The sequence below is a fragment of the Lynx canadensis genome, chromosome X (genome assembly GCF_007474595.2).
Source record: "Lynx canadensis isolate LIC74 chromosome X, mLynCan4.pri.v2, whole genome shotgun sequence".
Lineage (NCBI taxonomy): Eukaryota > Metazoa > Chordata > Mammalia > Carnivora > Felidae > Lynx > Lynx canadensis.
Window position 1 is genome coordinate 10,995,295 of NC_044321.2, and position 144,179 is coordinate 11,139,473.

At 40.2% G+C, this 144,179-nt stretch overlaps 2 protein-coding genes across 3 annotated transcripts; one reads left to right on the forward strand and one right to left on the reverse strand.

Annotated features, from left to right (window-relative positions):
- Window positions 1-4,925: 4,925 nt before the first annotated feature.
- Window positions 4,926-28,878, reverse strand: FANCB (FA complementation group B). The gene is made up of 9 exons (XM_030306206.2): window positions 28,777-28,878; window positions 20,142-21,152; window positions 18,275-18,427; window positions 16,966-17,058; window positions 11,085-11,213; window positions 7,399-7,565; window positions 6,361-6,833; window positions 6,005-6,242; window positions 4,926-5,490 (listed from the first exon to the last, which is right to left on the reverse strand). The coding sequence occupies exons 2-9, from the start codon at window positions 21,066-21,068 to the stop codon at window positions 5,076-5,078; spliced, it is 2,595 nt and encodes an 864-aa protein (XP_030162066.1). The 5' UTR covers window positions 21,069-21,152; window positions 28,777-28,878; the 3' UTR covers window positions 4,926-5,075.
- Window positions 28,879-29,243: 365 nt separating this feature from the next.
- Window positions 29,244-83,435, forward strand: MOSPD2 (motile sperm domain containing 2). Of its 2 annotated transcripts, none has more exons than XM_030305147.1 (15): window positions 29,244-29,359; window positions 29,518-29,587; window positions 46,160-46,315; window positions 48,409-48,495; window positions 49,723-49,877; window positions 52,580-52,640; window positions 55,094-55,132; window positions 64,337-64,461; window positions 67,755-67,931; window positions 68,565-68,677; window positions 71,169-71,265; window positions 72,120-72,216; window positions 72,583-72,712; window positions 80,481-80,583; window positions 81,151-83,435. In XM_030305147.1, the coding sequence occupies exons 1-15, from the start codon at window positions 29,351-29,353 to the stop codon at window positions 81,286-81,288; spliced, it is 1,557 nt and encodes a 518-aa protein (XP_030161007.1). In that variant the 5' UTR covers window positions 29,244-29,350; the 3' UTR covers window positions 81,289-83,435. The 2 variants fall into 2 exon arrangements, with proteins under 2 accessions (XP_030161007.1, XP_030161008.1); XM_030305148.1 differs by having other exon boundaries at window positions 29,245-29,359; window positions 82,697-83,435.
- Window positions 83,436-144,179: the final 60,744 nt, after the last annotated feature.

Sequence of the window (144,179 nt, forward strand, 5' to 3'; positions counted from 1 at the left end):
AGCCAGAATTACCTTGATTCCCAAACCAGATAAAGACCCCACTAAAAAGGAGAAGTACAGGCCAATATCCCTGATGAACATGGATGCAAAAATTCTCAACAAGATACTAGCAAATTGAATTCAACAGCATATTAAAAGAATTATTCACCATGATCAAGTGGGATTCATTCCTGGGCTGCAGGACTGGTTCAATATTTGCAAATCAATCAATGTGACACATCACATCAACAGAAGAAAGGATAACCAAATGATCCTGTCAATAGATGCAGAAAAAGCATTTGACAAAATACAGTACCCTTTCTTAATAAAAAACCTCAAGAAACTCGGGACAGAAGGAGCATACCTTAACATCATAAAAGCCATATATGAAAGGCCCACAGCTATCATCCTCAATGGGGAAAAAAAAAAGCTTTCCCCCTGGGATCAGGAATACAACAGGGATGTCCACTCTCACCACTATTGTTTAACATAGTGTTGGAAGTCCTAGCCTCAGCAATCAGACAACAAAATGAAATAAAAGGTATTCAAATAGGCAAAGAAGTCAAACTTTCACTCTTCACCGATGACATGATACTCTACATGGAAAACCCAAAAGACTCCACCAAAAAACTGCTAGAGCTGATACTTGAATTCAGCAAAGCCGCAGGATATAAAATCAATGTACAGAAACCAATTGCATTTCTATATACTAATAATGAAACAGCAGAAAGAGATATCAAGGAATCAATCTGATTTACAATTGCACCAAGAACCATAAACTACCTAAGAATAAACCTACCCAAAGAGGTAAAAGATTTGTATGCCGATGACCTCAGAAAGCTTATGAAGGAAATTGAGAAAGACACAAGAAATGGAAAAACATTCCATGCTCATGGATTGAAAGAACAAATATTGTTAAAATGTCAATACTACCCAAAGCAATCTGTACATTCAATGCAATCCTAGTCAAAATAGCACCAACATTCTTCAGAGCTAGAATCAATAATCCTAAAATTTGTAGCGACCCACAAAAGACCCCAAATAGCCAAAGTAACGTTGAAAAAGAAAACCAAAGCTAGAGGCATCACAACTCCTGACTTTAGTCTGTATTACAAAGCTGTAATCATCAAGACAGTATGGTATTGGCATAAAAACAGACACACAGGGGCACCTGGGTGGCTGTCGGTTAAGCGTCCAACTTCAGCTCAGGTCATGATCTCGCATTCATGAGTTCAAGCCCCGCGTCAGGCTCTGTGCTGACAGCCCAGAGCCTGGAACCTGCTTCATATCCTGTGTCTCCCTCTCTCTCTGCCCGTTCCCCCCAACTCACGTTCTGTATCTCTCTCTCTCTCTCTCTCAATATATTTAAAAGATTTTAAAAATTAAAAAAAAACACACACAAAGAGAATAGAGAACTCAGAAATAGACCCACAAATATATGATCAACCAATCTTTGACAAAGCAGGAAAGAGTATCCAATGGAAAAAAGACAGTCCCTTTAGCAAACAGTGCTGGGAGAACTGGACAGCAACATGCACAAGAATGAAACCGGACCACTTTCTTACACCATACATAAAAATAAACTCAAAATGGATGAAAAACCTAAATGTGAGACAGGAAACCATCAAAATCCTAGAGGAGAAAACAGGCAGCAGCCTCTTTGACCTCAGCCTCAGCAACTTATTACTTGACATGTCTCCAAAGGCAAGGGAAATAAAAGCAAAAAGGAACTATTGAGATTTCATCAAGATAAAAAAACTTCTGCACTGCAAAGGAAACAATCAACAAATATAAAAGTCAACTGATGGAATGAGAGAAGATATTTGCAAACGACATATCAGATAAAGGGTTAGTATCCAAAATCTATAAAGAACTTACCAAACTCAACACCCGAAAAACAAATAATCCAGTGAAGAAATGGATTAATCCAATGAAGACATGAATAGACACTTTTCCAAAGAAGACATCAGAGGCAAACAGACACATGAAAAGATGCTCAACATCACTCATCATCAGGGAAATACAAGTCAAAACCACATTGAGATACCACCTCACACCTGTCAGAGTGGCCTAATTTAACAACTTAGGAAACAACAGATGTTGGCGAGGATGTGGAGAAACGGGAACCTTCTTGCACTGTAGGTGAGAATGCAAACTGGTGCAGCCACTCTGGAAAAGAGGATGGAGGTTCCTCAAAAAATTAAAAACAGTATTACCATACAACCCAGCAATTGCACTGTGAGGAACTTATCCAAAGGATACAGGAGTGCTGATTCGAAGAAGCACATGCACCCCAATGTTTATAGCAGCACTATCAACAATAGCCAAATTATGGAAAGAGCCTAAATGTCCATCAACTGATGAATGGATAAAGATGTGGTATATATACACAATGGAATACTACTCGGCAATGAAAAAGAATGAAACCTTGCCATTTGTAACAGCGTGTATGAAACTGGAGGGTATTATGCTAAGCAAAACAAGTCAGTCAGAGAAAGACAAATATATGATTTCACTCATATGTGGAATTTGAGAAACTTAGATGACCACAGGGGAAGGGAAGGAAAAATAAGATACAAATAGAGAGGGAGGCAAACCATAAGAGACTCTTAAATACAGAGAATAAACTGAGGTTGACAGGGGTAAGGGGGGTGGAGAAAAATGGGTGATGGCCATTGAAGAGGGCACTTGTTGGGATGAGCACTGGGTGTTGTATGTAAGTGATGAATCATGGGAATCTACTCCTGAAGCCAAGAGCACACTGTATGTTAGCTAACTTGACAATAAAAAAAAAAAAGACTGAGAAAAACGGAGTAGTCAATTTTATATGGTATAAAGAGATGTTATCAGAATAATAAAAGATTCATTTATATATTATTAGAATTCTAAAAGGAGTTGCTCATTTTGAAGATATTTGTAACAAGGGTATATAGTATCAAGTTGTTTGCATGCATACCCTTAATTTGGCCTAACATTTTTTTCATACTGGGGACAATTCTAATAGTTATACTTTATGGGTTGCTGTGAAGGATTTAAGCATACATATGTATGGATATGGATATTTGTATGTATGTGTGTTTCTAGCTTACTGTTTGGCATATAGTTGGCAGTTAATTAATGTTACCTTTCTTCCCCCTCCCTCAACCTAGTCACCGAACAGAAAAAGGTCCTACATAAGCTGGCTTGCACATGTTCCTTAGGTAAGGGATCAGGAGGACCACAGAAAGTCTGGTGTCTGAAAACTGTGGCATGCTCCATTCTAAAACAAAACTCATTTTCACTTCAGTGTGGATTTGGGAGAAGCGTTTTTGAGGGTACCCTCAGATTCAAGAGGGCAGTGGTCAGAAGAATGTGCTTACAGGTACAAACACTAGTGACTCATAAGAGAGTGGCAAGGGCATCATTCGCTGCAACTTTGCCTTTTCTTGTATGTAGTGAGTATAAAAAATATACTGGAGTACAAAACTCACTTGCAAAGAGGTTTTTTGGTGTATATAGAGTAATGCTTTTTGGTTCCTTTTATAGATAAAAAAAAATAAGCAACATGCTTTTCTTCAATTATCCTAACTTTCCTAGCAATAAACTATTATAATTAAATTGTTTACTTTCTGACAGCCTCCATTTTACAATTTAGTTCCTATATTTTATACATGGCTGTTCTTTCAGAACATGTCACAGGCAGTTTGAATGTATCTTCTGACACATAATGCTTCCAGACTTCCATAATTAATCCTGAAAGAGAGCTGAAGGGTTCTATCTCCACTCGTAATGGATTACTAAAACGAGAGGTAGCATGTTATATGGACAATCATAAAAACCAAGACAAGAAAGTTATAACCTATATTTTCTAAACCCATCTGCGTCACCAGATCATGAGGTACAAGCATTTTGAAGGCATGGTGGAAATTAGCACTTCAGAGCTGCAAGCATGAAATGCCACTTTCTATCATCATCTGTTTCTTTCAACTGAGATCAAAACTTCCATCTCACTTAACATTTTAGAGAGAAAAGAATCCAAAACACTCTTTTTGGCCCATGCCCTTTTGTGTCTTCCCCTCTCCTGACATTCTCTCATTACTCCAGAATTCTTATTTTTCCCAAAAAAGAATAGGCTGAATCTTTACCCCTTTGAAATGTCTCACTGGACCTCTTAAAAATCACTTTTTAACTGTTCAGTGAATTTTCACTTATTTTGAAATTTCTCAGTCCCTAAGGGAGCATCATATTCTTTAAGTTACTTTAGTTACAATTCTGTATCTTACCTTGGCCTGGAGTTGGAATTACAAACAGCTTAAAGCCATTTTCAGTTTTTTTAAAGAGTGGTGTATGAAGTATGTTTAGCCTTTTGAAAGAAATATGCTTTTCAGAGAAATGCCCTAAAATTTTCATATTTCTATAGACTTACACAATTTCCAAGGAGCTTTCTAATAAAATTTAAATTAACAAGGGGTTCAAAGATTTTCATTTTAATGGTCTCACCTAGACACTGCCATTTCAGTTTCCACAGAAATTTGTGAATCCTAACAACCTTGTTTATCTGTTTGAAGCGGATTTTTATACGCTAGGTTCTACTAAACAGGATACAATAAAAGGACCATTTACTTTTTTAAAGGTTTGGACCAAAATACTGTTAGATCACTTCAGTCTTCACTTAAGTGGTAACTTTAAGTAGGATTTCTCATCCTTGGCATTACTGACATTTGGGGCAGCGTCACTGTTTGTCGTGGGAGCTGTCCTGTGCAGAGTAAGGTGTTTAGCAGCACCCCTGGTCTCCACCCACGAGATGCGAATAGCAGCCCTGCCACACCCTCCCCACCCCCAATTACTTCTCACAGCCAAAAACAAAAAACAAACAAAAAAAACACCACGTCTCCAGACACAGCCAAATCCCTAGGTGGGGGATGTGGGTGGAGAGAAGCAAAATGACCCCAGCTGACAACTGCTGTTCTAAGGCGTGCTGTTCTGTGCACCGCCGGTAAAGCCTCGATCTTTATTTTTGCAAAGGAGGCACAGAATGTAAAATTAAAACAAATGTGGAACCAAAACGTCCTGGCAGAAAAACTATATTTCGAAATATAATCAAATTGACATGGTAATTATAAACCAGCCAGTTTCTGTGCAGCAAGGTCTGATCTCAGCTGAACCTCAGCTAATTTCAAAGTCAGTTCTCTATAAAGAGCACCACTCACTTTTAGGTTCGTCCCCAACGTTTGCGTCTTTTCTCTCTGAAATTCTTTTCTGTAGAGATGGATGTTTTCCTTTCTGTCTGATAAAGCAGCCACAACACCACTACTCTTTTCTTTGCTTGCTTCACAACTCTGCACCAAGTTGTTTTCAACCTCAACTAAGGCAGAAGAAAGAGAACCAAGGATAACCAATTCCTTCTCCAAAGATGATGCCAAATGATCAATTAGGAAATCCTCACTTCCTGATTTTAGTTTTTTCAAGAAACAATTTATAGGGAGAGCTCCGATGAGATTATGAAGGCACTGGAACAAAACTGTTTGATTCCTGAAATAAAAAAACAAACACAATATTACAAAACTCGGGACAGCACAAAGCAGTCGTGTACAACTTACTGTAGTAATCACTTAATATTCATCTACTGATGAATAGAACCAATACTGCCTGCATGTGATCTTTTGATATAATTCAGATTGTAGCAATCAAATATACATATCCTATACCAATCCGTTAATGTTAATCAGTTGCTTCCTGATGACATTTTTTTCTCTGACTAATAACATCAGTATTCTATTTTTAAAATTTCATTGTCAGGGAAAGATAAGTAGAAATCTTAAAATAACTATTAGGTCCTAACCGACTAAAAAAAAAAAAGCCAAAAACAAACATGAAGTTAAAAGCTTCAGTTTCTAAATGAGGCCACCTGTGTCCATTCATGCTATCCCAGGCAATGACCTGAACGTGTCCCACAGTGACACAGATATCTACTCTGGAGATGACTCTTGGACCACACACATATGCACTAACTTCTCTGGACATATTCCAATTTGATGGGCATTACCTGGAATAGACTATCAAAATCCCTTCAAATGGTGTTCTTTGTTTCCAGTTAAAGAGTGTGCCATAGAAACTTCCTGGCCTTTTGCAAAAGCAAATTTCTGGAAATTCTTGGATTACTTCACATTTCATGTATTCTAGTAGCCACGTCTTCATTGAAGTCAGAGAATAGGTGGGCGATGTGATTTGAAAACAAGCTCTGTTAAATGCTGTGAGAAGTGCAAAGAGATCTTCCACGTGTTCTATGAGAAAAACATGTCACAAGCTCTGTCATTAAACTGTCCATTATCAAATCGAAAGAGTTCTTAAAATTTTCTAATTCAATTAGGTATATGATTAAAAAGTACCAACAAAAATTACCTATAGGTTTCTTCTTTGGAAATGTCAGCAGGTATTTCCTACTTGAAAGATCTTCTAGACTTATGAAAAGTCTGCCACACCAAACATAATGATCTTCCGAAGAGTTACCATTTTCCCTCTCCCTAATTTGTAGCAGCACAATGCAACAGAAATCAATGAATGCTAAAAGTGGTGAAAAAGGTGTTACAGCAGTAATGACTTGCACACACTCTTTCTCAGATGCTTGTTCTCCAGCAGAGCTTTCCTCATCCTTCTCTTCTTCTTCTTCTTCTTCTTCTTCCTCTCCCTCTTCCTCACTATCAATAGTCAACTTGATCCTTTTTGCCTCTGATCCTACTTCACATGGCACTGAGCGTGATGCTGGGGGAAAATCCCTACTCAACTTGATCACCCTATTGTGACACTTAATAAGCCGACAGCTGGAGCTATGAGCTTGATCCATTACCAGTGATAAAGTCACATGATTCAGGGACCTGTAAAAAATCCAGAGTTGAGTCCAAAAGCTCATTCTTTAGAATCAAAGAGATGATTAAATGCTACACAAACAATAACAAAACTATATCCTCTCTTTTCCTAGAAAGTATCATTTCAAATTATCAAAAAATTAAGTGCAAAACCCAAACACATTTTTAAAGATCCTGTAATAGCACATTTCTTGAAATAGGAAAGCCAACAACACTGTAAATACGTTGAACTTTAGGAAAATAATTTCCTTAGGAGAAAGGAACAGTAAAATAATGCTGGATTTTATTTTTGAGGTAGCTTCCTCCCCCCCCCTCCCCGGTTTAGAGTAAAAATTGTATTCTATACTCCCCTAAATAACCTGAATAAACTCTACTTTTTAATATAGAACATTGTTTACCCCTCAGCAATGATAATGTTTTGGATACAATATTGTGAAAATTAATTTCACCTGTTTCCATTTACATTTTTAACATGGCTGATTAGAACATTTAAAATTCCTTATGTGGCTAACATTATATTTCTGTTGGACACTGCTATTCTAGACCATCAAGATAATGTTATCATGATACTTACAGCTTCAAAGAAGATGTCGTTTTCACTCCAACAACCAAGCTGTCATCTATTACACGGTACCATATCTTCTCTATTAGCCGTTCTGAATCTTGAAAATCATCTGGTATCTTTTCCTCAAAGGTGCAGACAGGGCTTTCTTCTTTACCACAAAGAGTAACAAGATGTGCCTTAAAGAAAAACATGTTTAATAACTTACTACCAAAAAAACTACCAATGTGGCAAAACTAAAAAAATAATGTAAATCAGCTTTCAGTCGGGCCTTAAAGCTTACATATTTTAAAATACACTGTCATCTGCACCATACCATTTTATACTATAGGCTATATATAAATCACTAAAACAAAATTTATAGAACCTATATATAATAAACTATCTATTGAGACCAAGAAGCATGGCCTGACTGGAAACAAGATGGGGTATCCAACACAGAGCCAGCAAAGATATAAACTTGGAGTCCAAAATAACCTGATAATATATGTCCTGGGTGGGCTGAGAACAATCCAAAGATTATTAAAGTGACTTAGACTAAAATGATAACTGTAAAATTTTGTACAAATAAAACTGATTAAAAATCTTTAGACTGGTGATCAATCATGGCTAAAATTGTACTCTTAAAGTCCAGGCCATATTCACTCACTTCCACACATATATCGATTTATAACAATAGAAATGGTGGGAGGAGGAGAAATAATAATCATAATGATTCAGAACACTTACTGAATGCTTACTACGTGTCCAGCACTGTTCTCAGTGTTACTCAGGATTCAATCTGCTTAACCTTCACAAAACCCCCAGTACCTTAGTTAGGTAGTATTATTATGTACGTTTTCCAGGTAAGGAAGATAGGAGGCTAAGGTCACACAGCTATCAAGTGGCAGAGCTGGGATTTGAACCAAAGTAGACTGGTTCCAGAGCCCATGTCCTATTTTAACCATTACTCTATACTGCTCCTCTATGTGGTAATTACTGAAAAAACGTATGTGATATGTAATAAGATACACTTACATTATAGTAGGCTGAACAAGCTTCTAGGAATCTGATACCTTTGCCAGGAGCTGTGAGATTTGAGACAGGCCATTCATCTGAAACCTGGGGTAATTTTTACTGCCTGCCAGAATTGCTTTTAAAATTAATCATGTAAACAGCCCAAAATGGTGCCTTGCACATAATTACTTCAGTGCATTAATTTTGAAACATTTCTTCCCCTTTTCTAATACTAGCAAAATCACTGGTATGAGGTGGGAAAGGGACATGGGGGAGACTTTTAACAATGACTTTCATGAGCTTTCCCAAGAGATTAGAACAGTAATACAGAAAAGCAACATGCTGTGCTTTTGTTATGATTCTTACATTAATGGAATCATATTTTGGACCCAAGTCCTCATGTTGCTAAGACTGAAATACAGACACAAGGCATAGACTGCTGCAAGACTGGTCAATCTAGAAGGAATTCTGAGCTAGGCACTAAGGTGACTTGAGGGAGTAAAATGTAGTATCAAGTTTCTCCATGTCCAGCTTTTCTTAATTTATTGGTAATTTTACTACACTGTCTTTCTCTGTATGGAACTAATGTTCATAAATACTATTTTTTATGAAGTTGAAGGAGTTTTTGGTAACCTTCTACACTACTGTACTGACATAAGTAATTGCAAGAACCTAAAGAGGTTCTTATGCTGGTCAACCATAAAGAAAATGAGAGTAAAATTATAAAAAGCAGATATAAACACTAAAAAAGCACAGCAATTTGGGGGCATTAACTACAAGAATAAATAGCCTTAGAAATGAACACTGCAATAGATGAAAAGAACGATTATAATAATGATGAAATTATGTATTCATTAATAAAAGGTTACATAATGCTCAGTATATTCTGTTTAAGAAATCAGAAAATATATAATTCACTTAGGGGTGTTTTCTATTGAAACTACACAAATAAAAATGTTTAATAGTTAAATCTTTTAAACAAAAGGACTTGTTCCCCAAGGCTCCTGACAAATGGGATTTTAGTATCCTATAGATTAAGAATAATTTGCAAATTGGTAAAATACTGACTCCTTAATCAAATATTTTTAAGTCACAAAAGTCCAGCATTATAATCCCTGCCACTTTGCTTCTTGCCTCCATTGAGAGGAATTTTCCAATATATCCAAACATTCCAATGTAAATAACTCTTCAAGACCCACAACTATATGATCAACTCATCTTTGACAAAGCAGGAAAGAATATCTAATGGAAAAAAGACAGTCTCTCCAACAAATGGTGCTAGGAAAACTGGATGGTAATATGCAGAAGAATGGAACTGCACCACTGTCTTACGCCATACACAAAAATGAATTCAAAATGGATGAAAAACCTAAATGTGAGACAGGAAACCATCAAAATCCCAGAGGATAACACAAAGAGGATAAACAAACCTCTTTGACCTCGGCCAGAACAACTTACTAGACATGGTGCCAGAGACAAGGGAAACAAAAGCAAACATTAACTATTGGGACCTCATCAAGATAAAAAGCTTCTGCACAGAAAAGGAAACAATCAACAAATATAAAAGGCAGCCTACAGAATGGGAGAAGATATTTGCAAACAACATATCTGATAAAGTGTTAGTATCCAAAATCCATAAAGAACTTATCAAACTCAACACCCAAAAAACAAATAATCCAGTGAAGAAACGGGCAGAAGACATGAATAAACACTTTTCCAAAGAAGACATCCAGATGGGTAACAGACACATGAAAAGATGCCCCACATCACTCATCATAAGGAAAATACAAATCAAAACCATGGTGAGATACCACCTCACATCTGTCAGAATAGCTAACATGAACAACACAAGAAACAACAGGTGTTGGCAAGGATTCAGAGAAAGGGGAACCCTCCTGCACTGTTGGTGGTGCAACTGGTGCAAACTGGTGCAGCTACTCTGGAGAAGAGTATGGAGGTTTGTCTCAAGAAACTAAAAACAGCACCACCCAACACCCCAGCAATTGCACTATTAGGTATTTACCCAAAGGATACAAAAATACAGATTCAAAAGGGGTACACGCACCCCAATGTTTATAGAAGCATTAGCAACAATAGCCAAACTATGGAAAGAGCCCAAATGTCCATCGACTGATGAATGGATAAAGATGTGGTATGTAGGTATGTACATATATACATACACACATGTACATACATATACATACAATGGAATATTACTCAGCCATCAAAAAGAATGAAATCTTGCCATTTACAATGAAGTAGGTGGAACTAGAATGTATTATGCTAAGCGAAATACGTCAATCAGAGAAAGACAAATACCATATGATTTCACTCCTATGTGGAATTTAAGAACCAAAACAGATAAACATAGGTGAAGCAGGGGAATGAAAGAGAAGAGACTGAAATAAACCACAGGAGACTCTTAATGACAGAGGACAAACTATGGGTTGACAGAGGAAGGTAGGTGGCAGATGGGCTAGATGGGTGATGGGTACTAAGGAGGGCACTTGTAACACTTGGGTGTCATATGTAAGTGATGAATCACCAAATTCCACTACTGAAACTAATATTACATTTTATGTTAACTAAAATTTAAATTTTTTAAAAAATGAAAAAATTAAAAAGTAAAAAAAAAATGACTTCCAATAGCTTGTAGATTTTCAATTCATAAAATGATACAATGGTCACATGATGAATTTTACCTTCTCTGCAGCTGATGTACTTTCATCTTTCCCTTGAATCAGGTTTATTAAAATTTTCCAATATTTTGAAATAATTTTTTCCTTAAGCAAGAGATGCTGCTTTAATTCCTGAATAGAAGCCAATCCAACCTGTAAAGTAGCAAAAAAAAAAAAAAAAATCATTGCCAGAGACATCATTTCAAATGAAGTCTGACAATACCATTAATTCAGAAAGTACTTTCTCCAAATTCGTTTATTAATTCATTTTTCCATAGAAAAGCAGAGAATACTTCTCAGAGCAAAACTATTTTCTTTGTAAATGTTAAGTAATTATAAAGGAAAAAACAGAGCAAGTAACTGCAACAGAGTTTATATATCAAACTGAGAGAATGCCAATGTATTAGCATGCATTTCACCACTGAATTAAGTAATCAATCAATACGAACATGAATGTGTAATCCATATGAATAAAAATTAAGGCCTACCAACACTCCTATCCCCCACAAGAAAACTATTTTTCTCGTTGCTGAAATAATTTCGGCTTCAAAAAGCAAAGACATCATTATGAGTAGAAATGGTCACTTTTGATACTATTTGAAATCCTGTTTAATATAACATCTATAGCAAATTTATTTATTTATTATTTGAGAGAGAGAGAGAGAGAGAGAGAGACAGCACAGGCATACAAGCTGGGAAGAGGGGCAGATGGAGAGAGAACCCTAAGCAGGCTCCACGCTCAGCACAGAGCCCAATGCAGGGCTTGATCCCATGACGCTGGGATCATGAACTGAGCCAAAATCAAGAATCAGACGCTCAACTGACTGAGCCACCCAGGTGCCCCTATAGCAAATTTTAAAGATAACACATAGCCCCCAAACTGTTACAAGTTTAATTTTGTGCTAATAAACTCAGTGCTGGGGTCAACTTTTAACTACAGAAAACAAAGACTGGGCAAAGAGCAATCCATTCCTTTTTTTATATCAGATAAATAGATTTCACTACTAAAGATGGAACATTCATGAAATATATTTTGCTACTGAAAATTTAAAGTCATGTCTTTGAACTTACAGAAGCTATTTCATTTCAGATGGATACCTGAGACTATTGAAGTATTAATCCAGCTTTTAATGTAACATGTTTTTCTATACTGGAAAACAAAACGCATCCTGTTTTTAAATTCCTTTCTTTCAAATTACAGTCAAAGTCAGGTAAATTCCCTAACTTTTTATTGGTGAACAGAAGTTAGAAAGTAAAGACTGAATTATATCTTACCTCACTGCACAAAGTAGGTAAAGTGTCTAGCTATTATTTAAAAACCATCTGTTGACCTATTTCTGTGGGCTCCACATTATTCACACTGTATCACTCACTGAGTAATTTGTGACTTACAGAGAGGGAGCTGGACATGTCAGAGGGGGAGAGTCTAACTGGAGAATGCTGGAGGGGTAGGGAGAAGAAGAGAGGAATATGTAGGCAGACTGACAATGAAGGTACCCTCAAAAGTTACCTGTGTTCTCTCTTCCCAACTTTCAATATGCACCGCCCCCAACTCCAGGACTAAATAGTGAATCATTAGATTATTCAAATATTCTATGTTGTGAAGTACTATTATAAAACTATAAAAATAACCACATGGTAGCACATTTAAACAGCATAAAAATACATTTCAACTTCCCTTTCTAGACCCTCAATCCCATTTGTACAGCCAACATATTGTTTATCTTTCTAGAACCTTTCCATGCTTATGTTAAGGAATGCTCTCTTTCTCCTCACTCTAAGGAAGTAAAATCCACCCCAAACCAAAAACAGGCGCATAGGGCGCTACAAGACACCAGACCTTGCTTTTTTGTTTTTATTGCGATTTCTCTCATACATGGAGAAGAGTGAATACAGAAAACACTTTACAAACTAATCATGAAGTCAACACTCAAATAACCATACGCAGTTGGCTGCCCGTGGACCCTCCCTAGTCACCAACTCCTCTTTTTCCAACGGAGGCAACACTACCCTGGCCTCTTAAGGTAACTTCCTTGTTTGTCTACATAATTTTACCATCACCGTAACTCCTAAAGAGTATTTTTAGCTTTTTGTGTGTTTTGCTTTGACACCTTTTATGAATGGAATCATTCTGTATGTACCAGGTTTTAGAGTCATCCCATTTGTCACTAGTAGTTATAGACTTTCATTGCTCTGTAGTATTCCATCATGTGACCATACCAGCTCACTTCTCCATCCTTCTGCTGATGGACATCTGGATTATATCCAGGCATAGGCTATTACAAACAGTGATGCTGTGAACATTCCTGTACACATGCACAAGTTTCTCCAAGGTCCTGGTCTCCTTGTTTCCCCTCCAACTTGTTTCCTTCCAACCGTTCGGTTGGAAAACAAATTTTATAAGGGAAAGAACGGTGAAACGGACACTGGTTCAAGTTCTGCCTGTCACTTAACCTTTCTGGCTATTTGCTTCCTCATATATAAAATGGAGGAGGGGGAAGGAAGACTTGTTAATCTCTAAAAGGCCTTCCAACACTTGGAAATGTTTTTATCCAAATTGAGAGCTAGTAATAACGTGTGGATACTTGAAATAAAATGGACATGCAACTATGTCTTATTCACTTTCATATGTTCCTGCCTCCCCTGTGTGTTTTTTTTAATATTTTCCTCCAACGACTCTGTGCTACCTTCTGAATAATTTTTGTAACATAGTTTGGTTTGCTTCTTTGCTCTGTATCTCTTTGAGTCAGCTGTTAAACTCATCTGATGAGACATTTTTATTTCAATGTATTTTTTAGTTCATAGAAATGCTATTTGGTCATTTTCAGTGAATAGTTGCTCATGATGCCTTGTTTATGTGCTTAGTTATTCTGTGGGTGGCTCATTTTCTTTGAAAAATTACTTGTGAGATTTATAAGAGGCCGTGGATAAATAAATGTGTGTTTTGAGAGAGAGGACTTTGTGTTTGTTTCTGCCAGTTGCCTAGGGTACTACTGCTTTAGGTTAAACACAAATGCTCCCAGGGCAAAAGCAGTATCAGTGTTCTCTGGGTTCTCTCTGGGTTCCAGCCTTTAGAGCTTGGCCTGATAATTTATATTTTCACCTCTCTGAAGCTTTTAGGGAGATTTTAAAGACATATTTCAACTATGATTTTAACTTGGTTTTATCAGAAGAGTTGGTCCAAATAAAGTAGGTGACACATTACCAGAGGTGGAATTTCTAAAAGTCATGCTTTCATAAATTAAATTATTTTGGCATCATTTCTAACTCAGTATAAAGATCTACCTTATTCTTCTTGATAGCTTCATGGTATTCCATAGTTCAGGTATATGATAACTGATTTGCCAAACTCCTAATGATGGATATTTAGACTGAATTTTGTTGTCTATAAATACTATATAAACATTCCTATAAAATCATCTTTGTTTACTGTACAAGTATATCCTGAGGACAGATTTCTAGAAGTAAAATGGCGAGAGTAAGAAGAAAAGTCCTGTCCACATTTTAATAGCTGTAACAACTTTCCTTCTGAGGAGGTTGAGCCACTTTACATTCTCAGCAATACTGTTTCTGAATGCATATTCATATTAAGGAAATTAATCATTTTTTTAAGAGACAGAGAGAGGGAGGGGGAGGGGGCAGAAGGAGAGAGAGAATCTTAAGCAGGCTCCACACTTAGTGCAGAGCCAGACACAGGGCTCGAGCCCATGACCCTAGGATCATGACCTGAGCCAAAATCAAGAGCCAGACGCTCAAGTGACTGAGCCACCCAAACGTCCCAAGGAAATTAATCCTTCATCGCTTGTTACAATAACTATTTACATAATTTGTCTTTTTATATATTTTATTTTGTTCAGAGCACAAAAGGTTTTTTTTAACTTTTTAAATGTTTATTTTTTTGAGAGAGAGAGAAAGACAGACACAGAGCATGAGTGGGGGAGGGGCAGAGAGAGAGGGAGACAGAATCTGAAGTAGGCTCCAGGCTCTGAACTGTCAGCACAGAGCCGGATGTGGGGCCTGAACTCATGAACTGTGAGATTATGACCTGAGAAGTCAGCTGCTTAACCTACTGAGCGACCCAGGCGCCCCCAGGGCACAAAAGGTTTAATGTAATCAATCTTTTCCTTTTTGGTTCCATGTCCACTATGATATTTTATTGTCTATTGCCAACATGCATATCTAATATGTGTTCAATAAGCATTTAGTAAATTCACATTAATAATTAAAATAGTTACAAAAATGTTTTGAAGAGCCTGCAAAGTACAAATATTTACTATATGGCCCTTTACGAAAGAAGTTTGCCAGGGACAGAGAAAAAAGTAAAATGACAACACAAGGAAACAGATAAATCCAAAAAGATGGACAACTGGCCTCGCCTCCTCATTAGTCTCATTGTAAAAAAGCATGGAGGGGCATTATTCTAGATAAAAAGACAAAGACATATAAAAATCAACTGCAAGTGTAAACTTTGACCAGACCCTGAGATAAGCATATATAAAAAACATTTTTTTTAAATTTTTTTTCAACGTTTATTTATTTTTGGGACAGAGAGAGACAGAGCATGAACAGGGGAGGGGCAGAGAGAGAGGGAGACACAGAATCGGAAACAGGCTCCAGGCTCTGAGCCATCAGCCCAGAGCCCGACGCGGCGCTCGAACCCACGGACCGCGAGATCGTGACCTGGCTGAAGTCGGACGCTTAACCGACTGCGCCACCCAGGCGCCCCTATAAAAAACATTTTTGAGGCACTTAGAGACATCTGAATACAGAGAGAATAGTAAATAAGATTAAAAGATTATTACTAATTTTCTAACTGTAACAATAGTATGGTATGGCTACATACAAGTATGTCCTTATTTTTTAGGCAATTCCTGCTAAAATATGTAAGAGTGAAATATTACAATATTTGCAAGCTTTAAATGGTTATGCAAAACTGTAGATACATACGTGCATATGTACACAAAAGCATAGATGAGGCAAACAGAATTTTTTTTAAAGTACCAATAGTTAACATCCACGTGAGGACTAGAGATAACTACAGTACTATTCTTTGAACTTTTCTGAGTATTTAAAAATTTTTATGAATAAAAAAAGGCAGGTTACAAAAGAACATGCATCATATCAAATTTCTATTTAAATTTACAAATATTCACTTAAAAAATCTACAAGAATATACATGGCAAAGTGTTAAAATTGGTTATATCTCAGTAGCTGAATCATAGGTGATTAGTTTCTTTTTAATATTTCTTTGAACGGTCTGAGTATTTTATAAGGAATACGCATTACCTTCATATATTTGGAAAAAAACAAAAACTCCCTTAGAGAGCTTTGTAGGGAAAATTTGAGGGTAAACTGTTCATGTTTGGTACATGTTATGATTCATCATATTTGCTTCTCTTTTTTTTTTTTTTAATTTTTTTTTTTCCAACGTTTATTTATTTTTGGGACAGAGAGAGACAGAGCATGAACGGGCGAGGGGCAGAGAGAGAGGGAGACACAGAATCAGAAACAGGCTCCAGGCTCTGAGCCATCAGCCCAGAGCCCGACGCAGGGCTCGAACTCACGGACCGCGAGATTATTTGCTTCTCTTTTAAAAGAGATACTATGGCATGCTGATCCTTAAGACCAGAAAGAATGTGTTTTCAAAAGTGAGCTTCGTATGTTTTATAAGTCTTATTAAATTTAGTCTTACTACAAAAAGGTATCATTTTTAGATAATACATTTATAAGTAATGCCATAATAGTTTTTACACAGGTACTAAAAAGGTAAAGATCCTTTGAAATACCATTTTTTCCCAATCACTGAGTTGCTTATACATTGAGATCCTTTCTCTCAATGTTCTTTCCTTCATTTAGAATATCAGTAACCCAAAAAAGTAAAAACAAAAAGCAAACAGACACCAACTTTCAATCTTCTTTCCAGAGGTGGAACCATCAAATAATGATTCCCTTCTTTGTCTTCAAATAAGTCATCTTCATTGCAATCCAATGTTTCACTCTAAGAAACAAAAAAAATACACTAAAACTGAAATTTTGAAATAAATTGAAAATTCATAGGATTAACAGAACACAAAGTTTATCCAAAGGGCAGTTTTCCATGTTACACACTCTTACATGAGACAAAAAAAATATGTATTTCCCCATCATTTCTTGTAACTAGAAAAAAATGACTATTATTACTACCACCACTGACCTAACACTTGTATACTGCTTCAAAAAGTATCAGCTTACTAGATTTTTTATAAAATCCCACAACTAGAGAAAATAGGAATTGTCCTCATTTTATTAAGAAAAAAAAACAAGACTCAGATTTTTTTTCCAGATATTTCATATAGGTCTGAAACTTCAGGGGTTATTATTTCCCTTTTGCCAAGATCTTAAGATATTATGAAGTGTTACTTCTTTTAATAGAGCAGTTTCATTTTTATTCCTTAATTAATCCAATGTTATCATGTTTATCAGTATAAAATGTGAATTTTCAGAAGCAACAATAAAGGCAACTTACAGTATTACTATCACGTGAGTGAACACCAGATATACTATATTTCAAATTTATATCAAAAGTATAGTCAATTTGGGGGCACCTGAGTGGCTTAGTCGGTTAAGGGTTCAACTGCTTTTTTTTTTTTAATGTTTGTTTATTTTTGAGAGAGAGAGAGAGAGAGAGCAAGAGAGCAAGTGCAGGAGGGGCAGAGAGAGAGGGAGACAGAATCCTAAGCAGGTTCCAGACTCCAAGCTGTCAGCACAGAGCCTGATGTGGGGCTTGAACCCACAAACTGCAAGATCATGACCTGACAGACACTCAACCAACTGAGCCACCCAGGTGACCCAAGGGTCTGACTCTTGATTTTGGCTCAGGTCATGATCTCATGGTTGTGGCATCGAGCCCTGCATCTGGTGCTACCCTGACAGTGTGGAGCCTACTTGGGATTCTTTCTCTCCCTCTCTCTGCCCCTTCCCCACTTGCTCATGTGCATGCACGCTCTCTCTCACTCTCAAAATAAATAAATATTTTTAAAAAGTATAGTCAATTCATGTAACATTTATTGAAAGGAGATTCAATGTATAATTTTAAAAAGTCAATCTATTTTTAAAGTTCAAAGAGTTTACTGTATGAAATTACAAATATTTAAATGCTAGGTCAAAAGCTTTAAAGTGCTCCAATGTTCAAAAATGGTTCTTAAAGTAATATATAAAAAGTACACATAACTTACTGAATAGTTTATGTTGCCAAGATCTGTTACTGTAAATGAACTCAGGCAATCTGAATTCAAGGAGTCCTGAAAAAGTAACAGTACTTGTTCAGTTCCAGCTCCTATGAAGTCATCTATCAGTACTGAGCTAATTTTTTCCCACTTAGCAGCAACCTGAAAGAGAGTGGAAAAGAAGGAATAGAGAAAGAAAAAAAATCAGATGTGAAATAAACTAAATCCTTTTGTTGCATGTAGGTGTAATGTGTCATCTTCAATCTTATAAACAAGTAATGAAAATGGTAGTGTCAACACTAAAAACTAAAGATATTGGGGGATCAGAAAACATAGGATGTTAAACAACAATTTTATAAATACCAAGGTACTTAAATTTAATATTTTATCAATGTTTGTCCAGGGTCTGTCATGTTCCTGATTTCTACATTAAAATTTTATTATAATTTATAAATTTGAACACTTCTCATGACAATTTTGGAAATTGTAACATTTCTCATGAATAACTCTAGTGAAGATTCTTTCTCCAACATGTTCAACGATGACCCTCATTCTCATAAGCCTTAGCAGGTATGTATTTGTGATCTGACCAATTACACAAGGAATTCAATTGCATTAGGTAACTAGAAGGTAGTAGTAAACACTCAAAAGCTCTCAAAGCAGACTAACTTTTAAGAGTCAAGATGAACTTAATACCCTAAACCTTGGTGGAGAACATAGCCGCTATTAGGGACACAAAAGGGGATGGATCCTAATAGTGGGGCACCTAGAACCATCCCAGCCCACTGGAAAGTTGTGATCAGTTTATACCAAATCATGAGACCCAAAGTTTAAAACACAAGACAACTCCATAAAGGTCTCTAAAGCTTAAAGCTTCCAGAGCGGCCCCCCAGAAACTAATAGCATAGGGATCAGATACCCCTTATTCCTCAGGCAGAAAAGCTAAAACTCCCACTCAGAATCCTGGCATCAGTGCAGATACATCATCTAGATGACAGAGGGTGGCATGTATTAGAGTAAGACTATAAGACTTCAATCTATATAACCATGTATCAGTCTGCCCCACATAAGGCTAATTTCCAAAGCTGTGATTTTTTCACTTATGTAGGGAGGAAGCTTATTTGTATACCCATATCCTCCCTTCCTCCCACCCTCACCATGAGTACCACGAAGTGCACTTAACTATATGAAGACAGTAATAAGAATGTGCTCAACATGCAAATACCATAGAGCTATATACTCATGCTTGCACACACACATTTACAACCTACACCTCTAGAATAGTGCTGCCAAAAGAAATATAGGAGTGGCAATGCAAGGCATATATACACTTTTAAGTTTTCCAGTAGCCAATAAAAGAAAATTCTCTCAGAGTGCCTTGGGTGGCTCAGTCAGTTAAGCATCTGACTCTTGATTTCTGCTCAGGTCATGATCTCATGGTCCGTGAGTTTGAGCCCCACATCAGGCTCTGTGCTGATAGCATGGGAGCCTGCTTGGGATTCTCTTTCTCTGCCCCTCCCCCACTCACTCTCTCAAATAACTAAACTTAGAAAAATGCCCATCTAATTGTCACATTAATAAAAACTAGAAATAGTTATATTAAAAGACAAATAAATATGCAATAATTGTAGCTATATATCTATATCCTTCCAAAAAACTCAAAGGTTCTATGACTCAAAACAGCAAGGCAAAACCTTCATCAAGTAGCATTTGGAAAACTTTAAGAAATAAGAATGATGCACCATACATGATTTTAAGTGCAGTAGTAATAATTGATTTGGATAATAAGATTTCAGGATAAGCTCTATGAAACATATAAATACTTAATAGATCCAAGACTATGCCAATTGAACGATTATGAAATTAGGTACTATACCTGAAAGTTCTTTTTCCAAACAGCACAAATGTCATTGGATTTAAAGGATACGATGAAAAGCTCTCCTCCACCTGAGTCCATAAGCTGAACTGCACAAGGATCTCCAAAGGGAAGCTGGCACACGCTTTTTGGCGTCCCATTTTGAAATGAAATCAGCTGATTCTTTCGAGTAAGGGCAATCAGAGACATTCTTAATTGGTTGTTGACATTCTCAGTTGCACAGACATGCACACAAGTTACCACACTGCTATAAGCAGGAGGGATAATGTATGCATCACTTATGACTTCTTCATTTTCAAGGGAGTATACACAAAATGTGGTCTTCCAAATTGCATAATCCGATTTTGAAAGCTTTTGGGTGCATCCTTCCTCAGATAAAAAACATGCCTTTGGTCCTAATAACACCATACCTAGATTTTCAATCTCCCCTGCCCACTGAACAGAGGAAAAATTAACAGACACAGTCATAACTTTGCCATTTAGAGAAGAGATAAGGTAGAATTTTTCTGCACGTTTCCATAAAACTAAAGGGCCATTAAGGACCCTTACACCATCCTTCAACTCATGGCTTAGTCTAAAACTCAAACGTTTTTCAAATTTATTGGTACTGTGAAGAAACAGAAGAACATATCTGAAAGTGTTCTTTTTATTGCACTGTATCATAACATAAGGAAGATTAATTCCAATTCTGAAATCTGACACACAGTTGCAACACACAATTTTTAAATGAGAGTTTTCTTCCTTTAGCATAAAGAATCCAGTGGACTTCTGAATAAAAGCTCTTGCTCCTCTGTCAAATACCATTCTCCTGACTTGTAATATGGGTATTTCTGCAGGCCCTTTACCTGCAACATCTCCTTTAGACAATCGAAAAATAAGGACTTCCCCATTATAACACAAGAGCCTTTCTTGTTCGTTAGATGACATTATTTTCTAGTCATTCCACAATATCAAGTCTTCGTGTTGGTCCAATTTTCGAATGCAAATTGATTCCAGTTGATGCTTTTAAGCCTAAAAATGTAATGAGGAAAACTACCATCAAGTAGACAGTTGAAAAGAAAACATGTTTGTTAGAGAAATATCACATAGATAACTACAAATTTTATGAATATTTTTAAGCTTTTTATGCTATCTTAACAACATTATGCTTATCAAAAAGCCCCATCCCAAATATTATCTCTGTACGTTAAAAAAAAACACAGTTTGCAAACGATGCAAATAACCATATCACAAAAGATAACTGAATGTGTTAACAGCATCTATTAGAATCTGTAGGTGGTCTATTGAAAGTGCCTGAAGACATTCTTTCTGGCTCAGGGAATTTCTTAAGGGTTCCACTTTTGTCTCTCTTTCAAACTTACCAACCTAATCTGGTTTCCCCATTTTCTTTTTTCCCCCATTTTCTACCCTGTGGACTCAAACCTGGTTTTTTCCTCTCAGCCTTAGCCTCTCTACAATGACAATTCAATGAGTCAACGATTCAAATTAGACTGGTACCACAGCCCAGGCACTTGGGGTCCTGCTTCCCTGAAACAGGAGCTCATACAGACTCTATAGTAAAAATGAAAAGCCCAGAAGGAAAAAGAGGAGACACCATACCACGGTTTTAAAAAAATTCACCATAAGAGTAATAGAAATAAATTTTAAATCTTACTTTGCAAAAACAGTGCAGCTTTGACCTTAAGGAAGTCACTATTCCTATTCCAAGTAGAAAAAACTAGAGGATTAGTAACATTATAATAAACATAAGAATTAAATAATAGCTATCAGTTATTCAGGTTTATATGCCAGATACAAAACGTAACTTCATTTAATGCCTACAACTATTCTCTTAAAGTATTCTTATCATCACATCTTTCAACTGAGAAACAAAGGTCAGAAAACTTTCCAAGGTTACAAAATTAATTGGCAATGACACTAGATTCAGAAGAGGGGCTTCTGACTGCTGAGCCTACACTTTTAACTACCACACTGTCCTGGCATGCATCCCCCGTACTCTGAACACTGGTTATAAGTAAGGCAACCTGAGATAATTAGCAAAGTAGATTAAGAACAAAGGAACACACATGGTGTCACAAATGGCAAGATCTCATTCTTTTTTTATGGCTGAGTAATATTCCATTTATAGGTATCTATCTATCTATCTATCTATCTATCTATCTATCTATCTATATGTTTTATACACACACACACACATCCCATATCCTCTTTATGCATTCATTTATCGATGGATACCTGGGACCTAGAGGATATTATACGAAGTAGAATAAGTCAGACAGAGAAAGATAAATGTTATAGGATTCAACTTATACATGGAATCTAAAAAATAAAATGAACAAACAAAAACATGACTCTTTAAATACAGAGAACTCGTGGTTGCCAGAGGGGAGGTCATTGGGAAACGGGCAAAATAGAGGAAGGGGAATGAGAGGTACTAACTTATAAATAAGTCACGGAAATGAAAAGTACAGTCTAGGGAATATAGTCAATAATACTGAAATAACATTGTATGATGACTACACTTATAATGGTGAGCACTGAATAATGTATAGAATTGTTGAATCAATACTCTGTACACCTAAAACATATAACATGTCAATAATAATAAAATAATAAAAATGAAGTTAGAAAAAGAAAACATGCCAAATCTAACTGCAGAAAAAATTACAACAACAAAGGAACACCCCCTACACAGAACACAACATGTAAGAGAAAGATGTTGATCTTTACTCAGTGGCTATATATGCAGACTCACTTCTTTAACAGCTACCAAATGCTCAGCATATGCTATGAATTGTACATCGCTGCAGAGCCTAGACAACCATGTGAACGGTGGGCCTGGCCAGCCTTTTACTAGATGCATGACTTTGGGCAAGTTACTTAATCCCTTGTGCCTGGTATCCACATATGATAGATAGGGTGTAGTAACAGTACTACCTCACAAGGTATTAAATTAACTAATATAACCCACTTAAAATAGAGCCTGGCACATGGAAAGTGCTCAATAAAGGTTAGCTGCTACCATTATCATTATCATCACCATCATGGCCAGCTCTGGTTTTTATAGTACCTAACCTTGGAAACATCAGAACAGTCGCATACTAACAGTTTTGGAACGCTGAAAGGTCCCTCTCCACTATAAATAACTCTAACTCATACTCTTTCTTTTCTACTTGCAGAGCATTTACACCAGGAAATTCAACCATTTCAGATATAAAACTAGGTCATATACAATTAAGCAATAATGTTCTCCTCTGTTGAATGAGAAACTCCAAAGGCTTAGGTCTTGTTCTTTTATTATAAAAATCTACCAAGAGTTCAAATAGAAAAAAAAGTATCACTGAACCATCTAAAAATTTAACTTAAGGCAGCATTTTATAGAAATAACTTTAATTTAGAGGCAATTCTATTAAAACAGACTAAATTAGTCAGCAACTACTTTCAAATTGGAGATGCCATAGCTTATTGTCGAATTTCCAAATACATCATTGGTTGTAGTTTTAAACAATGTTCATAAATTCTTTGAAATCCCTTCCATTAAGAAGTGGCACTTAATTCTCCTCTCCCTCAGTGAGGGCTGGTCATAATGACTCACTCTTAGCCACGAGAATATGGCAGAAGGGACAATTTGAGACTTCCAAGACTGGGTCAGAGAGCACTGTGGCTTCCTCGTTGACCTGCCCCTTGGATCACCTGCAATGAGGAAAGCCACCTGCCATATTATTAAGACACTCAGGCATCCTCATGGAGAGGTGCATATAGCAAGGGACTATGCTTCCTGCCAACAGTTAGCAAGGCCTCAGCCTTTTGCCAATGGCCATGTGAGTGAGCCTTCTTGGGATCAGATCTTGCAGCTCCTTGAGATGATTCAGACCCTTGGAGAGATTCTGAGCCAGAAGGATCAACCAAGCTATGCTGCTCCCAAATTCTTGATCCTCAGGAACTTTGAGATAATGTTTGCTGTTTTAAGCTAAGTTTGGGAATAATTTGTCATATAGTAACAGATAAATACATAGCTCCATGGTAATTGTTTAAGTTAATACTGTTTTTGAGAATTTCATGAAACTTATTACTTGAAGTAACTGGAGATACTGTATCATAATACAAACTAGCAGAAGTCACTGGCTTACTGGTTTGTTGTTAGGCAACTAATGCAAAGATCTGGGACAGTAATATTACAAAGTAGTTTCAGCTGTCTCAGTAAAGAAGCTAAGTAGGTAAATCAAAGGTGTGGCTTTTACTTATGAAACTATCTTTTAGTTTAAAGAAATAAATATTGTATTACAACAAAATATATGAGTAATAATTGATTTAAAATTTCCCACAGACATGTCAGGTCTCTTAGATTTCTAAAAAAGTTTCTTTTTTTCAAGCATTAAATGATATATATATACATATATTTTAGCATTAATACGACATAATCTGAGATAAAGATCTAAGAACTTGTCTTTTACTACCTACTTACATGAAAGGTTTTTCACTTTTCTTAATCGTACTAAAAATAACCAAAAGTAACTTCTACACAGAAAAGGAATTTGGAAGACATGAGTGAAACCCTTAACACAGAGATAAGTAATAACAGAGAAAAAGGGCTCAATAAAGGAAATTAGAAACATGCTTGATAGAATGAACAGTAGGCTGGAAGAAGCAGAGGAACGAATTAGTAATCTAGAAGAAAGTAATGGGAAGCAATCAAACTGAACAAAAGAAAGAAAAAAGAATTATGCCAAATGAGAATAGAGACTTCAGGAACTCAGTGACTCCATCAAACATACTACATTTGTTATTTTAGTATTAAGTATCACAACTAATGTTTAATCAAAACAGTGCTCTGGTTCACCAATATCCAAGTGTGACAGAAGTAAGGAGAATCTGACTACTAAATGGTCAGCAGACTCTCCCCCTTTCCTAACTTTAGAGTATGTATTGTTGCACCTTAATAAAGTTATGACTTAAGAAAATCAGACCCCTTATATTCTGTTCTTTTAATGTTATCACCAAGTTCCTTAACCTAGAAACCACTATCTTCCAACTCTGTTCCAATTGCCACTATGGTAGTTCAGGCTTTCATCTCTCACTGAGGCTGAGGTAAAATCTTCTTAAATTGGTCTTCCTTACTCTAGTCTCTCTTCCCCTCCAATGTATTAATTTATTTATGCTACTTCAGTTATTGTCCAAAAACACAAACTTGATCTGGTAACTGTCCCCTAACTCAAAAACCTTGCATGTACCTTCTCCCCCTTTCTCAATAGATCTATGATCCTTAAGTTACTACCTGGAAAGATAGAGGCTAAACATTGTGTATTGAACATATGAATGATGTTGAGATAAAGGTTGCAAACCATTGCTATAAAGTTTATTATGGCATTCAAAGCCCAGTTATAATCCTAATCCAAGAGGCTTTTAGCATGAGCTCTTGGCAAAAAGAAAACTTATTCTCATGGATTCGGATTCAAATAGATTTAAATGACTGTAACATGAAATGTCTCTATTTTTAAATACTACTGCAAAAGCACGCACACTTTAAATAAGTTATTTAAAATGGATCACCTTAAGAGTTAAAAATTAGAAGTTATTAATATATTTACTTATGAAGATAAATTTTTTTCTCAAACTTTCTATCATCTTCAAGACTTATTGAATTCACATACCTATGTACATCTATTTTAATTTATACCAATGCAACATCTGTTTAAAAGTTTTTAGTATATGTTCATAAAACAAACCTTTAAGTCTATGGAATAAATGGTAATTTTTTTTTTTACAAAGAAATAATCTGGAACCACGGGCGCCTGGGTGGCTCAGTCGGTTAAGTGTCCAACTTAATCTCGGCTCAGGTCATATCTCAGTTTGTGAGTTTGAGCCCTGTATCAGGCTCTGTGCTGACAGTGTGGGTCCTGCCTGGGATTCTGTCTCTCCTTCTCTCTGCCCCTACCTGACTTATGTTCTCTCTCTCTCAAAATAAATAAACTTTAAAAAAAAATTTTAAAAGAAATAATCTGGAAACAACTGAAAATAAGATTCAACTTAGAAGTTCTAAAACCAATATAAACAAGCTCTGATTAATCAAACCCTGATTATCAGGGCACCAGGCTTACTATTCCAGTCTCTAGGTCATCTGAATTTTTACTTACTTACCCTTACAATAATGGCTTACACTGTGGTGCCTTACACCCTTACAAGAGAAAAAAAAAACAGATTAAAACCAGTTAAGTTTTATCTCCTACTGTAGCTAATGGGAGCAGTAGGGGGGCAGATTATTTATAAAATACTACACAATTAATTTGAGCGTTTCCTGTTCTGTATTACCATATATCAAAGTTGACTATGTATATTTTGTACATAAAATGAAAACAGATGAGTATACTAGGGAAATAATACACACTAACAGAAATATAGTAGATTGGCAATAAATTATCACCCTCACCCACTCTTCCCTCCCAGCCTCCTATCAAATAAACAATGTTATTTTTAAATGCTAATAAATTCTTCTGGGTGTCATAAATTTCAGAACTCTTTAAATAAACTACCTGTCTGGTTGAGGAAGATCCTAAAAGAGCATATTATCTGCAGATAAAATCTAAAAATGTCTCTGAGAAACTGTATCAAGTATGACCAACAGAAAGTATCTTTGAAAAAAAAAAGGTAGAATTAAGACACCCCACTAAAAATTTCACCTAATATTAAACATAATTTTATAAGCATAATACCAATAGATGTACTTTTCCCAATGTATAGAACATTTACCCAAGTAAATCAGCTTGGCTACAGAATAGGTCTGCTGTTAGTACGTTTTCCTACCTCTCTAACTAGAAATCATTTGTTGGAGCCTACCCAGAACCAAGCTCCATTTTCCCTTTTCCAAAACACGTTAGTGCATCTGAAATGTAGGTGAAAGTGGGGGAATGGTGATCCACTAAGAGGATTAGGAAAGACTAAGTTAAAGGTTTTTTATGTCATTACTTCTAACTTTCTCTAAGCAATGATAATCCACTGAAAGGTTTCAAAAACAGAAATCACGGAACTACACTTCTGAATTATAAAGATCTTGGTGACAGTGCTGACGATGGTGGAAGGTAAGAATGGAGGCAAAGCCATCAGTTTAGTTAGGAGATAATTATTAGTTCTTAAAGGGAGAGATGACTTTGGAAGGCAATTTGTCAGTCACCTGAAATACATACATCCATCTATTTCATTTGTAGACATGAACCCAGAGAAATAATCCTACATAATAATGCACAAAGACATTGCTCTAGAATGTTCACTGTGCTGTTACTTGTATTAAGAAAAAAAGTAACAACTTCCATGACCATCAATAGGGTAATGAATACATACAGATGGAATATCATACTATAGTTAACAGGAATGAATCAGATCTACATATACCACCCTGGCTAGATTTCAAAAACTAAATGAAGAAAATTAAGCTACAGAAAAATGTATATATACTTGAGTACATTATTTATCTAAATCAAAACACATAAAACATTGGGGTTTTTTTTGTTTACTTACAATTGCTACATTCCTGGAGTGCTTCTCTGTGCCAGGTGCTACTCTAAGCAGTTTGGACTTATTCCTCGCTACATCCTTATACTACAGGCAATATAATCAATCCCCTTCTACAGATGGGGAAGCGGAGGCATGGAATTTAAGGACCTTCTCAAAGACCTCCAAATAGGAAGTAACAGAGCCAGGATTCAAACCCAGGCAGCCTGGTCCAAAATGTAAAAAGCAAAGATTCTGTAAAGATTCATGCCAAATTCCAACGACTGTTTATTCTGGAGGAGATAGGTATCAGGGTAGGGGAGTGGAGCCAGAGGGGGGCTGTAGCTAGAGCTGAAATGTTATTTTTAAACAATGTATTCAACTACTTTTTAAACAAGGTGTCCATTTTTCCCCAAACACATTTTTAACACACTAAAAAAAAAAAAAAAAAAAAAAAAGGCTGGATATCGTGGTTGACTATAGATGGTGGAAATATGGGGGCATTTCTTTGTAGTTTTCAGGATCTTTCAGTTTTTTAAAAAAGGCAGCGTTATCGAACACAAAACGATTTCTTTTCCATTTTTTTTGGCCGACAACCATAAAATTGTTCCAGGGCCCTATAAACCTAAATCTTTCTCAAGTTTGGCCCTTAAGGTCATTTTGCCCTGGGTAACTGTCGTAAGGGCTGCCCTATGCATTGCAGGCTATTTAGCAATACCCACTAGATGGCCAGTAGCTGGTCCCAGCCCCATTATGACAACCAAAACTGTCTCCAGACACTGCCAAATGTCTCCTAGGAGATAAAACTGCCCCCGGTTGAGAACTAGCTTAATAACCTGTAAGGTGCTTTACATCTTTTAACTTTCTATAACTGCTCTAGTTTCAAGGTTTCAAAAACATAATCCGTGATAAATTTCTCACACTCCAAGTGGGAAAGATGCGGCGGGGTGAAGAAAGTTTCAAGCGAAATAATCCAATACGGCAAGCACTTAAAATCTAGTCATCATTCCACAGAATGACGGCCATAGGCCCCGGCAAGCTCGTTTCCATCCCCTTATTCCGCAAAGAGGGCACAAGGGGGGCCAACCCAGCTCTGCCGCCCGGCCCCGCGAAGGCCAGGGGAAAGTGTGGGACGACGCGCCTGCCATACCTGAGCCCGCGCGTCCTGAGTCCGACAGGCGCCAAGTTCCCGACGCCCCAGGCGGGCGCAGCGTCCCTCGGCTCCAAACCTCCCGCCCGCGCGCTGCATCCTGGGAGGTCGGGGCCGGAGGCTGCGTCGAGAGCAAAGGAGGCGGGGCGCGCGGAGCCTGCGGAGCCTGCCCGGAGACGGTTGCCAAGGGAGGCTGAGGGGGCGGGGCCTCCAGGGAAGGTTGTGAAAGAGAGGGGCAGGCGGAGCTTGCTCGGGCGGAGCTCGGCGCTGTAAGCTCCCGTGATCCGGCGGTAGGCGGAGGCGGGTCCGCAGTGCAGGGGCTGTCTGAGGGAGCGGAGCCCGCACCAGAAGCTAATGGAAAGCCAGGCTAAGCGCCTGGTCCCGCCTCCAGACCCAAGCGGCCGCATCAGATTGGGCAGCGCGGCGACGCTTCCGCCCGCCTCCCGGTGTCACGCGACGGTCTCCACCTCCCGCCCTTCCCTCTCTACCTCCCGGCCCTCCCGGCCAGTGATGAGATATTCGGACAGGTGGGGAAGTGGCCACGGCAATCGAAATCACGTCCACGAGCACGACCATGGCCGAGGTGAGGAGCCGACCGCACTGCTGCCGTCCCCCCCCCCCCAGATCCGGAAGCTTCCTCTGAAGTCCGGGGGCCGTGCCCCCAAGTGCAGGTGGGCTGGGCTGAAGGGAAGCGGGATGGTGTGCGTGGTGTCTAAGCGTCCCTTCGTGTCTCCCTTTCAGTGTCACACCCAGAATAAAGCCAAGCTCGTCTCTGAGACCCGACGGAGATTCGAAGCTGATTATGTGACAGGTGGGTACCGCGTTCTCGGTGTTGAGGCAGGTAGGCAATGAGCGTCCCAACTTTCCGAAGGTGTTGTGGGCGTCTCTGTGGGAGGCTTTAGGGACCCTTTCGACCCTCACAGGGATGAGGCCGTGCACGTTTCCAAGGTTTTCTTCTAACATCCCATGCACGGTGGCTCCAATGGGGCAGGTGATACGCCCATTGCTTCCTGAAGGGTTAATGTAAGTTGGAAATTGGTGAGTTTCTAGCATCTCAAGTTTATGGAACTTGGAGGACACTTGCAAGGCCCACGGCACGGGTGACACCGTACAGTGCACAGTTTCTGTGCTGACCTTTCACCAGCAACAATAGAGAAAAAAACGTGGAAACTGCCGTAATGCTATTCACGTGTACTTAATTGAGGATACAAATTCCTTGGATACTTGGCCTAATTCCACTTCATACTACCCAGTATGCTACCCACGGAGCAGACCCTCCAGTACGGGAACAAGTTCTCTGTCATCCCGCACTGTACCTAGCAAAGTACCTGTGAGTCCAGAATTGATTCATTGGTTGAATATTATGTGTTCATGTGGTTGAACAGATGTCCCAGATACTTGAAACTGATGGCTTAATCCTTGTACAGTCATTTTTAAAAACTTACAGGATAATGTGTTATAAACGTGGAATAAATATTTGAATCCTGACTCTGCCACTTAATAGCTTAGTTGTCTTTTCTAAGCCCCGGTTTCCATATCTGTGAAACGTGAATAATTACGTTAGGAGGATTAACTGAAAAAGCATATATCAAACTGTCTACCATGGGGTTAACCTATTGCAAGCTCTTAACAACTGTTTTGTCTGCATAATCACTTTGACTGCTGTGGAAGGGGTTAAGCTTCTGCATCTTGAGGGCTCAGCAGAGGTTCTCTGCAACTTTAGACTGCTCTAGATTAAATGTCAGTTGATGACCTAGAATAAATAAGGAAATGTGTTCCAAATAACCTGGTCAGTAAATCTTTTTTCATCCTCCCTGTCAATTTTCTTCACATCCCAAACTTTGCACTAGAGAGTTGCAAAAGCACTCGATTCACTTTTAGCCCAGAGATCTCATGTCTAATAATATAGCTGGTTCCAGTAAAGAGATAATTCTAAAATTGCTTTCTGTAGAGATGTAATTCTTACAGTCACATGGTTTATAGTATTTTAAGAAGTAATCCAGAACTTGACCTAATGTGCTCGTGGCTCCCCAATAGCCATGTACTCACCCAAAGGAGGAAGCAGGGTATGTATGTGTGTGTGTGTGTGTGTGTGTGTGTGTGTGTGTGTATGTAGTCAGAAAAATGTAGCAATAGACAAGATCTCAAAAGTCATCTTGGTCCAACCTTCTCATTTTTAAAATGAAGAAAGATCTAGAGGGATTAAGTGATTTGCTCCAAATCCTTGGTGTTAGTGGCTAGGCCTGGGCTTGTGCTCAAGTTTTCTCAATTTCACTACAGTGAAAATCTTTGGCAACACCAGCATGTCAAATTGGATCGTGTCACTCCCCAACTTGAAACCCTTCAGTACCTTCCCACTGTGTCTAGAATGAAAATCTCGGTTCTTTATGGTGGCCTACACAGCAAGGCCCTGCATGCTGTAGCTGCTGCCCACCCCCCATCCTAATCCGTAACTACTCTCTTCGCTTAGTACAGATTTCACCACTGCCCACAGTCAGAAACATATCACATCTTGCAATCTACTACGCATGAACACATAACCGAAGCAAAAGTTCATTCAAGAATACTTATTCTGAAAACCTACGACTCCCTGGTGCAGTGACCCACAAAATTGGCATCACAACCTATGCAACCCACAGTTTGAAAAACACGACCAGCCACACTGCGTCTCTTATGTTCTTCAAACAGACTGAATCTGTGTTTATCTCGGGAGCTCTCCACTTCTCTTTGTTTGGAAGGCTCGTGCCCAGATAGTGTGTATGGCTGGGACCATTTTTTTTTTCTTTCCCATCTTGGTTTAAATATCTCTGACAGACCTTTCCTGATTATTAAACAGCTCTTACCATAACCTGTAATTATCATGTTCGTTTGTTTACTCGCTTACTGTTCATTTCGTCCGATGGAATGTGTTTGGGTCTAGGGCAACCTGTGGACGTGGAGGGCAGGGTCTGACTCACCTCAGTATACCTAACACAGTTTTCAATATATACTCAATATAGCAATGCTTAAATGTATACATGGGGAGATTAATCCAAGTCTGCATTATGAGTAGTCCGAACTGGCTCCCCACCCCCGCCAAAATCTGACAAAGAACAGCCCTCACAATACATTTCATAAAGACAAGCATTATTTCAAAGTAAAACACTTTATAGGCAGGGTTTTGTCCTTAAATATACACACTTGGGTATGTGTGAATACACGTGACGTGTGAGTGGGGCATCTTGCACAGCTGTTGTAAATACTAATTCAATTAATTTAAAGACTTGCACGGGAAAGGAAAAATAAAAATCTTTAAAGATTTTCTAAAGTTTGAGTTTCCTGAGATACTGCATCAGGTAAAGGAAAAGTAGGAAAGTGGTAAAAAGGGGTTTTTGATCTGCTTGTGTTTGCCCTTTCAGGTTTACTTTTTAGAAATTAACTCAAGTGCTTAGAGAACAGGCACTTTTCTTCTATCTCTTTCATTTCACCCTATTATCATTAGCAATGTTTTCATAAGAGACTTAAGGCTGACTTAAGCAAACAAATGTGATATTTTTCCTAAAGGAAAATATTATCTGCAAATATGTCACTTTAAGCACTGGCTGTACTCCAGAAACTCTTTTGGAGGTAGGTTCTTGGGAATACCAAGCACATTTTTGTTTCCATGGAAATTAAGTTACCAATTATGGATAGATTTGTGGCTGGCAAAAAGAATAAAAGTCCATAATTGTTTCATGCATTACAAATGGTCCTTTTTTCTGTCATTGTTTCTGTGAGAAATTCCACGCTAAGTCTCAAATAAGAAACGTTTCCCGTTCTGTCTTCCTCCTTCTTGTGGCCAAGGCAAGAGACTACTCCCTTGTGACAGTAATTTATTTGGTTCCTCAAATACTCATTATGTGCTTATTTCTGGGAAGCAGTGTGTTAATATTAGAAAAAGAACTGAAGACAGATAGAGCCCCTTCCTGAACTTACAATCCAGTAGAGGTGTTAAAAGAGGCTAACTATTAGAGTTCAGGCAAATTGTGTCAAGAGGAATAAGAGTGTTAAAATTTCTGTAGAAGTCAAAGACAAGGAAAAGATCACATCTGGTCGGGGTGATTGGGTTAGCACAAAGTGAGAAAAAAACTTCATAGAAAACGTGGTGTTTCTCATGAACTTTGGAAGATGGTAGAACTTGGCCCGGTGGAGAAAGTGATCCAAATGGATCAAATAGTCTGAGCTGTAGTGAGAAGGCGCAGGGCATGTTGGGGAAGCCATGGGAAGTCCGCTTTGATGAGCTTTAGTCGGGGGGGGGGGCGGGGGGGGGGTGAGCACATCCGCTAAAAACAGTGGGAATGTACCATGGAGAGCCTTGAACAAAAGTAAAGTGTGTGTACCCAAGTGAGTTTGGAGAACATTTGAAAGGTTGGTGGGTTTTCTTATTTTAGCTTTGTTTCTTGACTTCCCAAATGTGTGAGTTTATTTAAATGAATTTGGATCATACCAAAAAGTCATACCATAAGCTTACCATCCAGAGATGGCTCTGCTAACAGTAGATGCAGTTTTTTTCTGGTCTTTTTTTTCCATGCATTAAAAAAGTAGTTAAAAGGCTATTGTGTGTGTACTTTTAGGGCTTGCATTGTTTTATTGACACGATCAAATTTATTTCCCCATATGGATGAAGTAAACATTTAATACTTAGTCCCCTAAGTAAAAGATAATTTTCTTTTATCTTCAATACTCCCTATTTGGATATGTAGATTCTTTCCAGTTGTTAATACAGCTTTTTGTACGGTAGTTCAGGTGGCTTCCTTAAGATTCATGTCTAGAAGTAGAATCATTGGTTTCAAGAGTGTGACTGTTTTTAAGACACTTCATCTGCGTGCTAACTTTTCCTCCCCAGAAGTCACACCAAGATTTATTCCCACCACCACGTGTGAAAGTGTTAGTCTTCCCACAGCCTTCCCCATGTGTAGTGTCATCATTTCTTAACTGATGGTTATTTTAGTTTGCATCTGGTTACTAGTGAGAGTAACCTACTTTTCATATATTTACATCGATTTGTAGTTTCAATTTTTTTTTCATCACTATGGCTTTTAAAATTGGTTTGGACTTGTTTGTTTCACTTTCACTTTTTTCATTTTTTGAATGTATTCAAAATTATCCATTCCTTTGTGGTTTCTTTCATTGCTGTTAAATAATTTTCTTTCCGATAATTTTCTAGTCCTTTAATTTTTTGTTTTGTTTAGCTTATTGTTTTAAGTTTATTTTGAGAGACAGAGCGCATGCGTGCACACAAGTGGGGGAGAGGTAGAACGAGAGGGAGGGAGGGAGAATCCCAAGCAGGCTCTGCACTGTCAGCCCAGAGTCTGACACGGGGCTCTAACTCACAAACCATGAGATCATGACTTGAGCCGAAATCCAGAGTTGGATGCTTAGGCAACTGAGACACCCAGGCGCCCCTGTCTTGGCTTATTATTTTTTATAATTTGAAATCTCTTTTAAGTACAGATTGTATAAATCATGAATAGAGTAAACACCTATACACTTACCACTCAGCCAAAGAAACAGAACTTCCTGTGTACCCCCAGCCCTGCCACTCAGGGGCAGCTGCTTGTCCTGCATTTACTGTTATTCATTCTCTTGCTTTTCATTAGCTTTACCACCTGTGACGTATTCCACATCAGTCCTTTATTAAGTTTACCTGTTTTTAAACTCTAGAAGATGAATGTATTTCTCCATGACTCGCTTCTCTAACTCACGAGTCATCCGTATTATCAAACGTAAGTGTGCTTGAGTCCTTTTTATACCCGTGTAATAATGCATGGAATGAAAATACCAGTTGATGGATTTGGGGTTGTATCTAAGTTTTGCTACTATGTGCAGTGCTGCTCCAAACATTCTTTTTTTAAAAAAATGTTTTAATGTTTATTTTTGAGAGAGAGAGAGAGAGAGACACACACACACAGAGTGCAAGCAGGGGAGGGGCAGAGAGAGAGGGAGACACAGAATCCGAAGCAGGCCCCAGGCTCCAAGCTGTCAGCACAGAGCCTGACGCGGGGCTCCAACTCACGAACCTCGAGATCATGGCCTGAAGTCGGACGCTTAACCAACTGAGCCACGCAGGCAGCCCAAAGAGTCTTAAAGATCTCTGATGCCTAGACTTTCTCTAAGGCATCAGTTCTCAGAGTTGGCCCAGGAACTGTAGTTCCTGGAGACCATTTCAAGGAGCTTGAGAATTCAAAACTACTTTTACAATAACACCAAAACATCATTTTCCTTTCTCACTGTCCTTCTCTCACAAGCATACAGTGGCATTTTCCAGAGGTCACATGGCATGTGATGATGTCATTGCTCTGACAGCTGATAGAACATGTGCTTTTGTGTTGTCATGTGTAAAACTTTCAGTTCTAATACTTAATGGAGTAATTACGTGTATAATCCACATAAACTAAAAAGCTCTTTAGAGCCCTCAGTTATTTTCAAGAGTATTAAAGGGGTCCTGAGACCGTGAAGTTTGAGAACTTTCTGCTCTAGGGTTTGTGCCCAACAGCAAAATGTGTGGGTCATAGATGAGGCACCTGTTCAACTTTATTCGGTAATGCTGAACAGTTTCCCAAAGTGATTGCGCCGGTTTTCATTTAAACCAGCAGTTTGTGAATGCCCTTGTTTTTCCCCACTCTACAATTTGGTGTGTGTTTGTTGTTAATTGCTGCCCATCTGATTAGGGTGTAGGGATAGCTCATTGTGGTTTTAATTGCCTTGCTTTGAGTACCAGTGAGATTGAGCATTTCTTCCTATCTTTATGGGCCATTTGGTTTCTGCTTCTGTGAAAATCACTTCTTCAGGCTCTTCTTGGCCCTTTGTTCCTCCATGTAAATTATAGAATCAGCCTATCATGTTTCTGCAAAAAAACACAAACAAACCCACAACTGACATTGGCATTTTGAATGAAATTGTGTTAAATCAGAAGACCAGTTCTGGGAGACTTGACCTCATCATGATTGGGTCTTCCTATCTAAGAACGTGGTATATCTCTGCTAAACACTTCCTTGTGGAAAGATTTATAATTTTCTCCATAGAAGTGAAGTCACTTTTGTTAAATTTATTCCCAGATACTTTACATGTTATGTGTTTGTGGTTGTTTAAATGGTATTTCTTAAGAATTTTCTAAATGATTGTTTCTGGTTAGCAGAAAGTACATTTGACTTTTTTACATTGATATTGAATTCAAAAACCATGGGGCGCCTGGGTGGCTCGGTCGGTTAAGCGTCCGACTTCGGCTCAGGTCATGATCTCACGGTCCGTGAGTTCGAGCCCCGCGTCAGGCTCTGTGCTGACAGCTCAGAGCCTGGAGCCTGTTTCAGATTCTGTGTTTCCCTCTCTCTCTGCCCCTCCCCTGTTCATGCTCTGTCTCTCTCTGTCTCAAAAATAAATAAACGTTAAAAAAAATTAAAAAAAAAAACCTTACCAGCTCTCACTAATTTCAATAAGTTATCTCTAGATTAGTTTGGAATTTCTTGGGGTGGGCAGGTGAGAAAGAGAGGGAGAGAGAATCTTTGTATCTGCAATACCCCAGCTCCATTTCGAGCTAGCATATGGTGGGAGACCACAGATTAATTAGTCCTCATAACTAATGAGTTATGTATTAACCTCCAAGAGTGGAGGCCTTTAAAAGGTAGGCAGATAGACACTTGAAGTTTCTTAAATTTTGTTCCACATTTATAACATTCTCAAGGTTAACATTTTAACGTTGTCATGATCAGAATAAGAGGAAAAGATTTTAAGAGTTTGTCAATTTTTGTCCTTGTTTTCCATATCTAAAAATACCAAGCCCCTGTCGTGGAGAATATAAGGTTGTAACTTTGCAGGGAGACTTGAGCGGTAAATGGGTGATGGGGTAGGGAATTGATAGACCTGCTGATTTGTGAATCTTTATTCTCAGTAATAACTTTGATCAGTGCTTGGCAAATATTTTTTTTAACTCATCTCTTTAAGTTGTTGATACCTTCTCTTCTTCATATATGTTCATCCCAAATGTTTAGTGAGGTTATGCACCTTTAGAGACTATGACTAGTACACTGTCATTCCTAACATGTCACTTGTATTTAGTCAACTATTTGAAAAGCTTGCATGCAAAGAGGGGTCTGTTTACCAAATCTGTGTCCTCTGGGTGGTGGAGTGCATGAATGATTTTTCATCGCTGAAAATTTTAATCTCTCATTCGAGTTTGGTTTGATTAGATCTCAAGGAGATGGAGTAGAGCTCACAGAAATTATAATTTTTCCCCCTTGCAGTTGTTCATCCAGGAAAGGGAGGACAAAAATTTGCTGCATTTCAATCCAAACTGTTTTCAGCAGAATTTGTGTTGACCTTAGAGATTTGGCATGTATGTATAGAACGTGTTTGACATTAGTTACTTTATGTATATATAATTAGTTTTATATATATATATTTATATAATATATATACTATGTATGTATAACATGTATATATAATTAGTTACTTTATATATATATATATAATATATATATTTATTATATATATAGTAGTAGGGCCATGACTTGCAGAAGATTTTCTTTTCCCATTATACTGCTATATATTCACTGACATAGGACATTCATAGACAGTTTTTAAGTTATTGTACAGGCAATTACTCTATACCCAGATCATTGGAGGAAAAAAAAATCAGAACTGTGTAAGAGAAAATAAAAGACATGAGAAACCCCATATACATTTAATAGGACTTCCAGAAGGAAAAAGAGACCGTGCTGTTGGAAGTTAAAATAGTTGACAGTTTGGGGCGCCTGGGTGGCGCAGTCGGTTAAGCGTCCGACTTCAGCCAGGTCATGATCTCGTGGTCCGTGAGTTCGAGCCCCGCGTCGGGCTCTGGGCTGATGGCTCGGAGCCTGGAGCCTGTTTCCAATTCTGTGTCTCCCTCTCTCTCTGCCCCTCCCCCGTTCATGCTCTGTCTCTCTCTGTCCCAAAAAAAATAAATAAACGTTGAAAAAAAATAAAAATAAAAAATAAAAATAAAATAGTTGACAGTTTGCCAGAGTTTAAAAAAGACATTAAATCCTCTGGTGTGGGGCACCTGGGTGGCTTAGTCGGTTAAGCATCCGACTCTTGATTTCGGCTCAGGTCACGATCTCACGATTTGTGGGTTCAAGCCCCACACTGGGCTCCACGCTGACAGTGTGGAGCCTGCTTGGGACTCTCTCTCTTTCTCTCCATCTCTCTCTCTCTCTCTGTCTCTCTCTCTCTCTCTCTGTCTCTCTCAAAAAACTTAAAACAACAATAAATCCTCAGGTTAAAAAAGCATAATAAGATCTGAGCATCATGAAGGAAAAAGAAATTATTCCCTAGGCATATCATAGTGAAACTGTCAAAACACCACAAAGAAAAAAAAATCAGACAACCAGAAAGAAGTGACAGATTGTCTGCAAAGGAACAGAAATCAGACTGCTATTTGATTTCTCCTCAGCAGCAGTTAATGCCAGGTAACAGTGAAATAATTTCCTGAAAATGCTAAGGGAGGTAACTGCCCATTTAGAATATTTAGTCAAAGGTGAGGGTAAATTCTTTTAGGATATGCAAAGAATGACAGTCCATCTCTAATAAAAAATACTAGACTACTTCATGAATAAGAATATAGAACCCAGAAAGAGGCAGAAAGATCCAGAAACAACAAAAAGCAAAGAAATGGGTAAATAAATCAGTAAAGAAAAAAAAACTAAATGTTAATAGTAAAAAAATTTTTAACAGTATTAGCAGGTGTAGGGAGGTTGGAAGGACTTGAATTATTTAGAAGGAAGGTAGAGATAATTAACTGTAGATTTTGTCAATAAAATGTGAATATTTCAAATAAGGGTAACCACTGAGCTCCAGAAATAAATATTTAATTTCCAAGCTATGGAGGGATGAAAAGGTGAATCTCTCCAGCGGGAAGTGTGAAAGGAGAAAAACAGCATAGGAACTAGAAAAGAGAGTAAGACAGCAAAATAACCCCAACTTTATCACCTTACCATAAATGTAAACCAATTTATACTTATTAACAGAGCAGATTTTTACAATCTTAATTGCATTCTACTTACAAAACACTAAATTTATTAAATTTATTAAAATTAATGCAGAAAACTTGAAAATAAGGAGATGGAAAAAAGTGTCCAAAACAAATACTAACCAAAAGTGATACTGTGTTGGCTGCACTTTTGTTAGATGAAATATTTAGAATGAAAAACATCAGTACGTTTCAAAAGGGATTCTACTGTTGATAAATGGAACCCTGAAAAGGTATTGCATTTAGGAATTAACAACATAAAATAGTGTCTCACCATATAGCCTTCAAATACATAAAGCGAACGCTCCCAGAATTATGAGAGAAATTCAAGAAATCCACAAACATGTTGAATGGTTTTAACAAACCTTTCACAAATACACAGAACAAGCAGGCAAGAAGGCCTTAAGATGTTAGATTTTATGAAAAATGTTTTTTTTTGTTGTGTTAAGCAAACTCTACCCCCAACCTGGGGCTGAAACTCATGACCCAGAGATCAAGAGTCACATGCTCTACTGACTGAGCTAGCTGGGCTCCCCAAGACTTTAGACTTTCATTTAACACAACGAGCAAAGTTGATCATAGATACATACATGTATATGTGTGTGTATAAATGTATAGTCTCTCCTGCCCAATAGAGAATATATACACTTTAGAAAATATAGGGGCACCTGGGTGGCTCAGTCGGTAAGCACCCAACTTCGGCTCAGGTCATGATCTCGCAATTTGGGGGTTTGAGCTCCACATCAGGCTCTGTGCTGACAGCTCAGAGTCTAGAGCCTGCTTCAGATTCTGTGTCCCCCTCTCTCTGTCCCTTCCTCCCTTGTGCCCTCTTTCTCAAAAATAAATACAGAAACTTAAAGAAAATATATTTGTTCTCTTGCAGCTTTTGCAAACATTCACCACATATTAGGTCATAAAGGAAGTCTCAGAAATTCCAAAGCAGCTAGGTCACACGCACCGTGTTTTTATGCCATTAGGCAACTATGTTAGAAGCCACAAATCCCAGGTTTCAGCCCCCCAAAAAACACAAGAGAAAAAGAAAAAAAGTCAAACAGGTACTCAAAAATCATATGTTAGGAAACGAAAATAACATACCTTTAAATAACCCACGGGTTAACAACTTCCCAGTAATGTGTGTAATTCTTACCTCTGCTAAATAACCATTGGTTAAAGAAGATATCACAATGGAAATTATTAAATAGTTAAAGCTGAGCAGAATATCTGTGGTCTTACATTCATTCATTAGAAAACAAGGCCCCCATAAAAATCAGCAATAGATTCAATTCAAGGAGCTACAAAATGAACATGAGTAAATTTACAGAGAAAGTAGAAGGAAAGCAATAGGAGCAGATATTCATGGTATAGGAAAGAAGATAGTAGAATAAACTTCAGCTGGGTTTTTTTAATGTCTGTTTGTTTATTTTGAGAGAGAGAGGGAGAGAGAGAAAATCCCAAGCAGGCTCCATGCTGACAGTGCAGAGCCCCATGCGCGGCTGAAACCCACGAACCTGGAGATCATGACCTGAGCCAAAACCAAGAGTCAGACCCACTGAGCCACCTAGGTGCCCTAAGCTGTTTTTTGAAAGGACTGGTGAAACAGACAAACCTAGGATGACTGATTAATAGAAAGGGATGAATGCAAAGACTTACACTGGGAGCAAACAGCAGACAGAATTATAGATGTGGTGGAGAGTTTTTTAAAAATCCTGAGAGAATACAATCACCAGCCTTATCATAGTAAGTTATAAAACTTAGAGTAAGTGCAAAGCTTTCTGGAGAAAAGAAAAATGACCTCAAATTGTCTCAATTAGAAGTAAAAAACATAAATAGATCAGTGAGTATTCAAGAAGTTGAGTTGGGAGCCATAGATTTCTACCACTGTCCCCATCACAGAGATACACACGTACACATGAGGCCCAAGCAGTTTTGCTGGTCCCAGGAATGCAAAGATGATTCACGATCAGAAAATGCAGCAGAGGAATTTACCACATTAAAAAAATGCTTTCCAATAAAATTTTTGACTAGGTACAGTTCACCAATAAAAATCACATAAAAAGGTAAACATTGTGGAGCACCTGGGTGGCTCAGTCGGTTAAGCATCTGAGTCTTGATTTTGGCTCAGGTCATGATCTCAAGTTTTGTGAGTTTGAACCCTGCTTTGGTCTCCATGCTGACAGTGAGGAGCCTATTTGGGATTCTCTCTCTCTCTCTCTCTCTCTCTCTCTCTCTCTCTCTCTCTGCCCCTCCCATGTGCTCTTTCTCAAAATAAAAAAAAAGGTAAACATCAGACATCTTTCACCTCATGTGCCTCATCAGTCCCTTCCCTTTTCCCTTGATCTAACTGAATTTGTTTTCTCTTTTTTCCATACTTATTTGAGCAAATACAAATATGTATGCATTAACAAAATGAGGGAAAATGTTTATTTCAATAAAGATAGAAACCACACTGGCTATAATTCAACTTTATATAAAGCAGGCAAAACTTTTAGCAAAGGAAAACTTTCTGTAAGTGTATCTTCTAAAAACCTACAGCAAATGTTATGTTTAATTGTGAAACTTGAAAATACTTCCCATAAAGTCAAGGGCAAGACAGTGATCTTCACTATTATTTCTAAAATTCTAGAGTATATAAAATAACCTAGTTATCAGTATGGCAAGGAAAATAAGAGGTATGAAGTTTGCCTTTCTTGTTATTATTGGCTCAAGATAGCAACACAGAAACCTCTAAATCTAATAGAAGACATTTGCAACATTTTTTCTTTTTTTGAGAAAATTATAAAATATTACTAAACATCAAAAGAAGACCTGAATAAATAAACGAAGGTATATCTCATCTAAGATAGAAAGCTCCTCCCCTCTCTACAACCGACCAAAGTTTTTTCTATAGGCCTCCAGCTGAGGATGGTTTTTGTATTTTTAAAGGGTTGCTGGGGAAAAAAAAAAAAAGGCAGCAACAGCAGCCATCTGTGGCCTTGAAAGTCTAAGGTATTTGGATATTTACCATCTAGTCCTTTACCAAAAGCTTGCCCGCACCTGTAATAGACTGGTGGTTCTCGAAATGTTGGTCTCTGGACCAGCAGTGTCCGCATCCTGTATGAACTTGGTACAAATATGGAGTCTTGGTTCCCACCCATGAATTAGGCACTCTGGGAGTGGGGTCCAATAATTCCTTTTTAAACAAGCCCCCCTGGTGATCCTGACTGGTGCTGAAGTTTGAGAATTACTGGTGTAGGCCAGTGGCTTAATCCCTTTTTTAAGAGATCACCTGCTTCTCAGTCTCTCACCACATAGCTTCATAGGAAAGCAGAGATTTAGGGTAGGTTGCGGCCTACTAACAGAGGATGGCCTTAAGGGAATATTTTGTTATTTCAGCTTGATGGCTCCCATTGTTGACATTAACGCAGTCCAGCCAGTAGAAATGGTCCAGCTAATACAGATGCCATTCCAGGGCCCTACCAGGACTTTCAAGTTGGTTAGTTCTCCAAGTCCTGGAGAAATAAGAGGTTCTAAATTACTATAATGTTTCACAGCTATGTATTTGCTGCTTTTGAACATCATTATGCTGTCCAGTTCATCACTGTTCTCTAGTTTTCATTATCAGAATACTTTTGTATTTTTTCCAACCTTTATCTAAACTGCAGGCACATTTATAATCACTACAGTATACTTCTAAGATTTTCTCAACTGACTAATAGGTCAGTGAGAATTTAGTCTTCTATTCATGGGTATAATTCTACCTTACATTAATCACAATTCATTTATATATTATTTAAACTTTGGGGGATGTTCTTGATCTTCATAGGACGATGGGTAGACAGACCTCATCTCTATTTCACCGAGAAGAAAATCAGGCCTAGAGCGGCTGGCTCGGTCCCTCTACGTAGTTTTAGTACCATGGGTCTTCAGACTCCATCACTCTGCCCTGTATACTGAATCTGGCGAGATGTTTTTTTCATGTTTTTTAACTTTTAAAACACAGTTCTAGAGGTGCCCGGGTGGCTCCGTCAGTTAAGCGCCTGACTCTTTGATTTTGGTTCAGGTCATGATCTCGTGGTTCATGAGATTGAGCCCCTGTGTCGGGCTCTGCCCTGATAGTGTGGCGCCTGCTTGGGATTCTCTCTCTCCCTCTCTCTCTCTGCTTCTCCCTTGCTCGAGTGTGTGTACTTTCTCTCTCTCTCTCTCTCTCTCTCGCTCTCTCAAATAAATAAATAAATAGAACCCACCACCCAAGATTAATGTTGGTTTGCGATGAAAGTTTTCAGTGGTTCACAGAAAGATGAAAGGTATTATGGGAATACATATGTATACATACATGTATGTATATAAAACTAATCTCTTCTTCCTCTTTATGCTTTAATTATCAAGAGGTAAAAGTCTCTCAAAACAGTGTCCTGAGTAGGTGGGGGGCAGACATGTGCGTACACAAATATGTGTTTTGGGAGCCGTAGTTTCCTTTTGAGTGTACATCTTTAGTTTATTCCTGTAACGTCTCTTTTTGCCAGAGGACTAGTTTTCTGAAAACTACCTCACACTTGCAGGTTCAGTTGCCCGGGTGCAGTATTTGAAAGCAGCAAATTATGTTGTCATCAACACACTTATTACACGTGGCCTTGCAGTCCCAGGCCAGGTTTTCCTTCCCTTGAATGCCCAGGTTACTCTCTTTTTCTCTCTCATTCTCTCTCTCCTCCCTTCTTGCCTCAGTCCTCCTCTCTGTCCTCTTCTGGCTGGACTTTTTTTCCACGTCTCTCCCTCCCACCACCACCACGGGACCCCCTCCCCAATCTTTTCCTTCTGCATCTTTTCCTTGCTCTCTCTTTTCTGCGTCTGTCTAGGGGTAAATACTGAGCAAGCATTTCACAAGCAAATACATGTTCTGATGATAATAGTCATTTTAACATAGAGATTTCTAACTTCAGAGACCTGCATCCCTAAAAGCTATTCAAAAGCAGTCCGTTTTAAATTTCTTAGTAACAGGCACTGTCTCTTTTATGGTATCCCTAGTGGTAATAGCAACAGTGGTAGTAATAATGATAATAACAATAATGTTTTATACTTATTATGGCTAATATTTTTATTTTTTTTAATGTTTTATCTATTTTTGAGAGAGAGACAGAGAGAGAGGCAGAGTATGAGCAAGGGAGGGGCAGAGAAAGAGGGAGAGACAGAATCCGAAGCAGGCTCCAGGCTCTGAGCTGTCAGCACACAGTTCGACCCGGGGCTCGAACTCGTGAACTGGGAGATCATGACCTGAGCCGAAGTCAGACGCTTAACAGACTGAGCCACACAGGCGCCCCGCGGCTAGTATTTATTGAGTTTTTACCGCTTGCCACATTGTTCTAGGTAAGTGGTTCTAAGTTTAGTCTTTGGACCCTTGGGGATGCCTACGACTCTGCAGGAACCTGTGAGGTCACAACTGTTTTCATAACAATACTGAGAAGCCATGTGTCTTTATCACTTTGTTGACATTTGAGCTGATTACACAGAAGCAGTGATGGGCAAAAGTGCTGGCTCCTCAGTGCCCATCAAGACGAGGGGTCATTGGAGTCTTCATTGTGGGTGCTCGCAATTTAAAAAAAAAAGCAGGAGCCAATTTTGTTTTAGAAAGTCCCTGATGAAGCAGTCAACTTTATTAAGGCTTGGCCCCTCAGTACATGTCCTTTTCACGTTCTGTGTGACAAAATTGGGCCGCACACACTAACCACTCCTGCGCGTTCAAGTTGCCACCTGAATTAGTCACATTTTTCATGGCGAGTAAACTGTAGTTATTCAGACTTGGGTATTTGGCAGAAATATTCTTGGAAATGAAGAAGTCAGCCTGTCATTTCAGGGAAAACACTGTATTGGTTGAGTGGAGAGGGCTGTCCAGTGGCCGGACTGGATGGTGCTTCTTCAGGGCACACCTGCTCGCAGGGGCCTCTTGAGGCTAAACCATGTAAATTCTCATATCCGGCTCATGTTTATAAATCAGAACTAAAGAAAATTTGTACTTTGAATACTGACAAATCTTTGAGTAGCAGAGCTAAAAAGCATTTTCCAAAGTTTACCTACTACAGAACCGGTCATTGTATAGATTAGAAAAATAGAGTCCAGATATTGAAAACCACCTCCAAGGTGACACTGTACAAGTGCATGGTTTATGGTCTAATCTTGCATTTTATAGTGCTTTAAGCTCCTAAGTACTTTCTCGTATACATTTTCATCTGATCTTCACACAACCTTGTGATCGTCTAAAGCAGTTTAAAGATAAGGAAATTGAGACTCAATGAAGAGTCTTTGAATGCACTTTGTATTTTCCTGCCCTTTTGGCTGTTATCTCTGATGACTTGAAATAAGGCAGAGCAAATAGCGAGGAGAGAGAATCTATAAAACTTAGAGTCTAACCAGATGCAAAAAAAAAAAAAATGGAGATGAAGGAGCCAGGGAATTTTCTGAAGTTCTCACTTGGGCCCCTGGGAGGGTACCATTAGCTGAGATAATAAAAATAGAGAAGGAACAGATTCGCCCAACAAATGTTTCCTGGAGGCCTTTTCATTGGCACCAGTGTAGTCTGCTTTGGAGGACTCCTAAAATGGATAGATGGTGCTGCTACACACAGTCCCTGTGTGGGAAGATACAGCATGTATGCCAGTAACTCTGATCGGAACGAAAACATGCTAAATGCCTTTAAAAAAAAAAAGCCCAGTTTAAGTCCTGTAGCTGTTCCCAGGAGGGAAGGAATTACTTCTGGGCTCAGGGAAATTTTTGTGGAAGAGGAAGCATTTGAAAGAAGTCTTGCAGAATGGCAGAACCTGGATGTGCATAGGTGGTTGTGAGGAGACACGGGTCAGTTACAGAAAAATGGACCAAAATGTGGAAGATACCATAGCACATGTGCAGGTGGATGATGGGAAATTATTGGAAACAGTTACTCCGGTCAATTATGGGAAACGTTGATTGCTGCACACGTGGTCGGTTTTCCATTTTGTATTTCATTTTTTCAACAAGCATTGCCAAACAAATGTCTTCTTAAGCACAGTTTTTTTCTTTACATAAAAAACTTCATCTTTTCATTGACTAGGGTAAGGATTTCAAGTTCAGGTAACATAATTAAACAGCAAAATATTTGACTGTGGTCTTATTTTTTAATTCTACTGTGGCACATTTAAAGTAAACTTGCCATCCTTGGATAACTTTATTCTCCTCTCAATTACAAATGCCATCAATCCTTTAAACTGCATTTTCATCTGAACTGCACCCTTCAAGTAGCTATCTTCTGGAGCTTAGCGTTGTCTTGTACATCTTTCTTCTCCTTTGGCATTAGCGTTTGGTATTCCTCAGTGCAGAATTTATCTGACTTGGCCATTTATTATTGTTTTTCCTTAGATAAGTCAGATAAATATGATCCACGTGATGTTGAAAGGCTACAACAAGATGATAACTGGGTTGAAAGTTACTTACTTTGGAGGCATAATAATGTCGATGAAACACTGAAGATGCTTGATGAGAGTTTTCAGTGGAGGAAAGAAATGTCTGTCAACGGTAAGCTGTTCAATTTAACCTCGACAATATACTGTGCCCTGCATAAGTGTTAGTTTTACATTTATCAAATAGTGTATTTGCAGATATTTTTGGCAATCATCAAAAACACCAAAATAGAGTGTTTTATGACAACCCACTGACACTTTGACGGGGAGCATCTTATGAATGTCTTAAAAGCAGTATCATTCATAGGGAAATGAGATCACTGGAGAGCAAAATTACATTCAGATTCTTTGACCCCGAACAGAGTTAATCTGCGCTTATTTAGTTGGGTACCATTGAACAATAGCAAGACAGCATCTTCACTACTAGGCCTAGAGGTAAGGACATACTGTTTTCCTAGTTTGGGTTTTTTTGTTTTTTGTTTTTCATTATTGCCTTATTGTCTTTCTCTGTCCCTGAGTTCCTTGTGCTAATAGGTGCTCCCTGTTGCATTACTAAATGATTGGGGGAATCCCTAAAACAGGCTTATCCCCAAGGATGCCTATAGCAGCCTTTGCTTAACTTCTTGATTTCAAGACCCAATTCTAGATGGACATTTTTTCCCCAAAAAATGGGTTTTAAATCCTGGAAGGGGTTTTTAAATAGTCTTCCAAGTAGATGAAGCACCCTTCACAGGAAAATTACCCATGATTTCTGTCCTAAAAATTTAACACAAAGAATATGGCATAACCACTGTGGTTTTTTAAAAAAATTTTTTAATGTTTGTTTATTTTTGAGACAGAGACAGAGCATGAACGGGGCAGGGTCAGAGAGAGAGGGAGACACAGAATCCGAAGCAGGCTTCAGGCTCTGAGCTGTCAGCACAGAGGCCGGCGCGGGGCTCGAACTCACGGACCGTGAGATCATGACCTGAGCTGAAGTCGGACGCTTAACCGACTGAGCCACCCAGGTGCCCCCATAACTACTGGTTTTGATGAGGTACTGAGAAGGATTTCCTGACCTTGAGAGTAACAAACTCTGGAGTGAGTGAGTCTGGAAAGTTAAGAAAAAAAGTCAACAAATAAATCCAGAGCAGATACGCTCCCCAGTCTTCATACTTGTAGAAAGAATCCAGGAGGCAGAGGGTGGTATTTAAGAGATAGTTTGATTGGAAATGTAAAAACTGTAGGTCATTTCAATGAACAGTGATGCATTTAAAATTCAGGCAAAGAAATAGAAATTATTTAAGTTCAGAATAAACTTTAAAACTCAACATTAGTTTTTTCTTATATAGAACTGCTAGTTTCCAGTGGCAAATAGCAGAGATACGGTAAATGGTACAGAAAAAAGGTAATGAATCTTGGAAAGTTCTCAGGGTGAATGAAACAAAAGCCTTGGCATTTGCTGCCTTGCTGTGTTGGTTCTTACCCTCATTACAGACTGGGCAGACCTTGTTTTGTTTGTCCTGCTAAAGGATCTAGCTTTTTTTTTTTTTTTGAAGTATTTTCCACTCACCCTAAGATTATAAAATGTGTTAGACTCTACTTGATATCAAACTTTACAGAAAAATAATTTACTAGAGAAGCCATAGTGATTTTTTAAATCAATTCTGAGACTATAATGTGGATATTTACTAGCATGTTATCTTGAAATTGTCCCAATAGTGATAGTATTTGTTGACAGTTATTATATGAAACAACCAAAACATGGAAATGTGTCCATATAATAATGGCTGATGTGTCAAGGGAAATGGATTTTTCCCCATTTCTCTCATCCATGTCTTTAGTTGGTTTGTTTAGTTAGTAAGGAACAAAATTTTTTATTGCCAGAGATTCTTTCCAGATGTCTGAATAAGCTTGTCTTTTTTTTTTTTGTATCAGACCTACTATATAACATTAACCTTTACGTTATAAGTTTTTTTTTAAGTTTATTTATTTTGAGAGAGAATGAGCAGGGGAGGGTCAGAGAGAGAGGGACAGAGGATCTGAAGTGGGCTCTGAGCTGACAGCACAGAGCCCCATGTGGAGCTCCAACCCACGAACCATGAGATCATGACCTGAGCTGAAGTCAGACGCTTAACCGACTGAGCCACCCAGGCGCCCCTACATTGTAAGTTTTCTTTTTAAAACGCTCCTAAGTTAAAGTTACTCATCAGGTTTATCCTTTTTTAGACCTCACTGAATCTTCCATTCCCAGATGGTTATTGGAAATAGGTGGTATTTATCTGCACGGTTATGACAAAGAAGGCAACAAGTTGTGTAAGTATATTGAATTGACGTACTGGCTTGTCAAGATTTTGAGATGCATTTATGTCAGCTGAATTAATAACAGGCAGAACCTTCTCCGTATGTACCACACATCAAGTTCCTTACAATTGGGGATCATTAGGGCCATGTTGACACAGCGTCAGACACTTCATTGTGTGGTCTGTTGGCATTATGATAAAGCGGTAAAGGCAAATTTCAAGTCGCTAAGGGTTGCTGAATGGACTTTTCAAGGCCCCGCCCCCACCTTCTCCCCTTAGCTTCTTGTGAAATCTGCTATAGCAGGAGGAGCGGTAAGGACCACCCCTACTGTCCCGGTGACCCCCCTGTTACCCTTCTCCCTCCCCCCCCCCCCCCCCCCCCCCCCCCCGCCCCGACCCTAAATCCAGCTTGGTTGGTGCCAAGGCTGGGACTTGGCAAGAACATCAGAGCCGCACCCTGAGCACTTGGCTTGCTTGCCCTCTATGCGGCATGCAGTCTGGTCCAGTTTTAACAGTATTCTAGCATTTCCCTCCTTTCGCTGGCAGTCCTTCCTTCCCTGTCTTCATTCCTCATTCCTGTCATTCCGCTGTCCTTTCCACATGCGTCCCGTACTTCATTCCTTGCTTGGCGTCTTTTACTTTACAGCAATACAGTCCCCTTGGGTGATCTCAAGTACCTTGCCTCTCCATGAGGAGTGGTGACCCCACACCGTCCCCGGGCCCCAGCTACCTTAGCATTTCGTTGGGAGCCCTTTTAGCCCAGCCCTTGTCTCCTTAGCGCTTCTTCCCAGCACTCGCCACAGCCTGTCCCAGCCACAGTGCTCTGAGTGGTTTGCGGCTCCCAGCCCTGACTGGACTCCGGCCTCTGTCTAAGCTGCTGCTCCGCATGGAAGGTCTTTTCTAGTGCTCCAGAGAACCACTGGCTTGCTCTTTGGTTAAGCAAGGTGAAGAGTACTTTTAGGTTATTACCAAATATTGTTTGTTGTATTTTCTCTTCCCCTTTACTTACTAGGGAAGTTTGTTTATTTCCTACGAGGGGAGAATAGTTTACATCTCTGCTTCTCCCTAAGGTTCCCAAGTGCACGCTATTTCCCGTTGAAAAGAAGGAAGCGATGTTTTTAACGTGAGAAAGAAAATTTATTGTAAATGAAGAAAAATGTCAAGGGATAGGAATGATATATGCATAAAATAATATAATGACAAATATTTTTCTTATTTTTATCCCGTGTTCTGTTAAAAGTCTGGATCAGGGTGAAGTATCACATAAAAGACCATAAAACCACACTGGACAAAAAGAAGCTTATCGCATTCTGGTTGGAACGTTATGCTAAAAGAGAAAATGGGAAACCTGTAACAGTGATGTTTGACCTGTCAGAAACTGGAATAAATAGCATAGTAAGCATTTCTTTAATTCCAAAGCCTTATTTATCATTATGTTCTCCCTGCCACTCCTCCCGACCAGACATCGCTGCAAGTTTGAGCTAACCAAGTTATGTTTGGGATTTATTTTTTGCCTTCCGTATCGTGAGTGAAGTCAGACATGAAATAGGATTTGTGGAGAAATAAATTTGCTTCAGTGTTTGGCACTGAAACTGTGTACTTCCTAGGAATGCTCCTCGTCTCATACACACAATGTCAAGGTAGGACGTCGAGGCTGGCAGGGTCATGAGCAGAAGTGGTAACAGTGAACTCTTCTGTCAGAATTAATATCCTGCGGCACGTAACCCTGTGCCTGGCACAGAGTAATACACTCAAATAGGGAGTGAAGTAAGGTATGCTCTCTTTAATACCATCAGATTCATACGATGCTTGGCAGTTGTGAGGTGCTCACCTGACTTTTGCACATACAGCAATTGGTCACCTCGTTGGGGTTTTTGTTTGATTTGGTTAGCTTTGGAGACCCGTTTTCTTCAGGGGATTTTGCCAAGCTTAAAAAATAAGTAAAACCCACCAGTCTTTAATTGGGGTCCTTGCGTGACCTCAGCGGTAACTACGAACCCTTCAGCGGTGATGGGGCTACTTTGGCACATTTATCATAGCTGTTGTTGTCTCTTACGTTCAAACCTTAGCTCCTTCTGGTAGCGGTGAAGGAGCATCCACACAGCTCCCTGGGGCGACATTGAAACCTTTTCGAAAATCCACTTGGCAAAGTATGTTAAGAACCTTAAAGTATACATATTTGTACTCATTGCCTGGTGGTTAACTTCTGGAAATCTTTTTTTTTTTTAATTTTTTTTCAAAGTTTATTTTTGAGAGAGAGAGAGAGACAGAGTGTGAGCTGGGGAGGGGCAGAGAGAGAGGGAGACAGAATCCAAAGCAGGCTCCATGCTGTCAGCGAAGATCCTGATGCAGGGCTTGAACTCATGAACCATGAGATCATGATCTGAGCTGTCAGCACAGAGCCCAACACAGGGCCCAGTCTCACAAATCGTGAGATTATGACCTGAGCTGAAGTCAAGAGACAGACGCTTAACCAACTGAGGCGCCCAGGTGTCCCTTAATTTAGGTATTTTTATATATGACTTCCTCATGATTCACAAAGGATTTAAGTTGGCTTATAAACATGTATGCAGAATTATAAGGCAAAAAAAGCTAAAAGTTATTTGTTAGAGTTGGGCCACTAATCGGGCTTCAGTCTTTCAGTGGCCTGCCTGAAAGAAATGGAATCATTTAAAATTATTCAGTGGCCACACTTTAAAACCAGTGTCTTAGGAGAAGTGTATTCATTCCTGATACTTGAACTAGAAAGAAAAGTATTTCTTGGATCCCCAAAGGGAGGACATTTTACAAGATAATAAACAGTCCTTGAAGACATCCTCACAGAATGCAGAGCACCAGGTTTCATGGAGCTTTTTAATGTAGCACCCACTAATATACTTCACCAGTGGCATCCCATCGAATCCACTTGAATTAGCAGTAACTTGGGATTTTATACGCAAGGCTATCCATTTAAAAGATGAAAGCGAGAATCTTAGATAAAGACTTTTGGCAGAGTCTCTGGGGGCCACAGATCATATACAGGTAACCAAATTTTTATATAACTCGTTATTTCGAGATATTTCTTTGACTCTTAAATACAAATTATTTACCTCGGTGCACAATGGATATAACGATTAGTTATAAAGTTACCATTATATACTAGGGTTTATTCCATAATGAATACTGAAGATAGTTAAAGGTGCTTACTTTTCAGTTTGCTGAAGTTAAAGATACTCTAACTCACATGCTAGGAATGACTTTATAGACTCATCTATGGGACAGCTCACCTTTCAGTAACTGATGGATTTAAATTTGCACAGTTATCTTTCATTCTACAGCCCTTCTAACTTGGCCAGTCAGGATTAGTAAATCAGCTTGCGGCCAGGGAATGACACGGAATGAAATGATCCATGTGAATAGTAACCCTCATAACCAAATTTCATGTTGGCTGTGTTTGGTGCAGGAGAAGCAACAGACAGTTATGTTCATAAAGTTTTCCAAGGATTGGAGTCCATGAACAACACTCGAATGTAAACTAAAAAATTCTGCCTCTGGGTCTCTAAATAAGAGGAAAGAAGTTAGCAGTGAAGTACATACAGCACACCAGTATGATCAGATTAGCTGTTGTGTAAGAGATTGATAAAACGTATTTTACTAAAGCTATTACAAGGTGTAGAAATTAGGTGTAAAAAGCAAATACACCAGAATCGATAGGTTATATGTGTTATCATTGCAAGTAGTAAAGTTGTAAACGGTATGCTCGTTTCAGTAATTCTTTAACTGTTCAACAGATTTTTAGAATTTCTCTGTAGGGATTGCTTTCGATCTGCTTTATAATGCCATGTTACCTTAGCCTGCATATCTCACTAGTTGGAAATAACATGAATGATGTTTAAGTGTCTGAATTCTTTCACTCGATATTAGGACTGATTATTGTAAGTAGCTTAATGACTTAAAACCTTAACCTCTGGGAATATATTTATATATGAGCTTATTTTTTACACAATTTAATAATTGTCTCATTTGTATTTAATAGTTTATCACCTTTGGAAGTGTGCAATTTAAAGCTCCCTAATGTGGATAGTCTTAAAGCTTTAAATGTATAATCTGTGTTTTAGGACATGGACTTTGTGCGCTTTATCATCAACTGCTTTAAGGTTTATTACCCTAAATACCTCTGTAAGTAACTTACTCCTTTATAAAAATATAATGTATAGAAACTATAGACAGTGACTGAGATTGCTTTATGTTACTATAGACTTTAATACCTGAAGTTTTATATTCTGATGAAGAACTTAAGTGTGTGCATAGAAGTTTAAGTGCGTATCCTAGTAGATATAAAGGAAATTTTTCATAATCATTGTCCTTTACAGTTTTAAGAATTTAAATTCGAAACTGTATATACGGCATCCTGTAACACACACATACATGGGGACATAAAACATACCTTTATTTCCAAGATTTCCCATTTTTATTCATCTTTCAACGAAAAACTCATTTAAAATGATATTTATTATATGGAACTTCTTACGTGCAAGAAACAGATAAACAATACTGATAAATAAAGTATATGTGTGATAAGCAGTACTCATGCATAAAGTACACTGTATTACTAATTGCTGTTTAAAAACTATCATTAAGAAAACAGTAGACTAGATTTTAATTTAGAATTTGTTTTTGTGATTCTTGCATTAATTACCTGAATGAAGAACACGTAAATCTTAGGTACCCATTTTGATTCATTGATTTCTTGGATTTATATGGTGGTTTGCCTCTGGAGAAATGAAGACACTATCCCACATAAATAGTCATATCTATGTATTTTTTAAATGTTTACTTATTTATTTTGAGAGAGAGGGCACGTGTGCGTGTGAGAGCAGGGAAGGGGGAGAGATAGAGAAGGAGAGTGAGAATCCCAAGCAGGCTCCTCGCTGTCAGCACAGAGCCAGACGTAGGGCTCAAACTCACCAACCATGAGGTCATGACCTGAGCTGAAACCAAGAGTCTGATGCTTCTAACTGAGCCACCCAGGCGCCCCAACAGTCATATATTTGAATTCCAGTGGGCTCAAAGTAAAAAACGCAGGAGAGAGACAACAAGGATATCAGAAAATGGAAACTCACAGGTCTGCCTGGGCACACCCCTGGCAGATACCATAATTAGGGCCTTTGGGGACTCATGACTTAGGTGATACAAAAGCATAAAACCCCTAAATCATCTTACTTTGATGTGCTTTCCTATTATTAATGTGAAGTAAGGAACAGACAAAAAGCATGATGGATTTCGAGGATCACTGCCACTCCTACCCCTATGCTCTCATGTCTTCAGAGAGGGTCCTCATGAACCTTTTTAGGTAAAGAGACTATTTGGTCTGGGAAACCTGGAGGATCTGCCATTCCTTCTGAATTCTTCCTGCATCCACCACGTACCCCGATTCATTTTACTGAGCAGTGCCAATCAGTGGTCAATGGAGCGTCACTACCCCATATGATTAGTTTGTTCCTCTTATGTAAAACATGAAAATAAAATATCCACTTGTTTATTGAAATATCTAAGTTTGTGAAGAGCCATTTATCAATAGTATAAATACCATTATTACCTTATAAAACACATCTAAGATTCTTTTGAGAAAACTATTAATGAATTCATGGGTCTATATAAAGATGAATTGAAACACTTCGTTCCAATTAAGTAGAGGTAATGCATGTATTTTACCTACATAATGGAATTTTGCAGACATTAAATTTTATAGAATCTTAAGTTGGTTATGCTTCAAAATCTGTCATGAAATACAACCATTATTTCTTAAAATCTTAAGTCCAGATCTTTTTAGGCATATCACAGATGAAGACTGAGGTTATTAAGCTCCAGGGTACCTCTTTGAAGATACCTTGTTTCTTACATGTACTTTACTTGTCCTACATTAATATAACCATTCTAGGAGCTTCTCTGCTCAGAGAGGAATGAAATTACATTTTGATTCATTTGGAATAGAATGAATTAGGTATCAAGAATTCCCTTTGTGATTTCTGGTTCTTGTAATTGTTAATAGGGCCGTTTAGGTCTTCTAAATACGCAAATAATACTTCTGTATACTTTGGGAATTATTGGCTTCCTGGGGCTCATAATATGAAGAAAAGTATAAGTAATTTGCCTTTCTTAAAACATAATGATGCATTAAAATTGGGGTGAGGGGAAAACATGTAAGTGGTTTTACAATGTAATCTCTAGAAAATTATCAGAACCAATAAATTACATTGAGGTCATTCCTAAAGTTCACTGTACATCGGCACTAATATGACATACCACATCCAAAGACTCCGCTTACCCACTTATTTATTTTGTACCTTTCTGCAAACATTAAAAGCCACAAATGAACAAAAGAACAGACTGTTTGCCAAAGGACAATGATAGCGCATTGTTGATTTCCCAAAAGCCACCCTGAGCGGGCCCCTCATCAGTGAGAAGTTAATTTGGTTTGAGCACCACTCACACGTCACCGAATCAGAACTGAGTCAACCAGCTCAGTGTTTAGTTACATTTAGATCACCAGCTTTTTCTAGGCCAGGTATAAGTGATAATACTATAGTGATACTAAATCACATTCATTGAATTTTTTTTTTGTCTTTAAGCAAAAATGGTGATCTTTGATATGCCTTGGATAATGAATGGTGAGTATATTATTTATACTTCGCTAAAACGAAATGTCTGATTTCCTTTTTCCCAATGTAGCCATATTTCTGTGGTTGTTTATTTTTGTTTGTTTGTTTGTTTTTTTGTTTTTTCTGTGGTTGTTTAAAAAAAATTTACGTTGTGCTTGTTGTATGCTCTTTAAGAGGCCGGAGCTGGAACATTCAAAGACGATTCCTAAGCAAACTCAGTTAACATTCTAGCCCCAGGCTCTGGGGATACACATTAGTCTTCTCTAAAAACAGCATCAAGATGTTCAACCATTCAGGTGAAACTAGAGCCAGGAGCCTCAGTTTGTCACACACGGATGGGGTATGTCACAGAACATAGGCCTTGGCTAGGTTTTCTCATGGGTTTCGGGCATTGAGGAAGAAGGTGGGATGAATCTGAAATGCACTCCAAATTGCTATAGTCACTTAATAAGACAGTCATGATACATTTTGTGGTGAAAAAAAAATTGTTAAAGCATTGAAAAACATTCTTTACCAACTCTAATGTGATTATATAATACTGTTATAAACATCAGGGTGCATATATCCCTTTGAGTTAGCGTTTTTGTATTCTTTGGGTAAATAGTGGTGTGATTTCTGGATCATAGGGTAGTTCCATTTTTTTCTTTTTTTTCACGTGTATTTATTTTTGAGAGAGAGCAGGAGCAGGGGAGGGGCAGAGAGAGAGGGAGACACAGAATCCAAAGAAAGCTCCAGGCTCTGAGCTGTCAGCACAGAGCCCGTCGCAGGGCTCAAGCCCATGAAACATGAGATCATGACCTGAGCCGAAGTCACACGCTTAACCGACTGAGCCACCAAGGCGCCCCGTGGTAGTTCCATTTATAACTTTATGAGGAGCCTCCATACTGTTTTTTTACAGTGGCTGCACCAGTTTGCATTCCCACCGTCGCATAAGGGTTCCTTTTTCTCCACATCCTCACCAACACTTGCTCTTTCTTGTGTTTTTTATTTTAGCCATTCTGACAGGTATAAGGTGGTATCTCATTATCGTTTTGATTTGCATCTCCCTGATGATGAGTGATGTTGAGCATCTTTTCATGTGCCTGTTGGCCATCTGGATGTCTTCCTTGGAGAAATGGCTATTCATGTCTTCTGCCCATTTTTAATTGGATTATTTGTTTTTTGGGTGTTGAGTTTTAGAAGTTCTTTATATATGTTGCATACGAACCCGTTATTAGATAGGTCATTTGCAAATATCTTCTCCCCATTCAGCAGATTATTTGCCTTTCAGTTTTGTTGATTGTTTCCTTTGCTGTACAGAGCTTTTTATTTTGGTGTGGTCCCAATTGTTTAGTTTTGCTTTTATTTCCCTTGCCTTAGAGGACCTGTCTAGAAAAAAGTTGCTACAGCTGATACCACAGAAGTTACTGCCTGTATTCTATTCTAGGATTTTTATGGTTTCAGGGCCTCACATTTAGGTCTTCAATCCATTTTAAATTTATTTTTGTGTATGGTATAAGAAGGTGGTCCTGTTTCATTCTTCTGCATGTAGCTGTCCAGTTTTCCCAACATTTCTTCAATAAACCATCTTTTTCCCATTGGATATTCTTTCCTGCTTTGTTGAAGATTAACTAACCATATAATTGTGGGTTTGTTTCTGGATTTTGTGTTCTGTTCTATTGATAATGTGTGTGTGTGTGTGTATTTGTGCCAGTACCATACTGTTTTGATCACTACATCTTTGTAATATAACTTGAAGTCCACAATTGTGATGCCTCCACCTTTGCTTTCTTTCTCAAGATTGCTTTGGCTTTTCAGGGTCTTTTGTTGTTCCATACAAATTTAATATTATTTGTTCTGTGAAAAATGCTGTTGGTACTTTGGTAGGGATTAGGTTAAATGTGTAGATTGCTTTGGGTAGTATAGATATTTTAACAATATTTATTCTTTTAATCCATGAGCATGGAATTTCTTTCCATTTCTTTGTGTCATCTTTAATTTCTTTCATCAGTGTTTTATAGTTTTCAGAATACAGGTCTTTGACCTCTTTGGTTAAGTTTATTCCTAAGTATCTTAATATCTTCGATGCAGTTGTAAATGGGATTGTTTTCTTAATTTCTCTTTCTGCTGCTTCTTTATTGGTGTATAGAAATGCAACAGAATTCTCTACATTGGTTTTGTATCCTGTGACTTTAATGAATTCGTTTATCAATTCTAGCAGTTTTCTCGTGGAGTCTTTTGGGTTTTCTATATATAGTATCATGTCATCTGCAAATACTGAGAGTTTTACTTCTCCCTTGCCAGTTTGGATGCCCTTTATTTCTTTTTGTGGTCTGATTGCTGTGGTTAGGACTTCCAGTACTATGTTGAATAAAAGTGGCTAGAGTGGACATCCTTATCTTACTCCTAACCTTAAGGGAAAGGCTCTGAGTTTTTCACCGTTGAGTATGATGTTAGCTGTGGGTTTTTATATATGGTCTTCGTTATGTTAAGGTATGTTTGTTCCCTCTAAACTAACTTTGTTGAGGATTTTTAGCAATGAATGGATGTTGTACCTTGTCAAATGCTTTTTCTATCCTCTTGAAATGATCATATGGCTCTTTTATTGATATGATGTATCACGTTGATTGATTTGTGAATATAGAGCCATCCTTGCAACCCAGGAATGAATCCCACTTGATCGTGGTGAATGATTTTTTTTAAATGTATTGTTGAATTTGGTTTGCTAGTTTTTTATTGAGGATTTTTGCATCTGTGTTCATCAGTGATATTGGCCTGTAGCTCTTTTTTAGTGGTATCTTTATCTGGTTTTGGTATCAGGGTAATACTGGCCTCATTGGGTTAATTTGGAAATTTTCCTTCTTATGTTTTTTTGGAGTAGTTTAAGAATAATTATTAACTCTTCTTTAAATGTTTGGTAGAATTCACCAGTGAAGCCATCTGGTCCTGAACTTTTGTTTACTGGGAAGTTTTTGATTACTGATTCAATTTCTTTGGTGATAATCTGTCTATTCAAATTTTCTATTCCTGTTTCAGTTTTGGTAGGTTATATGTTTCTAGGAATGTTCTTCTAGGTCATCCAATTTGCTGGCATATAGTTTTTCATAATGTTCTCTTATAATTGTTTGTATTTTTGTGGTGTTTATTGTTATTTATCCTCTTTTGTTTGTGATTTTTATGTATTTGGATCCTTTCTCTTTTTTTCTTGTTAAGTCTGGCTAGAGGTTTAGCAGTTTCACTGGATTCTTCAAAGAACCAGCTTCTGGTTTCATTGATCTGTTATATTATTTTTTGGTTTTGTTTTTTAGGTTCGTTTTCATTTCTATATCATTTGTTTCTGCTCTGATCTTTGTTCTTTCTTTCCTTCTATTGGTTTTAGGTTCTCTTTGTTATTTTTCCAGCTCCTTTAGGTGTAAGGTCAGGTTTTTTATTTGTAAATTTTCTTGCCTTGAGGTAAACTTGTATTGCTATAAACTTCCCTCTTAGAACCATTTTTGCTGTGTCCCAAAGGTTTTGAATCCTTGTGTTTTCATTTTCATTTGTTTCCATGTACTTTTGTATTTCTTTGATTTCCTGGTTGACCCATTCATTGTTGAGTAACATGTTATTTAACCTGAATGTATTTGTGGTCTTTCCAAATTTTTTCTTGTGGTTGACTTCTGATTTCATAGCACTGTGGTCAGAAAAGATGCATCTTCAATCTTCTTGAATTTGGACTTCTTGAATTTGGACTTCAATCTTCTTGAATTTGTTGAGTCTTGTTTTCTGGCCTAATATGTGATCTCTTCTGGAGAATTTTACATATGCACTCAAAAAGAATGTGTATTCTGCTGTTGTAGGATGGAATGTTCTGAATGTGTCTGTTAAATCCATTTGGTCCAGTGTATTACTCAAAGCCATTGTTTCTGTGTTCATTTTCTGTTTACATGATTTGCCCATTAATATAAGTGGGATGTTAAAATCCTCTACTATTATATTTTATGTTAGTTCCATTATGTTTCTTATTAACTGTTTTATGTACTTGGGAGCTTCATGCTGGGTGCATAAATATTTACAATTGTTATTTCTTCTTCTTGGGTTATCCCCTTTATGATTATATAATGCCCTTCTTCATCTCTTGTTACAGTCTTTGTTTTAAAGTCTAGTTTGTCCAATATAAGTATTGCTACTCCAGATTTCTTTTGACATCCACTTGCATGACAAATGTGTTTCTCCATCCCCTCACTTTGAATCTGCAGGGGTCTTTAGGTCTAAAACGAGTCTCTTGTAGGCAGCATATAGATGGGTCTTGTTTATTCATTGTCACCCTGTGTCTTTTGATTGGAGCATTTAGTCCATTTACATTCAATGAAATTATTCATAGTTATGTATTTATTGCCATTTTATTACTTGTTTTGTGGTTGTTCTTGCAGATTTTCTCTGATCCTTTCTTGTCTTTCTTTCATGATTTGCTGGTTTTCTTTAGTGGCATATATGGATTTCTTTCTCTTTATTGTTTCCATAATTATTAGTGGTTTTTGATTTGTAGTTCCCATTATGTTTATATATGACCTCTTCTGCATATAGCAGCCTTTATTCAGTTGATGGTCATTTAAGTTTGAACCCATTCTTTCCTCCTCTACTCCCCCTCTTTTGGGTATATGTTGCCATATTTTACATCCTTTTATTTTATGAGCTCATTGACTGATTTCCTACAGAAATACTCATTTTTACTGCTTTTGTGTTTCCTACCTTTATACTGTCACTTTCGATCTCTCCTTTCCACTTGGAGTCCCCTTAATATTTCTTGCAGGGCTCGCTCGGTTAGTGGTCATGAACTCCTTTAGTTTTTGTTTGTGTGGGAAACTCTTTATTTCTCCTTCTATTCTGAATGATAACCTTGCTGGATAGATTATTCTTGGCTGCAGGTTTTTCTCATTCAGCACTTTGAATGTATCATATCACCCGTTTCTGGCCTAGAAAGTTTCTGCCGAAAAAGCCACTGATACCTTTATGGGGTTTTCTTTGTATGTAACTATATTCTTTTGTCTTGCTGCTTTTAATATTCTTTCTTTATCAGCATATTTTCCCATTTTAATTACAATATGTCTTGGTGTGGGTCTGCTTTTGTTAATTTTTTTTTGGGGGGGGGGGGGTTCTCTGTGCCACCTGGATCTGGATATCTGTTTCCCTCCCCAGATTAGGGAAGTTTTCAGCTATTATTTCTTCACATAAATTCTCTGCCCCCTTTCCTCTTTCTTCTTCCGGGATTTCTATAATATAAGTATTATTATGTTTGATGGAGTCACTGAGTTCCCTAAGTCTATTCTCATTTTGCGTAATTTTTTTTTTCTCTTTTGTTCATCTTGATTATTTTCCATTACTCCGTCTTCTAGGTCACGAATTGGTTCCTCTGCTTCCTCCAGCCTCCTGCTGTTCATTTCCATCAAGTGTGTTTCTCACTTCATTTATTGAGCCCTTTATCTCTGCTTTGTTATTCCTTATCTCTGTGTTAATGGTCTCACTGATGCCTTCCACTCTTTTCTCAAGTCCAGTGAGTATCCTTGCGATCAGTGCTTTAAATTCTCCATCAGGCACGTTACTTATATCTGTTTCACTTAGATCTCTGGCCATAGCCATGGCCTTGTCCTGTTCTCTGTCTTCTTATTTTGGCCAAGTCTCGGTGCCTGTTTCTGTGTGTTAGGAAAGGCAGCTCCGTCTCCTGTCCTTGAGGGTGATGGCTTTATGAAGAAGAGGCCCCGTGGTGCCCTGCTGTCTAAGTGTCCCAGGCCCGGTGCTCCTGGGACTGTCTCCAGTGTGTGCTCTGTGTGCTCTGCTGTTGTGTCCTGGCTGCTTTATCCTCAGGCCAGTCATTTGCAGAGACTCTCTTTGCCTGCTGTGGGCAGTTTTTGGTGTCTGGCCTGAATGTGGCACATTTAAACTAGGTATGCTCTGGTCTGCTTGTGAAATGAGACCTGTTGCTGCCACTAGCAGATCCAAGGCCTCACAAAACTCCTGGGTCAGGAGATACCATGTTGGCAGGGCTTTGGGCCGGTCCTCTAGGGAAAGGGTCCTGCTGACCCGGGACTTAGGCAAGCGTGACTGGGAAGGATGGTTCTTCTAGAGCGCAGCGATATGGAGGAGGTTGGTGTAAGCAAATTAAGTAGCAAGTGTCAGCACTGCACTGCTTCCTACAGGTGGCCCTGGGCTTCCGCTGGGGCAGGGCAATGAAATGATACTTAGCAGTTTCTTTGTTCCAGAAGGGATCTCTTCATGAATGCTGCCCCTCGGAAACATGCTCCGAGATGAGCGAATAACCTTTGCACTCTGTGCCCCAGGCGCTCTTCAGATCACTTTTTCCTCGCTGTATGTCCACGGCCTGTTTGCCCTGCCTTCTCTCCACGAAGAGCCCCAGTGTCCTCTGAGCTCTCCCAGAGCCAAGCATGCTGACCTTTAAAACTCCAGGCTTTAAGCCCCACTGGTTGTGAGAACTCACAAAATTCAGGCCCTCTCACTTTCCAAGCCAGTTGCTGTACATGTTTGTTTTCCCCATGTGCTCCCCTGTGTGCTGGTCTGTCTGCCTCTCTGTCGCGCACACGCACTCTCTCTCTCTAACCTGCCCTTCTCCATGACTGAGGTTCTCTTCCCACTGAAGCAGCCGTGATCCATTTCTCTCCCAAGCCAGGTCTCCTTACATTCTACCTTCTTCGATGTGGCTTCTTCTCTACCTTTAGTTGCAGTTCTGCCAACCTTCAGATCGATTGATGGGGCATTTAGGATGATTTGGTATTTATCTAGTTGTGTTTGTGGGACGAGGCGAGCCTACGGTGCTCCTACTCTGCCACTGTCTCCCAAGATCTCTCAAGAAAGAATAGTCTTTGTAATAAATGATACTGGGACAACTGACTATCCATATTCAAAAGAATGAAGTTGGACCTCTACCTCCCTTCACATACAAAAATTAGTTCAAGATGGATGATCAGAGACCTAAATATAAGAATTAGAACTGTAAACCTTGGAACCATAGGAATAAATCTTTGTGGCCTTGCATTAGGCAGTGGTTGCTTAGATATGACACCAAAAAAAGCACAAGCAACAAAAGAAAAGAATAGATACATTGGACTTCATTAAAATTTCAAATTTTGTGCTTCAAACGACACCAGCCAGAACATGAAAAGACAGCTCTCAGAATGGAAGAAAATATTTACAAATCGTGCATCTGATAAGGGACTTATGTCTAGAATATATAAATAGCTTTTACAACACCACAATAAAAAGACAAATGGCCCAAATAAAAAGGGCAAAAGATTTAAATAGACATTTCTCCAAAGATAGGCAAATGGGCAATAAACACATAAAAAGATGCTCAACATCATTAGTCATGAGAGAACTACAAGTCAAAACCAAATGAGATACTAATTCACACCAGCTCGGATGGCTGTGATCGAAAAGACGTGTTGAGGATGTGGAGACATTGGAACCCTCATACATTACTGGTGAGAATGTAAAATGATGGGGCCACTCTGGAAAGCAGTTTGGCGGCTCCTCAAAAAGTTAAACATAGAAGTACCATATAATTCAGCAGTTCCATCCCTAGGTACGTTCCCAAAAGAATTGAAAGCACGTGTCTACACAAAAGCTTGCACACAGATCTTCATAGCACTATTCTTCATGATAGTCAAGCGGAAAGTACTCAAATGTTTATCTGTTGATGAATGGATAAACAAATGTTGTAGATCCATAAAACGGAAAATTATTCAGCCATAAAAAGGAATTACGTACTGATACATGCTACATCACAGAGGAACCTTGAACACATGCTGCGTGAACAAAGCCAGTTAGAAAAACCACATGTTGTAGGATTCCATTTATGTGCAATATCCACAACAGGCCAATCCAGAAAGTAGATCAGTGGTTGCCCAGGAATGGGAGAGGGAGGGTAAAGAGAGATTGTTTATAGATAGGGGTTTCTTTTTGGTGTTACAAACACATTCTAAAATTAGATAGTGGGGGGTGTATGCGTGGCTGGCTCAGTCGTTTGAGCATCTTACTCTCTTTCGGGTCAGGTCATGATCCCAGGATCACGGGATCCAGCCCCACGGCGGGCTCTGCGCTGAGTGCAGAGCCTGCTTAAGACTCTCTCTCTGTCTCCCCCTCTGTTCCTCTCTCCCATTCGTGTGCGTGCTCTGTCTCTCTCTCTCTCTGTCTCCCCCTCTGTTCCTCTCTCCCATTCGTGTGCGTGCTCTGTCTCTCTCTCTCTCTGTCTGTCTAAAATAAATAAAATTAGGTAGTGGGGATGGTTATAAAACTATCTAAATACACCAAAAACCATCGATGTGCATACTTGAAAGGGGTGAATTTTATGGTATGCGAATTATTATCTCAATAAAACTATTATAAAAAAATAAGATTTAGCATTTTAGTTAATTCAAGTAACCTAGCTTCAAACACGTCATCTCACAGACTTTTTAAATCGAAATTAAGGAAAATGTAAATATTACATAAAATTTAAGCATAATTAGCCAAACTAAAAATGCAGTTCCCTGAACCAGGATTTAATTTTTATCATACTGTGATTTCCTGATGTTTTTTCATTGATGCTTTTGCAAACTTAATGCAGGATTCCTCTTTTAATTTGTTTAAAATGTGTTTAGAATGTCAGAATGGAAACAAGGTTTAAAAAAACTAAATCTAAATTAGAATGGCATGAAAGAACAAGATTGTAATTACTAAACAGTTGTGTTTGATAACGGTTTATTCTTGCAGATTCCGTGAGTTCCTCACAATTAAATAAGCTGCAGGGCTTGGGAGAAAGGCAGAGATGTTTAGGGTTGGGATGGAAGTCTGAGTGTAGCTCAAACTCATAAATAAGGAGAGCCACTTCTTTCTCTTCTTGACTTCCCATTTGAGGAGGTCTTTCAGGTTGGGCGTTTATCAGAAGTGTAAGGAAAAATGACTCTTTCCATACTCTTGCATAGTTATCCCTCAAATCACAGTACTATTTGATTCCGTGTCTGGGAGTCTTAGCGGTTGGGATCATTGACAGATTTGTAGAGAGGCCAAAACTTTGTTAAGTGTCTTGGTGCACATCAAGGTGATTCAGTCTTCCTGACTCTTCCTGGAACATTTGGAACCCACAAAGATACCTGTTGACAGAGTTTAGCCCAAACTGATATCAGAAGACTTGCATTAGCACATATAGTAAATTAATTAAGAAAGACAATGGATTTAATGAAGTGACTGTTTTTTCCTCAGCTGCTTTCAAAATTGTGAAATCCTGGCTTGGACCAGAAGCAGTGAGTTTGTTGAAGTTTGCAAGTAAAAATGAAGTCCAAGACTATGTCAGTGTAGAATACCTGCCTCCCCACATGGGTGGAACTGTAAGTATAGTACTTGAAGCATGTTTCTAAAATAAGACTGGATCGGGGCACATGAAGCCGTGTTCTTGCCTTAAGGGACAAGAAGCAGCAGTATCTTAACGTGCAAAGAAAGGTCATAGATACTCCAGAATAGCACCATGATAGACATGTTTATGTAAGTTTTTGAGTTGTTAAATTTTAATTCTGAGTAGGTTATATATTTACATGGTTCTAGACTGAAAAGTATTCAGTATTCAATACGAATATTCAGACACAGGTATTCAGTAAAAAGTCTTTCTACTGCTATCCCAATCGCTCTCTTCTCCCCAGTTCCATCTCTTATATTTATTTCCAGGAACCCGTATTGCCTACATAAGCAATACAGTATATATGTAACACACACAAGCAAATAGAGATGTAATTCTTCCTCCCTCTCATCGCTTTTAAACAAGTAGTGTATTTTTACGCCCTTATGCCTCCTACTTTTTTCTTTACAACATGTCTTAGAGATCATTCCACATCAATATGAAAAGCTGTTTTACTCTTATTTATGGCTACATAGTATTCCTGTGTCTAGCGATGAACCGTGAGTTACTGAATTTTTTTTTCACGTGTCTCAGTTTGCTTCCAGTTGTTTACTGTTTAACAGTCTTTTTAATTTCAAAGATAATATATATTATCACCTTTCTTTGAAATGGTATTAGTACTTAAAAATAAGAGACCGGGGATAACTAGGTATGTGCTAAATTTTTCCCACTACACGATAATGAAACATACTGTGTATTGTGTATTTATAAACTATGGAACCTATGGATTTGGTATGCTTTGGGTTAACCTGATAAAATTTCATTTGTTTGATTTTTACAATCTACTTCAGATACTGCCTACTTGGCAAAACTGGATTCAACCAGAATCAAGTGATTGGGAAGATGAAAAGTTTTGCTGTGTCCTTTAGATTTCTTTGGTTAGAAAAACTTGAACCAGTATTTTTAATTTGAAATTTGCTGCTTTCCTATTTTGAATCTTTATATTTTACATTTTAACCTAGAAAAACACAGTATGGTTCATTTCACGTACTACCTTTAGTTAAACTAGATATTTGATTTGTTTTTAATAATCTGTCCCTAGAATTGTTATATCTTAAAATTAATAGCATCTAGGGGCGACTGGGTGGCTTAGTCAGTTAGGCGTCTGACTCTTGATTTCGGCTCAGGTCATGATCTCATGGGTTCGTGAGTTCGAGCCCCGCGTCGGGCTCTGGGCTGACAGTGAGGAGCCTGCTTGGGATTCATATTCCCTCCCTCCCCCCCTCCCTCTCTGTCTCTCTGTCTCTCTCTCTCTCAAAATAAATAAACTTTAAAATTTATAGCCTCTAGTAAAAATTATTTTTTTTTACATTTATTTATTTTTGATAGAGACAAAGCACAAGTGAGTGAGGGACAGAGAGAGAGGGAGACACAGAATCCAAAGCAGGCTCCAGGCTCTGAGCTGTCAGCACAGAGACTGACGCGGGGCTCGAACCCACAAACCGCGAGATCATGACCTGAACCGAAGTCCGACGCTCAACCGACTGAGCCACCCAGGCGCCCCTACTAAAAATTATTTTTACTTTTAGGAGTAGAAAAGGTTATCTCCCTTCTCTGTCGTTAATGGTATATTTTTTTAGGACTGCTCAGAATTATAGTAGGACTAATATTCTTTCACATAATTTTTTCCCCAAAAGTAATACTTATACATGATTTTTTTAAAAGCAAACAATACTGAAGATTGAAAACTACAGCAGTATAGTGCCAAGCATGTGTCCCTCCCCAGGTGACTGCCCACTGCCACTCTCCAGAGGCCACCATCGTGTCCACGTTTTCTCTCCTGGAAATATTCTGTCCATTTTATTTTTTTACGTAACAGTCACATACCGTATGTTGTTTCACTGGTTTTCCCACTTCATCTCTTGTTAGTTTATGCCATATTGATTCATAGAGGTCTACCTGATTTTTTCAACCATTGCAGAATATTCCATTGTGTGGATTTAACATAATGTAATTAATCAGTTCTCTTTGGAAGGACTGTTAGTTGTTTTCTAATCTTGCCATTATTAGGAGTGCTACAGTGAATATCCTTGTAAATATCTTGGTACATGGATTCAACAGTGTAAGTAGAAGGTGAGCTCCAGTTTCCCTCTAAAGAGATTGTGCTCATCTCCCAGTAACATGTGGCAATGCTTGAACCACACCCTTGCCAGTAGCACATACTCTCATGTTTGTAACCTTTGACAATCTCAGGTGAAAAATATTCTAGTGTGGTTTGAATTTGCATTTCTATTATTGTAAGTGATGTCAAGCATTTTTTTATGATTTTAAAAGGTAGTCTGTTCTTTATGAATTCTGTGTCATTCCTTTTTTTAAAATTCTGTTATCACTCTTCTTGATTTGTATATATGAACAAAAGCTGTCTTGTTTCTGATACATGTGATACATATTTTTCTAGTTGTAGCTTTAAAAAAAACTTTTTTACGGGTTTTTTTTCGGGAGGGGGAGTTGATTGTTGGGTTTTGTTTTCTGTCATTCAGAAATGTTTCATGTTAGTGTGCTCATTTTTTATCAGCATTTTTATGCCTGCTGGGTTCTGTGTTTGTGCTATGATTAGAAAGGTCTTCACTACTTAGGTTTTGTGTTTTGTTTCCTGTTTTTTTTTTTTTTAATGTATTTGTTTTAAGTAGGCTCCATACCCAATATGGGGCTTGAACTCACAACCCTGAGATCAAGAGTTACAGGCTCTACTGACTGAATGAACCAGGTGACCCTGTTTATTTTTTTTTTTTAATCCTTCTTTGTGTTTTTCTGGAGCTTATGTTGTTGTTGTTGTTGTTGTTATTGTTGTTTTAAGCTTATATGTTTTTTTAAAATTACACTTTCAGAGCACCTGGCTGACCCCATTGGAAGAGTAGGTGACTCTTGATCTCAACGTCATGGTTTCGAACCCCATGTTGGGTGTAGAGCTTACTAAAAAAATAATAAACATTAAAAAAATACATACTTTCAAGTTTTTATTCCTCCGAAATTCTTTTTGGCACAAAGAATGAGCTCAAGATCCAACTTGGTTTTTTTACAGATGGCTAATCAGTTGCCCACACCACTTGTTGCCCTTTCCCCTTGTGTTTTGAAATGCTTCCTTTAAAAAAAAAAAATTCACTATCTAATTAAGTCTGTTTTTTTTGTGTTGGTTTGCTTGTTGGCCCGGAGAGTGGATTTTTAACTCGAGAGAATTATTTGTCTGCCCACCTCTCAGCAGGCTGTTATACGATTCCTTTCTCTTAGGATCCTTTCAAGTATAGCTACCCACCGCTAGTAGATGATGATTTCCAGACACCATTGTGTGAAAATGGACCTATTGCCAGTGAAGATGAAGCTTCAAGTAAAGAAGATCTAGAGAGTGATGGCAAAGAAACCTTGGAAACAATTTCCAGTGAAGAACAAACAGCTCTTCTAAAAAAGGTAATCTTAACAATAGAATGAATTTGAGTCAAAAGCTGTGGCCTGTCCGCCGTTCTGCAACTAGCTAGCTATGTGATTTTGGGTAATTCATTTAACTTCCTGTCCTTCAACATTTTGTCTGTGGAAAGAAAGAGGAAGGAGGTCACTGGCTAACCAGAAGTGTCATTATGGTGTATGACAAAGCCGATTTCATGCATTGGTATAAAAATTGGCAAAATGCACTTAGGAATTGTGTTATCAAAACTATTTTTTATCGGATAAAAGTAGTCAGTTTAAAACCTTTTATCTACTTCCTCTATTTCAGTTTTGGAAGGAGCACTTAGTTATCTTTTTATGAGTCATCAGGGGCTTGATAGAGGGATAAATGTTATAATTTAGAACAGATTTAAAGACCCTAAGGGAAAGCCCATGTTACATTTTCTGTAGTGACTTATCTGTCGTAGGCATCCAAGTATATGTTAATGGTCATGTTAATATATGTCAAATACATAATTTAGGTGTAATAAGCTTATGTTAAAGATTGTAATTTGGACTGAATCACTGTGTTTACTTTTTCACCTAATGAACTGCCCAGCTGTCAGTATGAAACTAAATTTCTTTATCTTTCTTTCTTCATATTTTTTTGGTCTTTAGATTAACATTACCGAACATACTTCCAAAGCAGAGGAAAATGAAAAGGTTGATTCCAAAATGAAAGCTTTCAAAAAACCATTGAGTGTGTTTAAAGGGCCCTTACTACACATCAGGTAATCATAGTTGAGGATTTTATTAGCTATGCTTTTTTTAATAATCTGTCTTGATCATCTTGAGGGAAAATGTATTTATTTCCACATTTTGAAAAACAGTACACAAGTTTTCTAATTAAAGGTTATCCAAAGACTCACCTTGGTTTCCAGACAGAGTAGACATTGTTAGCTACCTTTTTGTTATTCCATTAAGTGTGTTTAAAGGGCCCTCATTTCACATCAGGTAATAAAAGTGAATATTCATATATTAACAGTTAATCTGAATGACATATTTTTCTCATTTTACTGATAGTGTTTGACTTGGACAACTTTGAGGATGCCAGAGATGACAGTGAACTAAGCACTTATCAGTTTGACCTTCTAAAAGCTAAAGCTGGACTAGAAAAATAGGGGGGGGGGTTTGTTTTGTTTTTGTCTTTTACCAAAGCCCGATTTCAGCACATCTCTATTTTTGTTTCTAGGTTACTCAGCCTGAGATTCAGGATTGTTTGTAATTATCATTACATAAAGATCTCTTTCTCACTAATGATGCTTTTAGTTGATAAATTTATATGGCCTTATGTTAATACTGCTATGCCAACTTTGGTGATGACCTGATGTATCATTTTCTGTCCCATAGTTGAAATTTTTCTGTGTAACTGTTTTAGGTATGACTCTTATGACCGGTACAGTCAGACTTTAAAAAAAAAAACTGATACTCTAATTGAGAAGACTGGTTTGTTTATATACATTGGGATTACTATTATATTTGGATTATCTCAACCATCTGTGTATTTCTGGGTGGGGGGGGTGGGGGGGTCCCACATGTATATTCTGCTGGTCATGGGTTTTCTTTGCCATTTCCCCCCTGTGGAGTTTGTTTCTCCTCTTTCCCTATAATGGTTTAGAAGTTTCACACTTTTCACTGGAGGCTTGTGGACATCCTAGATCTTGGCTCATGAATGTCGAGGGTCAGCTTCAAGAGCTGGCAAGGAGAGGGCCAGGGTAGGGTAGGGCAGGGCAGCTTCCAGGGCTGTGGTCTGAGCTCAGCATCCCCTGCCTCTGCCCCCAGGAAAGTCACAGCACCTCTCTCTCCTCCAGGCACAGGTGCCCCAATAGCGGCTGTCTCCCATCAGTCTCGTGGTTATTGAGAGTACTTCTGAGATTCATAACCTTCTGGTCTTTTCTGTGTTATATTTCAGATGGGCTCTAAAAGTAAGCCAGCAGCTGTGCTAATCTGTCTTGTCCAAAGATGAGCAGAGCCCTCTTAGGAGAGCATGTCCTTAAAAACATGTGTTCTCCAAATGAATCTCTGATATGCCTACATTCCTGATATAAAATGAATCTACTTATGTGTATGGTCAAGGACAGTCTGAACAATTCACCTTTTTATCTAAAACAAAAACACTCCTCTACCCAGTGTTTGGAGGCACCTGATACAGTTTGACTCATGTAACTAAACTGCACAACTGGAGGGTCTGCTGGGTGGCTCCGTTGGTTGACCGTCCGACTTCGGCTCAGGTCATGATCTCACGGTTCGTGAGTTCGAGCCCTGCATCGGGCTCTGTGCTGAAAGATTGGAGCCTGCTTCAGATTCTGTGACTCCCTCTCTGTCTGCCCCTCCCCCGCTCGCACTCTCTCTCAAAAATAAAACATTAAAAAAAATTTTAACTACACAATGGGGCACCTGGGTGGCTCAGTCGGTTAAGCGTCTGACTTCTCAGGTCAGGATCTCACAGCTCGTGAATTCGAGCCCCACTTGGGGCTCTGTGCTAACAGCTCAGAGCCTGGACCCTGCTTCTAATTCTGTGTCTCCCTCTCTCTCTGCCCCTCCCCCATTCGCACTCTCTCTCTCAAAAATAAACATTAAAAAAATAAAAACTACATAAAACGTTGCTTTAGTCTTTTAGTTCACATGCTCTACAGTGACAATAGTAAAATTTGTATTTTGAGGCTCACTGCTTTTACTGTTTGACAAATATTTCCCACCCCAAATTTTGTTTTTTGTATTCCATATTACTTAGAAAAAGCCTTTACATAGTAAGACCTTAGTCTGTTACTTCAAGACATCCCTGATGATCGTTCATTTTACGTTAGACTTTTCTCTGTTGGTGTATAAAATTATGCCCCATTCTATTCTGTTTGTAATTAAAGTTGAAGTGCCAGCTTCTTCTCTGTTTTTATTATGTGTAACCTTCCAAAGAGTTTAAATGCACCTTTAGATGGTGCTGATTATAGGCTAATTCAGAATCATCCTGTTCTTTCTTCTGTCCTTTTCTACTTACCTTTTGATCTTGGGGAAGCCAACCATAGGACTTTTAAGTAGCATGCAATCAATTAGTAACTAGAAAACACAAACTATATTAGGTAATTGTTTTGTAGGGTTTTTTTTTTTGATGAAATCTCTTTATACAAATGAGCATATAATATTAAATGCTTTTCTTCCAGCTAATGATTAGATTGTCATTTATTCTGAATAACACAAATGCCTTATGTTTTTGTTACCACCTAGCCCAGCAGAAGAACTGTATTTTGGAAGTACAGAATCTGGAGAGAAGAAAACTTTAATAGTGTTGACAAATGTAACTAAAAACATTGTGGCGTTTAAGGTAAGTATCTGAAAGATCTAATAGATTATATGTGGAAATTGGATATGGGAAGTGATTTCAGACATTTTAATCGAAAGACTGAGGATTTGTAACTTGTGCAGTGTTTTTATTTATGATATTTTTAGGCATGTTACGCTGCCTTCTAGTTTTAACCACATGGCATAGCTTATCTAAAATTTTCCCTGGGATCTGTATCTCAATCTTTAATGAGCCGTAATAGGCTAATGTCCAAATTAATCTCAGGCTTTAATGTTTGTTGTAAATAAAAACTCAAGGAAAATCACTCTTCATCATATAAATAATTCATAATAGCAAAAAAAAAAAAAAAAACTATAAAATCAAGAGTGCATTTTCCCCCAAGTGTGATATAGTTTGGAATGTAGTTTATGCTGGATACTAACCTAATGACCGAGTCTGTCACTGCCCCATATTGTAGAAATTATTTCCTTAAATCATCTATTTAATTTAGATTGGACCACTAGGATATTTTCTTTGATTTTCTAGTGTTTTTAATTGGACAACGCTATTATAACAAGTCCTAATACGGTTTTTTAGAATTTGTGTTATTAAATTTAGGCAATTGCCAGATAGGATACTGCACAGATTGTTTTGTTGAAAAGGAAGGCTGAGTGACAGTTGGACTTCCAAGATTAGCAGAGATTTTAAAAAATAAAGATACTGTTTTCCTGTTGATGGGGAAAGATACATTCTATGCCTGACCACCATGGGTGTTTTGTAGACTTTATTATTAACTGCTAGTTTTCTAAAAATCACTTTCAAGCCGTTTACCACCCCCAAGATCAGTTTTATCATTATGCTGTTAGTGATTACGTGATTACTCTATTCATAAATAGGTGAGAACAACTGCTCCAGAAAAATACAGAGTCAAGCCAAGCAACAGCAGTTGTGACCCTGGAGCTTCAGTTGACATAGTTGTGTCTCCCCACGGGGGTGAGTTGTCACGTGATGGCCTCAGAGGGTGTGCTGGGGTACCTGGGGCTGGTTGGTGAGTCCGTAGAGCTGGACTAGAAGCCGGAAATCCGAGTGTCAACACGTCACGTCGCTGCATTCTTAGGCACCCATTTTCTCGTGTGTAAAATGAAATGGGTAAATGGGTCTCACTAGAATGGTTTTTTAATGCATAAAATTGTTTAAACTGACGCCTGTTGAAATTGAATTTTTAGAAAAACGTTTTCCTTTTTAGGGTGGTTCCATATTGTCCTTTTTCCATTGTTTTCTAGAATAATGCCTTAAACCAACATGTCCAACCTTTTGTAAAGGCTTGTTTATATAACAAGTTACTCTTTTGGAATGCAGGTTTAACAGTCTCTGCCCAAGACCGTTTTCTGATAATGGCTGCAGAAATGGAACAGTCATCTGGCACGGGCCCAGCAGAATTGACTCAGTTCTGGAAAGAGGTTCCCAGAAACAAAGTGATGGAACACAGGTATGCTTCTTACAGATTCTCAAATGTGATGGGAAGAATCAGAGAGCTATGCCTGCATGGACTAGGCAGGTGTCTCTTCCTTCTAGCATTTGGCAGACACTCAGGCTTCTAGTGTGGGCCCTGAGCTGTGTGGGGCTCTGGGGTGCCCAGGAATGAGATCTGGAGTTTCTCAAGGAGGTTGCAAGCAGGGACTTGCTTACAGGACTGTGCAAGAATCTGGATGTGTCCAAAATTACAAACCTAGATCTCTCTGTCCCGGCCGTTCCCTTTATAGGAGCACTCACTTTGTGTCCTAGAATGTGTGTGTTGCAGCGTTATTTGTACTAGGAAAAAATGGGAAAGAACAAACCTAAATGGTCACCAGTGAAGCAACGGTCAGACGCACTTGAATGTATGCAGGAGTACTCTGCAGCTATTCAAAAGAGTGTGGGAAGTCTCTTGTTCTGATACACAAAGGTACCTATGATGTATTAGGGGGAAAACCTGGGACTGCATGGGCATATACAAGTATGTATGTGCATGCAAAGATACACAGAGAAGGAGAAAAGAGAGGAGTGTTGTGGTTTTCTTTTGGAGTGTGCCAGTTCTGCCTCCCAGGGACACTCGTCAGTGTCTGGAAACATCGTTCATTGTCACAAGTGGGCATTGGGGTACTGTGGCATCTAGCAGGTAGAGACTAGGGATGCTGCTGTACATCCCACAATGCAAAGGACAGCCCCCCAAAACAAAGACTGGTGGGTAAACAATGGCCACTCTGATGGCACTTTTGTAGGCCCTGAAGGAAAAGAGTGCGTAAGCCATATAGATAGAACTAGAAAAAGTGCTTTCCAGGAAGAGGGAACCACAAGTGAAAAAGGAGTGTGCTGGGCCTGTGTAAGGAACAGCGAGGAGGTTAAGGGCAGCTTGGTGGGAGATGAGGTCAAAGAGATAGTAGGAATGCAAATGATTGCCATAGCGAAGACTTCTGATGTTAAGAGGAGAAACTACAGTTGGTGCTCAGCAGATCCAGGAAGTGATCTGGCTTATTTTTTTTTTTAAAGGATTATTCTGGGGGCTGTGTGGAAAACAGTGTAGACCAGACCCAAGTGAAAGACTGATACTGAGTTAACACTTAAAACAGGACTGGCTGGCAGCGGGCTCTTATTTAAGTGCTTTACTCTTATTTATTCACTTAGTCATTAAAATGACCCTAGGAGGTAAGTAGTTCTTTATCCCATTTGATAAATGAGAAGCTGGAAAACCTAGTAACGGTCATGGTTGAGTTAACTGTTCAAAAGCAATTGAAAGAACACACATGTGGCTGGACCACATAGAGAAGAGTGACAGGACTCAGGGTGGGAAGAAGGCTGGACAGAGGCAGATAGGAGAGCATCCACCTGACCTGATTTACCTTTGTGAACAAGCCTGCAAAAAGTGATCTTGTCAGAGGGGAGGAGGACAGGAGAGGGCCTAGGAAGACAAGCTTTATGGCAGTGAAGTCATCACTGCCCACCTGGGGGGGGGGGCAGTTTCAGTTGGCAGGAGCCAGGTGCCAAAGAAATGGAGGTAGTACGACTGTTCTAGAGAGTAGTCTTGCTGGAGGAAGGAATAATGCAGTGTTGATGAAGCAGTTGTCTGGCATGGGTTTTTCAATGAGAGAGGCCACCTGGACAGGGTAAATCACCAGTAGTGAAATTTCTGACAAGGCTGAAGGGACAAGACTTACATCCAAGGTAAGGGTCAGCTTTCTTTGGGAAGGAGGAAGGAACCCAGATACAGGTTAAGGCTCGGGATGGGGTTGACTTGTTTTGGGATGGAGTAAATTCCCAAGTTGTGACACCCTCCACTTTGTGTTTTTAGCCAAGTTTATTTTTGTCAAAGGCATGGCTCTGAAAACAAATGGAAAGGTTATGTAACACTGGTATAAAAGATGGAGATTAATTTGAAGTTCTTTGCAAACAGTCCCTCAAAAGCAGGGTTTTTTCTTTTAATTAATTGCTCATAGTTTGGTTTTCTATAAGTCAAGAGAGGATCACTTACCTCCCAGAAAGAGGGAGACTTGTTGGTTTGGTACTGAAGGCCCGAGTAAAGCACTGACTCCCACCTAGAAAGGGTGGTTTCCTTCAAATAAGTAGGAAGATCGGGTAGGTTGAACTGATTACCCTATAAAATAAACTTCCCGTAGGTTATTGAGCAGTATCTGTAATTGCTTGTGTTATTACACATGCACTAAGAAGTAGGAAGTGGGGCGCCTGGGTGGCTCTGTTGGTAAAACGCCCAACGCTTGATTTCAACTCAGGTCATGATCTCACCGGGGTTCGAGGGCTCTGCGCGGAACCTGCTGGGGATTCTCTTTCTCTCCCGCTCTCTACCCCTCCCCCATTTGCTCTCATGCTCTCTCAACATAAACATGGAAAAATAAAGTAGGAAGAGGTAGGGAAGGAAAAATAATTTTCCCTCTCCCCACCTTCAATACCATCTCCAGTGAAAGAAGAAAGAGTGGGGGGAGTGGGTGTGGGAGCAGAGGAGCCAGTAATGAGAGGTTATCAGGAAAAGCACAGTAAACAAGGGTAAGGTTATTATGCAGATTTAGATGAATTCCTCTCTTCTTGAAGCCCCTGAGCCTGCCAAGGTAAGGGACCTTCCTTACCTGGTAAGGCCATCCAGAAACGTGTAAGCAAGGTTACAGGTCTATTTTTTGCAAGGGGCTTTAATGGGTCCCTAAAGTCAGTCTTAGGCCCTTAAAACTGTCTGTTCATACCTGATTTTTATGCATACCATTTTCAAATAAGACATTCAAGTCAGAGCCTTAGTAATATAACCATGCTTCCAATTGTGTCCTCTTCCAAGGAGAAGAGATTCTTACTGAATTGGTGTAAAAAAAAAAAACACAAAACCCGTATTTCCATGAAAGAATACTTTGAGTTTCTGAATGCTGGAGGGACCACAGAGGGAGAAAACTTGTTTCAATTCTGCTTACAAAGGTATAGTTCTGTCAATCATAGCTTATGAGAAAAGAGTAGAATATTTCCTTAAACCTTGGAAAACAAAACATTAAAGAACCAGCAGTGTTTCAAAAAAAGTCCTAAACAGTAGAATTATCAGTTCATTCACTCCCATGTTATTAATTCTTGGTCTGCTTGAAACCAGCTTTTTTATTCTGGAAATTCTTACCAGTTCAGTTTTACGATCTTAAAGTCATCAGAAACCTGTTTTCTGGAGTACCTTGCCATGAATCTCTGAAGATGAAGCACATTTGCGAAAGGATCCGAGTAAAACAATAGCTTCTATAAATGACAGACTTAAAAATGGCCATGGTTGCAGACCTGATGAGAGTTCATTATAAGGCTTTTGACAAGGAAATTTGGTTATTTCTGTGGCATACAACATTGTAAGATAATAAGTAGAATTACAAACAATAACGTTATACTAGAACATAGCCGATTTCTAGGAATTTTATACAATTTCTGGAACACTTATGTTAATAACGTATCCATACAAATACAACCTAAAGAAGGTTTAGGATTACTTATTTGACAGTGCTTCCCATGTAACTTAACATAGTAAATAAGCCTAATTTGTTCTCTCTTATAAAAAGAGCTATAAAACTAATCTTTCCATACATTCCAGAGGCCCTCTGAAAAATTCCAGAGATAGTTCAAGGTCAAAAAGACTTCAGTTAGAATTTGAGTTGGGGTTTGTCAAAAATGTCAGAAGGTTTTAGACACTTGACTGAGTAGAATCCTAGATCATCATGAAATAATAATTATCCATTTAACCATAGTAACAATAAAATGTCAAAGGCAAATGCAGAAAGTTACATCGTTGTGAGTAAAACTTAGCTCTTTTGATCTTTAGAAGACTATTTTCCCAAGCAATCAAATACCTGATGATAAAGATAACATGAAGCACAGGAAATTATTTTGATAAAACACACAATTTTTGCTTTCTAGGCACATTACTTAAAAGCTAAAGAAAAACCTTTCACCGTCTCTTATCAGTAGCTGACTGATAGTCCAAGAAAATGTTGTCCTTTTAGCAGATGTTAACTTTTAGTTTTACATGAGTACACTATTGATATGAAAGCTTATTTTTATAACCCTCGTAACAAATTCCATCTTGGCCAGCTTGACTACACAAAGAGAAGTTTTCTTTGCTTTCTTCCCTATTCAGAAATAACCAGCTTTAATTCAGCATAAAATTACTTTTATTCCCCTTAAGAAAAATACGTGTCCATACCTTTCCTCAGCTAAAAACACATCCTACTTTCCTTGCACGTGGAGTTAGTAGTCTCCATTATTTCTAGTAAATTACATATATGAATCAGAATTCTTAGAAACAATAATTTTTAGTGAAAATTAAGTAGTAAACAATTGTGGTCATTTAACACCAGCATTCTGTAGATTGGCAAATTCAGGGATACATAATTTCTAGAAGCATATGCTTCCTCATGGTACAGTTTTTCAGTGTGGCACGAGATATGTTTACTAACAGACTAAATATTTTTAGTTCGTCTGTAATAAGAAGCCAAAAGTAGATAAACCTGTGCTCAGTAATGTTTCAATATTTTATCTTATTTGGAAATAATTTCCTATTTTACTTAGCAAAACTCAAGTTACCAAACAGAGTTGAAAAGCTGTTTTTAAGTAGACAAATTCACCTAAAAACTCTTACCCAACTTACCTAAAAACGTGAACCTATTTGAATAGTAAACTCAAGTAGAAAAAAGTTGCATATCTGCATTATATCTAATATTGATAACTTTGAAGACGTGCCTATTTTAATTAAACCAACACACTTGACCAGCTTTTATTTTACCTAAGATTACTCCACATCCCAGGAACTTGAAAGACACTTGGGTTAGTTTCTATATTTCTAAGAGTTTTAGGAATACTTAATTTGATAAGTGCTTATTTTTCTTTAAGCCAGTCAGATAGAGCTTTTACAAATTAATTTTGGCAATACCGTCCAGAAGTAGAAAAATATTACGCATCCATAACATATATAGACACACGGAAACATATAGACTCAGAGACTTTTGAGGTATCTAGCTCTAAAATTTTAGCCATGAATCAGGTACAATAACACAAAACTCACTAGTTTGTAAAAGAACATTTAGGTCCAAACTGCGTTTCTGGCAGTTGGAATAAGTTTACCCTAAAGTTGTATTTCGAAGAGCCAGCTATCACGTCCTAGAGGATAGAAAATTTTTACCTGAAAGGCACAAAGTATCAAGGTTTGTTATTTCTTTTTTTAAGCAGTTTTGGGTACATTTGCCTATTATCAGAGGTCTTCAGTAATTACTGTTTCTATTTTCCTTCTTTGTCTTGAGCCCAGGACATTTCTGTTTCCAATGTCCTGATCTTTCACAATACTGACATGTATTTGCAGATGAGCTGGGGGGGGGGGGGGGGGGGGGGGAGGGTGCGGGCAGGGTAGGTTTTAGGATGGGGAAGCTTAGACAAACTTTGAACTGCTTCCAGTGTTGCACTAGTGGTTTTGTAAAGATTTGCAAATCAAAGATGGTTGCTTTTAATTCCTCAAATAATTGTGTTGCAGCCTGAATGGGATCAGGGGACTGACCCACCCATCCAGCTACATTTTCTTCAGTCTGCTCTATATCAGGAAGATGATTTCCAACTAAGATGGAAAGAAAGTGATTTCTATGTTCTGGAGCTTTAGGGTTTAATGCGGCATGCCTTTAAAAAGTTTATAGAGGGGCGCCTGGGTGGTGCAGTCGGTTAAGCGTCCGACTTCAGCCAGGTCACGATCTCGCGGTCCGTGAGTTGGAGCCCTGCGTCGGGCTCTGGGCTGGTAGCTCAGAGCCTGGAGCCTGTTTCCGATTCTGTGTCTCCCTCTCTCTCTGCCCCTCCCCCGTTCATGCTCTGTCTCTCTCTGTCCCAAAAATAAATAAACGTTGAAAAAAAAAATAAAAAGTTTATAGAAAGTATTCAACAAAGGCCTTTGAATGCTGTCCTTTTTCTAAGTGTTTACTTCATCCTTGAACCAATTTAATTCGGGGAAAAACAACCTGTTCTATTGCTTCTATCAGCCCCCAGACATCAGCCTGCAGCTGATCCATTTCCTGAACGTTTGTAGGAGGGCCTGGGAGAAATTCTGGTCATGTTCCTGGTGAGGAGAGTTTTCCCCAGGAGACCATGTGGCTTATCTGATAACTACAGTATAATCATGGATAAGAAGAACAACCCTTAGCAGCCAGTCACAGTCCCTATGAATGGGGACTGATCTTTTCACCTCTTCTCTAAATTTGGTAGGTGGTTATCTTCTGAAAGTAGAGATTGAACACTTCATAATCTCTTCTTTCTAAGGAAGTTCCTCAGGCCAGCTGCCATACTGGGTCATGTTCTTCTTTCAATTTGGTCTTTCCAGAGCTACCAAGACCACCATTGTTTAGGATGAGAGCTCTCTAACAGTGTTTTCAGCATAGAAGCTTTAAAAATGTAAAAGATCCACCATCTGGCATTGACAAGTTGGATCTTATATTAATCTCAATAGCAACTCAAACCAACAGGCCTTTTGATGGCTTAACCATGGACCCAAGAGGCTTCCCAAAAGAGGGTGCCAACACTGAAGCCCTCAGAGAGGGAGCGTAAGAAAGCAAAGACTTTCTTCGCCACAAGTGGGGAGAACAGTGTCGTGAAAATGGCAGCTCCGGTTCCCCACAACAATGTGCGAGGCCTCCAGTCACAGACCCTGTGCTCTGTGACACCAGGGAAGTGCTCCTGGATTGGACTTTGACAGCACAAAGTCCCCTCACGGACTGGGGACCCAAATGACCACTGCCCTGTGAGCTGGCACGGCCGGACAGAGAGAATGCTGCCTGTCACCTTGTGTGTTGTGCATCCACCAGCTGGCAGAGACCAAAAAGAATATTCTTGCTGGTTACAAACCCAAGCTCTCAATACATAGAACGAGAGGAAAGGAAAACCCCATTTGACCGATTTTTCTTCTGCTAACCTAAATTTGGAAAGGTAGGGACAAGGTGAAATTTTTACCTCTCTCGACCTGGCACTAGTGTGAGATCTAGAAGAGCTGACTTTGGTAGGTAAGAATTTTTACCCTTCACTGGCTTCTGCCAGTTTTCCAGGATCCCATCTGTAGGTGCCTAAGTGAGTACGGTGTCCCAGCAGGGCCCATCGTAGGTTGCCAAAACATAGGAGAGGAAAAGTAATTTTCCCTCTACCTTGCTAGGTTCTTGGCTGAGACCTCCACCCCCTGGAATAAAAGACAGATTAATAGGAGAAAACAGAAGTTGAATAACACGTATACCTCCTGTATACACGGGACATACCCAGGGAAACAGTAAAACTCCCCCAGATGGCCCAAGACAAGATGTTGGGGCATCAGCGAGTCAGTTAGGGAAGACGGTCAGGAAAATCACAGTAAACGAGGGTAAGGTCCTTAAGCAGATTTAGATGGGTCCCTTCTAGAGATTTTGTCACCCCCCTCTGGTACACAGAGGAAAACACCCTTACAAGTGTAGATTACCTTTATAAATGTCAGTGTCCCTGACAAAAGATTTTCAAAGCTTTTCTTATGTCTGCTGTTTCTCAAAAAATAGCGAGCCCAAGATAATCCTTCTGCCAGAGAGGTGTATCTTGGGGTGGCAAATTCTGCTCCCCTTCCAAGATGAATACACGCTGTGCTGCTACCTTATGTGTAACTGGGAGAAGAATGAGTGCTTTCATGTCTGTTATGTAGATTTCTGTTTAACTCTTTTCATTTTATAGTTTACTTTTACAATCCTGTTTCCTTTGCATTTCCACAGGTTAAGATGCCATATTGTTGAGAGCAGTAAACCAACCACCCTTACATTAAAAGACAATGCTTTTAACATGTCAGATAAAACCAGTGAAGATCTTTATCTACAAGTAAGTGTTCTTTCTCCCTAAAACAAAGTTGTAAATGCTAACCAACGTTAGAAATCCACTTTTTCCCCACTGACGTAGAGAGAACCTTTGGCATAGACGCGACAGAAATGCTCTTTTCTTTGTGAAGGGCAGCCAAATCGGAAATGGTGAGCGGTGAGTTACTTTTGGAGATGTGTTAACTTTTTAAAAGCTCTGGCCATTCTAATTTGGACGAGGTGTGGCGCTTTGGAGAGTATCCAAGAATTTGATCTCATGGAAGAGGTACCATCTAAATTCGAAAAAGATTGGAGGAACTCTCTGACTCGCTGGCTTTGGTACCTGCAGAAAGTGACTGCATTGCTCCTTTTCAACTGGAAAATTAGATCTTTCCAAAACTAGAGTGAGCAGGCGCACATCTGTTCACCAAACAGATGTGATCCCTCATTGCATTTCCTGCTCCCAGCTGTTCAGAGTAGACGGACCCCATCCTGTAAATGTTTGGATTTCTAATATTCCTAGTTGTCGTTCACATGGTTAATGTACTGTTTTACTGATATGCATCTTTCATCCTTTTTTTTCCCTCTTTAGCTCAATCGTTTACTAGAAAGCAATAGGAAGCTTGAAGACCAAGTTCAGCGGTGTATCTGGTTCCAGCAGCTGCTGCTTTCCTTAACAATGCTCTTGCTTGCTTTTGTCATGTCTTTCTTCTATTTGTTGTACACTTAAAGAAGTGGCGTTCAGTGAGAAACATGGCTCTTTCGCTCATTAGTTGGAAAAAGACCCAGAACTTCATGTTACTAAAAGTTTTGCACATCTGTGCTTCCTGAAAGGAAACGTGCAACACTTAGAGGGGAACAAATACGTGTCTCGAAAATAAACTCTGTTAGAATGAGGAAACACTGGAGAAATTGAGTATAAGAGATCATAGTTATAGTTAATAAGGTGAAGGCATAGCCATTGTGTAAATTAATACTTTAGATATAATTTATTTTTTCCTTTTGATTTGAATACTTCTAAAGTTTGTTTTATTATATGTATACATTAGCTAGACTGAAAAGTAGACGTAACAAGCTTTGTCACAGCCAAAAAATGTAATCTTTTTTTTATGACAAAATCATTATAGCTGAGCCAACTTATTAGCTTTTCTATACTATGTATATAGAACATGTATATTGAAAAAAAAAACCCGTACTTAATACAGATTAATTTCTGTGAACATGACTTTGTAATTTTGAGAATTCCTTCCAGATGCTAGTCAATATTCTTTGGGTATGTGAAACAATTTAATGCCAAACCACCTTTTAGCCTTTGTTTCTTATCTGTCTTCCTTAACAGTCTGCCTTTTATTAATCTCGGACTTTTTTATGAACACTCACATTTAGACAGAATTTGGGAAACTAAGTTTGCTTGGGTTTTCTTGGTCCTCTCTTCCAGTCTTTTTTATGCAGTTTCCCATCGCTCACTGGGGCGGGACACTGACCCCCATGCTGCATTTCTTATAAGGGTCTAATCCTCCTTTTTCTAAATGACAGGAGTTAAAATTTCTTTGAAACCTTGGTTTTGAGATGCAGAGCAGAATTCATTCACATTTCAGTTTCGCGTGAAAATCGGCCACAAGAAGGAAACTTGACACAACACTGGAGTACCTATAAGCGTGGGGTGGGGGGGGGGGGGCGGAATCAAAACTCAAGTGTCGGTTCTCCATTTAGGAATGAAAACTAGAATTCCTAGACCAGGGCTGTTGCACTTGCTGGATACTCTGCCTTCGTCACAGTAATCCTGAGGGTGGTCCCTAAATTCCTAAAATGATACAACTTGCAGGGGCAGAGGCGGATGAAATCAGTTTGTTTTCTCACTCATACAGCCATTTTCAGTTCTCGTCGGTTCACGTGTAACTATCTGAAAGAAAACATAGTCTGCCTGTTAAATAAATGTTGAGTTTTGATTGAGCCACGTTTGGAGAACTTTTTATTCTGAAGTGTAGGGTTGGCGGCTTTCATCTTGAGAAGCTGAGGATTCCAAAGTCGAGTTGTAGAGAGTGGTGATTTCATAGAGTCCCTTCAAAATTGGCCTAGCAATAAAACCTTAAAAGGACACTGGTCTGATGGTCTTAATTTGGGTTTTTCTGTTGCAGTTTGCCAACTCCAGCCGTGAAAGTGACTTCAGTACACCCTAAGTACTCCCCGTAGTATCTCCCTGTGTGTGTGCACAGCGGTTCCCTTTCCATGTTAGATCCCCGGCTATATATAACCTAATCTCAAAGCATTTGTGTATGTTCTTTGTTCCTCAGCAAATGAATGGGGAAATCATTGGTCAGAATTGGAAGTGTATTGTCCTAACAGTGTCCCTTTAATGTTTCCTACGAAAATGACGTGGACTCACTACAATGTTCTTCCCTGATGTCTGGCCAGTTGAATTTAATAACGTATCTTGTTAACGTTTGTGTGTCTACTAAATGTGACTATGCAAGATTACTGAAAATTATAAGATCAAAGGCATCTAAACGTCTGTTCTTAACTAATCACTTATTTACATCAGATTTTATTCTGTCTTCATTTGATTTTATCACATTTTGTGTGACTATTACTTTGAGTACTCTGATAATAATTTTATTTTTTATCTTGTCATTACCTATTCATGACCAAATTACCAAGGATCAACATTAAGATCGAGATTTTCGCTTGAGAATGGAAATCAATAGATTTTCCATGAAAACATTAATAAAATATTATTAGCTTGGTCTCAAAGTAGCCTAAAAATGCAACTGCGGTTAAACCTAGCCTCAAATTTCATAATACCATAACTGTTTTTATATCTTTCCACTAATTTTGACTGGATTTAATAGCACTTTATTGTACAACTGCAAAAAAAAATATATTCCTAGAATTGTTGCCAGTGTAATTTCTCTAATATTCTGGTGCTTTTCATATATTTTCAGTATTTTTATTACTATATTGGTATTTTCTTTGTATAATTGATCAAAAGAACATGTTTTCTATTTTAATATGTTTTAGAAAAATAATTACATTTATGAAATAAATATCATCAGGAAAAACCTCTGGTCTCTAATTGATAAAGCATCTTAAAAATCAATGTTCAGGCTCGCTCTGACCTTTTAAAGATGACATTAATTTCTTTTGTACCTGCTTTGCATTTTTATAAGGACAGTGCTGTAAGCTTCCAAAGATACAATTGTGTTATCGGGTAAACCTGTCCTTCGTATGTCCTGTTTCTCCTCAACCCGGGCCAGAGCCTGGCTACTCTTCAGTGCAGCTCTCCATTTCCCCCAGACTCAACACTGGACTCATTGACATGACTTGGGGCTCTATCATAGAGCCTTCACTAGAGCTGCCCCACGTGAGTCAGAATTGCCCTACATCCCCTCAATCCTAGTACACCTTTCTGCCTGACAGGAACCAGCAGGAAGCAGGCTGTAGAGAGACCATCCTACCTGGCTCATTCGTATATGGAAGGCAGTCCCTGTGACGAGGCACCCACGGGGTGAGGGTGTGCTGGGGGAGGGGCCCTGGGATTGTTGGTGTGGTCCCCTCACCACTGGATGATAACTCCCAAATGGCAGCTCCCATGCCATAAGGATGGAATGAATAGGACAGATCCATCTTCTAGATTGAAAAAGAAGTGGAAATGCAAAACGCTAAGGAGAAATTAAGAATAGAACTACAAAAACAAAATGGTGACCTACCAAGAAGCACCACATCTCCCGAGGACTGTGAGGCCATGCCCTCCTTACCTAAAAGATAGAATTCTCTAGGAAACAAGAGCTCCTGTGGGGAAAGTTCCAGCTAGGAAAAGACTGGTTACTTTACACCCATCTTCAGCCTCCTCCCCTAAGTTTTCACCAACCACTCAAGGTTTCCTAACGTCAGAACAACATCAGCCCCCAGAAGCATAGGGCTCCCCTTCTCCCCCTGCCCCAGGGAGACCATGCACATTGTCTCATTTATTCCATTTGAGGCAAAGGTGGGTAGGAGTGAGGGCTCTGTAGTAAGACTGTCTGGGTTCAGTTTCCCTCTCTGCCACGTGAGGATGTTACTTGGGGATGTTACTTGACCTCTTTCAGCCTGTTTTCCTGATCTCTGAGTCTGATCATCCAGGTACTCTGCCACGGGATGAGTATGAGTGGGAGGAAATAATATGGGTACAGCAGCCCTGGAGAGTCAGGCCTTGGCTTTGCTGATGTTGCCCCCACCACCTTCCATCCCAGCTTCCTAGAACTTTCCACATTTGGGACCATCTTACTGAATATCCCACCTCATTCGAAGCCAATCATCAGTTCCCTGAACTTTCCCCTGCTTTGAATTCCCACCCTTGCCTCCTTGGTACCCTACTCTTAATTCTAGTGCCCAGGTCAAGGGATATACTTTAGAAGGCCAGTGATGTTTGGCTGTCTTGAATCCTATGGAGGAATATCCCTTCCAGTCTGATGAAGACTTGGTCAGATGCTTCTTTCCACCATTGTTTCCACACCCCTTCAAAGCACCACACACACATGCACACAAAGAATTGATCTTGCAGTATTACACCCATAAGTTTCCCTCAAATTTGTAATAATTCAACAAAAATACCACATAGGATCTTTCACAAATTTATAATTTTGTCATTAATTACAACTGCAAAATCCCTTCTGCTGTATAAACTAACCTAATTTATGCGAGTGCTATCCCATCTTATTCACTAGCTCTGGCCCCCTCTTGAGAGGGTTACACAGGATGTGTTTGGTAGAATCTGCAAGCTCATCCAATCTGGTCCCCCCATTTTGCAGATCAGAAGACAGGGTCAGGAAGCTAAACCAACCTTACCCAGTCTAATTGACTGGTTTGAATTCACAGATGTCCCACATGTGAAAGAAAATAGGTGACAAACACAATGACAATTGTGTTAGGCACCGAATGGCAGGCATTGGGACAGTATGTCTCTATCCCAGTTGGCTTTCTTTTTCAGTGCACATGTGTATTCAAACGCTTGTAAACCAACTTAAGGGAAAGTATATAACCAGTATCTTCAACATTTGTTCAACCAGAAACACTCAAGATATATTCTTATGACACATTAATGCACAAGGGCAATGGTCCAGTAATTGTGTACTTTTGGAAACAAAGCTGTAGTGAAAAACAATTGACTTTTTAAACTCTCTTTTCTTTCAGAATAATCCATTCATTTCAGTTAGTTTAATTAAATAAGCTTTCTTGGACATAAATATACTCTCTCAAGGTAGCTACATCGAAAAGGTTAAAACTGTAAGAAAGGGGGAAAATCCTTTTCTTACAGAAACTTACATCACAATTCCCAGCATTTGTATTGTCCAATTTGCTTTGGATCAAACTCCAGTACATTGAATTCTATCATTCCAGAAAGTCCTCTGCACATTTTCAGGTCATTCTACAGTGTGTGTGTGTGTGTGTGTGTGTGTGTGTGTGTAGAAAAATCTAATTTTTGGAAGTCATCTAAAACTGTCTTGCAAAGACTTGCTATTGACTCAGAAATTCAGACTTGAGTTCACTCTATGTATGTCTTCTTTGCAAGAAACCTCCAAAGTCCTAATAGCATACCTGTCCCCTTTTGCTGGATCTGGGACAATCAAAGAAGTGAATCATTTATTGTTTCCACTCTAATACATCCTCTATCTTTTCTATACCAAGCCCTCACTCTAATACTAGCCTACAGATTCATTCAGTACAATTACTATTTGCCATTAAATTCGCCCAGAATTGCCTACTAATAAGGCAAATGTGCTTGAGCAACTTTGAGCCAAACACCAAATCACTGTTCTCTGTCGTAAACTAAATGTCAAAAATGTGTTTTGGGTACTTTGCCAATATCCTAACTCTATGACTCAAGCTATTTCCTTCTAAGGGACTGGAGAGGAATGCGGTTATTATTAGGAGCAATAACAATAGTATTAAAAATAGTCTAACAAAATTTAACTGTTTTTTAATGTGGCTGAAGTAAAAGTTGCTAAAAAGGGAAGGTAAAAGGAAACTGATATAAAAAGCAAAACTTCCTTTCAAATTCAGTATTCACTACTCTGGGATCACTTGAACCCCTTAAGATCTTTGTCATTAAAGGTGGAGGTTTGGGGCGCCTGGGTGGCTCAGTCGGTTAAGCGTCCGACTTCAGCTCGGGTCACGATCTCACAATTTGTGAGTTCGAGCCCCGCGTCGGGCTCTGTGCTGACAGCTCAGAGCCTGGAGCCTGTTTCGGATTCTGTGTCTCCCTCTCACTTTGCCCCTCCCCTGCTCATACTCTCTCTCTCTGTCTCAAAAATAAATAAAAACATTACAAAAAATATTTAAAGGTGGAGGTTCATCTTATAGAGGAGTTCTATCCAAAGTCAGTGCTTAGAGTAAAATTGACTATACTCAGAATTTCCCCTGAAAATTGATTAGAAAGTTGCCACGATAGAGATGGACATAGTAACTCCTACCTTGGTGAGTCCAGACCTTCATTTTAATACCAGATAATGTATTTAGGACAGTAAATATATGTATCGTGTCTTCAAAACTAGAATCACCATCAACAAGATTCTCTTAAGAGGCACAAGAGAAATGAGAAAGAATGAGAAAAAAAAGCATTCTCATCTCCCATTCTACATACATTAAGTCAAATAGACCCTCTCGATTCTAAAACTTGAGGACGCAATATACATGAGGTGGTTCACATAGTTGAGGCCAAAATCCAAACTCAAATCTGTTCAGGAAGGCTCCTCACCACATCTCTGCTTCCATCTCGTTCCTGTTATCTCACTCCATTTTAATGTCTATTCCCATCACTCCAGAAAAACAGTACTTGGCTCAAACTCCAACGATGACCTCCTGTCTCTTCATCCAATGGACCTGCTTCAGTTTGACTCTGAAGTGAATTCTTACAGCAGCATTTGGCTACACCAACTGGCAGGTTTTTCTTCTCACTGACACTCTTTAATGTTCTTTACTGACTTACCTTCCTCCACAAAGTCTATAAGATGTTAATATTAGAACGGGGCTCCCTTGGGGCACCTGGGTGGCTCAGTCGGTTAAGCCTCTGACTCTTGCTTTCGGCTCAGGTCATGAGCTCATGGTTTGTGAGTTCGAGCCCCACACTGGGCTTTACACTGACAGTGCAGAGCCTGCTTGGAATTCTCTCTCTCTCTCTCTCTCTCCCTCTGCCCCTCCCCTGCTTGATCTCTCTCTCTCTCTCTCTCTCTCTCTCTCTCTCTATCTCTCAAGAAATAAAAAAAAATTTTTTTAAATAAAGAACTGGGCTCCCTTTTCTTTCTCCCCATAAGTGGTCTCCTCAATACCCAGAGCTGTAATTAGTATTGGTAAGCCGTTAACCCTTGGACATTCTAGCTAGGCCTCCTGTTCGAAGTCTAGAACAGGATATGTATCTACCATTAACTTGGCAGTTCCAAATGTCCATCACAAAATGTCAAAAACAACTCATGATCTTCCCCCAAGACCTGCTCCTCAGTCTGGATCTCAATGAATGGCACTACCCTCCATTCAGTTATACCAGCTAAAAACCTGACCTTCACCCTTGAACCCACAGGGGCCATCCACTCTCCACTTCTCTCCCTCTCCACTGCAACATCCATCCTATCATACAACTCTCCAGATGAAAATCCTTAAGTGGTTTCTATGGCTCTTAGCCCATAATTACATTTCCTAACTTGGCTTACCAAATCCTGGAAGATCTGGCTCTTGGCCTGCCTTCTCAGCCTCACTTTCCCCACTCTTTTTCCCTCTTTATGGTCTGATCCTGTATGAACCAGACTAATGCCATTTTGGACAAATCCACCATGACGACCACCCTGACCTGAAGGCTTCTAGAGCACAACCCCAGTTCCACATTCTTTCCTTTACTTAACCACATCCTTAAGTACACCCTCGGGATAATGTCCTCACTCTGTCTTGGAGCTATGACTCTGACACATACATATTCTCAAACATTCTCCTCCTGTGTGGTCTCCTAGCACCTACTTCCCAGACTCTAGGGCTACAAAAGGAGGTCTTATGGGAGGTGATGTTATGGGATCTACTAGTCTTGCTGCCACCCAAGACATGCTTCTATCTGTAAATCCTCTTAGTAAACCATTTCTGTCAAGTTGGACTTATCAGCCTTTTTCTTCAGTGTTATGGCTCTTTCAGCCTTTGGAGGTGTTTGGTATATACCTCCCTTTCATGGAACGGGTCCCATCTCTGCCTGGAATTCTCTATCCCAACCTCCCCCTCCTTCCCCTGCTTACCTCCTCACTGTGACTCTCACTCAGTTCATCGTTTGCTGAGAAAAAGTATCTCTTTGCCCAGCCTTGTCACTTTTATTCAATATAGCATTGGAAGTCCTAGCCAGAAAAAGAAAGAAATAAAAGCAAAAAAAAAAAAAAAAAAAAAAAAAAAAGTAAAAGGTATCCAAATTGGAAACGAAGAAGTACAACCGTTGCTATTTGTAGACATGACATTATGTCTATATATCATATGACATGATATTATATATAGAAAACCCGAGAGACTTCACCAAAAAACTGTTAGAACTAATCAACAAATTCAGTAAAGTTGCAGGATGCAAAATCAACATACAAAATCTGTTGCATTTTTATACACTAATAGTGAACTATCAGAAAGAGAAATGAGAACAATTACATTTACAAGTGCATCAAAAAAATACCTAGGAATAAACATAACCAAGGAAGAGAAAAACCTGCACACTGATAAGACATTAATGAAAAAAATTGAAGACACAAATAAGTGGAAAGTATGCTGTGCTCATCATTTGTAAGAATTAATTTTGCTGAGATGCTGCTACTACCCAAAGCAATCTACAGAATCAGTGCAATCCCTGTCAAAATTCCAATGGAATTTTTCATAGAACAAACAATCCTAAAATTTGTATGGAACAACCTAACAACCCTACTAGCCAAACCAGTCTTGAGAAAGAAGAACAGAGATGGAGGCACCATGCTTCCTGATTTCAAACTATATTAACAAAGCTAATCAAGTCAGTACGGTATTGGTATAAAAACAGACACATAGATCAATTAAACGGAACAGATAGCCCAGAAATAAATACACACATATATCAATTAATTTACAACAAAACAGCCAAGATTTAAAAAATGGGAAAGAACAGTCTCTTCAATTAATGGTGCTGGGAATGCTAGACAGCCACATGCAGAAGAACGAAACTAAATAACTCTCTTAGGCCATATACACAAATTAACTAAAAATGGATTAATGACTTGAATATAAGACTTGAAACCATAAAACTCCTACAAGAAAACATAGGCAGTAAGCTCTTTGACATTGGTCTTGGCAATGATTTTTCTTTCGGATTTGACACCAAAGGTAAAAAGAAACACATGGGACTACCTCAAACTAAAAAGCTTCTGCACAGCAAAGGAGCCCATCAACAAAAGAAAAGGCAACCTACAGAAAGGAAGAAACATTTGCAAATCACTTCTCTGATAAGGGGCTAGTATCTGAAATATGTGAAGAACTCATACAACTCAAGAGCAAAGAAAAAAACCCATGAGATTAAAAAATGGACAGAAGATCTGCATAGACATTTTTTCAAAGAAGATATACAGATATCCAACAGGTACGTAAAAAGATGTTCAACAGCACTGATCATCAGGTAAATGCAAATCAAAACCACAAGGATATATCACCTCACACCTGTCAGAATGGCGATTATCAAAAAGACAAGAAGACCTAAGAAGTGTTGGTGAGGACGTGGAAATAAGGCAACCCTTGTCCACTGCTGGTAGAAATGTAAATTAGTGCAGTCACTATGGAAGACAGTATGGAGGTTCCTCAAAAAAATTAAAAATAGAATTACCATCTGGTCCAGCAATTCCACCTCTGTGTATTTATCTGAAGAAAACAAAAACACTAATTTGGGAAGATACATGCACCCCTTTGTTCACTGCAGCATTATTTGCAATAGGCAAGACATGGAAACAACCTAAATGTCCATCAACAGATGAATGGATCAAGAAGATATGGTGTGTATAGAATGGAGTATTATTCAGCTGTAACAAAAAGAAAGAAATCTTGCCATTTATGACAACATGGAGGGACCTTAAGACCATTAGGCTAAACGAAATAAATCAGAGAAAGACAAATACCGTATGATCTCACTTATGTGTGGAATCTAAAAACAGAAGAATCAAAAACAACAAAAGAAAAAGTGATCTCATAGATACAGAGCACAAATTGGTGGTTGCCAGGGTTGGAGGGTAAGGGGGTAGGCAGAATGAATAAAGGGGTTTAGAAGGTACAAATTTCCAGTTATAAAATAAATGTCATGGGGAAATAATATACAGCATAGCCACTACAGTTAATAACACTGTACTGCATATTGGAAAGTTGCTAAGAGAGGAAATTTAAAAGTTCTTATCATAAGAAAAAATCGTAACTGTGTGATAATAAACATTTACTAGACTTACTGTAGTGATCGTTTTGCCATATACACAAATATCAAATCACTATGTTGTACACCTAAAACTTACATAACGTTTTATGTCAGTTGCACCTCCATAAAAAGGAAAAGGGATCTCTCATTCCAAGGATGTGATCAGGTTCCATTAGAAATTCCCAGGACACCACCACATTTTCTTCATGGCACTTATTACAGCTTATATTTAGATACTCGTGTGATGCTTATTAATCCATTTCTCCCCATTACACTATAAACTTCACAAGGGAAGCTATGGTAGTCACCATTGATTCTCCAGCACATGGGTGCAGCCTACCTGGTGAAGGAATGAATTACTTCCTGGGATTTAAAAAATAGACTATTCTGAAGTTCTAGGGTAGCCTTTCCCTCCCTCGTTTCTAGATACCCGCCCCGGCCCCCCGCCATGTACATCAATGAATTAACACTGACCAAACACAGCTTTAGGGTAAAGCATATAACCCGATACTATAGGGAAAATGTAAAGTAAAATAGTGACCATTTTCAAAGAACCTAGAATAGCTGGTCTACAGCTCTGGAGGAAATTCTAAGTCAGTAGGCCATTTTCTCTTCAAGCCTCGCAAAGACATTCCTTCTGTCATCAGTCATGGACAGAAGAGCCGGATAGTGTTTGGGCTCACCCAAATGTTGAATAAGCACAGAGCTTGCCTCAGCTTTTCTTACCCTATTCACACCACAGCTCCATCAATACTGCGCCACAACAGTTCTAAAGTACTGTCTCCTATGTCTGCAAGCCTGCATTTCCCCAAGGAGATACCCTAGAACACTAATTCCATCATTTACTCTGGGCCAAACGGTTTCCATTGTCATATAATTTTGAGAAACACAGTGTTAAGCAAAATTAAAGTGTTCCCCCATAGAATCTCTCAGAATCATTAGTGTACTAATGCGCATGACCAATCTCTGAGAATATTATGTTTTTCCCAAATGTTTAAAACCATGGAATCCTCTTTTCAAGCGATATAATTTGGGACTAAGTGTCCTGAAAACACACTTGGAAACCCGGTGTTGAGAGTTTGAACATACACTGAAGGGATCCTGTATGCCTGTAAGCCCAGCCTGCAGTAGAAATTTAAGCTGGAACCAAAGGTGAGGTTTCAAAGTTAAAATGTCAGGGCACCTGGGGAGCTCAGTCAGTTAAGCGTCTGACTCTTGATTTCAGCCCAGGTCATGATCTCACGGTTCATGAGATTGAGCCTTGTGGTGGGCTCCATCTCAAGGGTCATGATCAAGCCCACTTGGGTTTCTCTCTCTCCCTTTCTCTCTGCCCCTCCCCTGCTCATGCACACACACACACACACACACACACACACACACACACACTCTCTCTCTCTCTCTCTCTCTCTCTCTCTCTCTCTCAAAATAATTTTTAAAAAGTTAAAAAGCCATGACACTTGCAAATAAAGGAGGGGATATTTACTGATTCAGCTCAGGATAGCTCTTCATACCCTCACTTTCTAACTTCCATTTGTAAAATTAATTTAATTCAATATGGCAGAGTGTATAAGTAAAAGCTACCTTCAATCTCAGAGACCTTTCTTTGGGGTTGCATTTCCACACTCTTTTTTAGTTCTTTCAGCTAAGTTTTTATTTTACTCATGGCCAGATTGCATAGGTCAGACTCTCCCTTCCCTCTTATCCCTGTCTGGACCAATATTTGTCTGTTATCTTTCTGTAGACCAGTTACATATGTGAAACGTGTTTGCAACTCAGAGGGCAGCTCATGAGAGCCTGCCAACTCTCTGTTCAGCTGGATTTTAGCCAACCCACACACAGCTTTGGGCCCAGCTCATGACCCATAGGCAGTCATCACCTCCAGGAAACACATCGGCCTTTGTGGGCTTTCCTTCACTAAGAGTAAATCCAAGAAGATCTCAAGGGCATTAGGAGAATCCTAATTTAGGGGGCTCCATTATAGACATTGCATGTAAGTATGTTTAAAATTAATAGCATTTTCTAAGTCTTGGCAGACTTGGACATAACTGCATATAATCCTTTTCGTCTCCGCCTGCTTCTCTCTCTGTGTTAATGGCATTGCCTTTTTGAGTGTTCTTTTCCATCTTAATGTTTCTTGGAAGACAGAAATTCCGCTGAGGATCTCACTTCGTGCCAGTAGTATTTTCTTCTTCACTTACATCTTTGAATTTCAATGGTGCTGGTAATGGTCTTTGGCTACTTGTACCTATTAACCCTTCCATTTCATGGCTTAAAATCAATATATATTTTTGTTAAAGATTCCCAAGGGAGAGAGAGAGAGAGAGAGGTGACTCTGTGAGCTACCTCCATATAAATGCATTTTGTTTACCCCCAGCACATCTTGCTATACCTACTGAATCTAATATTTGGACTCGATTATAGGTGAAATTTCCACATTCCTGTTCTTGCCCACAGGCTTCATTATTCAGCAGTGTGTTTTCCTGCCCTCCAGTAAACAGCATGCATCATAGTATTGGACTATTTACTAGGCAGTCTCTAAACAAACATGGCTTGAATCAAATGGACTGAAAGCTCAAAGTTTTATGGTTTCAGAAAGGTATGAGGGACAGAAATCTGCTTTGTTGCCCCATAGCACTAAGCTTAGAAAAGCCAAATGATTATGATGGAGATACAGAGGCGCCAAAAAAAAAAAAAATCACTTCTGAAGTAGAGCCTGGTAACCTTAGAGAGAAATCAATAAGGAGTCCTTGGACCTGTTCAAAGAGTATGTTCAAAGGAATCAGGAATCTGATGAAAAAGGAGCCAAAATCTGGTTAGGAAAGGCTGGGGCAGGGCCAAAGATTCTGCATTTCAAACAACCTAGGCCATGCTGCTGCTGCAATGCCCAGACCACACTTTGGCCAACAAGGCTTTCTAGAAGTGTTAGAAAAGACCATCTCAAGTCCCACCCCAGATCTGCCTCATCAGAAGTTGCATGTGGACAAGATCCCAGGTCTCCAGGTGGTTCACATGCACATTCAAGTTTGAAAAGCACTCCTATCTTTTATTCCGAAGTCCTTTTTCCTAAGGGCCCTCCCATTTTGTTTGACTACTCATCAACCCCTTGGCTCCAACAGTTGTGACCAGAAGCTATATGCTCTGTTTATTTTGTTAGCTAAATATTTTGTGGGCATTTATGTTATGTATGGATATCCTTTAAAGTGAATTAAACATTTATTGAGTGTTCTCTAGATGCTCAGGGAATCACAGCTTTCAGGTGGGGTAGCCCCGGCCCAGATTCAACATGAGGCATCACTTACAGAAATGGAGATATTTTTGTCATGAAACTTCATTTTCTACTTTGATAACTTAAAAGATGACATGGGGGTGCCTGGGTGGCTCAGTCGGTTGAGCGTCCGACTTTGGCTCAGGTCATCATCTCACGATTCCTGAGTTCGAGCCCCATGTCAGGCTCTGTGCTGACAGCTCAGAGCCTGGAGCCTGCTTCGGATTCTGTGTCTCCCTCTCTCTCTCTCTCTCTCTCACTCTCTCTCAAAAATAAATAAAACATAAAAAAAAATTTTTTAAAAAGATAACACGGACATTTCCCAGCTGGTCGTGTCCCGGAAATCCATAAACTCCAGTGTGCATTTACCATGAGTAATCCTACATGAAACTGGTATATCCTGACAAAAACATTCCACAGGTAAGGACTCCCCATTAGCAAGTACCATCAAGGATTCCAACTAGCCAATCTCTAAGATTTGTTCAGGTCATTTCTCCTTCATGTGTCCCCAGGGTGGGCAAAGCTGGATTGCAGATCAGCTGCTGAGTCTTTTCTTCCCACTTGCATAGACGTGTCATGCTGGGAGCTGGCTGATGAAGTGTTCTATTAGCATGTGGGCTTCTCAGAGTTGAAATGACAGAGGAGACAAATTTCTAAACGGCCTATGTGGAAAATAACTGACCCTATTCTAACAAAACTCATCCTGGAAATGTGGCATCTGAAGCAGGGGAGGCACTCAATAAATATTTGTTACATAAATGAAAAAGCAAATATGCCTCAGGGCAAACAGCTTCAAGCACTAACCATAATACATCCCTGCATGGGGCTTGAGGACAGTAGTGGTTAACCCACTTCCATACTGGCGGGAGCATACCCCTGTGGAGGGTTCATCTTGCACAGTCAAAAATGCAGGGTGTGCCCTAACCTGTATTTGGCAGAGTTCAGTTGTTAGAACTGTTGGTGTGATCGCTAGTAATAAATGGCTCTGTTTATTCTCATTTCAAAAATCACTTTGATATTTAGCTTTGCAAAACTAATTCAGATGTTTAATGCTCCACTGAGAATTAATGGATTCACTTAATGTTGAAAACCCATTAGCACAAGAGAGCTTATTCTGGGGACCAATTATTCAACATCCTGAGGCTCTCCAGAGCACATATAAAAGACACTTCAACAGGTGCTGTTTGCAACTTTCTATCACAGTAGGATGGTCCTTGGAAGCAGAAACTACTACCCAGACTCTCTCCTGGTAATCATTCCTATTAAGCGAGTATGTTTCATTTAGGTGGTAAGTAAATGGATTTTGCTTTGCTAGATCTGTGACATCACTCTGTTTCTTGTTTATCTCCTTTAAATAAACCATAACTCTAATAACTGGTTTTCTTCTATTTTCTTTTTTTTATGTTTATTTTTGAGAGAGAGACAGAGACAGAGACAGAGCGTGAGCGAGGGAGGGGCAGAGAGAGAGAGAGAGGGAGACACAGAATCTGAAACAGGCTCCAGGCTCTGAGCTGTCAGCACAGAGCCCGACGTGGGGCTCGAACTCACGAATTGCAAGATCATGACCTGAGTTGAAGTCGGATGCTTAACCGACTGAGCCACCCAGGCACCCCTGTTTTCTTCTATTTTCTAATAAAAAAAGGATTCCTGAAACTAGGGCTAACTACCAAGTATTCCCAGCATGGGAAAAAAGGGCAGGGCTTATAGATTATGATAGGCCCAAAGAAATGTCATCAGAAAGCAGATGGGAAAGTAGAGTTGTTGTGTGTAGTGTAACAACTTTGCCTGCCACTCATAAAGTGAGAATAGAAGGGCAAGTTTACATCTACAAACAGGCTCTACAAATAGCCACTGGACAAAAGCAGCAACTCTCAGTCTTTGCTGCCAACACAAAGATTAGATTTCCTCTTCTCAAATGACAAAAGTGCTGGGTTGGACGGGAAAGGGCTTTTGGCTCAAAAAGCCCTTTGAGTAGACAGTGGGATGTGGAGAATACTATGTCAGAGATTCAGCTCTTCAGCTTAGGAAATATGGGACCTGTGAAATTCACACTTGGCTGCAAATCCAGGCACCTCCCACAAATACTCAGAATGGTTTTCAACTGTTAAAAAGAAGACAACAGAACCAAAATGGAGTTGCTTATGCTAAGTCCCACATCACCAAACTAAGACTGAATTACAATTCTGGCTCTTGCAGAAATGGAATCTTAAACCAGGCATTCAGGAATCACCTGATCAGCACTAGTTAGGTAATCTTCCTGATAGACACCTCTGTCATCCCCCATCCCCTGAAGGAAAGTAAACTTGCAAGAACCAACTCACTTTTTTGTCTAGTCTAACTTTCTCGTTCCTACTCCTGTCACCTGACCTTTACCGCCCACCTGCTTATACTCACTGATCTTTGTCCTACATTTTTCCTTAAGCTTCTCTTTATAGGTTATCTCTTAACTCAGGCAAATGGAAATCAAAACCACCCATCAAACCAATAGTGACTGCCCTGACAAGATCTCCAGCCGGCCCAGACAACCCAGACCAGTTTGAGCATGACCCCCAACTCGTAACCACACAGATGGACCATGGAGCGACCTCTAGAGTAACTGACAATTACCTCTACCCCATTATAATATTAAAATCTCCATCCAAGGAGGAGTACAATCCTCATTTACATAACAGCCTCATGCCCCCCTCTACATCTGATGAAAAGAATCTTCTGTTTAAATATTCGTCCTAACCCTAAATAAAAGGAACCCAGCCGTCATTGCTCAGGGAGTTATGGCTTTGGAAGTTATCCCCCACGATCTCCTTATTTGTTACAAATAAAGCTAGCTTTTTGCCACAACTCTACCTGGTCCATCTGTGACTCACCAAGGAGCCTGCTCACGTTGGTCTGGTTAGAAATTTGGCGACCCAGATAGGACTACTGTCCTTCTGAAGTTTTGCTCCCTGGTTCCCTGGTTTTCAGAGGATAGAGCAGTGGGCAGCAACAACTCACCTAGGCTAACCTGTTCAAGCTACTGGGGGCAGGGACAGATTCCTTGTAGGGACTCTCCCTTCTTGATGCTTGTGACTGCCAGCCTGGTGTTCTGTCCTCACCTGAAATCCAGTGGCCACTCTGATTCCTTTCATTAAGAAGGATTTCTGTTGGGATAAGTCATGCCAGGTCTGTGACATGGCTTTTAGAGATAAAACTACGGTGGTCTCATAAAGTCTAGGCAAGCCAGAATAACAGAATACTCTGGGGGATTGAACAATTGATTAGAGACAAAGCAGTCATCCCCAGGTGACAGACGATCATAGAATCCAGCTCTTCAGAGGCTTGGATGCTCCAACCTAGCGAAATGGGAGTGGTCTAACAGAGATTAGTCTAGGGTCTGGGTGATTGAAGGAAATCTCAGTCCCACCTTGTTGTTCAGTCTGTTTATTGTTGTTCCCTGTTTAAATCTCCACCCTGGCTGCTTGGCCCTTGTGTACCTCCTCCTTCCCTCACAACCCTGGACAATGGACGCAGCAGCAATTTGGGTCACTGGAAGCATGCAGTGGGAACGGGCAAGAGTTCTATGTAATTGGTTAAAAGACAAGTGGTTGTAAAAAATTGGGTATTCTAAAACTGAGAAAGATAAAAACTAACCCAAATGTTTTTCAAGTTCACAGGATCTGGGATAATCTTTGGTAAATTAAAACAGACATGTCTTTGGAAGTCATCAACATCAAACGTAATAGTAAACTTTCATTCTACCTCAATTTATTAGTTACATTCACAGTGTATCTACTGCAATTTGCCAGCAAGAATGACTAATAAAGATGGTTGATTTTGTCTGATGAAGTTTTCATGGATAATTGTTAAGACCAAGGAGGCCAAATAGGTAAAAACATTTATAGGTTAAACTTTTAAATAGCTTTCAGAATCTTTGGTAATCTAAAACATTGAAGGTTTGCTAAGTTAAATGACAAATTGGGTTGAATTCATTGGATATTTAAATCTTTTCCAAATAAGATTACTGAATGTAGGTTTGTCTGCTTTTGGCTTCTTATTACAGAGAAACTGAGGATACTTGGGTCTGTTAGTGAACATATTTTATGCTTTATTGCAAGTTGTACCATGAAAAAAGCATGTTTCTAGAAATTGTGAAATATATTCATAATTTTGGCAATCTAAAGAATTCTGGTGCAATAGGCATTTCACAACTGGTTACTACTTAGTTTTCACTGTAATTGACACTGCTAGAAATAAGGGAAGTGACTCTGTATGTGAACAAAAAAAAAAAAAAGATGTGTTTTTGATAAGATATAAGGAATGGGAATACTCTTTTGTTGAGAAAAAAGAAAGTAACTTTGTCCTAAAATGAAACTGATTACTTAGAGGAGGCTTAGGACAAAATCTAAATGCAAAAAGAAAGTTGTAGAAGGTTTGTGAATAAAAGGCTTTAGAAAAGAATTTTATGTGTCGTCATGACTAAGATTGAAATGAATGGATTTTAAAAGTATACTGGTGTAAGATTGAAATTCTGTTTTTCTATTAAAAAGACAAAGTTTTCTTGGATTATTAGTCTGCTCTTGATAAGAAATTGTAAAGAAAGGGTTTTTTTCCCCCCTATTCTTTATCTGCCCAGAAAGTCTAAGTTTCTGTTTTGTCTTTAACAGGTCTTTGATTACGTAAGAGCACTGAAACTTCTTAATATTAAAGCAGTTAAGCTTTGCTAACTATATTACCTTCTGTAATATCTCTTATTGTCATCTTGGGTAAATACAAGTTTATAATAATCTGTAATCCTATTTAAGCATGCACTTTAAAACCTTCTGAGGTTTTTAACAAACTTTGCAAGATTTGAACTCCAAATGAAGTCTTTTGACAGTTATAAGAGGGAAGTTTATAGCAATACAGGTCTATCTCAAAAAGCAAGAAAAATCTCAAATCAACAACCTAACCTTACACCTAAAGAGCTAGAAAAAGAACAACAAACAAAACCCCCAAAGAGCAGAAGGAAGAAAATAATAAAGATTAGAGCAGAAATAAATGATATAGAAACTAAAAACAAAACCAAAAACAAACAAAAAAACAACAGAACATATCAATGAAGCCAGGAGCTGATTCTTTGAAAATATCAATAAAATTGATAAATCTCTAGCCAGACTTATCAAGAGAGAGGGGAGAGAGAGAGAGGGAGAGAGAGAGAAAAAAACCCACATAAATAAAACCACAAATAAAAGAGGAAAAATACCAACATCACAAAAATACAAACAATTGTAAGAGACTATTATGAAAAATTATATGCCAACAAATTGGACAACCTAGAAGAAATGGACAAATTCCTAGAAACATATTACCTACCAAAACTGAAAACAGGAATAAATAGAAAATTTGAACAGACCAATTACCAACAAGGACATTGCTGGTACAGGAAATCAAAAAAAACTTCCAACAAACAAAACTCCAGGACCAGATGGCTTCACAGGTGAATTCTACAAAACATTTAAAGGGTTAATACCTATTCTTTTCAAACTTTTCCAAAAAATAGAGAAAGGAAAAGTTCCAAATTCATTCTGACAGTTACCCTGATACCAAAACAGATTTAATAAAACACCACAAAAAAAAGAAAGAGAACTAAAGGCCATCTCTGATGAACACAGATGCAAAAGTCCTCAACAAAATACTAGCAAACCAAATCATCAATACATTAAGTAAATCATTCACCACAATCAAGTGGGATTTATTCCTAGGATGCAAGGGTAGTTCAATATCCGCAAATCAATCAACATGACACATCACATCAATAAAAGAAAGGGTAAAAAACCATAGGATCATGAGAATAGATGCAGAAAAAGCATTTGAAAAAGTACAAAATTCATTCATGATTAAAAAAAACCCTCAACAAAGTAGGTCTAGGGGGAACATACCTCAACAGAATAAAGGCCTTGTATGAAAAACCGACAGAAAACATCATACTCAATGGGGAAAAACTGAGAGCTCTTCCCCTAAGGGCAGGAACAAGACAAGGATGTCCACTGTCACCACTTTTATTCAACATAGTACTTGAAGTCCTAGCCACAGCAATCAAACAACAAAAAGAAATAAAAGGGATCCAAACTGGTAAGGAAGAAATAAAACTTTCACTATTTGCAGATGACATGATACTATATATAGAAATCCCTAGAGACTCCACCAAAAAAGTAGTAGAACTGATAAATTAACTAAGTCAAGTCGCAGGATACCAAATCAATGTACACAAATCTGTGGCATTCCTACACACGGATAATGAGGCAGCACAAAGGGAAATTAAGAAAATAATCCCATTTACAATTGCACCCAAAATAGTAAACTATCTAGGTATAAACTTAACCAAAGAGGTGAAATACCTGTACTCTGAAAACTATAAAACATTGATGAAACAAATTCAAGACAACACAAAGAAATGGAAAGACATCCCATGCTTATGGATTGGAAGAACAAATATTGTTAAAATGTATACACTACCCAAAGCAATGCACAGATTTAATGCAATCCCTATCAAAATACCAACAACATTTTTTTTATACAACTAGAACAAGCATTCCTAGAATTTGTATGGAACCACAAAAGACCCTGAATAGCTAAAGCAATCTTGAAAAAGAAATACAAAATTGGAGGTAGCACAATTCCAGACTTCAAATTCTATTACAAAGCTGTAGCAATCAAAACAGTATGGTACTGGCATAAAAATAGACACATACAATAGAGCATGTGACTCTTGATTTGGGGGTCATGAGTTTGAGCCCCACGTTGGGTGTAGAGATTACTTTAGAAAAAATTAATTTAAAAATAGACACATATCAATGGAACAGAAAGGAAAACCCAGAAATAAAGCAACAATTATATGGTCAATTAATTTCCAACAAAGAGGAAAGAATATAGAATATACAATGGGAAAAAGTCTCTTCAACAAATGGTGCCAGGAAAACTGGACAACTGCATGCAAAAGTATGAAGCTGGACCACTTTCTTACACCATACACAAAAATAAACTCAAAATGAATCAAAGACCTAAATATGAGACCAGAAACCATAAAAATCCTGGAAGAGAGCACAGGCAGTGATTTTTTTGACATCAGCTGTAGCAACATTTTTCTAGATAGGTCTCTTGAAGCAAGGGAAATAGAAGCAAGATAACCTATTGGGACTACACCAAAACAAAAAGTTTCTATGCAGCAAAGGAAACAATCAACAAAACTAAAAGGCAAGCAATCTACCGAATGGGAGAAGATGTCTGCAAATGACATACCTGATAAAGGGTTAGTGTACAAAATATATAAAAAACTGATACAGCTCAACACCCCAAAAACAAATAATCCAATTAAAAAATGGGCAGAAGAAATGAATAGCCATTTCTCCAAAGAGACATCCAGATGGCCAACAGACACATGAAAAGATGCTCAACATCACTCATCACCAGGGAGATGCAAATAAAAACTACAACGAGATGTCATCTCACACCTGTTAGAATGGCTAAAATAAAAAACACAAGAAAGAGCAAGTGTTGATGGCAATGTGGAGAAAAAGGAAACCTTGTGCACTGTTGGTAGGAATGCAAACTGGTGCAGCCATGGTGGAAGATGGTATGGAGTTTCCTCGAAAGGTTAAAAATAGAACTACTCTACAATCCAATAATCACACTAATGGGTATTTGCCAAAAAATACAAAAACACTCATTCAAAGGGATACATATACCTCTATGTTTATAGCAGCATTATTTACAATAGCCAAACCTTGGAAGCAGCCCAAGTGTCTATCAATAAATGAATGAATAAAGAAGATGTGGTATATATACAAAATGGAATATTATTCAACCAATAGAATGAAATCTTGCCCTTTGCAACAATATGGATGGAGCTAGAGGATATAATGGTAAGTGAAATAAGTCAGAGAAAGACAAATACTGTACGATTTCACTCCTATGTGGAATTTAAGAAACAAAACAAACAAGCAAAGTAAAAAAGAAGAGAGAGAGAAACCAAGAAATAAACTCTTAACTACAGAGAACTGATGGTTACCAGAGGGGAGATGGGGGTGGGGGATGGGTGAACAGGTGATGGGGATTAAGGAGTGAGCTTGTCATGATGAGCAAAGATTGATATATGGAATTGTTGAATCACTATATTGTATACCTGAAACTAATATAACACTGTATGTTAACTAAATTGGAATTAAAAATTTAAAGTTAATTAGGGGTGCCTGGGTGCTTTGTGGGTTGAGTGTCCAACGTCAGCTCAGGTCATGATCTTACAGCTCATGAGTTCAAGCTCCACATCAGACTCTTTAATGACAGCTCAGAGCCTGGAGCCTGCTTCAGATTCTGTGTCTCCCTCTCTGCCCCTCCCCTGCGCATGCTCTGTTTCTCTCTCTCAAAAATAATAAACATTAAAAAAAATTTTAAGTTAATTAAAAATGGAAAAAAATAAATGAAGTCCTTTAACTAATTAGGCTTGTTTATTTGGTATGTTATGTTACATGGGAAACATGGTCAAACAAATGATGATACACCTTAGGTTCTATTACATGGGTAAATGCTATAACTGTTCTAGAAATTATATGAAAACCTTAAAGTTTTAGTATGTTCTTATATAAAGTCATCACTTGACATTCTAATTAATGAAGTATTGTGTGTCACAGAAATAACTAGATTTCCTTGTCAATTGCATTATAACAAACTCTTCAGATTTTTAACCATGCCCATTTTTGAGTTTTTCTTTGTCATTTATAATTATTGTTCTGATGCATTTGCCAAATGTATCTTGTCTTCCAGGAGATTCATGAAAAGAACTCTGTGACAAACACATGTTTTTGATACCTTTTTTTTTTTTTAATTTTTTTTTCAACGTTTATTTATCTTTGGGACAGAGAGAGACAGAGCATGAACGGGGGAGGGGCAGAGAGAGAGGGAGACACAGAATCGGAAACAGGCTCCAGGCTCCGAGCCATCAGCCCAGAGCCTGACGCGGGGCTCGAACTCACAGAGCGCGAGATCGTGACCTGGCTGAAGTCGGACGCTCAACCGACTGCGCCACCCAGGCGCCCCAGATACCTTTTAAGATCATAAAACCGAGTAAGAATTTCCAGAACTAATGGAAAAGCTGCATTCAAATAGAACAAGAATTAGCAACACGGGACTGCATGAATTGAGGAGGATGATTATAGTTTTGATGACTCTTGTTTGAAACATTGCTGGTTCTCTAATGATTGCTCATCCAGATTTAAGGAGGCTTTTTCTTAAGATATCTATGATTTATAGAAATATGATACAATATTCCTTTGTGAACAAATGGCAACATTTAACTTTTCTCCCTACCTGAACCCTCCAGAATTCTGAAACTCTCAATGACTATTCTTTCTTTGACAGCTTAAGCTCAATGAAAATCTGGCTCTCTTTGTAACAGGACACCATCGGAAATATTGATTGTATTACCAAGGCTTTGAATGGACTATCATATTTGAGAGAGACATGGAAATACTCAGATATGACCAGACAGCTTTAAGGTACTAAGACTGACTTTATGGAGCTGATAAAGCCCCTTGGAAATGTTGGCCTGATACCTTGCTTACAGAGTTCCCAGCAGCCTTACTGGGTGAGTAAAGAATAGCACTTTGTGGCAAGTGCAGGAACCTCATGATATTTTGGGGACCCCGAGAAGAGGAATTCACCCAAATCTAGAGGTATTGTAGGCAAACCTGATGGCAGGTATTTGGTTTGGCTTCTGGCCTTGAGACTATTAAAGATTCAATTCGAAATTCCTCATAAAAGTTCTAGCAAAGCAGGTTCGGAAAACTTACATGATCAGTCGCTATTCTTGCTGAATGCAAATAATTAGGCCAAGTTTGCTAAAATCGGAATTGTTTTACAAACCGATTAGTCTCGATCTGGCTGTCTTTGATGGAAATGAAAGTGATTTTAGAGAAAAATTATGTTTCAATAACACGTCTTTGTGGATACTGGATTCTAGTTCTGATGGTCTTTAGTGTTTGTTGTTTGCCTATATAACTGGGCTAGATCCCAAATTAGGCTTGGACATGGTGGCCAGGTGTTGGCTCCCTTATCTAAGAGCTGTAGCAATCATGTGCCTCTGGACAAAAACTATGTGTCAACCTATGATTGTTTGGACCCCACACCAGGTTTCTAGTTTTCTGGAAACCCAGGCACATCTGTGGCTGTCCCAAAAGAAAATGTTACAACATCAGGCCATGCTGATAGATACCTCCCAGATATAGCTGCCACCCTACTCCGCAATCATGAAGTACTTGATCAGATTTACTCTTGCTCCAAAGATCTCCGGAGTGAACCTCTGTCCATTGCAGAAGATACCTGGTTTACAGATGGCAGCAGTTTTATGGAAAATGGACTAAAAATGGGGGCACCTTGGTGTTCAATCAGCTGGACATCCAACTTTGGCTCAAGTCATGATCTCACAGTTCATGGGTTCGAGCCCCATGTCAGGCTCTGTGCTGACAGCTCAGAACCTGGAGCCTGCTTTGGATTCTGTGTCTCCCTCTCTCTACCCCTCCCCTGCTCATTCTCTCTCTCTCTCTCTCTCTCTCTCTCTCAAAAATAAACAAAAGAAGAAAATGGACTAAAAAGGGCAAGATATGCAGTAGTGTCCCTAAATGCTCTGTAAGGCTAAAAGACTGGCCCCAGGCAGCCCAGCCAAAAAGGCAGAAATAACCACACTAACGAGAGCATTAGAATTGGGTAAAGACAAGGTGGTAACCATTTACATGGATTCTAAATATGCCTTCTCTGTAATTCATGCCATGGAGCCACATGGAGGGAAAGAGGACTACAGCAAGAATAGAGAAATTCAATATGGCAAGAAGAGAGAAATTCAATATGCTAGAAGCTATACAGAAGCCTAAAGAAATGCCAGTGGTTCACTGTAGAGGCCATTAAAAAAGCAAATTCAGAAGTAACAAAGGGAAATAATCTGGCTGATGCAGCCACAAAAAAGGGCTGTCAACTCTAAGGAGATTTTGCAATTGCCACTAACTCCCTCTCTACCACTATAGAAGTTTACTCCATCCTGCTCCCAGGAGGAGACAGAAGAGGTTGTAAAATTGGGCTATCGGTGGGCTCTGCTAATCAGAGAAAGGATGATAAACAACAATGGGAGAATCTGGGTACCTAAGCAGAATGTTGGGGGTCTCCCTAAGAGTGCACATGACTCAACCCATTGTAGCAAGGAAGCTTTATACCTACGGTTAATAATGATCATGAGCACCCCAGGGATAAAACAAACTATTGAGAAAATAACAAACCAATGTGCCTATTGCCAGACAAATGTTGTACAAACCAGACCTCCATTACCCCCTCTAGTTAGAGGAGCTCAAATCCAGGGGACAATGCCAGGGAAAGATTGGAAAACAGCACTTACTGTAATGCCAGTGGTCCCTGGAGGGTTTCGATACTTTTTAGTGTTTGTAGGTAGATTTACTGGATGGGTTGAGGCCTTACCTGTAGGACGGAAAGAGCTAATAATGTAACAAAGACCTTCAAAAAGGATGGAGCTCCTCAATTTGGATTGCCAAGATCAATCCAAAATGATAATGGGCCAACCTTCATATCAAAAATTATTTCTGAGGTGGCCAAGGCCTTAAATATCAAGGTGAGATTTTACCCTGTCTGGAAGCCTCAATATTCTGGGAAAGCAAAATGCGCTAACATAACCCTGAAAAAAGCCCCCGGCAACGTTGTGCCAGGAAACACAGGAAAATTGGTTCCAGTTACTACCAACAGCTCTCACTAGAATGAGAGCTACCCAGAAGGGAAACACCTAAAAGCTCAGCCCATTTGAAATGACTTATGTGAGGCCCTTTCCAAAAACCTCTGACGCCTCACCTCCAGAGATCTGTCAAGCATATAATTAATTTCCAATAGGTTGTGGATACACGCAACAAATATAAAAGTTTTCACCTCCTGAAATTAAGCTTCACCCATATGGACGTGGGGACTGGGTGTACATAAAAGCATAGGAACATGGGTCACCCCAGGATCAACTATACCCTATCTGGACAGGGCCCTGCCTAGTACTAGGAACCACACACTCTTCCTTAAAAATTAGAGAGTCATACCTTGGATCCACCAGAGGAGAGTAAAAAGGCATCTGCACTAGAGGCCCAGGAAGAAATTCTAAACAGTAGCAGATGACAACAGATATTCCTGTGAGCCACTCACTGACCTGAAACTCCTGTTCCAGAGACACTTACAAGGTAAGGAGAGCCTCATTCAGTAAGGGCTCTCAAATTCCAACTATAGTAATCTCCATCTGTATAATACTAGTTCCACTGTTCTGGTTTCTTCGGCCTTATTGTTTGCTACCAGGCCCATCGAATAGATTAAATCATTCTCTCTGTGACTGGTTGGTGATAAATGCCACAGCTTATTGTTAGTACATGGCAAAATAGATTATGTTCTTATCTCCTCTACCTTGGTCTGATTTTGAAATGAACACCGTCCTGGGGCACCTGGGTGGCTCTGTCGGTTAAGTGTCTGACTTCAGCTCAGGTCGTGATCTCGCAGTTCACGAGTTCGAGCCCCACATCGGGCTCGGTGCTGACAGCTCAGAGCCTGGAGCCTGCTTCAGATTCTGTGTCTCCCTCTCCCTCTTCCCCTCCTCGGCTCGCACTCTGCGTCTCTCTCTCTCTCAAAAATAAACAAACATTAAAAAAATAATAAAAATAAAATGAACGCATTCATGTTAGTCCCAGTTGCTATTATCATAGCGATACGAGGAGCTACAAACACACTAAAGCACCCCTGGGAGCTAACTCCCTCATAGATGTCAGAAGGATCACAGCCAAGAGAAATGAACCGAGTAACTGTTGGATACGTCACCAGCACCCACAAATCAGAACTGGATGGCCTGTATTCTATCTGATGCAAAATGACCATAACATTAACTTCATCATGAGCTCCCCTAAGTCCGTTGAAAGCTCCCCTTCCATAACTATACAACTAAGCCATTCCCACAGAGAAATACGTCCATCTTACTCTAGTTATTAATGATACAGAGAAGGAAAGAACAGGATACGGAAAGCGCACCTCAACGCAAAAGCTGTGCTATCCATGCACTCCTATAGTTCCTCTTACTTTTTTTAAAAAAATTTTTTTTTTCAACGTTTATTTATTTTTGGGACAGAGAGAGACAGAGCATGAACGGGGGAGGAGCAGAGAGAGAGGGAGACACAGAATCGGAAACAGGCTCCAGGCTCTGAGCCATCAGCCCAGAGCCTGACGCGGGGCTCGAACTCCCGGACTGCGAGATCGTGACCTGGCTGAAGTCGGACGCTTAACCGACTGCGCCACCCAGGCGCCCCTAGTTCCTCTTACTTTTAATGTTAATGACAATTGCTCTCCAAATGCAACTCATCGGTATCCAGAAAAGAAATAGCACAGTACTTCCGGGACAGTGGAGAAAATCAGTGCGGAGCGTGAACAAGCCTGATCAAAAACCCAGGGGTTACTGGGGAGCTGCTTTACTTACCACTCAAGGCATTTAGAATGATGGCCTAGGATAAAGTAAATTGTGCAGTCACATCGATTGGACCCTTGCCTCCTGCATGCAAAGGCTCTCCAAGCTGGGGTCCTACACTGTTTCACTAGTTTAACTCAAAAGAGGCCCTTGTCACCTGTGCATCTACAGGGTGTGTCTATTCGTGGATCACCCCATCATAAACCCCCAAGGGGCGCCTCCCCAGCTAGAACTTTTATTTTCCCACTCCTTGCTATAGCTCACGTATTCCTTGATAACGTCCAGTTTGTTGGACGGTGAACGTTGGGTCTAATTAGCCCCAGAGGAATTACCATCCGTAATCATACTCAGTCGTCCCATTGGGGAACAAGAGCACTAGGGCTGATTCTGGCTGGTGTTGGATTGGCTGTTGGGCTAGCTGCCCCTTGGGGAGGTTTTATCTATCATGAAGTCACTCTAAGGAACCTAACTGATGCCATCGAAGCTCCAGCTAAAAATACAGGAAATGTGCTCAAACACTTAGCACTTTCCCTAAACTCTAGCCAATGTAGCACTCGACAACCGATTAGCTCTCGACGCCTTATTAGCAGAAGAAGGAGGGGTATGTGCAGTAATGAATACCCCATGCTGTACCTGGATTAACACTTGAAGTGAAGTGGAAATAGCTATTAAAAAAATCTTCCATCAGGGGCGCCTGGGGGACTCAGTCGGTTAAGCGTCTGACTTTGGCTCAGGTCATGATCTCACGGTTCATAAGTTTGAGCCCTGCATTGGGCGCAGAGCCCACTTCAGATCCTCTGTCTCCCTCTCTCTCTCTCTCTGCCCCTCCCTCATTTGTGCTCTCTCTCTCAAAAATAAAATCGACATTTAAAAAGAAAAATATCTGATCAGACAGCCTGGCTACATACTTTCAACCAAAAAGGAAGATCCCCTGATGAGGTCGGCAGTCTATGAAAACAGCCTTACCCAGGATTGTATGATTTCTCCCCTTCCTGGGGCCACGAATAATCCTACTCCTTTTACTGCTGTTTGGACCTTGCATATTTCACTGTCTGGTCTGATTTGTATGTATCATGTATCCAAATGCAGGGAGTCTATCAAACTACAGATGGCAGTAACACAAGGATATGAGCAGCTTGGGGTTAACTCTGCACCTCCATCAATTCCTTTGACCATGCCCACGTCCAGCACGAAGTAGCTGCAGAATGTAGACCTTCACCCCGTGCCCTAAAGAATGAGCACAATAAAACTAGAAGGACGGATTTGTCACCAGCTAGACCCCAAGACCTGACCTTTACTGCCCACCTGTTTATACTCAGCAACCTTTGTCCCGCATTTGTCCTCAAGTTCCTCTTTACAGCTTATCCCTTAACTCGGGCAAATGAAAATCAAAACCACCCATCAAGCCACAGTGACAGCCCTGACAAGACCTCCAACGGGCCCAGACCACCCAGACCAGTTTGAGCGTAACCCCTGACACAGAACCAAACAGATGGACCATGGACTGACCTCTAGAATGATTGACAATTACCTCTACCCCGTTATAATATTAAAATCTCCACCCAAGGAGGAGCACAAGCCTCATTTACATAACATACGGAGTGTGTATGGGCATGTTTCCTTAAGGTTCGCGTTCAGTCTTATGCCTGCCTCTGCATTTGATGACATGGCTTCCCTATCTAAATATTCATCCTTGGGGCGTCTGACTTCGGTCTAGGTCATGATCTTGCGATTCATGAGTTCGAGCCCTGCGTCGGGCTTGGTGTTGACAGTTCGGAGCCCGGAGCCTGCTTCGGATTCTGTGTCTCCCTCTCTCTCTGCCCCTCCGCCGGCTCATGCCCTGTCTCTGTCTCTCAAAAATAAATAAATGTTAAAAAAAATTTAAAGATTCATCCTAACCCTAAATAAAAGGAACCCATCCACTCTTGTTCAGTGAGTCATGGCTTTGGAAGTTATTCCCCGTGATCACCCCACCACACACATACTTTTTTTTTTTTTTTTTTTTAAGAGAGAGAGCACAAGCAGGGGAGAAAGGCAGAGCAAGAGAGAGAGAGAACCTTAAGCAGGCTCCGCTCTCACTGCAGAGCCCGATGTGGGCCTCAATCTCACGATCCTGGGATCATGACCTAAGCTGAAATCAAGAGTCAGATGCTCAACTGAGTCACCCAGGTGCCCCTCCCCATGATCCTTTTACTTGCTACAGATAACGTTTACTTTGGGCCACAGCTCCACTTGGCGTGTCAGTGACTCCCCGAGGAGTGAACTCACACTGGCTCAGTTATACTCCCTCCTACTGGTCAAAGTCCTTCTTTTTGTACAGATCTTCAAGAGTTTCTTTCTATCTGCTAGACTGGATGCTGCCATTCATGAATCACTGAAAACAGCCAGTAAGATCTTCAAAATGTAGTCAGTTGAATTTTTTTTTTTAACAAACCCAAAATGATACAAAGCAGATAATGACAAAAAAATTGTGATATGAGTGAAAAAGCAGTATATGGAACTGTATGAAAAACACAATTTAAAAGTTAATATTTAATCTTTTGGAGGAAAGGGGGAGGATAAAAAGAGAAGACACTGAATTAACAGCAATTGTATCTAATGGTAAAGTATGGCTTTTTTTCCATTGTTTTCTCTTTTCCAATTTTTATTTTTTATTTTTATTATTTTCTTAACGTTTATTTACTTTTTACAGAGAGTGTGTGCAAGCAGGGGAGGGGCAGAGGGAAAGGGAGACAGAGAATCTGAACAAGCTCTACGCTGTCAGCGCAAAGCCTGACGTGGGGCTGGAACCCATGAACTGTGAGATCATGACCTGAGCCGAAGTTGGACACTCGACTGAGTAAGCCACCCTCTTTTCCAACTCTTAAAAACGAGTTTATGACGTTACTAAATTTTTTTAATTACAAACTTTAATACAGATACAAAACAAGAACAAACCATAACTTACGTTAGATAATTTATTTGATACCTAAAAAATGTGTTTAACCATCAAACACCAAAAACCAAAATTAAAAAGAATTGTCACTGGCTATTAACAAGTAGCATAAATACACTTCTAGCACCATGTTTGACATGTTGCAGATACTCCACATCTCCATGTTCATTCTCTTCCCTTTTCAAATGGACACTGGTCCCCTTTCACTTTGTTCATCAAAGCCAAGAGCTCAAAACTTAAATTAGTCTTTCTGGTTCTTTAGTTCATGGACTATACATAATGATAAACTATAAGTCTCATGAGAACCTTCCCATATAAACTTGCATTTACTAAAAGTAAACAGTTGGGACTACATCAAACTAAAAATCTTGTGCATAGTGAAGAAAACCATCCATCAACAAAACAAAAAAGCAACCTACTGAATGGGAGAAGATATCTGCTAAGGATAAGGGGTTAATATCCAAAATATGTAAAGAACTCATATAACTCAACACCAAAAAAATATGAATCCCATTAAAAAATGGACAGAAGATCTAAATACACATTTTTCCAAAGAAGACATATGGATGGCCAATAGACACATAAAAAGATACTAAACAACATTGATAACCAAATGCAAATCAAAACCAGAAGGAGGTATCACCTCACACTTGTCAGAATGGCTAATATCAAAAAGACAAGACATAACAAGTGTTGGTGAGGACGTGGGAACAAGGGAACCATTGTGCACTACTCGTGCTAATGTCAACCAGGGCAGCCACTATGGAAAACAGGAAGTTCCTCAAAAAATTAAAAATACAACTACCATGTGATACAGCAATTTTTTTAAGTTCATTGGTTCACCTTGAGAGCAGAGACAACACGAATGGAGAGGGGAAGAGAGAGAATCCCAAGCAGGCTCCAAGCTGCCAGCACAGAGCCTGACACGGGGCTCAAACCCACAAAGCCGTGAGATGGTGACCTGAGCGGAAACCAAGAGCTGGACGCTCAACTGACTGAGCCACCAAGGCGCCCCATGATCCAGCAATTCTATCTCTAGGTATTTATCTGAAGAAAACAAAAATACCAATTCAAAAAGATACGTGTATTCCTATGTTCATTGTAGCATTATTTACAATAGTCAAGACATGGAAGAAGCTAAATGTCCACTGACAGATGAATGGATAAAGACGACGTAGGATACGTACACAATGGAATGTCATTCAGCCATGAAAAGTGAAGTCTTGCCATTTACAACAACATGGATGGACCCTGAGAGCATTATGCTAAGTGAAATTATTCAAAGACAAATACCATATGACTCACATGGAATCCAAAAAAAAAAAAAACCACATAAATAAACCAAACAGAAGACAGACTCACAGAGATAGTCACAGAGAAGTCAGCATAGGGAATATAGTCAATAATAGTGTAATAATGTCGTATGGTGACAGATGGTAACTACACTTACTGTGGTGTCTATAAATGTTGACTCACTATGTTGTACGACTGAAACTGATAGGATTTTGTACGTTCAACTGTACTTTGGTAAAAAATAAATGTGTATCTGCGAGGCAGTGATCTGGGCCTGGTTTAGGATTTCAAGACTTTTTGCCTACTCAAGACAGAGTTCTACTCTGCCTCCAGTCCCCTACACTGAACCATCACCTGCCCTTTCTACCTCCTTGATGTCTTCTGGAAGTGTTCATTTTCTCCATCCCTAACTGTTGCTCCTCTAGAGCAGAAGTCTGCATGTTTTTGCTGTCGAGGCCCAGAAAGTAAATACTTGGGAGTTTGTAAGTCCCAGACGGTCTCTGTCAAAACTGCTCAACTCTGCTGTCATAGAATGCAGCTGAAGGAGAGCAGAATTTGTCACCCCCAAATGTGCCTCTTTGGTGGAAGGATTATTTTGAGCTGATTATTTTTGAGCAAGAGTAGACACAGGAGAATCTCTGGAAATACAGAAGTTAACCTTTTTCTAAAGGACATTCACACTTATAAAGGAAATTGCCATTGGTAAGGTCTCCCTCTCTGTACTAGGAAAAGATGAGGTACTCTAAATCTCTAGAAACTCTTTTATAAATGGAGAAGGCACCAATCTAAGTCTGCCTAACCAATCTAACTGTTGTTTACTGTGCTTTTCCTGGTAATCTCCCATAACTGGCTTCTTCCCAGACTCTAACATCATTCTTTCATCTTTAGCTGAAGATGGTATTTAAAGTAGTGACTTGGGCCATTTCAAGGAGTTTTACTCAGTTTTCCTGGGTCTCTCCCATTATACAGAAAGTATACATGTTATCGAACTTCTGTTTGTTTTCTCCTGTTGATCTGTACTTGATTATAGGTTTTGTAGCTAAGAACTCAGAAGGGTAGAGAGAAGGGGATTTTCTTCCTCTACACAGACATAAATAATATCTAAGTTTATGGCCTTCCTATGTTGTCATATAACTTCAATTACAAAAATAATCAGTGGGCCAGAATTGGCCAGCTTACGGTCTGTAGTTTGTTACCTCTAGAGTATTCTACTGCCTCATCAGTGGCCTACCTCCAGTCTTCCTTCCCTACAACCTGTTCTCCACACTACTATCAGAATGACCTTCCTGAAATGCAAACTTGCTTGTGGTAGAATCTTCTAGATATATATGGGGCACCTGGGTGGCTCAGTCGGTTAAGCAACTGAGTTCAGCTCAGGTCATGATCTCACGGTTCGTGGGTTCGAGCCCCACGTCAGGCTCTGTGCTGATGGCTCAGAGCCTGGAGCCTGCTTCGGATTCAGCGTCTCCCTCTCTGTTTCTCCCCTGCTCGTTCTCTCTCTGTCTCTCAAAAATAAATAAATGTTAAAAATATTTTTTTAAAAAAGAATCTTCAAGAAATACATGGATATCAAGCATCTATTCTCTCCCACTTACTTTGTCATAGAGTTCTGGTTTTTAGTTTAGTACTGGTAAACCAGAAAACAACACAACAGCACAGCCTCCTTTGCAGTAATGTGCAAATATGCAACAAGTCCTGGCCAATGCGGCATGTTGAAGTGTGGTGTGGGACTTCAAGGAAGGCTTCTTACCAATGAGGAAGTGGCCTATTGATCTGGAGGGCAGATGTGCTGAGTGGAATTTCACAACTATCATGAGGATGGAAGTCCCACAGTAAGAAACGCAGACTGCAAACAGAGTTCCTGGTGTTTTGTGGTAAGTGCCATTGTCGCCTAGGTTGTGGATCGCTGAGTTTTTCTGTAGGGGAGAAGGCAGCAAATATAGCTCTTGTGTAAGCAAATATCGTTTTGAATTTTGTATATGTACTAACAGAACACTAATGTATATGTTAATGATTTGTCATTCTGGGCTAGTCACCGGATTGCGTTCGGTTGCAAGTAACAAAAAACCCAACAGATAGTTTCTGGAGGAACTATCTCCTGGCTTAGGTTCTGCCGTCCGACAAGTCAGGGCTAGCACTAGCCTTTCTCCTATGATCAAGAAGGCTGGGGGCACCCGGGTGGCTCTGTCAGGTGAAAGTCCGACTTCAGCTCAGGTCGTGATCTCGCCTTTCGTGAGTTCGAGCCCCACGTTGGGCTCACTGCTGTCGGCACAGAGCTGGCTTCAGAACCTCTGTTCCCCTCTCTGTCTGCTCCTCCCCCATGCATGCTCATTCTCAAAAATAAATAAAACATTAAAAAAAATAAACAGAAGTCTGCCACAGCTCAAGGAACCACATCCCCATTAAAGGCAGAGAGAAATGGCAAAAGGGTCTGCTGGACATACCCGTTATTTTAATCAGGAAAGCAGTAGCTTTCTAAAAAATCACCCTAGTAAATTGCCAGCAAGCTGCTCTGCCCTTTCTCCAGCTGCAAGGGAGTCTAGAAAAGACTACATTGAGCTACATGCTCATCTGCCTGTTACCTATAGCAAAGGCAGGCAAGAATGCCAGGGGATATTGGTTTAGCCAACACTCAGTGCCCAAAAACCTTAGACTAGTTAGCCATATCTTTCAGGATAAAGGTGCCAGTAAAAAAAATTAGCCTGCATATATCTCAAAGCAGTGCTTCTCAGGCTCTACTGAGCTTAAGGAGGTCCTGGGGCTCTTGTGAAAATGCAGATTCTGATTCGGCAGATCTGGGGTAGGGCCCAGGAGTCTGCATTTCCGAAAACTCGAAGGTGATGCTATTGTTACCGGTCCTCGGTACCATGCCTGGCCTAGCAGGAGTGGACGGGGCTTCACGATTTGACCCCTGTGTTGTTTTTACAACACCACCTTGGCCTCTTTCTCTCCACTCAGCTCCAGCCAGATTTTACTTTCAGTTCCCTGGAAGGGTCATGACTAACTGCTGACTGTCCCCCACAAACTACCCTCTGCTCAGCCTCCCCTGCTTCACGCTGGGGATGGTTATCCATGCAGTCATGCCTTGGGTCCCACTGGGTATCACTTCCTCCAGGAAGATTTTCTGAGAGCCACTACCTTCCCTCCTCGGTGGAATCTCTCGCTCGCTCCTCTTTGGATCCCCAGGACCCAGTCCAATGCCTGGTACACTATGGTTTGTTGAACAAATACGTGTTAAATCAATCAACGAAGGAATCCAAGAAATGATGTGCTATTTACAAGCCAAATGCTGCACCTTCGCTGGAGTCTTCAAGCCAGCTTTTCCATGGATAACAGCTATGAACTACCATGCTTTTCAAAAGGCACTGACTCCTTTTAAAAATTAAACAGAAGTCTCCAAATTATAGCATTGAAAGCTAACATAAATCTAACCTAAATCATATAATTTAGAGCTAACAAGAGTTGAACGTAAGAAGTATAAAGACCTAAGGGCTAGTTCTTATTCTGCTGCAAGGATTACTTGATTTAATACATTTTCTCTTTCTCTGGTCTAATGTCCTCCAAATTAATGTTACTGAGGACTGGGCCCATCTACTGCTCTTTACTGGTCCACATGAGGGAAGTCCAGAAATGGGAGTAGGCATTTGGAGATTTTTTTGCTAACTTTCAAGAATAATTTTATTTCATTTGATTCTACCCATAAAAATGGTGGCATTTTTTAAAAAATATTTATTTTTGAGAGAGAAACAGAACACGAGCCAGGGAGGAGCAGAGAGAGAGGGAGACACAGAATCCGAAGCAGGCTCCAGGTTCTGAGCTGTTAGCACGGAGCCCGACACGGGGCTCGAACTCATGAACCGAGAGATCATGACCTGAGCCAAATTCAGTTGCCCAACGGACTGAGCCACCCAGGTACCCCTGGTTGTTTGTATTTTATGCCCTTTTATTAATTTACTTTTTAAAAATAATTTATCGTTAGGGTGCCTGGGTGGCTCAGTCGGTTAAGTGTCAGACTTCTGCTCAGGTCATGATCTCATAGTTCGCGAGTTCTAGCCCGGTGCTGGGCTCCGAGCTGTCAGCACGGAGCCCGGGGCCTGCTTCGGGTTCTGTGTCTCCCTCTCTCTCTGCCCCTGCCCCACTCGTGCTCTGTCTCTCTCAAAAAATAAACATTAAAATAAAAATAAAAATAAAAATAATTCATTGTTATTGTGCTTTAAAATGTATTGATTGACAACAGATTAGAAATTCTTTCAAAACTGTTTTGTCCTACAGATAATTTGAGAAGCACTGCTCTATATCTTTTGACCTGGGTCAGACCATCTAAAGCAGTGGTTCTCAACTGGGAGGGATTTTGCTTCCCAGGGGACATTTGTCAACGTCTGAGACAGTTTCGATCCTCACAACTGCAGAGAGTTGGGGCAGGTGCTACTGACATTCAGCGGGTCAAGACTAGAGAAGCTACTTAACATCCCACAATGCAGAGGACAGCCCCCACGACACAGAATGATCTGGCCCCAAATGGCAATAGTGCCGAGGTTGAGAAATGCTGATCTCAAGATCTAAACTCAGCATCTCAAGCCAGTTTATGGCCAAAGACCTTGTTCTTTTGCCTCTTTTCAGCTGTTGAGTTACTGCTTCTCATCAGAACCACAAACAGAAAAGTCACATGCTCACATGCTTACTTAGTTAGATTTGATAAGAACCTTCGCTCTTCTTGGGGTCAAAGATTCTTCCCTCTTCCTCCTGACACCCTTGATCCCTTAATGTCAGGACAAAAGGAGAAGCACAGTATGATTATTCTGCCCCAAGAGGATCTCAGGCCTCTTTTCCCCTATCATCAGTTTTTTCTGAAAGCTCTTTGGTGTCTCAATCACACATTCAGAATGTGTGTTAGTACTAATTTGAAAGCAGTGCTGAGATGTTCACATGACAAAAAACTCCCCTACTGACCCTTCTGGCCACCATCTCTAATAGAATTAAAGTAAAACTCTTCTTCTTGGAGTTGAAGTTGCTGTTCAAACTTTTTGGAAAATAACTTTTCCGACAGGCTCTCAGAAGTTTTGCAGAAGAAATATATGAAGTGATGCATGTACTGTTTTTTGTGCTTATTTGCTTTGCTACTAGAAATCATTTAATTTCAGTCTTCATTCAATGACTTGATCTGTTTTCTTCACTTTGGCAAGGTCAACTGGCTATTTATAGATAAATATGGTCATTGGCAACCAGGCTCCTATCTGTATGTGAACAATTAACTTGACCCCAACATACTTCCTGAAGTTCTGTATGTAAAGGAGGTCTTTGTAATCTTTACTGAAGCCATTCTTAAAAATAACCTTTCTTCGGGGCGCCTGGGTGGCGCAGTCGGTTAAGCGTCCGACTTCAGCCAGGTCACGATCTCGCGGTCCGGGAGTTCGAGCCCCGCGTCAAGCTCTGGGCTGATGGCTCAGAGCCTGGAGCCTGTTTCCGATTCTGTGTCTCCCTCTCTCTCTCTGCCCCTCCCCCGTTCATGCGCTGTCTCTCTCTGTCCCAAAAATAAATAAACGTTAAAAAAAAAAATTAAAAAAAAAAAAAACCTTTCTTCTCCTGCTGCTGCCTGGCATTATCTTTTTTTATAAAGACGATGACTGTTTTTATTTTGGTGGCTGACTAAAATGGTTATAAAGCTTATATTCCACAATAAAAGTTCTAATTGGTATGATCTAACAGACCTAATACTTCGAGTGCTTTCTATGTGCCAGCTACTGTTCCAAGCACTTTGACTATATTAGTAATATAAGAATGATACATTAATAAACCACCTAATCATGGTAACAAACCTACACAATAGGCATTGTCATTGTTGCTTCTTTACACGTGAGGAAACGGAGGCACATAGAGACGACAGAACGTGGTCAAGGTTACAAAAGCAGTGAGCAGCAGAGCGAAGATTGAACCCCAAGCGCACTGGATCCAGAAGCTGTGATCCCACCCATCCTTCCTCTCTTGCAAATTAAAAGTCATGTACATGAGAAACTCAAGCAGAGTAGGAAATCAAAAGCTATCATATGTGGCCTCTCAGGGTTCTCACGAGAAGCACCACGGGGAAACTAAGGCCATGAAGCTCCAGATATTCAGGAACCTCAGCTTCCCTATCCTTGGTTCTCCCAAAGGGCCTCTCGCAGTGTGAGTGGTCAGCTGGTATTTGTAGATTTGCCCTACAGCGGAAGCGGATCACCCACATATTTGTTCTTTTCCACTCACCCCGTATTCACCCCTTTGTGATTTCCAAGTTTGGTCTGAAACCAATAACTGCAAATCCGTGCATTCTCTCCCTGGGAAGCCCCTGAGGACCTCCCATGAGTCAGTCACACACCTGTGCTGTGGCCTCTCTCATTATTGCTAGTTGTCTGTTTGCCCTTAGTGGGGAGAATGGCTACTGAAGTTCAAGGTAGACTTCAAGATAAAATCTGGAGCAGCTTAGCTGTTCAGCCCTGGATGGGAAGTCTTAGGCTCCCCCATCCCCCTTCCCTCTGCTTCCTCCTCCTTCCCTCCCTCCTCTCCCTTTCCTCCCCCTCCTCCACCCCCTCTTCCTCCTCCCCCTCCCCTTCTCCCCTTCCTCCTCCTTCCCCCCCTTCTTCTTTCTCCTCCTCTTTCTCTTCTTTTTGCTCCTCCTCGTTAGTGTCTGAAACTCTTAAGTGCCTTAAAATCGGGGAACCAGTGAATTGAATATTTCTTCTTAAAGGTACATTGAATTTGTCTTTGGTACTTAGGCAAAATTTGGCTGGTTTAGGATCTTGTTCTTTATCACAGGTAGAAGTGAATTGATATATGGTTCTTCCAAAGACTCCAATTCAGCCAAGCAGACCCACTTGGAGAATTTAGACCTCTCCCCAATGTGCAGTGCAGTAAAGTAAAACTGTCAAATTTCCATCTAGTAGCAGTAGTGTCATGTTTTGTGTAAATGAATAGTTCAGCATCAATACAGTAATTTTTTATTCACAGATCTTTGACTCCAAACGACACTCACCATGAACGTCAATTCATACATCTTGTAAGTCACCGATCACATGAGTTTACAACATTGAGTCCAGTTTACTTAAGGGTACGAGCAGCACTGATGACCGTGTTTCGTAACTACTTTGGTCTTTGGAGTTCCCTTTACGAGGTCATTAAGCCTCTTTATTAATCTTTAAAGACTTTTTGTAGAGCTTCTTGGCAATGTTCCAAGCATGCATCTGTCTCAACTCGCAGCTTCTACCTGCAATGTCGCCTGCCTGCAACCATTCTTTTTTTTTTCCACTCACTATGCAGGGATGACTGTAATCCTGAATAGATGCCTTTAGCAGAACTTTGCCAGAAAGCAAGAAGACCGATAAAGGTGTCATTTTTCTGCCTTGGGACATTAGTGAAGGGAACAGATTTTGCCACCCCAAAATAGGTTTCTTAGGCATAAAGATTGTTTGGAGCTAAAGGCGATCAAAACCCAAGAGATTCAGGAAGAGCTCTTTGCACCTCCCTTTCAACTGCTTCAATTTGTATCAGGAAGGGAGCTATTCTAAGAGACCGCCTTTTACCTAAGAAACACATCTGCATAACAGGGCAGGCTTACTTTCCAAACATCACCCCTCTACTCCTGTGAATGGCCCTTCTTCCTCTCTTCGTCCCCAGTCCCCTACCCCTTTCTTTAGCTCAGGAGGTTACAGAAGCTTCAATTACCCAACTGCCTTCGGGGCTCTAATTTTTAATGGGGCTCTCCTACACATAAAGTTTGTTTCTCCCCTGTTAATCTGCCTTGGGTCAATTGTTAGATCAGCCCAAGAACCTAAAAGGGAAAAAACAAATTTTTTCCTCCCCTACATTAGCGAAGTCTTGACAAATGAGGAGGCAATTGATCTGGCCTCACAGGTTGAATAGGAATTCATCAAGCAGAAAATAGAAGTCTATTTCGATGATAAATCTACTATCAAAGATTAGAGGAGAATCCGTCCCATTTCCGTGTCTCAAGGAGTCCATGGTACCATGGCCTGAAATTAAGAGTGCCATTTTCTCGATGATTAAAGAGATGTCCTGTCCCTACTGTCACATGCACTTTCAGAAACATACTTTCCCCCTCAAAGAGGAAAACACATTGGAGTAGACTATCTCATACTATTCAAGTATTAAAAAAACAGGACAATGAGCCCCAAATGGAGTCACTTACGCTAAGCCCTACATCACCAAACAGAGATTTAATTAGTTTTGGCTCTCCCAGAAACACAATCTTCAAATCTGTCAGTAAGCCCTCTTGCTCAACTATAGAACCCAACAATTAAAACCAGAAAAAGACCACTTAACTCATTCTGTACCTAAACCACTTGTTCTTATCTGTCATTGCACTTTCTTGAGGCATTGACAAAGATGTTTTACGATGACCGGAACATTCCCAATGCTAGGCCAGAAAAGCCCTACTAGCAACAGAAAGCCCAGAAGACCACATTCCATCCCCTTCCCTGCCTGAGATCACATGCTGAGCACGCACAGACCCCCACCTGTGATCACACGCTCCCTGCCTGCTCTCTTGCATGTGCCCCCCTGAACCTCCTTCTAGAAAACTCTACGTGCCCACCTTGCCAACAGAGAGGTCAGTTGTTAAGGCTTGAGCCTGCCATCTCCCCTGGCTGCCGGCACCTGAAATAAAACTCTCCCTTTCTCTTTTCCAAACCCTTGTCTCTTGAGTTACGAGCTTCTCTAATCGCAAATTCACCTCAGAATTACCCGGGACAGAGCAGTTGGCCGAGGCAGGGCCAGGGCTCACCCCTTTGTTTCCTGAGCTAACAGCTACAATAGATGATTCTGTAACAAATCAGTCGGGAATCATCTGGTCAGCACGTTAGGTAATATGCCTGACTGCCCCCTGCCATCCCCTAAGGGAAAGTAACCTTGCAGTAACTAACCTGCTTTTTGGCCAGTGTAATTTTCTTGTTCCCGCTCCTTTCTGCCGCTAAAAGTCTTTCTTTTGTACAGCTCCTAGGAGCTCCTTTCTAACTGCCAAATTGTATACTGCCTGGTTCAAAGTGATTTTTGCTCAAATAAACTCTTAACATTTTTAATATGCCTCAGTTTCTCTTTTAACCCCTTGAATGCAGTTAGTCATACAAAACTTCAAATTAGGCCAAAGATAAACAAACAAACCAAAAAGCCAATAGATGATTTAGAAATTTATTTCATTCTGACACAGTGATTCAACCGGGAATGATTTTTACCCCCAGGGGCCATTTGGGTTTGTCGCACCTGTGGAATATGTGGCTCCTGGAGACCAGAGAGGACACCAAACATCTTACAGTGTGCAGGACTGCGCTCCACAATAAAATCCAATCCAAAATGTCAACAGTGCTGAGGATGAGAACTTCCATTCCAGTCTATGCCATATGGCTAAGGACACACGAATTGAAACTGGGCTGCTTCCATTTGTGGAATGGAAATCAGTCCTGCTCAGCTCTTTGTTCCTTAGACACTTGAAATGAGAACACGTAAAACTGACCTTGTCCGACCCTCACTGCTGCAGGGCTCCATCCAGAAACAAAACCCTCATGAATTTAGAACACCCTCCAAACTCCTGCGAATTTAATAACTTTAGTTGTGGGAAAATAAGATTAAGAGTCAAAGTACAGCAGGACATCATGGCTCCAAGGCTCTGGGCCCATCTATGTCAGTCCAATGTAAATATTTATGACAGCACATTCCACTATGTGTGAATCTGTCTAGAAGAGACTGGTTTCATCCCTCCAGAAGCAGAAGCAAAGTTCTCTCAATCAGCCTGTGTTGTTTGAAATGAGCAGTCCTACATTTGTGCCAGGTAGAAATTGTACGGGAATATTCAGTCAGCACCATGGAAAGAACAGGGGTGGGGAAAAAGACCGTTTTTGTGTAAAACTGTATTTTTTAAAACATCCTTTAAGTTTATTTATTTATTTTGAGAGAGAGAGAGAGAGATAATGAGCAGGGGAGGAGCAGAGAGAGAGGGGGAGAGAGGGAGAGAGAGAGAGAGAGAGAAAGAGAAAGAGAGAAAGAGAGAGAATCCCAAGCAGGCTCAGCACAGTCAGTGCAGAGCCCAATACGGGGGCTGAGTTCATGAACCATGAGATCATGACCTGAGCCAAAACCAAGAGTCAGACACTTAATTAACTGAGCCACCCAGGGGCCCCTAAAACTGTATTTTTGAATTGGGTAGCCATTTCTCACATGTGGCTCTTGAGTACCTGAAATGCGGGGAATCCGACTGAGATGTGCTATAAATGTAAAGTACACAAAAGATTTCAAGGATGTATTCCAGAAAAGAAAATGTCTCATTATTTGTTTACAAGAATAATTTGTTTTGATTTACACGTTGAGATGACTGTTTTTGCCTATATTGGGTTAAATATATTCTTAAAGCTAAAAATAGGTGAAATGAATGTGGCTATGAAAGAATTTAACATTATATACTATGTTCTAAAAGCACGCACTTCTGTCATTCTTTTTTAATCTTACTGTGACGCTCAACACCTTAGAGTTCAGATTTCTAACACATTGAGATCATCTTGGAGTGCTGCTAAAAACCACTGATGCTTGGGGCACCTGGGTGGCTCAGTCGGTTGTGCGTCCAACTTCAACTCAGGTCATGATCTCGAGGTTCATGAGTTCAAGGCCGGCATTGGGCTCACTGCCGTCAGTATGGACCTCACTTTGGATCCTCTGTCCTCTCTCTCTGCCCCTCCCCTTCTCACGCTCGCTCTCTCTCAAAAATAAACATTAAAAAATACTGATATTTGGACATCCGTAGGCCAAAACAAAACAAACAAACCAAAACACAACAGGAACCTAGATCTACATCCCACATATTACATGCAAATTAACTAAGCATGGAGTATAGATTTGTTGAAATAAATTTCTAGGCTCAAGATGGAGTCGCTCCTGCCCGGGTTGCCACATCGGCAAGCGGAAACTTAGAGAACTTTCAGGTCCTTGTAAATACTCCGCTTCACTAGAAATGCGATATATCCAGTCAGCCAATCCCCAAGTGCCAAGCCAACTCTGGGCCTTCTCACCCCAAACAACACCGACCATGTGGCCCCAGCCAAACACAATTTGTCTTTCCCTTGTTATTTATCCTAGAAAAGCTTTCTGCCTTTTGCCGTTCTCCAAAACTCTGTTCCGACATAATGAGGCAGCCCGCTTTATGAAGTATTAAAGTTTGGATCATCTAAGTTATTTTCTTTAGTTATGTTTTAACACATTTAAACGTAAAACTGTAAGACTTCTGGAAGAAGATATAAGGCAAGGTCTTCAGGGTCTAGAGCTCAACAGCACATTTTTAGACTTTATCCTGAAAATACAACCCATGAAAGCAAAACCTGACAGATCGGACTTCCTCGAAATTATAAGCTTTTGCTCTGTGGCTGCTCCTGTGAAGACGGCCGGATAAGCTACGGTGGAGAAAATACTGGCAAATGCCTTAACTAACGAAGTATCTAGACAACCCGAGGATGCTAAAACTCAAAAGCAAAAATACAAACCATCTAGTCAGGGTATGGGTAAAAATATGAACAGATAATTTCACCAAGAAGAGTATATAAATGGCAAATTAGCACATACGAAGATATTCAGGATCATTAGCCATCACGGAAACGTAAGTTAAAACCGCAATTTACCAAAGTATTAACACCGTCTCCTCCCATTCCCACACTCCTCTAGTCTGGAGTGTGGCCTGGGCATTCAGAATTTAGAATCTCTCCTCTTCCCTCCCCACCATGGTTTTAATGCGCGGCCAAGGTTAAGAACAATTCTTTCAGGACAAAGGATATAGCTTAATGGGAATTTATAAAATAGAGCCTGAAGGCAGGTGAGGGAAGGTGCTGACTTTGGGCTGATGGAGGGTTATCGTCACACTCAATCCCCAACTAACAGAATGCAGCTTGTTCTCAGGATGTTTTATATTCCGGCATAATGTCTAGCCAGAGATTCAGCTATTTCTACTCACGGGAAACAACAGGATTTGAGCAAATTGAGCAGGTAGATGAAATTGCGAGGCCTTCATATATCCTCCCTCCTTCCCCCATTAAGCTCCTTTTCAATCTTCTAGGAGGTGTTGAAAGGAAAACCACAGGTCTAAAATGGCCTCACTTAGGCCAAGTCCCTAACCCAGGGCTTAATACCTAATTTAAACGTGGCTCCAACCTCCCCCAGAAATTCAGTCTTAACTGGGGAGTCAGGAATTTTATTATCAGTACCAATGAACCTGCCACCGGGGCCCTCTCCACACCCGAAAGGAAGATGAGGTTATCTACATGGTAAGATCCCCCGTGTTTCCCCCTAAGGGAAAGTGACCTTGCCTGAAACAAGCTTTTTCTTGTATTAATAAAACTTTCTTTTCCCACCATCCTTCCTATAAAAACCTTCCATTTTGGGGGCGCCTGGGTGGCTCGGTCAGTTCAGCATCCGACTCTTGATTTCAGCCCAGGTCATGATCTCACGGTTCATGGGTTCAAACCCTGTATCGGGCTGTGCGCTGACAGCAAAGAGCCTGCTTGGGATTCTCTCTGCTCCACCCCTGCATGCACTCTTGCACTCGCGTGCCCTCTCTCTTGCTCTCTTTCCTAAATAAACTTAAAAATTTTTAAACCCCTATTTTGTGCAACTCCTCAGAGACTCCTTCTACTTGCTAGATGGGATGCCACCTGATTAATGAATCATTTGATAAAAGCAGTTTGATCTTCAGATTTGCTCATTTGGATGGTGTTTTATAACAGCTAGTTTTCAAATGTGTCTGCATAGTGGTCCTGCCTGGGGAGCTTATAAAATGTTGGTACCGGAGTCCCACCCCCAGACATCCTTATTTTCTCAGGGTGCAGTGTGGCCTGGGCATCAGGATTTTGAGAACGCTTCCCACGGGATTTTAATATACAGCGAAGGGGAACAGAATATGCCACCCCCAAATGTGCCTCTTTGGCATAAAGATTGTTTTGAACTGATTATTTTGAGAAATAGCAGACACAGTAGAAACTCTGAAAATGAAGTAGAAATTACCCTTTTGTAAAAGAAATCTCCGTTTGTAAGGGAGATCTCCTCCTCTGTGCCAAGAAGAGAAGGAGGGCTCTCAATTACCAGAAACTCTTATCAATGGAGAAGGCACAAACTTAAGTCTGCATCACAAGTCGGGGAGGGGCAGAAGTTGGGGGGGGGGAGAGAAAGAAAGAAAGAGAGAGAGAGAGAGAGAGAGAGAGAGAGAGAGAGAGAATGAATGAATGAATATGAGTGAATGAATCCCAAGCAGGCTTCAGGCTTCAAGCTTCAAGCTGAGCCTGACATGGGGCTCAATCTCACAACCAAGAATCAGGACCTGAGCCAAAATCAAGAATCAGAAGCTTAACCAACTGAGCCACCCAGGTGCCCCTACCTTGTTTTTCTTGGTAATCTCCCATGACCCATTACTGGCCTCCCTGCCTCCTGCCTCACCACTCCCTCTCCCCACTGCCTTTTCTTTATCTTTAGCTGAAGAAGGCATTTAAGGTGTTGGCTGAAGCCATCTTGAGGAGTTACTCAATTTCCTTGAGTATCTGCCATACATACATGAGGTATACATGTTAATAAACTTCTGTGTGTTTCTCTTTTTAATCTTTTATTACAGGGATTTCTGCTACGAACTCAGAAGGATAGGGGGGTTATTTTTCCTCCCGTATGGCAACAACAATTCAGGATCACTGTTTTAGGCCACTGGCTCTCAACCGTACCTTCCAGTTGGAATTATCTGGGAGAGGTTTTAAATATCCTGATGCCTAACATCCAAAGATCCTGACTTGATTGTCCTCGACTGTTCTGGGGTGTGCCCAGCTCACAGGGATTTTGCAAGTTTTCCAAGTACTTCTAACATGTAGTCAAGACTGAAAACCACTAGTTTAGGTATTCGTCTTACTTGATCTTTCACAGAGATATCAGCTATGTTTTGGCACACAAATATTTAGGATTCAAGACTGAATTCTTTAATAGGAGAAAACTTTACAAGTAGGAGAATGGGGAGAGTCTCATCTAGTTTCTCCACAAATCGCTGGTTACTTCATCTGCTTTTAAGGCTGGGAAACTTTTCCACTTAGCACAATTACCGGTACACAGCACAAGTTCCCCTTTATCTTACAAAATGGATTTGTCTACCCTGAGCCCACACAACCTTTCCCAACCACCCATCCAATTGCCATGTAAATGGCCTAAGTCAGGGGTTCTCAAAATTTGCTGCATATTAGAATCTCTTGGAGACTTTTAAAAAATACCAATGCCTACCAATGCCTAGACCTCTCACCCCAAACAGTCTGATGTGATTGGTCTGAGGTGCAACCTGGGCTTTGTGATTTTTTTCAAGTTTGTTTATTTATTTATTTATTTATTTATTTATTTATTTATTTAGAGTGTGTGCACACAAGGAGGGGAGGGGCAGAGGGAGAGAGAGAAGGAGGGATAGAGAGGGAGGGAGGGAGGAGAAAGAGAGGGAGGGAGGGAGGGAGGGGGAATAGAGAGGAGGAGAGGGGGAATAGAGAGATGAGGGAGGGGAAAGGGTGGAGGGCGGGAGGAGCGAGGGTGGCGGGGAGAAATGATATCCTCGGGAGCGCTAGTGGGACCGCCCTTGGATCGACGCTTAGTGTGCGGAGTTGGCGAGATCGTGGGAGCAGCGCTCGTGGGCGAGATCGTCCTCGATTGTGGAGCGTCGATCTTTGGGGCGCGGGGGGCGCTCCCATAGTGGCGGAGGGAGAGAGCCCCGCAGGCTCTGTGTTATCAGCGTGGAGCCCAATGTGGATCTCGAACTCACAAATTGTGAGATCATGACCTGAGCTGAAATCAAGAGTCAGACCCTTAAGGGAATGAGCCACCCAGGCGCCCCTGAGCATTGTGATTCTTAAGAGGCTTTGCTGATTCTAACGTTCAGCTAAATTTGAAAACCATTGGCTCAAGTGGAATTTTATTTAACGATGGGAAACTAACTTTGTGCCAAACGATCCTAACAAAAATAGTCCACCAGGCAAGCAGTCTTCTGTTCGGGCTAAGGACTCCTACAACATGGTGAAGTCTTTCCAGGTACAATGGAGGTTTGCAGAGAAATCATTACCGGGAAAGCTGTATTCCAAACCCAAGACACCCCTTCTCACGGTGAAGGCCCCTACAGCGTATCCCAGTCTCCCAGGTGAGCTCTGCAGAATGGAAAGTAGCTCTTATGCAAAACAGTGACTCTCAACTCGTCAACTCTCTACCTCCTAGTGGGCAAACGTTACACCATCATCAAATGCAAATTAAAGGTAAACGAATCAAAGCACTAACTGCCTCTACCTTAACTCCTGAGGGGGTCGGTGTTTGTGAAAAGAAGTTGAAGTAAATGTCATAAAAGAGAACCGTAAGCTTTGTGCTGTGATTAAAATTCCATTCTCTTGCTGCAAGGGATGAGCGCCAGAAGATGAGTCACTCTGCTGAGGGAAGGGGATGTCAACAGCGAAGAACAATACGTACCCGTACCCGGGGCCCTGTGAACCCTGGCTGATGGTAGACAAACAAGTGGGATGGATGTTGCCCCAGATTTTCTTGGGCCCAGTGATCAGGGAGCAAACATTTCAAATACCTCGGAGACACTGTGGTGGTTTTGCCCAGCTGAGCCCCCACTGGAAGCTCTTTCCGTGTGCAGACACTGATGTGGAGTTAATAAACACTGGTGCAGAATGGAAACAGACATCGCTCAACTTCCTATTGGCTCTATGTGGTTCTTTTCTCACACAAAGGACAGTCGATCCTGGGGTAAAGGGATGACGAAACCACGGAGTCAAGTGACTCTGTTAGGTTCAACCTAAAGGCTCAGGAGATCGTGCCTGCAAAGCTGGGTATCCAGATCAGGTCCAGAAACAGAGAGACAAGAAGCAACTGCCCGTCGTCACGCACACTGGCTTTGCTGGACGGTGTTTCAAATTCCAGCAGAGTTAAAAAATCTGTGCAGGTGGTTCTCACACTTCAGTGTGTATCAGAATCCCCCCCGAGGGCCTGGTAAAACACAGCCCCAGTGTTTCTGGTTCTGCAGGTGTGAGGTGGGGCCTGAGAATCAGCATCCCTAACAAGTTCCCAGAAGATGCTGATGTGCCAGAGACCCCACTCAGAGCCACTGCTCGGAGAACACTTCTGGGTATTTTTTTAACCTTAAAAGAGGACTTACACATGACTCTGAGGGCTCACACCGATGTACCTCTTTCTTTGTAGATATTCACATCCCCAGTAGGTCGCATTAGCACAGGATTTGGAGTCACATGGAAGACGCTGACTCTGGAGGCCCATGAGGTGACTTACGTGACAGCAACTTCTGGTTTCACATACACAACAGCAGCTGACTGCAAAACAAGAAAAATAATATAGACAAACTGCTGGAAACATAAAGGGTGTGTGTGTGTGTGTGTGCGTGCACGTGCAATGGGGAGACAGGGAAGATGAAGGAATATTCTTTTGTGGATGAGATGGTCATCTTTTATACGGAGGACACAACATCCGTGAGAAACTGAGCAGGAGACTTTTGGTTATTTATTTACTAATTCATAATTATTAATGACAACAGGGCGCATAGGATTGTACTACATTAGACATCTGACAGAATTTCCTAGTTGAGAGGTTTGTGATGTCGGGATGTGGTGCCAGTGGAGGCGGAGTTCATCTTCCCTGAAGATTTAAATTGGAGACCTGACCATTGTTTACTGGTCAGCAAGGGCTGGTTTCATGGTAGATTCTCCTAGATGCAGGAAAATGGATTTAATGACATCTCAAGTTCCATTTCTTCTTTATGTAAACATGTAAAGAAATTAGTGCTTCAGTGGGAAGCTATGCATGGTCTATAGCTTACCCTTCCCCATTATCGCATTCCGGGTCTATGAAGACTATTCTACAAGGCTGCAGGTTGCAGATCACTGAGAGCAGAATAGTTCTTGCCTAGGGACAGGCAAATTCTGTCTCCTGGAGGGTCCACCCACTTCCCTCCCCCATGGAAGAAGAAACTGGTTTTGTCTCTACATTTCTGCAAAATCTCCCTGTTGCCAACCACCTGAAATTAGTACAGACACCACAGGTCCACACAATATTGTCCTCACTTCAGATGCCAGCTACAAGTTTGGTGTCCCCAAGCCACCTGCACAGCTGACCAATTGACTACAAATTGAATTCCCACTACCCCTCATGTTCAAGAATTCACTAGAATGATTCACAGAACTCAGGAAACTTATTATGTTTATTTGAAAGAGACGGAGCGCGCATGCATGTGCGCTCACACACAGAGCAAGCAGGGGAGGGGCAGAGGGAAAGGAGAGACAGGATCCCAAGCAGGCTCTGTGGCATCGGCACAGAGCCCCACTCGGGGCTTGATCTCACAAACTCTGAGGTCATGACCTGAGCTGAGATCAAGAGTCAGACGCTTAACCAACAGAGTCACCCAGGTGCCCCAAACTCAGGAAACTTCTATACTTCTAATTACAGTTTTCTTATCAAGGGTACAGTGAGGACCGGTAAAGGAACAGACACCAAGGGTGAGGTCTGGGAGGATTTCAAACACAGAATGACTGTGTTCTCTCCCCGTGGAAACCTATCTGAATACGGCAGCCTTTGTTTTCCAAACATCTCTCCCTTCCTGTGGATGGCCTTTCTTCCCTTGGATCTCCCTGCCCCTACCCTTTTCCTTGCCTCAGGAGGTTATTTAAGTCTCAATTACCTGACTGCCCTTGGGGGTCTCACGTTTTCATGGGCATCCCATACATACAAAATTTGTTTCTCTCCTGTTCATCTGTCATATGTCAATTTAATTATCGGACAAGCCAAAGAACCTAGTAGGGAAAAGGGAAAATTGTTCTGCCCCTATATCACCAACCGGGAAGCGCATCTGAGTCTGCTGTCCAGACTGGGGCCTCATTACATAGGCTGCAGGACCGAGCTCAGTATCCAGCCCCTCTCCCCTCCTGGGAGGTCAGTCTGATATCATCTGCTTCAAAGCCCCAGCCCCCTAATCACTTGGTCACTGTAATCACAGAATTGTCCCCCATCTTGAGTCATCTCCTAGCATAAACCCAGGTGTGGTCCAAGGGTCCACCATAGGGAACAGAGACCTTTCCATCAGGAAATTCTAAGGGGTTTGGAAGTTACCTCCCAGGAACTACAAGAACAAAGTCCAGCCAGATTCTTTATTGTACAACAGTCCCCATTTGCACATTCATTTTAATATTCTTCAACTGTAAATGTACCTGTTCTTTGGATGGTCCTTTTGGTTACAGCATCTTCTGGTTTCCTTTGAGTCTTAAAACTTAGGTATCTGGAGGAGTCTGAGGTGTCCCCATTGGATGGGGCCCAGCCTAGCAGGCAGTGAAAGAATTCACCTGAGGCAGAACAAAGGTGATAGAAGTTTGTTGAAAACCCTGCAAGGGAGCCAGGGACAGGACAGCAAAGGAGGGACCATCTGCCACAAGGCCGTGGTCAAGGGGCTATAGTTACAGGGCAGAGTGAGAGAGAATGCGGACCTATAGAATTTTCCATTTTTTGGTAACTGTGCCGGTTGTAAGTAGCCCATTGGTCAGTTAGGGCTTATAGCTGTCTTGAGGAGGGTCACTTAATGAGCCTGTTTGCATTCAGCTCAGTGGTCACTGTGGGCCCTTTGCCTTGCTCAAGTTTCTGTTGATCAAGCCTGTTGCCCAAAAGCGGCCTCTATAAGGATGGTCAGAAATAATGTTGGGCCGCGCCCTCACTTTATAATGAGGAACTCAGTGTCCAGAGATGAGAAGTAAAGGGCCCTGGGGCCTCACAGCCAGGTCGTGGGGCTGATCCGGGATTGCAATTTCTGCTTCCCGATTTATACTGTATGTTGTGTTTGTAGGGTAGGAACAATTTTCCATCTACAAAACCAACAGAAGTTTAATAACATGTATGATGAGGGACCATAAGGCAAGCTGAGGGCCAAGCGCAAGCTAGCACAACCCCCCAGGTGGGATATGGGTGACATTCCTCAGGCACTCCTGGCTGCCCAAGAACAAAGGAAAGGACAGAAAATAAAGGATTAACTGATAGAGATCACAGTCATGCAGGACATGAGTCTCCATCAGTTTACAAATGTCTTGTAAATTATATATATGTCTATAAAAAAAAGGCAATCTTATTAATAGACTCATCTCCAGAACGCTATAGACTCTGTTTTCTGGAGCCCCAACATCACCTTCCCCTCCATAGTGATGTGCGGAACAAAGGCAAGAAGGAGATGGCAGGTACAATTACATTTCCTTATCACCTGCAGCCCAGTGACAAATACTTGAGGCAAATAAAAACAATATAACATTTCTCCGGAAACTCCTACCCAACTGTCCTAACGTTAATGCCTTACTAGAGGAAAACAATCTTAGCTTGATAATAGCAAGGCCTCAGGTATCTTGGGAGTCCTCTTTAGTATATCAAAGTCGCTCTGGAGTCTCCTTTTTGTCTTTACCTCCTCCAACTCCATAGTATATAATCAGTCTCTCTTCAGGGTCCTGGGACAGCTCTTCCTGCCCACAGGTCCTGTCCCCGTGCTTTAATAAATTCAGCTTTTTTGCACCAAAGACATCTTCAAGAATTCTTTCTTGGCCATAGGTTCTGGAACCCCCAGAACCCCATTACCCCCAAACCTCATCAATGTGTACCTTCCTATACATGGGAGAACCCCAGAAAAACTGAGTAACTCCCCCACCCCAGATGGCCCAAGACACCACGTTAAGTATCGTTTCGAGCTAAAGACAAAAAATGTGGGGAGGCGAGCCAGTTATAGGAGGTTATCAGGCAAAGCACAGTAAACAAGGGTATGGTTGCTTTGTGGATTTAAGTCGGTGCCTTTCTCCACTGGTAAGGCTTCTTTTTTTGAGGTCTGAAGGGCTGTGTGTGGGGGGGGGGGAAGAGAGAGGAAAGAAATCCAGGCTCTCACAGGTGCTATGACCCTAACAGGCAGCCTCTTCTGTCCCTGCCGTCCCCTCCATCAGAAGTCACCCGAGGCACACTTCTTAGTCTCCCCTCCTCTGGGTCTCCCGACACCCGGGTCTCTCTTTATGCCTCAGCCGCCCCCACCAGTGATGAGTTTCTAAAAATTCAGCCAGCCTGGTCCAGAGAGGGCTATACCCTTACAGATGGGCATTTCCTTTCTACGTGTAAAGGTCCTTCACGAAAGTATAACTTCTCCTTGGCTTTTAGCACTTCTCCTGGGTGTACGGTTTCCTTAAACAATCAGATCAAAGTAATCCTTCTGCCCAAGAGGCACATTTTGGGTGGCATGTTCTGCTCCCTTTAAGGTTCTCCTGTATACTACCTGTATAGCCAGACCCTGTATTCCTCTCCCCAGCCTTCTCCACACATGCTTGGCTCCCCGAAGGGAAGGCCATTCAAACTCTTATTTTTCTCAGTTAGGTACTCTCTGCTTTTCCTAACTGCCTCTTTAGAACATGAATGTGTTGTGGATGAGCATAGGGCCTCGACCTACTTTGCACGTGGGTCACCTAAGATAATCCCACTGGCATGGGAAATGTGCTCAATAGAAACTTGGTTATGAAAACATAATACATAATACCTGAGTACCTACATGGCCAAGAGCAAGTAATGATTAACATTCATAGGACATTGGCTATATGCCTGAAAATTATCAATGAAATTATCAATTATCAGTGAAAATTGCATTATCACATATAAAACTCAGAGTAATCCCATAGAATAGATGAGAAAACAGAGGTTGAAAAACTTACCCAAAGTCACCCAGACAGAAGGTAGCAGAACCTGGCTGGTTTTCTGAGTTAAGCCCTTAACCTCTAGGCCAGCATTTCTTTTAATTTTTTTTTCAATGTTTATTTACTTTTGAGAGGGGATGGGAGGGGCAGAGAGAGAGAGAGAGAGGGAGACACATTTGACACAGACTCAAAGTCAAGGACCGAGAGATCATAACCTGAGCTGAAGTCAGACGCTTAACCAACTGAAACACCCAGATGCCACCCCCCCCCCAGGCCAGCGTTTCTTAAACTTGAGTGTTCATCAGAATCACCTGGAGGGCTAGCCAAGCCCCGCCCCGCCTCAAATAGGAAAGGAGTTTGAGTTTCTAGCAAGTTCTCAGGGGATAACGATGATGCTGGCTCAGAGTCCACATGTGAACCACTGTTCCAGGTTCTCCTGGCTTGCAGTGAAGAAAATGAACACGGGACAAGACAACGTAAGAACAAATGCAGGCCAAGTTCCAAATACCGAGGGCAACCTTCCTTGACATTTTCCATTTTTACCAAGCGGACGCGATCGACCCAGGTTTATTCTTTCATTGGTTATTAAGCATACGATAGGATTGGGGCGGAGCTTGAAATTGAGGGAAGGGATGTCCTTTAGCAGATGGAAACAAAATGCCAATAATCTATTTCTGTGCAGACTTCAAAACAGAAATGTGGGGTTGTTTCCAATCAGAGCTTGCTACCAACTGCATATTCTGTGAAAATGATACAAAGGAACAGGAAAAAACTCACGTGAAACTCTTTTCTATCCGAGCCTGTGCCAACCAAGGAGAAGGTGGGGGTGGGGTCAGGGTTGCCTGTGGTGGCCTTTAGCCCCCAGCTGTGACCTTACGGTCGGCTGCCGCTCTGCTGACCCACACAATACCCGTAATCCTTCTGAGTTTAAGGTGAATGGATCTGGACTGTTGGGTTAGATATCAAACAGATGCTGGACATGTCCTTTAGACCAGTGCCCACACTGACCAAGGAGGAATGTTTGGTTGAAAAGAGCTGGCCATTTGAAAGGGGTGGTTCTCAGACTCGACTGCAAAATGGCATCACCTGGGGAGATTTTGAAACTCCTTGTGCCTGGGCAGATCCAAGTGTTGGCATTTTTGAAGCTTCCCAGGTGATACCCATGTGTAGCCAAATTTAAGAGTCAGTGTCCTAAATCAGCACTTCTGAAGTGCTAAGTTGCACAGGATTTGCCTGGGAATCATGCTAACCTGCAGATTCAGACTCCGTAGATCTGGCGTGGGGCCTGAGATTGCGCATTTCTAATCAGCTCCTAGACGTGCTGATGCTTCCAGGTATCTAAAGTATAAGAAGAGTGGGGCACAAAATATGCCTCCTTGGGGGCGCCTGGGGGGCTCAGTCGGTTGAGCGTCCAACTTCGGCTCAGGTCACGATCTCGGGGTTCGTGGGTTCGAGCCCCACGTCGGGTTGTGTGCTGACCGCTCAGAGCCTGGAGCCTGCTTCGGATTCTGTGTCTCCCTCTCTCTCTGCCCCTCCTCCACTCACGCTCTCTCTCTCTCTCTCTCTCTCTCTCAAAAATAAACATTAAAAAAGTAAGTGTAAGAAGAGTAACAAAATGGGAAGTTGCGTTGTGCTGAGACCCTCCTGCTTGCCTGGACTCATAGCAAGTACCAGAAAATTCGGCCCTATTGAGAGTGTTAATATCCTGTCCCTGGTGAGGAGGCAAGGAAGCTCCAGAAACCACTGAAATCCTAATTTCTCTTACCTAGCCTCACTACATGAAAGGCTCCAGGATTTCCTAGAATAGCATATTGTTGTGCCCTTCTGGGTGGACTGTTGGATTCAAGGAACCCTTAGCAATCCTGGTTAGCATTACTCAGCGAATCAGTTTTCAGCTGATAGGCTATCCTTCCATATTATGTGCAGGGGGGCTAAGCCTTGCAAATCATTCTCCAAGTAATCAGGCATTCCGCTCCCCTCCAACCACCAAAATTCTGTAAAATGTGGGATCCATGTTGGGCAGAGGTGATTCAATGGCACACATTCCAATTCTTCTTGCTTCCCATGCTCAGTGTTCACCAAATCCCATTATCTTCTTCCTAGTCTACCTATCCCAGCTTCCTTTGCTGCTAGGTGTGGTCATCAGAAGGAGGGGGAGCTTCCTGCTGATTGGGAACACCTCTCTTTGACTTTACAAAGAAATACACTTCTTTCGTGTTTGAGCCATCCACCTTTTGTGATTTGCTACAGCGGGTAGCCACATTTTAATTAATATACTGTGCAACCATCCCAACTCCACCCTTCATGGAGATGCAGAAGGTAAGGGATATGCAGAGCGAAATCATTAGTCATTAAGGACACACAGTATGGCCCCGATCCCATCCCGGAGAGCAAGGTGTTTGTGGAGGAGTGGAGATTCTCTTCCTCCTCATGGATCCCTCCCTCTATGCCTTTCTGACTCTACGACTGTTGCATTTGGCCTTGGGCGAGTCCTTCTATGAAGAGAAGAGATACAGGGAGCCAAAGAAGAAGCAAGAAGTCAAGTGGGTTGCTTAGGTCTACTTCTTATCTGGGTTTTAAGAATGAGAATGATGAAAAACCAGATTCACACATTGTCCAAGTAATGTCACCACAGAGACAAGGCAGGGGTAAGAACGGTGATGATGATGCTGAAAACCAACATTATGAAGTGTTTAACACATGCCACCCCTGTTATACAATTGTGCACACATCCTCTCATTCATTCTTCAGAACAAGCATATTTTTAAGTACTACTGATATTCTCATTTTGCAATGGCAAAAACAGAGGCCCAGAGAGATGAACTTGACTACTCTGCAGGTGGCAGAGCCAAGATGCAAACCCAGGCAGCCTGCCTCCAGATCTCACGCTCTTGACCATTGTACTATGTGCTCTCAGGGTGCGGGAGAGAAGATCCAACCACCAGTGGAAGGCATGCTTGAGGCCGCAGTTTCTCCTCTCCCTCAGGAATGAAACTGCAGCCACTTAAAGCAGGGGTCTGGCAGAATCAGGGAACCCCAACAACTGTGAACCTTCGGCACGTGTGGCATAGTCACAAGAACCCCTCAGGTAGCTCACACCTGGGAAAATACATGGTCTCCTTTTCACTCTGGCTTCTGGCTGAGACCCAGTAGGCTCAGTTTCTTCTATGTCAATTGCCTCATAACTTATCTGCATCCTAATTTTTTAATTATATTATTTGAAAAAAGCTTAATTTTACAGGCAAAAAGTACACGTAATGTAGCAGTATACTTGAGGGTAATAAGATACTCATCTGTGTACCCATCACAGAGCTGCAGATAGACAACATTCCAAGATCTTGGAAGTGCCCCGTGTGCCCCTCCCTAGTCTCATATTTTTCTACTCCCCCACCTCCAAAAGGTATTCAGAATTTTACAGTAATTGTTTCTTTGCTTTTGTTGGGGAGCAAGAACTTTTGTCCCCTCAAAGGTCCTTCTGGCTGGACTGAGTAGGAGACAGAGTAACATGAGACAGAGTAACAGGAGAAAATCAGATTTAATAGTGTATGTATGGGGAATCCACACAGACTTGGAAATTCCAAAGACGGTCAGGCACAACGAGGTGTACATATCATTCTGAACTAAGGAGAAGGGAGTAGGCATCTGGGATTTCAGAGGGAAGGAATGCAATTCAAGGGAAGATGAAAACGAGTAAATGTTTGGCAAACAAATGTTTGTCCTGCCATAGAGATGGGTCACTCAGACAAAATGTATCTCTGGTAATAACCCTTATTCTGGAAAGACCCTCCCATTTAGATTCTTCTATGAAGTTAGGAGAGGGGCAAGTGTTTCTCTTGAGACTGCAGGGTCTCGACTGCCTTCGGCTCAAAATAATCCGCGTGCCCAAATGGCGCATCTTGGGGCAGCCCGCCCTTGGTCCCTATCCTTTCTTTACTGCCTTACCCCTGGGTTTCCCAATAGCAGCACTATTGACATTTTGGATGACATAATCCTCTGTTGTGGGGGACCATCCGATGCTGTTGAGTTGAATTATACCTCCCAAAAGACATATTGACGTCCTGACTCCCAGTACCTCCAATGTGACCTGATTTGGAGATAAGGTTTTTGTAGACTAGGGTGGTTCTCTAATCCAATATGACTGGTATCACAGAACTTTATGTTAATGGAATCATACGTGGATTCTTCTGTGCCTCACTGCTTTTTGAGCAGTGTAACGTGTTTGACACGTACCCGGCTAGTGCATGTAGCTGTGGTGTGTTCATTTGATCTGCTGTGTGGTATTCTATGGTATCAAAATGCCGAATTCCCCTAGTCCTTCCATCTGAGGAAAAGGTGGAGGCAGGAAAACTTCTGAGCTGTCTTCTATGCATTATGAGTGGCTTTTTTTGTTCGCCCTAACTCGAAGGGTGCAGCTCTTCAGGGTCCTAGCTTTAAGGAGGGTTCTCCTATTATGGTGTCTGCCTTAGCATTCTCTAGGCTTTATTTATTTATTTATTTATTTATTTATTTATTTATTTCCCCAGGCCCCATGCAGCCTCTAAAACAGAACATGAGGGTGACCAGATTGAAAGCCGGACTGAGCCTTCCTTACTTCTTGGGATTCCCACTTTCCCTTCTCCCTGGCCTTTGTAGATTTCTTGCAGTGCACTTAGAAGACTCATTTTTCCAGGACTATTATCAGGACTGTTAGAACTGAAGAGCTGTGCTTTTCCTCTTCTAGGAAAGAAGAGAAGCAATTCTTGGAAATGAGCTGGTCAGGCCGGTAAGCCTTAAGTCTTGTAGCTAAACACGGAAACATCTCAAGAAACAGTACGTTAAAAGCCAACTGTCATCTTTCACAATGCACAAAGAGCTTCCTCATTATCTGCATTCTTAGGCTGAACTTACAGTGGTCACAAGCCCCCTCTGCATTCTGTTATTTCTAGGGCTATTCTGTCATTCCAGGTCCAGTAATTTTCCAGAAGAAATTTCACGACAAAGAGAACCCCTTGCAAAAGCCACACAATGATGCCAGAAGCCAGCTCTGAGGCATCCTTTCCCGTCAATAGATTTAAATCTAAAGTGAGAGGCAAACTTTTATGCAAAATGAATAAGACAAAAACAGGTTGGGGAGGGGGATGATTACAAATGTTCTGATGTATTCCAAATGCCAAAAGCCCACAAGTCTAATTTCTACTCCACTGGTTTATATGTCTTTCTGGGACAGGTCAGCTTAAGAAACGTCTGCTACCTGGCCTGGGAGTCTCAGGGATCTCTTTTGGGGTTGATTAGACCTCACTGGAATTCAGGTACAATCTCAAGTTGAATTCAATGTCGTGTTTAACTCTTTTCCTGGACGTCCCTTGCATGTCAGCCAGCAAGCAGGTGATGGGTATCTTTCTACTCCCCCAGCTTTATTGAGGTATAATTGACAAATACAATTGTAGGGTATTGAAGGTGTACATCATGATGATTTGATACATGTATCCATTGTGAAGGGATTCCCCCCAACTCGTTAATTAGTACGTCTAAGTTGATGGACATCTTGACACTGGCGGGTGTGCTTCTGTTGCCTCGATCAGATGCAGAACCACTAGGACGGTTCCCTGTGGCTCATGTCACCCTTCAGACTGCCTGCTTTCAGTGGATGTTGGAAAACAGGCAGAAATCACATTGCATTCACATACCATAATTCCTCTCCCCAAGGCTGCACTCAAGAATAACCTTGCTTTGTGCACCAACAATAGCCAAAGCAGGAGTCTAATGCCATGTTCAATCTGTTAGGACAGACCTTTGGGCCCTTGGAACAAAGTTGATCCTTTATTAAAGTTGGCATTGGCAAACGTGTTGCTGGCAAAAGCTGGGCAAAGTTTATACTGAAGTGTGGGTAAAGTGATGTCATTGACCTGCTGATAACGCTCCAGTGACCCTCAGCAGCATGTGTAATAAAGCCCTTATTGCACCTTACATGGTACATCACAGGCAGGAGCACCACGCTGGTCTGACACTGCTGCCTTCACTCACGTTTCTTAGACTTATGTTTATGGTCCTTCTCCTGGGAATGCTCTCTTCCCACATCCTTCCATGGCTGCCTCCTTCCTTCTTATAATTCAGATCTCTGACCAAGACTGACTTACAGAAACACCTTCCTCGACCACTGCTTGTCAAATTTTCCTACCCCCAGCATCTCAGTGTCCCTCTACACCCTTACCCTGCTCTATTGTTTCCAGAGCATGTAACCCTCGGTAAAATTTGTTTTTAACATTATAAAAATTATAGTACTTTAAATAATAGTTTAATATGTAAAAGTTAGTTATTTTAGTCTGACTACAGTCCATCTTCTTCACAAGAATCTATGCTAGGGGCTTGTTGACTTTGGCTACCTCTGTAGCCCGAGCTTCTCTTAGAGTTAGGCACTTAGTAAATGCTCAATAAATATTTGCTGAATAGTGAATGGATGTAAGATATGAATAGAGGATTGGCATTACAAACATATATACACACACTAGAAAGCATGAGCTATTATTTAACTATTTCAATCCATTTCCTGCCTTCATACATAGGGAGCAGGTGACATTAATCTAGCTGTTGGGGGGGTCAATGCTCCCCATGTGAGTAAGAGAACACAGTTGTCTTTTGAGCACAGGACCTTTCTTTTAGCTTTTATTCATGATCAAGCCTTTCTCGTCTGGAAAACAAGAAAGAGAACTTCCTTTGAGCCTATTTCTACCTTGCCTCCCATCTCCAGAGACTGACCCTTTCCCCTCTTCCTTTAAATATTTGTAATGTTTATTTGTGAGAGAGAGACAGACAGAGTGAAAGTGGGGCAGGGGGGAGAGAGAGAGGGAGACACAGAATCCGAAGTAGGCTCCAGCCTCCAAGCTGTCAGCACAGAGCCCGACGTGGGGCTCGAACTCGGGAACGGTGAGATCATGAACTGAGTCGGTCAGACCCTCAACCGACTGAGCCACTCACGCACCCCTCCCCTCTTCCTCTAAATTAATCTTGTGTCTGAACTTTCAGCATTCGTTGTCCAACACTTACTCCCAACATTTACTAATTTCTGATCCCATTATTCTTGAGCTCTTGGCATCATTACATTTGGGGGAACTCTCCCTTCCAAAAACATCTTCTTCGTGTTGCTGGCACAACACCAGTTTTTTTGGTTGTACTTCTAAGGCTCTGGATGCTCCTTCCTAATCCCCTTGTCTTCTCTATTTGATCTTGAAGCCTAGTCCCTCCTCTTTGTTTCTTCCCATTCTTCTTCCTCTCTGTTTCTACCTGTGTCATTCATTCTCTGGCTTGATTTATCCATGTACATCCCTCGTCACAGAAGCCTCTCAATCTTAACATGTTGCCAAGTGGGCGTGTGCTCTTTCCCCTATCCTAGTGAGTCTTCACTTCTGGGATGCACCATCGCCTACCCCCCCAGGGTGGAAAAGTCAGAGACCCAGGGATCACTCCTGATACCTCCTTCTTTACATTTGTATCCTGAGTCCCAACAGCCATACATCTGACACTCTATACTTTTTCCCCATTGCCCCCCTCCTAGTGCTGGGCTCGAAAACAGTCCAGTCTTCCTTAAAGATAATTTGTCCCTTTCAATGACTTCACTAAAGATATCCTCTTAAAACCCAAACATGGTCATGTTTAAACATTTTAAAGGCTTCTGATTCTTTTTAGGAATAACATTCAAAATTCTTACCATGGTATTTCATGTTCTTACTCCTCCCCCGTCCTCCACCCTCAACACAGAAAACTTTCTGCTCATTATGTAGCTCTCACTTTAAGTGTATTTTCCACAGAACTCCCTTTCCTAATTCCCAGATAGGTTAGATCTTTATTACATGCTTTCCTAGCACTTAACACAAAAGGAGTGACGTAATCCTAAATAATAATTATACAAATTATTGTGTTTTCTTTTTGTATGGTTATGTACTAGGAGGCAAACAATATGAGGTCAGGAGTTTGCCTATGTTTTTTAATTGCTTCCTTACCTTTTGCTGGATCATGACACAATAGAAAAAAATGATATTTAGGAGCGCCTGGGTGGCTCAGTGGGTGGGGCATCCGACTTCGGCTCAGGTCATGATCTCACGGCTTGTGAGTTCAAGCTCCGCATCGGGCTCTGTGCCGACAGCTCAGAGCCTGGAGCCTGCTTCAGATTCTGTCTCTCTCTCTCTCCCTCCCTCCCCCACTGATGCTTTGTCTCTCTCTCTCTCTCTCTCTCTCTCAAAAAATAAACATTAAAAAATTTTTTTAAAAAAAAGAAAAAATGATATTTATGAGGGAAACTGGGATAACCAGAGAAAGAGGCTACCTCTGGCCAGAGGCTACCAACCTGTGGTCTCTGGCTGCCCGAGACTCTGTTCTTCACCCTGGAAACTGGCACATGTGGGTACTGGGCTAGATGGGAAATGCTGTCTTATGTTAACTCTATACCCCTAAGACTTGCATGATTTTTCTATTCTAACACACTGTTTCCCAACCAGCTACAGCTTTTTCCTCCCCCTGGAGTTATTTAAGATAGAGCCTGGAGGAAATTCATTAAAAGTAAAAAAAAATTACCCAATAATTATGCAGTAGGGCCTAGAGACTTCACCAGGTTGAGATGAATATGGAGATTGTAGGTAAAGCCCAGCTGTGAGACGAAAAGAGAGCCCCCCACCCCCACCAGAAAGGGTGGTGAATACAGGCATTACTCGAAGCTCCGCCAAAGGAACTCTACCATACAGAGGCCTCGACTTATGTCACCCAGTTTCCATTTATTTCACACTGCTCTAAGGGGGGAATAATGGGAAATTTGCATACCCCTTATTGTTATATGCTTGGTTCTATAACTGACTGTTCTTAATCGCAGTGAATGAGAACATTTATTTCAAGTAATCTTCTTGAAATTTTGCATTTCTTTTAGTTAATTTTTTGAAATTAGATTTGATTGGCTTTCATTCCTACCATGACCAATACAGATCTCATTTTCCCCCTGGTGCATGCATTATTAGAATTATCTTATTAATATTATTGTTTACTGGTATCTTTTAAAGTCACTTGTCCATTGGGAGGGGAGTTTAAGCTAGTTACCACTAGATAATACAATCTGTAGACACAATGAATTAGCAGTTGTCAAGTCCATTATTTTCCAACACACTGACAGCAAGAAAATGAATGTAGACGGGCCACTATCCACTCCTCCCCCCAATAGGATGCCAGTATTTCCTCTAGATATCACAGGGACAGGATAGAAGGAATGGGGTGCCAGTGTGAGCCCATATGTGACATACTAGAAGATCTAACTTTTCCCTTTTTTACCGAGAGAAAAATAACCATAAATAAGAGTTATAATTCTCTCCCCTGCACTGCAGTAGAACATCTTGTCCAACCCTGAGAGGTATACTCTATTTTGTAGATCACTAGACCAGGGGTCAGCAAACGTTGTAAAGAGCCAAAGAGTAAATATTTTCTGCTTTGTGAACCATACAGTGTTTGTTGCAACTATGCAATTCTGCCCTTCCAGTGCAGAAAGCAGCCATAAGCATACATAAATGAATGAGCATAGTCATGTTCCAAAAAAAAAAAAATTATTTACAAAAAGAGGTGGCAGCCAGTTTGGCCCATGGCTATAGTGTGCCCATCCCTTGATGAGGGCGGCAAAAGTCCCATGTCTCACAGCGGGTATTTGACACGAAGAGCCTTGCCCACAATCACGGAAGAAATAGCACAAGGTGACAAATGCTTTTAGGCTCGAAGAATTATAAATGTAGCTAAGGGTCAGGAAAAAAGGTGTTGACTTCCAGCTCATTGAGCAAACACTTGTACGGTAAACCACCAGGTACCAAGATCAGAGAGGTTTTTCTGGTGTGTATTAGGTTGAACTACATGAAAATGCTGATATTTGGCCATTATTGGCAAGCAAAAATGGCAGCTTCATATCAATGAACTTATACATGAAAAATAAAAACAATAATAGTTAGGTTTTATTGAGGGCTTACTACATTCTTCACGTTGGTCCAATATTTTGCGTGTGTTCTTTTACTTATTTCTGACATCGGACCTGTAAGGTCACTATTTTTATTTGCATTTTTCCAATAGAGAAATCGAATTGTAAACTGTTCACATACCTTGCCCAAGGTCTCATGGCTAGAAAATGCCAGAATAGAAATGCTGGAACTAGACTCAGGCTGATTGAATCCAAAGTTCCTGCTCTTAGCCATCAAAGGGATTCGTGTAGAAAATAACCACTTTGCAAAAATGTTTGAGACTATGAACAAAGAAGGAAAGGGCACAGTTGTTGGGGTTGGTTTTTTTTTTTTTTTGACTCACTGTTATATAAGTGAGCCAAATATGGCCCCTGTACATTGACCCCTATATTGTTGACTTCTTCACAGCAGGCTGCGATCCACTAGCTCAAAAGCCCACTTTGTGCCAAACTCAAATTCTTACATATCCAGTTGTTTTAGTATAGCCCTCCAAAAGCATGTTATTATAGAATATAGACTCTCGAACAGAATATACATCCAAATCATTTATATGGGAGGGACAGGGATGTCCTGGGGAAGAACATAGAGGTTTCAACTTTTATCTCTGCAGTTTCATTTCAATAAAAAAAATATGCAAAGGCTTTAACATATGTGTTTATTTTGAGAAATAAGTATATGATACTTTAATATTATTACATATATATTTCTACTGTATTTCAAAAATGTTTTTGAAAGAATAACAGAAGACAATAATTTGCCTGAAGACCTATCTTATCAAGCAGAGAAAATGAGATTCAAACCAAATGATTTGACTCTTAGAGCCTGTGATTTTAACTTTATACTTGGACCTCATGGAAAGTTTTCTTTTCTTTTCTTTTTCTTTTTCTTTTCTTTTCTTTTCTTTCCTTTCCTTTCCTTTCCTTTCCTTTCCTTTCCTTTCCTTTCCTTTCCTTTCCTTTTTTTTTAAAGATGTGGACCCTTGTGGGCAAGTTTTATAGGCAGCCTTTCTCTGCTTATTAGTAAGAGATCTTGATATATGCTGTTACGTTAGATGTAGGTGAGTTAATTTACCATGAAATATTTAACTTTAGTTTTCTTTTGTTTAAAAAATCACCCTTACTTAAATTAATGACCTTAATATTACATTTCCACGTTCATTTGGTAATTCATGAATAACATTGGGAGAATGCCTTTGGGTCATTACATTTTTCCCGTGATGAAAAAAATCATATCTAAACCTAGAGTAGTAATGTGAATTCAGCAAAGATGTTTCCTCACAATTGAATCATTTGTTAATAGATTGTGTCCAACTAGAGTTTGGCCCAATACAATCATAGTACATACTCTTCAGCTCCAAGTGGAAATACAGACATTTTCTGTCTATACATTTTCTGTCACGCTGAATTTGTATGAGGATATAATATTTAAATCCATTATAAAATTTGTTCTCTGAAAAGAAAGAGAAATCAAAAGCCTAGTGCCCTAGGGCTAAAGTAGTAAGTCAGAAAAAGTTCCTAAAGCCCTTTAGGTGTTAGCCTTATAG

Bases quoted from the DNA above. Each gene is read 5' to 3' on its own strand.
- FANCB (XM_030306206.2), bottom strand. From the start codon at position 21,068: ATGTCATCTAACGAACAAGAAAGGCTCTTGTGTTATAATGGGGAAGTC. The intron at 11,214-16,965 runs GTTGGTGTCTGT...GCTACTTTACAG, and splicing joins CTCTGGAAAGAAGATTGAAA to GTTGGATTGGCTTCTATTCA. The intron at 7,566-11,084 runs GTAAAATTCATC...TTTTTCTTTAAG, and splicing joins GTACATCAGCTGCAGAGAAG to GCACATCTTGTTACTCTTTG.
- MOSPD2 (XM_030305147.1), top strand. The intron at 67,932-68,564 runs GTAATCTTAACA...TTTGGTCTTTAG, and splicing joins AAACAGCTCTTCTAAAAAAG to ATTAACATTACCGAACATAC. The intron at 72,713-80,480 runs GTATGCTTCTTA...GCATTTCCACAG, and splicing joins AACAAAGTGATGGAACACAG to GTTAAGATGCCATATTGTTG.